Source organism: Myotis nattereri (assembly GCF_964212035.1).
Source record: "Myotis nattereri genome assembly, chromosome: 2".
In the NCBI taxonomy this organism is placed as follows: Eukaryota; Metazoa; Chordata; class Mammalia; order Chiroptera; family Vespertilionidae; genus Myotis; species Myotis nattereri.
The window spans coordinates 163,699,834-163,840,714 of record NC_138076.1 but is presented as its reverse complement, the minus strand read 5'-3'; the positions used below and the strand labels follow the sequence as shown (position 1 = coordinate 163,840,714).

General features: G+C 48.2%; 5 protein-coding genes and 1 pseudogene across 10 annotated transcripts; 5 read left to right on the top strand and 1 right to left on the bottom strand.

The window, feature by feature from the left end:
• Positions 1–1,411: 1,411 nt before the first annotated feature.
• Positions 1,412–1,848, top strand: LOC308535931 (protein mago nashi homolog; annotated as a pseudogene). The gene has a single exon. The product of its transcript is annotated as a protein mago nashi homolog (transcript).
• Positions 1,849–31,220: 29,372 nt separating this feature from the next.
• On the top strand, positions 31,221–62,710 carry EIF4B (eukaryotic translation initiation factor 4B). 4 transcript variants are annotated; one of them, XM_081082535.1, is made up of 15 exons: positions 31,221–31,440; positions 40,253–40,390; positions 41,630–41,838; positions 44,753–44,869; positions 46,813–46,867; positions 47,476–47,610; positions 50,826–50,969; positions 51,070–51,243; positions 54,407–54,635; positions 55,512–55,609; positions 58,023–58,236; positions 59,015–59,070; positions 59,629–59,734; positions 60,023–60,095; positions 60,671–62,710. In XM_081082535.1, exons 1-15 carry the CDS (start codon positions 31,428–31,430, stop codon positions 60,749–60,751), a joined length of 1,842 nt encoding a protein of 613 aa, XP_080938661.1. In that variant the 5' UTR covers positions 31,221–31,427; the 3' UTR covers positions 60,752–62,710. The 4 variants fall into 4 exon arrangements, with proteins under 4 accessions (XP_080938661.1, XP_080938660.1, XP_080938659.1 ...); XM_081082534.1 differs by having other exon boundaries at positions 31,226–31,440; positions 59,626–59,734; XM_081082533.1 differs by having other exon boundaries at positions 31,226–31,440; positions 55,512–55,624.
• A 6,826-nt stretch (positions 62,711–69,536) lies between these two features.
• Positions 69,537–83,302, top strand: TNS2 (tensin 2). The gene is made up of 29 exons (XM_081082530.1): positions 69,537–69,737; positions 71,407–71,515; positions 71,958–71,995; positions 72,864–72,902; positions 73,207–73,245; positions 73,430–73,479; positions 73,711–73,882; positions 74,184–74,234; positions 74,541–74,663; positions 74,749–74,813; positions 75,627–75,710; positions 76,481–76,593; positions 76,681–76,741; positions 77,013–77,088; positions 77,339–77,468; positions 77,649–77,714; positions 77,783–77,896; positions 78,080–79,288; positions 79,426–79,576; positions 79,682–80,271; positions 80,395–80,484; positions 80,788–80,913; positions 81,113–81,205; positions 81,332–81,409; positions 81,539–81,616; positions 82,054–82,222; positions 82,316–82,384; positions 82,526–82,555; positions 82,684–83,302. Exons 1-29 carry the CDS (start codon positions 69,663–69,665, stop codon positions 82,820–82,822), a joined length of 4,227 nt encoding a protein of 1,408 aa, XP_080938656.1. The 5' UTR covers positions 69,537–69,662; the 3' UTR covers positions 82,823–83,302.
• A 218-nt stretch (positions 83,303–83,520) lies between these two features.
• SPRYD3 (SPRY domain containing 3) lies at positions 83,521–98,460 on the bottom strand. 2 transcript variants are annotated; one of them, XR_013995486.1, is made up of 12 exons: positions 98,351–98,460; positions 96,872–97,018; positions 95,802–95,877; positions 95,184–95,308; positions 94,448–94,583; positions 93,437–93,622; positions 86,883–87,032; positions 86,382–86,439; positions 85,414–85,533; positions 85,159–85,331; positions 84,627–84,815; positions 83,521–83,741 (listed from the first exon to the last, which is right to left on the bottom strand). XR_013995486.1 is itself a non-coding variant. In XM_081082531.1 (11 exons), exons 1-11 carry the CDS (start codon positions 98,425–98,427, stop codon positions 84,681–84,683), a joined length of 1,383 nt encoding a protein of 460 aa, XP_080938657.1. In that variant the 5' UTR covers positions 98,428–98,460; the 3' UTR covers positions 83,521–84,680. The 2 variants fall into 2 exon arrangements, 1 of the variants encoding a protein (XP_080938657.1); XM_081082531.1 differs by having other exon boundaries at positions 83,521–84,815.
• A 15,436-nt stretch (positions 98,461–113,896) lies between these two features.
• IGFBP6 (insulin like growth factor binding protein 6) lies at positions 113,897–118,896 on the top strand. The gene is made up of 4 exons (XM_081082465.1): positions 113,897–114,343; positions 117,564–117,703; positions 117,884–118,003; positions 118,574–118,896. The coding sequence occupies exons 1-4, from the start codon at positions 114,016–114,018 to the stop codon at positions 118,694–118,696; spliced, it is 711 nt and encodes a 236-aa protein (XP_080938591.1). The 5' UTR covers positions 113,897–114,015; the 3' UTR covers positions 118,697–118,896.
• Positions 118,897–120,098: 1,202 nt separating this feature from the next.
• Positions 120,099–131,745, top strand: SOAT2 (sterol O-acyltransferase 2; the record flags this gene model as incomplete). The annotated part of the gene is made up of 15 exons (XM_081085209.1): positions 120,099–120,213; positions 120,703–120,758; positions 121,250–121,386; positions 121,732–121,791; positions 122,130–122,237; positions 125,888–126,164; positions 126,618–126,687; positions 127,215–127,299; positions 127,763–127,808; positions 128,012–128,141; positions 129,081–129,178; positions 129,618–129,716; positions 130,289–130,424; positions 130,955–131,100; positions 131,293–131,745. 15 exons carry the CDS (start codon positions 120,099–120,101, stop codon positions 131,341–131,343), a joined length of 1,614 nt encoding a protein of 537 aa, XP_080941335.1. The 3' UTR covers positions 131,344–131,745.
• Between the last annotated feature and the right edge of the window lie 9,136 nt (positions 131,746–140,881).

Sequence of the window (140,881 nt, the reverse complement as noted above, 5' to 3'; positions counted from 1 at the left end):
CTGCACATTAGAATCACCTGGGGATCTTTTTAAAATCCTGATTTCTGGGCCTCATCCTCCGTAAATTCTGTTTCTTTGTTACTAATGTTGTGGCCCCACCCCATAACAAAGAAACAGAATTTCCGGAGGATGAGGCCCAGAAATCAGGATTTTTTTTTTTTAATATATTTTATTGATTTTTTACAGAGAGGAAGGGAGAGTGATAGAGAGTTAGAAACATCAATCAGCTGCCTCCTGCACATCTCCTACTGGTACATGCCCTTGACCGGAATCGAACCCGGGACCCTTGAGTCCACAGGTCGGCGCTCTATCCACTGAGCCAAACCGGTTTTGGCAAGAAATCAGGATTTTAAAAAGATTCCCAGGTGATTCTAATGTGCAGCCAAGGTTGCGAACCACTGCTATAGGTGTTCAAAGGAAGGATGGTGATCATGATTCGAGTGGCACCTGGGGTATGCTAGGACTTGTGCAGTGAGAGAGGTGTACATTGCACTTGAATGAATAAAGAGAACAAAGCCCCTAAGGCTCAACTGTAGCACATAGTAGGTACTCAATAAATATATGTTCATTGAGTAACTAGGGCCCCAGAGAATCTGAGTCTGCTCTTGGCAGTAGCAGGGAAAAGAAAGAATGAGTGGGCAAATGGCAAGCCTCAGGCAGTACATCACCATGGAGATAACCTTGAGCTGGCAGGAGTAGCAGGGGCATAGGTGGGGCTAAGCTGGGCCAAAAACAATAACTAAAGGTCTGTCCCTGCTGCTACTATCCAGGATGCCAACCCTCCAGCTGCCCCCAAGGCCCAGGCCTAAAAAGAAGGTGACATTCTGCCTGCAGAACATGGCTCTGCCCAGCCAGGGTCTCAAAGGCCTGCTGCCTGCTGCCTGCTGCCTGCCTTGGCACTGCCTTGATTCCTGTCTGGCAGTAGGCCCAGCCACACTCTGCTCCTCAGAGTTATCAGGTCCCTGTGTTGGCAGGGCTAAGGATAGCTGGACAGTCACAGCCCTGGTTCAATCAAAGCCTTCCTGGGGTTCACTGGAGCTGTCTCTCATGTGCCACCCACTTCCAGGACTCCATCACCCCACCCTAGCCCTTCCCAGCAAGCTCTCTGGCTTATTCAGGCTTCCATCAAGTAATACACAATTCATCCTTAAAAGGCAGTATTGCCCAGCCAGTGTGGCTCAGTGGTTGAGGGTCAATTCCCGGTCAAGGCACATGCCTGGGTTGCAGGTTTGATCTCCAGTGTGAGGCATGCAAGAGGCAGCCATTCAATGATTCTCTCCCACCATTGATATTTCTATCTCTCCCCCTCCCTTCCTCTCTGAAATCAATGAATATATATATATATATATATATATATATATATATATATATATATATATATATATATATATATTAAGGCAATATTATAGCCATGGAGAGTGACTTTTATCTGCATTACTACATGGGTCACAAGGGCAAGTTCGGCCACGAATATCTGGAATTTGAGTTCCAACCGGGTGGGAAATGAAATATGCCAACAACAGCAATTACAAAAATGATGTCATGATCAGAAAAGAGGCTACGTACATAGAGTGCGATGGAGGAACTAAAGAGGATAATTGATGATAGTGAAATTACCAAAGAGGATGATGCTTTGTGGCTCCCCCTGACCGAGTGGGTCTGCAGGAGCTTGAAATCGTCATTGGAGATGAACACATTTCTTTCACAGCATCAAAAATTGGTTCCCTTGTTGATGTCAATCAATCCAAGGACCCAGAAAGCTTACGAGTATTTTATTATCTTGTCCAGGACCTGAAGTGTTTGGTCTTTAGTCTTATTGGATTACACTTCAAGATTAAACCAATCTAGATTGAATATTGGTGTGGACACAAGGGGGGTGAGAGTAGCTGTTTTTAATTACCATTATCAGGAAATTTTTGTGTATATCAGGGCAATATTTTTTATGAACTATAAATGATTGTCTTTAATAAATACATAACAAAATGCAATTTTTGTTTTATATAAAAGAAAAATAAATTTAAAGGCAGTATTATATTGTTCAGTCTTTTATCCAACAATTCCAAACTCCAGAAAACTCTAAAGACCGAAAGTTATTTGTAATTCACTTCCATGAGGCTATTTATAGTTTTCACATATTCCACTTAGTGTGAATGTTGATCCATTTCATTGCAGAAATATTCATGTCTGATTCCATGATTCCAGGTGCCACCTCCAGCCTCACTGTGGCTTCCCTTACACAGTATATGCACTACTATGTGTCCTTTCTGAAATCTAGAAGATTCCGAATCCCAAGAGTCATCCGGACCCACGGGTTAGGGTGAAGGGATTGTGGACTGACAGCAAAGCCCAGGTTTAAGTTTTACAGCAAAAGGATTTCAAGCTTGAGTGCCTGCTCCTCAGAGCTGCCGGCAGGAAAACAAGATGGAGTGGGGGGCCTGGCCAGCTCGGGCAGTGACTGTCTACTGCCTGGGACACAGCGCAGGGTTTCAGTGCTTTGACAAGAGCAGCACAGGGCTGTGGCAGCTGCCCAGGAGGTAGGGCTTCCCCTCTTCCAGGGGCCAGACTACATTCTCATCTCCTCACCTGCTTCCCTCAACATTTAAGTGAAGCTCTGGTTGGGGATGAAAGAAGTGAAGCGTGTAGCACACGGAAGGAACTCAGTGGGTATCGGCTACTTTGATTGTTCCTTCATCCAGGGTTTCTTGACCACTTTGTGCTATCTACGCCCCGGGGGGCAAGACAATGCTTAAACTACAGGGTGAACTCAAGCAGGAAGATAACGTGCATTTGCAATTAGAAGCAAATTGGACTGAGTAGATTAAAGTCAGATTTCAGAGAGGGAGAGTTTGGCCTTGAGAAAAGGAAGCTTGTTGGGTAAGAAATGTGCCCTGGGTGGTGTTAGGAGACCTAGGCCAGGTCAGACGGACTCACTCTGCAACCATAACACTGTCCTTTCCTCTCTGGTCCCAGTCTCCCTCGTCAACAAAATGTAGACTTAGCCTTCAACCAACTCTCAGTTCCTTCCCACTCTCTGTGACGCCAAATATCCTAAAGAACTGTCATCTAGGAGAAGAGAAATCAGACCTAATCTCTGTGACTCCCAGGGGTACAACCAGACCAAAGTGTGGAAGCTGCAGGAGGCAGATTTCTGCTCAAACGAAGGACGTCCTAAAATGTTGTCCTACAGTCAGGAGGGCTGCCTGCCTCATCCTCATCCCAGAGAGGCAGTCCTAGGTTTGGGCACTGGGCAGGGAGTTAGAGCAGACAGCCATGTGGTCCTTGCCCATTCAAAGGATCTGGGATTCCATAAGCTGGACCTCCAGAGAGGCCTGGTATTTGTAGAGCATTTGCCAGCTTCCCACGTGACAATCTAATTCCATCCCAGGGACAGGTCTAGAAGACAATAAGGCAGGAACTCCCAGTCTTTAAGGAGGTGTTGGGGCCCAGGACCCTGGGTGGAAAGCAGAAATATTCTCCTGGGTGCCTGGATGTTAAGGGAGTGGAACTTATAGTCATTTGTGCACATAAAACATAAAATGCAAATTGTATACCAAAGAGCAGAATATAATCAGTGGGAGTTTAGTGGTGACAAGGGCTGGCAGGGGTTAATGCAGTAGTTTGAGTCCTCACTCCCCTCTGGAGTGGAGGGGGAATGCAGCTGCTGTCCTGGAGGAGTGTAAAGTGGGCTGACCCATCTACAGGGGCTAAGGTCCCTCGGAGTCAGCTCTGCTTTGTCGCCAGAGAGGAGAGGTGCACTGAGGGTTACAGAGAAGGACAGGCAGAGGAAGGGCCTTCCTGGAGGAGGTGGGCACATGTTGATAGGTAAGGATGAGTGGAATGTAGAGGGCAGAGGATGGGCAGGAGTGGTGATGGGAGCACCATGAGTAAGGTCTTGAAGAGTTACCTGCTTTGGTCCATGAACACTCTCCTTCCAGAAGTAAAGCAGGGGCCATTTTTGGAGGGGACCTGGGGATCACAGAAGTGGGGACACTGTTTAATCATGAAAATATCTATCTACCTTGGCCCACATTTGGAAGCATGATATATATATATATATATATATATATATATATATATATATATATATATATATATATATAATTTCCTGAGCCACACAGAGGCCAGATTGCACCTCTGCCTTAAGACTGAAGGGCCTACAGACAGCACTCTTGCACTAAGCTCAGAGCTGAGGCTGGCATCCCCCACCTTCCCAGCCCTGTCCTGAAAGAGAAGTGGGATGGGTCGGGGGAGCAGGACGTGAAGAAAGACAAGTGGGACACAGCGAGGGTGGGGATGAATGAAGACTCAAAGGTCTGGAATCCTAGCACTCCTGCTAAATGTTATTTCCCTTCCAATAATAGCAGCTCCAAATGGTCCAGTCCCAGATTCCCAGAGAGATATCCCTGGATAGAAGTAAATCAAAGAGCTCAGCCAACACCCTCACAAGAAGTCATTGTCTCCATCCCCCCTCCTCAGAGGCATTCTCTTAGACCCAGGAATCAGTGTGGGTCTGCATCCAGTGGACTCCCCCCTTGTCTCCCAACCCTGGCTTCTGGAGCAGGAGAGGAAGAAAGAGGAGGGACGGAGGTCAGTGAGGCCTGAGTCTGGGGCTCACAAAGAGAGAAAGGAGACATTCAGGGGAGCCTCTTGAGTGAGCTGAGCCTCTAGGATGTCCCCCCAGATCCGATGAGCTCACTCCAAACCATCTCCTTTGCTTTTGCATTTCTGTCCTGAGTTCCTTCATACTCCACTCCCATCTTCCGGGGCTGGGCCGAGGTGATAGCGTGGAGAAGGCAGGTAGCACACAGTGAACTGAGCTCCTCCCTGGAATCAGAACAGTTCATCCCATCTTCTGCTACCTGGGAGACAGGGAAGGCTTTGAGGTCTAAGTTCCACTGTGGACAAAATCACCAGGTGTAGACACAAGGTCTGAGAATCCCAGACTGGGAGATAAGGGACAGTGTCTCCTTCCTGGTCTGCTGAGGCCACGGCAACAGCTGAGGGTAAAGAGTGGGGGAGATAAGAGAGCACGGGACCCTTACTTCTCTCCCATGAACAACAGTCCACACTTTGCTCCCAGAATTATCTTTAAATCTGCATCTGTCCCACTCTCAACGCTCACCTGCCTTCATTGTAAACACCTTTGATGGCTTCCCATTGTTGAAAGTATAAAATTTTCTCCTTGCCCCTCCATTCCATCTCTCCCTATATTTGTCTTCCTACCTAATGCTCCAATCCCCTCCTTCTCTAAACCCTCTGCTCCACCTGAACTGACCCCAAACATGTTTTCTAAACTGCCTCCTGCCACTTCCTCTATTTACTGATGCTCCTCTATTTCCTCCATCCCACGCCTTCCTCAAGGCTTAGCAAGAATGACACGTCCTCCCTGAAGCCTGAACTCTAGCACTGCTGCTGGTGTCCTCTCCTTCTCTGGACACCTCACATTAGCACCACACATTGAAGTTGTTTTTGTAGTACTTGGGGTACCTGGCGCCATATGTGGGTGGCACTGATTATTTAAATGGACATTTTATTGGCCCAATCATGGCACCTGCTCTAGAAGAGACAGGATAGAGAAGCCCATAGCAGGGATCAATAACCTGTAGCCTGAACCAAGAGATGTCTATGTAATGATTAAAATGAAAGGTCTCACGTGTTGTAGAATTGTGCACCTGAAACCGTTATAGTTTTTTTAACTGGTGTCAAGCCAGTTAATTCAATTAAAAAGAAAAAAAAAGAAAAGGTCTCCCTCCAGGTTCAGGAGCACAGGCCCTGTACAAGCCAAATGAGCCATGGGAGGGACCCAAAGCTGGAGATGAGGGCTGACATGGGGGCATAGAAAGAATATGGGAGGCAAGTTCTTCCCACAGAAGAAGATAAACTTCAGGGACTAAGAAGACAGAAACCAGTTCCTGGGAAAGAATGTGATACTCCTTCTAGAAGGAAAAAAAATGGAAGCTCTGGAAAGGAAGGGTCCTGATCTTACCTGATATTTACATTCCAGGGGCTCCAGCGCCTTCTTCTCCTCTTCATGAGGAAATACCTCCAAATAACTCCTGCAGCCGAAATGTCACTGAGATCTGACATACCAAATTCTTGCATCTTCTGCGTTGTCTGTTTTGCCAACGGCTCTCTGAACTTTGGCAGGTTTCAACAATTAAGTCAAGTTTATGGCTTCCTTGTATTTTTGATTCCAATCCTATTAATTTTAATAGATGAAGATGTTATTGTGAAGATGAAAAAAATTATTTTCAGTATGCTTGTGCAAGTAATTTCCACTTATTGTTTTGTGTAATTTTATTAAAAGTAAAATAAACTAAGATATTTTTGGGCTAGTCATTAAAAAAATAAGAAAATACCTGAGGATCCCAGCTACGTGCTGGAAGAAAGGAATTCAGGTGCCTCTCCTGACCGCCACACTCCTGTTCCCTCACCTCTGACCTCCGGGCTTTCTGTGAGGACAGACTGCTGATGAGAGCAAGGGCTCTGTCTGCATTTCTGTTTCTTTGTCTACATTGTGCTGATCCTTTAAGCTAGTTTTCTGGGGGCAGATAACGTAAGAGGGTCTGGAAACTTTCAGGGTTCCACTCCTGCAAGGAAAAAAAAAGAGAAATAGCCCTAAGAGAACTAGCAGCTTCTCTCATTGAGTCTGACACACACACCACCCTGCCCCCATCGTTCTTACTCTACCACTGTGATGTCCACTCTGCTATTTTATCCACTCGTTCATCCAGCTGTGCATTCAAAATCACTTATTAGGGCCTATTTTACATGAGTCAGGCACAGTACTGGAGTACAGACACTTCTGTGGGAGTCTCCGTTCTCACTAATATATGATAAAAGCTAGAATCCAGCTATAAACATGCTGTGAGTGGGTGGAGACAATGTTTTGTCTTGTAGACATCCCAGAAGCGGTCACATCTGAGCTGGTCCTTGAAGGATTCATGCCAGGTGAGCCTCTCGGGCAGAGGGAAAGGCAGGAGCAAAGAACTGGACACCATCAGTTGACCTTCCTCTTTCTCTTACATCAGATTTCTCTCACTCCACCAATTAGCATTCAACCCTGTTCTAGTGCTGCCCACCTTAAAACAAGTTTTCTGGACCGCCTTCCCAGCAGCTCCTTCTCTAGCGACCTGTCCCTTTTCACAGGCTCAGCCCTTCATTACCCCTGTTCACTCCTCAGCCCACTCCAGGCTGGCCTGGGCTCCTATCACCCCAGGGAAATTGCATTAGCTAAGGTTCCCAGAGACTCCACCTTGTTAGAATCACCGGATAATTGACATTCCTTCTATTCCTAGACCCTTGGCTTTCAGCAGCTGAACGCCCCCTCCTTGAAACACTGCCTCTCCCTGGCCTTCTTGACACCTCACCTCAGGTTTTCCTCCAGGTATACCTGGTACCATCTCAGTCTCTTCCCCCGCTCACTTCCTTTATCTGATCTATAAACATCGATGTTCCTCATAAACATTGATGTTCCTCCCGCTGGGTCCTAGACCCTCTTCTCTTATCACTGTGCACTATTTCTTGGAGTAATCTCATCCATGGCCATGGCTTTAATTGTATTTTCTATTTCCAGACCTTCCTTCTGAACTCCTGAACAGTCTATGGGATTTTCTATTTGATGCCTCCTTTCAGATGTCTCTTAGGCATCTCAAATTTAACCTGTTCAAAATGGAATTATTGAGCTCTGGCCAGGTGGCTCAGTTGGTTGGAGTGTCATCTAGTACAGCAAAAGGTTGAGGGTTTGATTCCCGGTCAGGGCACATACCTAGGTTGCGGGTTCAATCCCTAGTTGGAGCGTATATGGGAGGCAACTGATCCATGTTTCTCTCTCACATCAATGTTTCTCTCTCTCTTTCTCTCCCTTCCTCTCTCTCTAAAAATCAATTTAAAAACATATCCTCAGATGAGGACTTAAAAAAAAAATGAATTATTGACCTTAGTCTCCCCACCAGCTCCTTCTTAATTATTGCTCACATCCAAAACCTGGGAATCATATTTGACCCCTCCATCTCTCTTACCCTACCCCCTGCATCTAATTAATTATAAAGTGAAGTCTAGTTCCAAAATATATCCATACCTATTCCCTTCTTCTCATCTACACACCTTGTCCAGGCTGCAGCCATCCTTTCTCTGTACTACAACACCTCCCTAAAGGAAGGTCTTCTCGTGATCACCAGTAACCCCTCCACACACCATCCAGCACGGTCTTCTCACCTACTTAGAATCCTTCCATGGTCTCAGAAATGCCCTAACTACATGGTCAGGGCATTCTCTCCAGCCACAGCTTTTCCAGTCTCCCCCTTGTTGACCAATCTTCAGCCCCACTGGGCTTCACCTGGCTCTTCTAACCAGGCACACTCCTCCAGCGCCAGGACTTGGGGGTGTGGTCCTCTTTGCCAGTCACACTTGATACAGCCATTCCACACACACACATTGCCCCTCACTTAGCTCCTCCCCACCTCATCCACAGGGATCTTTCCCTTACCTTCCCAGGCTCTGGCTAAATGCTTTGATATTCAGTGAATATGGAAGAAGGAAGGACAGAGGGAAAGAAGGAAAAGACATGGTTAGAGGGCGAGGCTTAGAGCAAGCAGGGGAGGGCTGAGGGATGAGCCTGGAGAGGTACTTTGAGCTGTACCTTTAAGCGTTTAGTTTCAAGATCTGCACCTGTTTGAGTTATTCTGTTTTGTCCCTGGCACTTCATTGTTACCATGTTCCGTTTCATTGAATGGCAGCTGATGGCATTGTTGACTGGTAACTCCAGCTGGCCCTGAGGAAGCAGCACGACTCTTAATCTCCCTCTGCCCTCTGGTGGCCTTCCTGATGCAGGTGGCTGTTCCTGTCTAACCCAGCACTATTATGCTGTACTCTGACTTTCTGCCTTACAGCACCACCATCTGGCCAAAGCTGCTAACAGTTGGCTTCTCCACCCAAATTCACCACTTTCTTTTCAATATTCCCAGTGGGCAGAGTTCTTAAGAGTCATGACCTCTTGGAGTACATGCGACATTACAGGACTGAAGTCCCTCCCAGAGCTTTATCCCAGGCTTCAAGTTCATTCTAGAGAGCCATGCTAGAGATGTGGATAGAGTGGCAAATGATCATGGGCTGTGACATCTCCCTTGTATCCAAGCTATCCCAACTTTCCTGGCCCTTCCCCCAATCTGGTCCTCCACACACATACCTCTCATACTCCTTCACTCTGCATGGAAAGTCAGGGGTCTCCTACTCGGTACATTTCCAGATTATTAATACAATCTTTGCTCTTGTCCATCTAACCCTCACCATCCTTTTATTTTATTTTTTAACACCCTTTTAAAAATAAATGTTGTTGTTTTCCTTATTATGACAAAAGGGTGTGTTAATTGTTGAAAATTAGACAACACAGATGAGTAGAAATAATAAAATGTTTAAAACCTCCAGAATACCACCATCTAGAGATAATGATTACTAATACCTTGATGTGTGTCCTTCAGGATTTTTTTTAATCCTCATCAGAGGATTTTTTTATTATTTATTTTAGAGAAAAAGGATGGGGGGCAGAAAAACATTGATGTGAGAGAGAAACAACAATCTGTATGTGCCCCAACCAGGGATCAAACCCACAACCTAGCTATGTGCCTTGACCAGGAAAAACGCACAGCCTTTTGGTGTGCGGGATGACGTTCCAATCAACTGAGCCACATGGGCTGTCTTCAAGATCTTTTAACATACACTTGTTTCTGTTTCACCAAGGTGAGATTGAAGTGTAGCCATCATTTTGTAATCTCCTTTTTACACATGTGATGGGAATTTCTTTCCTCATCAACAATTATTCATCTACATTGATTCTAATATTATTTTTAAGAACTGAATAGTATGCCTTCAATGAATGGATATAGCATAATGTCTTTCATTAACGAGTCCCCTCGTTTTGGATATTTGCATTGCTTTTAGTTTTCTGCCATCACAAAGTGACCTGCAACAAACATCCCTGTGGCCATTTTTTAAGTAACTTGAATTGTAAATGTTCGTGTGGATGGCACATCACGCTGTAAAACCTGTGAGGACCCCAGAGATAGACCTACTCGCCCTTCTGTCCCTGATGGAGAGCCACACTTCCCATCACGACAGTCCTCGTCCGTCCTCCCCTCTCCCCTCTGTAAGCACTGGGACAAGTAGACTCACTTCTAATCTAACTGCCCCACACCTCAGCTCTCAGCTGCTCCAGGCTCCCATGTTTCTTATTCTGTTCTTACCTCAGACATAAATCAGTATCCACCTATAATTTAGTTTCAAAGTAAGGTGATATTTTTACCGAGTGTTTAGGTCCTTCATAATAACACCTAATACTGACCAGGGCTGTGCTTAGAATTTGAAATAAATAGTCCCTAAGCTTCCCAAGATAGATGGTCCCATTTTATGGAAGAGGAAACTGGGGTTTAGGGCAAGGCCAAATGGCATAGTGGAAAGAGCTTTGAAGTCAGCCCAGACCTAACTTTGAACTGTTTATTGATCAGGAGTCACGAGCTGTCAGCCCCCCCATGGATGTGTCTCAGACAAGACATTAGCATGAATGCCTTTACGCAGGGCGTACACTCCTTGGTCTTCACAGTCTGCACCACTCTCTGTGACTGTGGATTATACCACCTCACATTTGCTTCTCTGAACCCTGGCAGCATTTGAATTTGGAACCCCCTGAAAATATTACCCCATTTGATCTTTTTTTAAATTTTATTTTAGAGAGGAAGTGAGAGGGAGATAGAAACATCAATGATGAGAGAGAATCATTGATCGGCCGCCTCTCGAACCTGTCCCTTGACTGGAATTGATCTCAGGACCCTTCAGTGCGCAGGCCAACGCTCTATCCACTGAGCCAAACCAGCTAGGGCCCATTTGATCTTTAGCAAGGACCTTGTAAGGAGGGAAGGTCTGTGGGAGTAGTCCATTTAGGATTAGGCAATAAGCCAGTGCATTGTCTATAGAGAATTTTAAAACTATCAATAAAACTGATTAAAAGTCTGTTTTTATTATCTTCATGTGTGGGAAATTCCAAACAAGATCAGTGATAAATGCCCTGTGAGAACATCTTTTGTTGGTATAAGTTATAAACAATTGCTGTAATTCCTGTTGAGTTTGAATAATAAAGTAGAAGCCCAGTGCACGACATTCATGCACTGGGAGGGGGTGGGGTCCCTCAACCCGGCCTGCACCCTCTCACAGTCCAGGATCCCACGGGGATCGGGCCTAAGCCAGCAGTCAGACATCCCTCTCGCAGTCTGAGGCTCCCACAGTCTGGGACCCCTCACTCCTTACCGCCCGCCAATAGCAGAGGCAGGAGAGGCTTCCGCCACCGCCACTGTACTCGCCAGCCATGAGCCCAGCTGCTGGCTGAGCGGTGCTCCCCCTGTGGGAGTGCACTGACCATGAGGGGGCAGCTACTGCATTGAGTCTCTGCCCTCTGGTGGTCAGTGCACATCATAGCGACGGGTCGCTCCGCTGTTACATCGATTTGCATATTAAGGTTTTATTATATAGGATTATATAGAATGGGTAAGCTTCAAATTAACATACTTTCATTATTTACCTTTTAATAAATATACTATTCTATATGGAGTGACTACTCAATGTTTTCCACTATACCAATTTATTTTAAGAAAAGTTTGTAACAGTTCAGAATTGTCCAAGCAGTCACCCAGCCAGCTTTTGTGATAATACATAATCCTGGATTTAAACAGTAGATGACAAATACACAACTACACACACAGTGAATGAAAAAAAAAAAAAAAAAAAAAAAACTTGACTTGCTCCAATTCTGTCATTCTATGTGGTTAGAACTTTCATTTGTATTTGAAATTTAAAATAATGACAATGCAAACTGCAAGGTATAATATTTTTGTTTGGCAATGCAATCTTTACTTCATACATGAAATATTATACTGGATTTGAATAGTATCTTTGTTTCTTTCCTTTTTTTATATTTTAGAGAGGGAGAGAAGAAGGAGAGAGAGAGAGAGAGAGAAAGAGAGAGAGAGAGAGAGAGAGAGAGAGAGAGAGAGAGAGAGAGAACCATCGATGTGAGAGAGATACATCGATCAGTTGCCTCCCATATGCACCCCAACTAGGATCAAACTGGCAACCTAGGTATGTGCTCTGCACGGGACTATGCTCCAACCACCTGAGCCATACTGGCCAGGGCTGAATAATATCTTTTAAGTTAAGCAATATTTTTAAATTGTTAATTGTTCTAGAGCTGAAAAGTGAATCAAAAAACTAATAATTCTTACTAAAAATAATTTTGGCCTTTAAAGGAAGACGTGTCAAATACTCTACATACCACTGGAGAAAGACATAATTTCATTTTTTAAAATATGATATTAATCAGAATTATTATAGATGAATCATTTATTTCTTGGTTAATTAGTATTGTTATTGAATGAATAATGTTTGCCCTATGATTACTGTGTCAGGGTTCTCCAGAGTAACAGAACTAATAAGATATAGAGAGAGATATGTAAGACATTTATTACGGGAATTGACTCACACAATTATAGAGGCTGAGAAGTCCCATGGTCTGCCTTCTGCTAGATGAAGAACCAGGAAAGCCACTGTGGTGTAATTCAGTCCAAGTCCAAAGGCCTAAAAATCAGGGCCTAATGCTATAAGTCCTGGTCTGAATTCAAAGGCCCAAGAATCAGGAGTGCCAATGTCTGGGAGCAGGAGAAAATGGGTGTCTCAGCTCAAGCAGAGAGTGAATTTGCCCTCCTTTGCCTTTCTGTCATATGTGGGTCCTTAGTAGAATGGATGATGCCTGCCATCCCTGGTAAGGATGGTCATTACTCAGTCCACTGATTCAAATGCCAATCTCTTCCATCAACAACTCACGGACACACCCAGAAGTAATGTTTTACCAGCTATCTGGGTATCTCTTAGCCCAGACAAATTGACACATAAAATTAATCATCACAATTATAAAGTTGAATAGTACAAAAGATATAAAATGAAAAGTAAGTCTTCCCCTTAGCTCAGGCGCCCAGACCCATACCTCATTCCAGATACAACCATAATTTACAGGTTGGTTGGTTTTTTAATATTTTTTTATTGAGTTCAGAGAGGGAGGAGAGAGAGATAGAAACATCAATGATGAGAGAGAATCATTGATCGGCTGCCTCCTGCAAAACCCTCACTGGGGATCAAGCCCACACCTGGGCATATGCCTTGACTGGGAATCAAACTGTGACCTGGTTTATAGGTCGACACTCAACCACTGAGCCACACCAGCCGGGCATAATTTACAGGTTTTTTAATGTGTAGGTAGATATAATTTTAATCTCACTGAGGATATTGAGACTTACAGAGGTTGTGTGACTGACTAGCTGATGGAGCTAACAGACTGAACTAGATCTTTCCCTTGACACCACACTGCCACATTGGCATCATCTGAGTTCATATGTATGTCTACAGTGTACATCCTGGACTGAGGATCCTTGGAGAAAAAGGATTAAACATAGCACCTCCTTGGGGCAGTACCCAGCACTGGGCCACTGGGCACTATAGCAGGAGGCCTGGGATCTGGCCTACAGTTAAGCCTCTGTGTGGTGCTGGACAAATCTCTTGACTTCCCCAACTGTCCTTCTTACTTACTCACTGGGCTAGGCTGGCACTCAAACAAGCTAAGTAGAAAGATATCTGGAAAGTGAAAGTATCATAGAGATTTAAGGAAGGGAGGAGAAAATATTAGGATAAGGTTAACTTTGTACTTTAATTTGAGCACATGTCCGTGTTCGGGTGTAAACTTCCTGGAAGTGTGTTACTTGTTCACTGGACAGGGCACACGTTACTTCCACTGACAGTCCATTTGCCAGAACTAGTCACATGCCCCGCAGCAAGAAGCTCATGGATACTGAGTGAGCAGTAAGTGTCTCTGCCACAGGGAGTACATGCTCTGCTTGCAGTATGCCCCAATGCCTGCCAGGGTACTTTAATCATCCACATTACCTGCTGGGTTCCTGGAGGCACGTTGCATTTGCAGCCTTTGGTACAAAAAGAGAGGAAGGCTGGTGAGAGAACCCTGTGAAATGCTACCAGAACCCTACGCCGGCCAGATGTCTTCCTGCCCTTCCTCACCTCCCGAAGGTAGCTGCTATACATGACAGACCCTGGGAGGTGACCTAGCCATACCTTTCCCACTGAGGCGACCTGCTTCCTCTCCAAAGGTGAAGATTCAAAATGTTTTTGTGTCACAACTATTTGCATATTTCAAATTCCTCAGTCAAGACTCCTATATTCTATCCACTTTACTTCCCCTACACTGTGCTTCCTCTGTTTACCCTTGTTCTATGAACAGAGCTGCAAGGAGAACCTGCATTAGTAGGCTCTGGACAGTACAGATCCCCACGGAAAAGGTTACTGAGGAAGATTCAATGTATGTGTTGTCCCTTTAAAGTGTTTGTTTTATATATCATTCCCCCCGCTCTGGTTTATTATTATTTTTTTTAAATATATTTTATTGATTTTTTACAGAGAGGAAGGGAGAAAGATAGAGAGTTAGAAACATCGATGAGAGAGAAACATCGATCAGCCGCCTCCTGCACATCTCCTACTGGGGTTGTGCCCGCAACCCAGGTACATGCCCTTGACCGGAATCGAACCTGGGACCTTTCAGTCTGCAGGCCAACGCTCTATCCACTGAGCCAAACCGGTTTCAGCTATTATTATTATTATTATCTGTTCCTTTGTTTCTGCCTTCTTTGGGATTTTTTAAAAATATATTTTATTGATTTTTTACAGAGAGGAAGGGAGAGGGATAGAGAGTTAGAAACATCGATGAGAGAGAAACATCGATCAGCCGCCTCATGCACACTCCCCACTGGGGATGTGCCCACAACCAAGGTACATGCCCTTGACCGGAATCGAACCTGGGACCCTTGAGTCCGCAGGCTGACGCTCTATCCACTGAGCCAAACCGGCCAGGGCTTCTTTGGGATTATTTAAATCATTTTTGGAATTCCACATTAACTTATTTGTTAGATTTTTAACTATAATTCTTTGTATTATTTTTAATGCTTGTTCTAAGATTTAGAATACAGCCTTAACATTTCACGGCCTACTAGGATTAATATTTTATCTCTTCAAAAAGAAGAAACATCATCTTTATGCTATAGTTGTAATACCGGGTGGGGCAAAAGTAGGTTTAAAGTTGTAAGTATGCAAAACACAGTTTATTCTTATATTATTGTTTATTACTAGTAGCCCATTGCGCAATATCGCATGCACTAGGCTGCCCGCTGCTTCTGTGGGAGCCAGTGGGAACCGCAGCACGCTGCCGGGAGCCATGAGGCTTCGCGGGAGGTGGAATCGAGCCGCCGGTGCCCACAGGAGCCCGGAGGGAGCCACACCGATTCTGCAGGAGGCAGGAGGGAGCTGCACTGCTTCCACAGGAGGTGGGCCCACTGTCTCCTTTCCGGGCCTGCCTGCACTCGGCCACTGAGGCTGCAGGCCAGCCCCTGTCCCTGTCCACTCCAGCTCCAGGGGGCCAGCCTGAGCTGGGGCATGGCGGCTCGCCAGCCCCCTCTCTGTGTCTCCACTCCAGGCCTCACCTCTGTGTGCAACCTCCTCCTGTCTGGTCGTGACCCGTATGGCATCCCAGCCTAATTTGCATATTTTCTCTTTTTATATATAGACTAGAGGCCCGGTGCACAAAAATTTGTGCACTCGGGGAGGAGGGGGGGTCCCTAAGCCCGGCCTGTGCCCTCTCGCAGTCTGGGACCCCTCGGGAGATAACGACCTGCTGGCTTAGGCCTGCTCCCGGATGGCAGAGGGCAGGCCCAATCCCTAGGTGCAGCTCCTGGTCGGGCTCAGAGCAGGGCTGATTGGGGAGTTGGGGCACCGCCCCCTGTCATGCACAGAGCAGGGCGGATTGGGAGGTTGCGATGCCACCCTCAGTCACGCTCAGGGTAGGGCCGATTGGGGGATTGGGGCACCGCCCCCTGTCACACTCAAGGCAAGGTCAATGGGGAGGTTGCGGCGCCACCCCCTGTCACACACAGAGCAGGGCCAATCAGGGGGTTGGGGAGCTCCCCCGTCATGCACAGAGCAGGGCTGATCAGGGGGTTGAGGAGCTCCACCCTGTCACTCACAGAGTAGGGCCAATAGGGGAGTTGGGGCACTGCCCCCTGTCACACATAGAGCAGGGCGGATCAGGGGGTTGGGGCGCCACCCTCTATCACCCACAGAGAAGGGCCGATCAGGGGGTTGGGGCGCCGCCACTGTCACACTCAGGGCAGGGCCGATGGGGAGGTTATGGCTCTACCCCATCACACACAGAGCAGGGCCCGTGGCGGGGGGGGTTGGGGGGACGGGTTGGGGCACCGCACCCTGTCACACACAGAGCAGGGCCGATCAGGGGGTTGGGGCGCCTTCCCCTGTCACGAACAGAGCAGGGCGGATAGGGAGGTTGTGGCCCTGCCCCCTGACACACACAGAGCCACAGGGCGATCAGGGGGTTTGGGTGCTGCCCCCTGTCGCGCTGATCCCGGTGCTGGGAAGCATATTACCCTTTTACTATATAGGATAGAGGCCTGGTGCACGGGTGGGGGCCGGCTGGTTTGCCCTGAAAGGTGTCCTGGATCAGGGTGGGGGTCCCCACTGGGGTGCCTGGCCAGTCTGGGTGAGGGGCTGAGGGCTGTTTTCAGGCTGGTGGGTGACTGAAGCTCCCAACTGCTCCTTTTTTTCTTTTTCTTTTTTATTCTGGGCCAGCTTTAGCTCTGGCTCCAGCTCTTAGGCCTCCGCTGCTGAAAGCAGGTATCTGGTTTGTTTGGGTTCTATAATCGAAACACTGTATCAACTCCAGCTCTGAGATCCCAGTGGGCTGAAAGCAGGTTTCTGGGGTTTTGTTTAGCTTCTATATTTGTAACAATGTTTCAAACTGCAAGCTCAGAGGCCGGCAAGGCAGGCAGGGAACCTTGGAGTCCTCCGTCACTGAAGCAAGCAAGCCTCATGTTAACTTCAAGCTGCCTGGCTGCTGGCCACCATCTTGGCTGGCAGTTAATTTGCATATCTCGCTGATTAGCCAATGGGAAGGGTAGCAGATGTACGCTAATTACCATGTTTCTCTTTTATTAGCTAGGATAGATAGATAGATTATATTATTTTCCATATGCACAACTGTAAACTTACTTTTGCCCACCCTGTATATGAATTACATCTAAATACATTATACAGCCCACCAATGTTCTAGTATTTGCTTTTATTAGGCAAATGTATATTAAAGTCCTTCATATTTACCCAGCAATTTACTATTTCTGATATTCTCCATTCTTTCCTGAACATCTGAATTTCCCTCTGGTATCATTTCCCCTCAGCTTGAAGAACTTCCTTAGCTTTCATTGTAATGTAGGTCTACTCACAATGAACTCTTATTTTTCTTGAATCTGAAAATGTATTAATTTTGCCTTCATTTTTTTAACAACTTTAAAATGTAATTCACATACCAAATAATTCACCCACTTAAAGTGCACACTCAGTGGATTTTAGTTAAGTTTATGTAGTTGTGCAACCATCATCACAATTTTAGAGCATTTTTGTCACCCCAAAAAGAAACATCACACCCTTTAGCAGTCATCCCTCATTCCTTCCATGCCCCAGTCTTAGTCAGCCACTAATATACTATCTTTTTTTTTAATCCTCACTGAGGATATTTTTCTATTGATTTTTATTTTTATAAATATATTTTATTGATTTTTCACAGAGAGGAAGGGAGAGGGATAGAAAGTTAGAAACATCGATCAGCTGCCTCCTGCACACCTCCTACTGGGGATGTGGCCGCAACTAAGGTACATGCCCTTGGCTGGAATCTAACCTTTCAGTCAGAAGGCCAACGCTCTATCCACTGAGCCAAACCGGTTAGGGCTTTCTATTGATTTTTAGAGAGAGCGGAAGAGAGAGAGGGAAAGACAAAAACATCAATGTAAGAGAAACACATCGATTGGTTGCCTCCTGCACACAACCTGACCAGGGCCCAGGCCAGGGAGGAGCCTGAAACCAAGGTACCTGCCCTTGACTGGAATCAAACCCAGGACCCTTCGGTATGCAGACCAACACTCTATCCACTGAGCCAAATAGGCTAGGGCTGATATTCTATCATTATGGATTTGACTTTTCTGATCATTTCATATAAATGGAACTATGCAATATGCGGTCTTTTGTGACTGGCTTCTCTTACTTAGCAAAATGTTTCAAGGTTCACCCATTTTGTAGCATGTATCAATACTTAATTCTTTTTTATTACCAAATAGTATTTTCTCTGGATATAGAATTCCAGGGTACCTATACCTTAGAGCAATGTTTTTTTCTTCTAACACTTATAAATCTTGCTCCTCTGTCTTCTGGCCTCCATAGTTAGGAAGGCATTGTCAAGGGCAGTCAGTCTCTGTTCTCAGAAAGTGTGCGTACAAGTCTGTGTATGTGTGCATATTAGGGGGGAAAGGGGAGAGGATCCTGTAAAGAAGAGAGCTAGAGTTCTGCTGCGAACAGTTCAGCTGAAGAAAGATAAAAGAAACAGATTTGAGCTACTGCAAGGGATGCAAGGCTGGTACAATATTCCCAAATCAATAAATGTATTACACCACATAAACAAATTGAAAGACAAAAATCACATAATCATATCAATAGACACAGAAAAAGCATTCAACCAAATCTAACACCCATTTTTTGTTGGGGTCCAGGGGTTCCCAAAGGTGTGGATGGAGTTGGCGAAGAAGGAATGACACAGAGACAGCGTTCAGTTGATCAGCAGCCTAGCCAGGTTCTCTAGCCAGGTTCTCCAGCCAAGTTCTGTCTATTGTCCTGTTACATCTGTATTTATACCATTTGATCCTATAAGCATGCCTCTATAATCACATCATCGTATGTTTTGGGTAATCTTTTACAGTTTCTTGTTTCATTTCCATAGTCTCTTACCTAACCTTTGCCAAAAATCCCATCTCCATCTAGTTCTGTTGATTTTAATCCTATCCATTCTATTCCAAAGGTTAGGGTGTTTGTTATCTCCATTCCAAGGTCACTACTCTACTGTTCTGTTAAGCTACAAGGAAGTAACTGAAGGAGATTATCCTAAGTAAAGATTATGTAGCTTAAGCGTGATTGCTCGTAGTTAAGGTGATTAACTACCCGGCTGGCACTTAGTTAAGGGGTTTTACTGATTTATTCCCTTTCTTAGTCCTGCTTAGTTAAGGGGTTTTACTGATTTATTCCCTTTCTTAGTCCTGTTAAATCCTAACTCCAGGGAAAAATCCCCACCTGGGGAAACAACCTTTCTCGGAGAGATGACCTTGGTTAAAACACATAACGCTAAGAAGGGGAGCAAACATATTAAGAACAGTATGCCATATATGCCAGGTCCCTTGAAACATATGCTGTGCAGATGTTTCTTCCCTGCAGCAACTGTGTCAAGCAGCATGCCCCGCAATGGGGATCAAGCCCACAACTTGGGCATATGCCCTGACTAGGAATCAAACCTGACTTTCTGGTTCATAGGTCAATGCTCAAACACTGAGCCATGCCAGTGGGCTGATGGCATTTTTATACACCAATAATGAATTCTCAGAAAGAGAAACTAAACAAATAATTCCATTTATCATGCAACAAAAAAATTAAGATACTTAGGAATAAACATAACCAAGGAGGTAAAAGACTTGTACTTGGAAAACTACAGGACATGGAAAAAAGAGATAGAGAAGGATATAAACAAGTGGAAGGATATACCATGTTCATGGGTTGGTAGAATTAACATCATTAAAATGTCCATATTACCCAAAGCAACCTACAGATTCAATGCAATCCCTATTAAAATATCAATGGCATATTTCACAGACTTAGAACAAATACTCCAAAAATGTATATGGAACCAAAAAAGACCCGAATACCCACAGCAATCTTGAGAAAGAACAAAGTTGGAGGGATCACAATACCAGATAACAAGTTATATTACAAAGCCACTGTAATCAAAACAGCCTGGTACTGGCACAAGAACAGGCATATTGATCAATGGAACAGAACAGAGACCCCAGATATTGACCCAAGCCATTATGCTCAATTAATATTTGTCAAAGGAGGCAAAAGCATACAATGGAATTAAGACAGTCTCTTCAATAAATGGTATTGGGAAATTGTGAAAAAAATGAAACTAGACCACCAATTTACACCATACACAAGAACAAACTCAAAATGGAATAAAGACTTAAATATAAGTCGTGAAACCATAAAAAACCTAGAAGAAACAATAGGCAGCAAAATCTCAGACATCTATCATAGCAATATGTTTGCGGATACATCTCCTAGAGCAGCCGTGGGCAAACTACGGCCCGCGGGCCGGATCTGGCCCATTTGAAATGAATAAAACTAAAAAAAAAAGACCGTACCCTTTTATGTAATGATGTTTACTTTGAATTTATATTAGTTCACACAAACACTCCATCCATGCTTTTGTTCCGGCCCTCCAGTCCAGTTTAAGAACCCATTGTGGCCCTCGAGTCAAAAAGTTTGCCCACCCCTGTACTAGAGCAAAGGAAACTAAGGAGAGAAAAAAATAAAATGGGACTACATCAAAATAAAGAGCTTCTGCACAGCAAAAGAAACCATCAACAAAATGAAAAGAAAGCCCACTGTATGGGAGAACATATTTAGCAATGATACATCTGATAAAGGGCTAATTTCCAAAATATATAAGGAACTCACAGAACTTACCAAAAGGAAGACAAACAATCCAATTAAAAAATAGGCAAAATACCTAAATAGGCACTTCTCCAAAAGGGATATACCGATGGGCAAGAAACATATGAAAAATGCTCAAAATCACTGATCATCAGAGAGATGCAAATTAAAACAACAATGAGGTATTGCCTCATACTTATCAGAATGGCTACCTTCAACAAATCAACAAATGACAAGTGCTGGTGAGAATGTGGAGAAAAGGGAACCCTAGTACACTGCTGATGGGAATGCAGACTGGTACAACCATTATGGAAAATAGTATAGAGCTTCCTCAAAAAATTAAATATGGAACTGCCATTTGACCCAGTTCTAGGAATATATCCTATGAGACCCGAAACACCAATGAGAAAGAATGTATGGGAGGAGGAACCAAATGGTGGCATAGATACACACCTGTACTTGCTGCCTTGCACAACCACATCAAAAGTACAACTAAAAGACAAAACGGATATCATCCATAACCATGGGGAGGCTGGCTGAGTGGATGTTATACAACGAGAAGGAAAGAGAAAAGCGCATTGAGACTGGTAGGAGGTGTGGAGGTGCGGAAGTGCGGAGGTACGGGGAGGCATGCGAAGAAACAAGCTGGCAACTGAATACACTGTTGTCTTTTTTAATTGGGAGGGAGATACAAGCTCTCAATTGCTCTGAACTTCAGTTCTGGGTGAGACTCTGGGGACCCAGACTTATACGGGGAGAAACTGGACTGTCTGGCATCAGGACAGGAACGCGAGGGCGGCTTTCTCACAGAGGTGCTAGCAGCAATCATTGTTCCTGCATGGGGCCATGGGACACAGAAACCCAGGGACCTCTTGGAGGCAGGACTGACTGGTAGCCATTGCTGTTTGCTCTGCCCTGATGATTCCCTGAGACCTCGCCCCACCCAATTTACAACCCCACCCAAACTGTGAGCAGAGACTTTTGCATATGAATGGCCTGTTCTTTTGCAATCTAAAACCTAACAAACTGCTGCTGGGTCAAAGAGCGCCTAAGCTTACAAAAGAAGGCCTAAGGCTTGACAGAAGCCTGCATTGTTTCACAGCTGGGCCTCATCTGGGCACTTCCAAACCCAAACAAAGAGGAGGAATCTGCAAATCTCTCTGTAACTCCTCCTGGGTGGCCCTAGGCAGTGGCTAACTTTACACCTCCTTGGAGATCCAAGAGCCAATGTACCCAGTGGTCAGAGTGAGACCATACCAGATTACAACTCTTCACATCCATAAGCGACACACTCAAGGGGCAGACTCAGTGAGACCAAAGCTCCACTGAAGCAAGTCCTGCCCCATAAGCATGTCTCTAGCACAGCAGTTCCCCCATTGTAGACATAGCTGGTCCTCACAGCCAATTCAATTCCTCCCAGTGATACCAACAGCAATCAAGACTTAACTACAACAAGATTGTGCACACAGCCCACAAAGGGGTGCACCAAGAGTGTCCGCCTCAGGTAATTAGGGAGGCTGAGCCACTGGGCCCTATAGGACACCTAGCACACAAAGCCACTCTATCAACACAGGGAAGCAGCCAAAATGCAGAGACAAAGAAACATGTCACAAACAAAAGAAATGGAGGCAAGCAAACTACTGGATATAGAGTTCAAAACCACGGTTATAAGGTTACTCAAGAATCTTCTAGAAACCTCCGAGAAATTTAGTGAGACCCTCAAGGATATGAAAAAGGACCAATTAGAAATTAAGCATACACTGACTGAAATAAAGATTAATATACAGAGATCCAACAGCAGACTAGAGGATCCCAAGAATCAAGTCAAAGGTTTGAAATACAAAGAAGCAAAAAACACCCAACCAGAGCCATAACCGTTTTGGCTCAGTGGATAGAGCGTCAGCCTGCAGAAAGAAAGGTCCCAGGTTCAATTCCAGTCAAGGGCATGTACCTTGGTTGTGGGCACATCCCCAGTAGGGGGTGTGCAGGAGGCAGCTGATCGATATTTCTCTCTCATCGATGTTTCTTACTCTCTATCCCTCTCCTTTCCTCTCTGTAAAAAATCAATAAAACATATTTTAAAAAAAAAGATTATGTGCTCTCTTGAGGGGTAACACCCCCTTAAGGGATATCACTTTCCATATATATATATATATATATATATAATTTTTAAAAAACCCAACCAGAAAAGCAAAAGGAAAAAAGAATCCAAAAATATGAAAATAGTGTAAGGAGCCTCTGAGACTTCAAACATACCAACATCCGAATTATGGGGGTGCCAGAAGAAGAGAGAGAGCAAGATATTGAAAACCTATTTGAAGAAATAATGACAGAAATTTTCCCCTACCTGGTGAAAGAAATAAACTTACAAGTCCAGGAAGCGCAGAGAACCCCAAACAAGAGGAATCCAAAGAGGACCACACCAAGACACATCATAATTAAAATGCCAAGGGCAAAAGATAAAGAGAGAATCTTAAAAGCAGTAAGAGAAAAACAGTTAGTTGCCTACAAGGGAGTGCCCATACGATTGTCAGCTGATTTCTCAACAGAAACTATGCAGGCCAGAAGGGAGTGGCAAGAAATATTCAAAATGATGAATAGCAAGAACCTACAACCAAGATTACTTTACCCAGCAAAGCTATCATTCAGAATTGAAGGTCAGATAAAGAGCTTCACAGATAAGAAAAAGCTAAAGGAGTTCATCACCACCAAACCAGTATTATATGAAATGCTGAAAGGTATCCTTTAAGAAGAGGAAGAAGAAGAAAAAGGTAAAGATACAAATTATGAACAACAAATACACATCTATCAACAAGTGAATCTAAAAATCAAGTGAATAAAAAATCTGATGAACAGAATAAACTGGTGAATATAATAGAATCAGGGGCATAGAAAGGGAATGGACTGACAATTCTCAGGGGGAAGAGGAGAAAGGGGTGTGGGAAGAGACTGGACAAAAATCGTACACCTATGGACGAGGACAGTGGGGGGATTAGAGCATGGGGTGGGGTGGGAACCTGGTGGAGGGGAGCTATGGAGGGGAAAAAGAGGAACAACTGTAATAATCTGAATAAAGATTTATTTTAAAAAAGAAAGAAAGGCCTTAACTGGTTTGGCTCAGCAGATAGAGCGTCGGCCTATGGACTCAAGGGTTCCAGGTTCGATTCCGGTCAAAGGCATGTACCTTGGTTGCGGGCACATCCCCAGTGGGGAGTGTGCAGAAGGCAGCTGATCAGTGTTTCTCTCTCATTGATGTTTCTAGCTCTCTATCCCTCTCCCTTCCTCTCCGTTAAAAAATTAATAAAATATATTTTTAAAAAAATAAATAAATAAGAAAGAAAGAATGCATGCACCCCTATGTTCATAGCAGCACAATTTACAATAGCTAAGATCAGGAAATAGCCCAAGTGCCCATCAGTAGATGAGTGAATAAAAAAGCTGTGGTACATTTACACCAGGGAATATACTATGCAACAGTAAAAAAGAAGGATCTCTTACCCTTTGAGAGAGCATGGAGAGACCTGAAGAGTATTATCCTAAGTGAAATAAGCCAGTCAGAGAAAGACAAGTATCACATGATCTCACTCATATGTGGAATCTAATGAACAAAGTAAATTGATAAACAAAATAGATCCAAAGACATAAAAGCATGGAACAGACTGTTGAATCTCAAAGGGAAGGTGTGGTGGGTGGGTGGGTGGGAAAAGATCAACCAAAGAACATGTATGCATATATGCATACCCCATGGACACAGACAATAGGGTGGTGAAGGCCTGGGGCGGAGGGTGGGAGCAGGCCAGAAGGGGTCAATGGGGGAGTGGGGACATATGTAATACTTTCAACAATACAGATTTTTTAAAAATAGAACCCCTATATAATACTAATATATATTTAAAATTAACCTTACACATTCAAAACTCAGTGATAAAAAGACTTACTTTAGATAAATACACGTTGTTAAAGTAATAATAAATGTTGCTTCGATTGTGTGGTCATAAAGCAGAAAACAATGACAATTTATTATTTCAGCTATACAAGCTAAACAAAATGGAAGTAACTGGCATATGAACCATATTCTCTTATTAATGGACTATAGCCCCCATGCACAAAATTTGTGCAAGGGTAGGCCTTGGTTCCCCTGGCTGCCGGTACCAGCTTCCCTCTGGCACCCGGGACCTGGGCTTCCCTCCAGCTGCCAGCAGGCACCAGGGAACCAGGCTTCCCTTACAGCCCCGGCTTAGTTCGGAAGGTTTGTCCAGAAGGACATCCGGAAAGATGTCTGGTCTAATTAGCATATTATGCTTTTATTATTATAGATTAGCTTAGTCCTGGTTATCTGAAAAATGTCTTTGCCAGTTTTACCAGGAGAAAGATCATAATATCCACAATTAGCATCACCAATTCATAAAATGACAAAAAAGATCTTTGAAATCATCTAGTCAAATGCCCTCCTTTTGCAGATTAGAATTCTAAGGCTCAGAGAGGGACAGGGAATGTTTTATATAACTAAAATGTTTTAAAATATATTTTTATTGATTTCAGAGAGGAAGAAGGAGAGGGAGAGGGAGAGGGAGAGGGAGATAGAAACAGCAATGATGAGAGAGAATCATTGACGGGCTGCCTCCTCCACACCCCCTAGTGGGGATGGAGCCTGCAACCTAGGCATGTGCTCTTGACTGGAATCAAACCCAGGACCCTTCAGCCCGCAGGCCGACACTCTATCCACAGAGCCAACCCAGCTAGGGCTATATAACTAAAATTTATTAATGTATTTGAGGTTGTTGTTTTTTTTATAGGAAGGGAACATTTTTTTTGTTTGTTTTGTTTTTGTTTAGAGGGAGGAAGGGAGAGAGAAAGATGTGAGAGAGAAACATTGATCGGTTGCCTCCCTTACGTGCCCTGACCAGGGATCCAATCAAAACCTAGGTATGTGTTCTGACTGAGAATCAAACCAGCCATCTTTTGGTGTACAGAATGACACTCCCAACCAACCGCGCTACATAGGCCAAGGCTATACTTGAGATTTTTTTTAACTGCCATGTATAATTATTTGCTATTTATATATGTTTATTTGTGTGTGTTGTGTGTGTATATTTAACAGGATGGTTTTCAAAAGAAAATCTGGACAATTTCAACCAAGTTATTGTGAAAACCTCAAATATTACGTTAAGCCAATTAGCTTAGTAAATTCAGTCTCTGGAAAATAAACATATGCATTTGCTTGTTTGCTTTATTTTAACCTAGTTTCCAAACATTTTTCAGTTTGAAAAAGTCTAAAAGAGGAAACTTTTTTTGCTCTTTTCCTGCGGAAGAAACCACTGGATTTAAGGGCTACATTTTCCAGTTTAATGAACACTAAACGAATCCAGGTATATGAATCAATATGTGCTATGATAGCCTCGATGAATATAATTCCTTAAAAGTCTGACTGTAGCAACAACAAATATATACTGAGCACTAATAATGTTCCAGATGCTAATGCACAGAAAACACAAAGATAATCAACATGAATTCTGCCCTTGAGGAGTTGATGGAGGAGGAGTGAAGGCAATTCAAGGAGGAAAATGACAAATGCCAAAAGAAGATACAGGCACAGTCCTGGGGGAGTTCAGAGAAAGAAGCTCAAAAAAAGCTTCCTAGAAAAGATGACATTTGAAGAGCCTTGATTATTGACCCATTTGGTAGTGAATGAGGAATGAGTATTCAGGCAAAACAAAGAGCAAAGGGCGGGGGGGGGGGGGAGAGAATAAGTTAGAAAAGCACAGGTGTGCATGTTTGGAATTTAACTACAGACAAGGGAGGATAGTAGAAAAAAAGTGATTTGGGGCTGGAGTATACCAGTCTTGAATGTCCACCCAAGCCAATTAGAGAGAGTCACGGAAAGTTTGTTAGCAGGGGAATGTATTCAGAACTGTGCTTTAGGAAAATAAATCTAGTAGCTTCACATTACACGGGTTGACGCAGGAAGACTCATTAGGAGACTGATGCAGTGGTCAGGGTAAAACATGATAAGGGAAATGGAGAAGAGGATATGAATGTGAGACATTGCAAATGTCAGGAATTGTAAAGTGATTTGCAATAACCAATTTCTGACCCACAGAAACTGAAATAATAAGTGTTTGCTGTTTTAGGGTAATTTGTTATATAGTAATCAATAACTACCAGTTTGTTTCTTCTGGATTCTTCAGAACAAATGCTACAAAGTGGTGGTTGTAGACTTATCTTGAGATTTTAAGGTTGTTGTTGTTGTTGTTGTTGTTGTTAATGCTCACCAGAGAGTGTTTTCTTCCCATTGATTTTTAGAGAGAGGGGAAGAGAGGGAGAGGGGGGAGGAGGGAAAGAGAAGCATTGATGTGAGACACACATCAATTGGTTGTCTCCCTCAAGTGCCTTCTCCCAGGGCTGAGGATCCAACCTATAACCCAGGTATGTGACTTTGACTGGAAATCAAAACCTCGAACCTTCCGTGTGAGGGCCAATGCTCTAATCACTAAGCAATCTTTTGGTGTACAGGATCACACTCCAACCAACTGAGCCACGTGGCCAGGGTCCGAATCATTATTTTTAAATAGTATTAATAGTATTAACTTTCAAGGGCCATTGTGAGGGCTATGCAAATTAGTTTTTTAACTGCCTATATTACCATGAAATATATAGGTGCTTAGAAAATGAAAGTCTCTCCCTACCTTGTACATCCCTACCTTATTTGGCTTTTCTCAGAACTTTCTGAAATCTGTCCCCAATAGTAATTGGGTCAATGCTTTTTTTGCTTAATTCTCAGATATCATTCCATTTTAATGATCCAAACCAGAAGAAATATAAAATCTCAGGCTCACCCCAGGCCTACTGAATTGGAATATGGCTTTTTACAAACTCTCTTGGTGATTCACAAGCACATTAAAATGTGAGAAGCACTGAACTGGTAGCCACCTCAAACTTAATATGGCCAAAACAGAGCCCACACACCCTCTCCAAACCTGCTCTATGCCAGGCTTTGCCATCTAAGTAAATAGCATCACCCATATGTTCATGCCAAAAACTTGGGAGTCATCTTTGACAGCTCCCTCTCCTGTGCCCTCCATGTATAAGCAATCACCAAGCCTACTTCCAAAATAGGTCTGCATCTATCCCTTTCCATCTCTATACTCATGTCCGGGCCACCATCTTCTCTCACCAGGATTATAGCAGGTAGGGCTGACTTATCCAGTAGGCACAGCCGGCAAAGTGCCTAGTCCCCACCATTAAGGTTAAAGAAAATGTTTTCATGTGTTATTTATCCTATCTAATAAAAGAGAAACATGGTAATTAGCATACGACCGCTACCCTTCCCATTGGCTAATCAGGGCAATATGCAAATTAACTGCCAGCCAAGATGGCGGCCGGCAGCCAGGCAGCTTGAAACTAACATGAGGCTTGCTTGCTTCAGTGAAGGAGGACTCCAACGTTAGCCTGCCACTGCAGACCTCTGAGCTGCAACTCTAAGCAACTATGTAACAAATATAGAAGCTAAACAAAACCCCAGAAACCTGCTTTAGTCCGCTGGGCTTCAGTCAGCAGGATCGCAACATTGTAAACAAAGGCCAGAAACCTGCTTTCAGCAGCGGAGGCCTAAGAGCTGGAGCCAAGCCTCAAAGCTAAAGCTGGCCCAGAATAAAAAAATAAGAAAAAAACGAGTGGTTGGGAGCTTCAATCCTCAGCCCCTCACCCAGACTGGCCAGGCACCCCAGTGAGGACCCCCCCACCCTGAAGGGTGTGTGACCAGCTGCAAACAGCCATCATCCCCTCACCCAGGCTGGTCAGGCACCCCAGTAGGGACTCCCACCCTGAAGGATGTGTGACCAGCTGCAAACAGCCATCATCCCCACACCCAGGCTGGCCAGGCACCCCAGTGGGGACCCCCACCCTGATCCAGGACACCCTTCAGGGCAAACCAGCCGGCACCCACCCGTGCACCAGGCCACTATCCTATATAGTAAAAGGGTAATATGCCTCCCAGCACCGGGATCAGCGGAGCCGCGAGGCCTCCAAGCACCGGGATCACTGTGACAGGGGGCAGCGCCCAAACCCCCTGATCGCCCTGCGGCTCTGTGTGTGACAGGGGGCGGGGCCACAACCTCCCTATCGGCCCTGCTCTGTTCGTGACAGGTGAAGGTGCCCCAACCCCCTGATCGGCCCTGCTCTGTGGGTGATAGAGGACGGCACCCCAACCCCCTGATCCGCCCTGCTCTGTGTGTGACGGGGGTGGTGTGCCAACTCCCCTATTGGCCCTACTCTGTGAGTGACAGGGGGGAGCTCCCCAACCCCCTGATGGGCCCTGCTCTGTGCGTGACGGGGGGGAGCTCCCCAACCCCCTGATGGGCCCTGCTCTGTGCGTGACGGGGGGGGGAGCTCCCCAACCCCCTGATTGGCCCTGCTCTGTGCGTGACAGGGGGTGGCGCCACAACCTCCCAATCGGCCCTACCCTGAGCGTGACTGAGGGTGGCATCGCAACCTCCCAATCCGCCCTGCTCTGTGCATGACAGGGGGCGGTGCCCCAACTCCCCAATCGGCCCTGCTCTGAGCCCAACCAGGGGCTGCACCTAGGGATTGGGCCTGCCCTCTGCCACCCGGGAGCAGGCCTAAGCCAGCAGGTCGTTATCTCCCAAGGTGTCCCAGACAGGCCGGGCTGAAGGATTCCCCCTCCCCCCCGAGTGCACAAATTTTTGTGCAACAGGCCTCTAGTATATATATAAAAGGCTAATATGCAAAGTGTCCCCTTGGGAGTTCGACGGGGAGACCGGGAGTTCCATCGCTGGCTATGACGTGCGCTGACCACCAGAGAGTAGCACAGAATGAAGGCCTTGGCCAGCAGTCAGAAGGCCCCAATCGGCTCTGATTGCCAGCCAGGCCTAGGGATCCTACCCATGGCACAAATTTCGTGCACCGGGCCTCTAGCATTAATATATTTGTCTTTATACCAATAATCATAAAATATAATTTTTAATATTGCTTTTATGGAGAAAGGAGCCTATAAAGGCAAAAGTGCCTAGAGTCTACAAAATGTTATAATGGGGCTGAGCTGGTATGGCTTGGTGGTTGAACACTGACCTATGAACCAGGAGGTCACAGTTCGATTCTAGGTCAGGGCACATGCCCAGGTTGTGGGTTTGATCCCCATTGTGGGTGTGCAGGAGGCAGCTGATCAATGATAGTCTCTCATCTTTAATGTTTCTATCTCTCTCTCCCTTCCTCTCTGAAACTAACAAAAATATATATTTTTTTAAAAAGAAAAGTCATAATGGGGCTCCGGCAGCAACAACCTTTTAACTAACTGGTCTTTCTCTTCCATTACTGCATCTGTATAATCCACTCTCCATTCAACAGTCTGAGTATTCTTGCTGTGGCCTCTCTTTTTTTGCATTAAAGTATAACGTCTATAAGTAAAATGCACATATTTTAAGTGTACTATGCGATGAATTTTTACATAAATACACACTCATAACCACCAACCACATCAAGATACTAATCCTTCTCAAATTTTTATTTCAACTAATGACATTCCCTTATACAAAATCTTCCATGCTCTCCCAACCCACTTGGAATAACATCAAACTACTAACCCTGGTTTACAAAGCCACACGTGATCCAACCTCTACCTAGTTCTCAAACTTCATCTTGTACCCCTCCCTTACCATGCTCCAGCTGCCAGCCTTTAAATTCTTCAACGTGCCAAGATGTTCCAGCCTTGGAGCTTTTGACCTAGCTGTGCATCCTCTGCCTTCTCCTAAAACTCCTGAAGATGTTCACAGGGCTGGCTATTTGTAATTCAGGTCTCGGTTTAAATGTCACTACCTCAGAGACTTGCCTTCCCTGATAAGGCAATCTAAAGCTGCACCCCGTCACCTTTTCTCAACATCACCTTGATTACGAAGTGCTTATTTTTCCCTTACTGGACTGCAACCTCCTTTGGGGAGGTTTTGTTATCTCTTGTACTTAAAAAAGCCAGTTAACAGTACCTGACACATGGTAGCTACCCAATGAAATGTTTCACTGAGTGAAATGCTAATATGACAAATAAGATAAAGTGTAGCATTAGCTGGAGAAGCATGGATAGCACGCTTCTGTGAAAAATGGAGCCTGAGTTTGACTGAACCAAGCCAGTCAGTAAAAGGAAGGATTAAATGAGGTAAAAACCCATGGCAAGTAAGTGTTCCCTATCTTTTACTTTCTAATTCCTTCTAAACATGCCCAATTAGAACCATCCTTACCCAGGATTGTGGGCTGGTTTTGCTTCAACAAACAGAAATTTAAAAAGAAACTCCGAATGCTCGCCTTCAGAAAATCAATTGTAGCTGACCCATTCTGAGTTCCAGCCGGTTCCATTCCCTCCCAGGGTAGCCAACGCGGTCCCGCCCCTTCCGCTGACCCCACCGACAGGAAGTCCGGGCACCAGGAGACCCCGCCCCGGGCTCAGGCCCTGCCCCTGGTCGGCACGTAAGGCTACGTAAAGCGTTAGGGGTTTCGCGACAGCCCAGGCCCCACCCCTTAGGCCACACGTCGCGTAGGTCTTCCCGTAGGACACTGCGCCACCTCCTCACGCAGCTCTACGAACCCAGAACAGCAACGCCCCGCCTCCTGTCTCACTCTTCACCTCCCCGCCCCCTCCCAGTTTCGCGACTCCTAGCCCGGCGCTCCCGCTATAATCACGTGATTGCCTCATCCGGGTCCTTTGCGTTCTCTCTCCCTCTCCCAACATGGCGGCCTCAGGTGAGTGAGCGGCCGAGTGCGTCCAAGGACCGGGTTCCCAAGCCACTCTCCGAGCCTGATCTCCTGATTCCCTGGAGTCGGGGAGTCGGCGGCACTGCTTCCCTTGGGATTTGGAGGCTGCGGCAGGCTGGTGACTTGGCCCTGTTAGGTTACCGCCTCGGGATATTTAGGGGGGAGGGGGAGGGGAAGGACACCCTCCCCCTCACCCCCTTTTCACCCCATCTGCGCGAGGTTGGAGCGGGGAGTAATGATGGACTCTGGCTTGAGTTGGAACGGAGAGGAGGCACAGAAAGATCGGCGGGAGGTGGGAGGCCTTCTCGGAGACGCGACGCGCTGTGCCAGCGGGAAGGCGTGGAGGAAAGGAGGAGGCGGTTGGCGCGCGGACGGGTGCACGCTAGACCAGGTCTCCCGGGCGCGAGGCCGTTGCGGACGGGAGTGGGGGCAGGGGATGGGGGGGGCGGGGGCAGTTAGAACCCGAGCGCGAGTAGCTGGAGGGGCGGGAGGTGGCAGTGGTGCGCGTGCGCGGGAGGAGAGCTGAAGGTAGTGGAGACGGGCGCGCCTTGAAAGCACGCGCGAGAGCGCAGATGGCAAGACTTCACGCTCCTGTGTTGTTTTATGTCCTTCCACTTCCCCTTTTGGAGTGTGGCCCGGCCTGTGTATTGCAAGGGTCTGCGTTAGGCTTGGAGGTTGGAGTTACAGAGTTAGGTGGGATTGGGAAACCCACTGGTGCACCCACGTGTTGGAAGAGAGGAAGCAGGGTGGAGTCAGGTTTCTAGTAAGTCAACACATTTTTACTGAATGCAAACTAGACTAGCACACGGTTCATGGTGTTGGAGATACTGTGATGAGCAAGATCAGATCCCATGACAGCTTCCATTTTGGTTGAATTTTTATACTTTCAATGGTGGGATTCAGCTCTTTATTTTTTTCTGAGATAATTGAACAACTAGGAGTGATTTTAAAATAATACTAGTTGCTCGAGTTGGTTTCTGTTTAGACTTCTTGGAGGGAGGGAATATCGCTGCCATGCAAGTCTATTTACATTTCTAATGAAATTAGCAGTGAGCTGTGCAGCATTTTGTAGCATTAATTTTGGTTTTGGGGACATAAGGTAGGCATTCCTAATCTGAGGATTCAAACCACGGGGATGGAAAATACTGGGGGGAGAGGGGGGAGGGAATGTTGTGTTGCTGGCATATACTATGTAGTTACCCTGTACTGGGCATGTATAGACTTTTTGTATTACTCCCTAAACAGTACAGTGTAACAACTCTTTACATACCATAACTTTGTATTAGGTATTGGAAGTAATTTAGAGGTGATTTAAAGTATACGGGAGGATTTTATAGTGTATATGCAAATACTATGCCATTCTGAATAAAGTACTTGAGCATATGAGGAATTTTAGTATCCACAGAGGCCCAGGAAAAACCCCCTACAGTACCAAGGATCCACTAGTTCCTTTTCCCTGGCCCGACCTTGCATACTACAAAATATTTATTGAGCCCCTGCTGTCTCTGGACACTCATTTACCACCAAGAATTTATCATCTCTGTTATTACATAGGAGACTAAGGATTTTGTATGTCTTTGCAGAATGTTGAGGGAATTGAGATGCATTTGAACATCATACCTTTTCATCGATGTAGCACTAGACAATTAACCAAGCACTTTTGTGTCTCTTGTTTCGTTTGATGCTCTGAGATAAATGTAGCTAGATGGTGGTATCTCCCAGCTGAAGAAGATGAAATTATTTGTTCAAGGTCATACTGTATGCAGGTGGCAGAGCAAAGTCAAAATCTTTGAGACTCCTGACTCTTCTCCATTATCAACTTGGAAATAACAAGGTTGGCTTCCATGTCATAAGTTCTGGGTGCTGCCCAAAAGCTTCATCTGAAACAAAGTGCTTATTCAGCCTGCATTTGCCATCATAACAGCTTAGTGTCATATTTAGTGAAAAAGCTATACTCCCTTTCTCCGTAACTTTTGTGGAATTTTTAAAAGTGGAAGACATGTTAGCTATTTGTGTCATTGATTTCACAGAGTTGAGTGAAAACCAGAAGGGTTAACAGGATTTGCTTAGTGATATCTCCTGTTCAATATTTACTCTTCCTTGGAAGCTCTCATCTCCTTTAATTCCTTAAATCTCTTTAGATTGTGAACTATGCTAGTATCTGACAGTCTGCCCTTGAAGAATTTGGAGTTTATCAAAATTCTTTACCTACTTTGAATCTTTTCCAATTAATCACACTAATTTTGTTGAGTGACCAGTATTCCCAGATATTGGTCACTCAACCAATATGGCTGTAGTGATCCTATATAATAAAAGGGTGACATGCAAATTGACCCTAATGGTGGAACAACCAGAACGACTGCTAGACCAGTTGCTATGAGGCGCACTGACCACCTCTTGGTCCTTTTCCACAGCCTGCAGGCTCCGATCGCCTGATGGCGAACAGGGAACCAGGGATGGGTGCCAGGCCAAGGCCCCCGCCCCACCAGTGCCCGGCCAGTCGCCGCGCACACACACAGGGCGACCCATGGTGGGGGTCGGGCCAGCAAGTGGGCAGAAACAGCCCACCTCTTGGTCCCTTCCCCTGGCTGTCAGGCACCTATCACCAGATGGCAAAGGGGGAACCGTGGGTGGGTGGCGGCAGGGGGCAGGGCTGGCTTCGGGCAGCTGGGGAAGATGGCCCTGATCGCAGGCCAGGCCTAGGCACCATACCCGCACACAAATTTCGTGTGCTAGGCCTCTAGTAAAACTATAAAATTCTCAGTGTAATTTCAGTATATTTCTTGATGTTAAATGTTTGATACAGGTTAATTTTTCAGACTAAAATGCTTTAAAACTGGAAATAGTATTTATACATGCCCACAAAAGGCCTTTTTCATTTGCTTAACACTTATAAAATGCCATTATATGTGGGATCTTGTTTGATTGTTTATAGAAAGAGGATGGTGTCCAATGATGGTTTTTGTACATCACTTGGTACAACTGAACCTTATAGTCAGTTAAAAATAGTTACATTGGTTGCTATAGATGCTATTCACATATTACCTATTTTCAAATCCCATCCTCTATCTACCATGTCTGTTACTCTGGGAATAATATACTCAGAATCAGAAGGCCAAAACTAAAACTTAATGACAATTCAAGTACAAATACAGAGAGTAGTGTCAAAGTAAAAATGTTTCTAAGTAATGTCATTTAAATACACACTTTAAACAGCTTTGATATATAATTCACATACCATATATGTAAGGCTTAGAATGCAATACCCTACTATTTGGTATTAGTCTCAAAACAGCCTAGAATTTATTCTCTTTTCATGATGGTGTGAGAAAGAATGAACTTCAGGTGGGTGTGTTTGTTTTTTAACCAAGTGCTTATTTGTAATTAAGTATGTGTATGTACAATTTTAAGTGCATATACCAAAGTCAGTTTCTCAGATTTGTGATAAATATTGCTTTGGTCCTAATGGTAGGAAAATGCCCAAAGCAAGAAGTTATTCTTAAATTTTTATAGCTCCTCTCTCTCTTACAGATAATCTCCAAGTACTTTGTGTAGTGGTTAGCATGATGTGTTTATTTTTTATTTTTATAATTATCAAATTGAGTGGAAAGGTGAGGAAAGGGCAGTAGGCATTTTCCTCAGACTGTCAAGATGAAATTGGGCAGAGAAGAAGGGTTCATATTTACCTGAACCCAGGGGTTGAAGTGATGGAGCTTATTAGTTCTGACTTAGTCTCTATTCTCTACTCTGCTGAACTATAATGCAGTAAAGGTAAAGCCTCTCAACATCATGATATCGCATTGTATGAAACCTCTTCAGTCTGGGCTCTAATTACTGTAGTTCTAGATACTCTTGTATTTGGGTCCATTGATTGCATTTATACAATGCTGTTTCTTTAAGGAAACATTTGTTAATCACTATTCTTTCATTCTGGAGGATATGGCGAGATTCACTTCCTTTAAAAGAAACAGCTTATCCATTAGCAGTCATTTATCCTCACCCCTCCTCCAACATTAATCTGTTTCTTTGTATTTACCTGTTCTGAATATCTTATACAATATGTGGACTTTGTTATTAGCTTCCTTCGCTTAGCATGTTTTCAGGATTCATTTGTATTGTAGGATGTATGGGAACTCAGTCCTTATTGCCAAATTGTATGGACATCTATATTTTATTTATCCGTTCATCAGTTAATGGACATTTGGGTTGTTTCCAGGTTTTTTTGCCTAGTATGAATAATACTGCTGTGATCTTATACAGGTTTTTATGACACTTTCTGACTTTCTTAGCCTGTGGTTACTAAAACATTCAAAAGAGTTGATAACCCTATAAAGTAAGTGGGACTTAGTCTGACAGGATCTAAAATTAAGAAACTTAATTTTTGACAAAGCCTTGTTACTCGAACTCCCCTTCCTAAATAAGAGATTAAGAAAGGTGCAGGAGTGGATGGCGTTGTACAACCAAAAAGCTTTATTGCTTATAGTACTTTAAGATGTCCTCTGTTTTGAAATACAGAACTATCAGCCAGTCTCTATGGATTTTATGACTCCAATAGCTGCCAATTGTGTTTTTATTAGCAATACAAAGAAAGCATATTTTCTACATTCTGCAACCTGATAATCCTGAATACTTGGTTTATTGCCGTCACTTTTCTGCTGCTGTACTTTATGTTGGGCTAACATTTCCTTTTATGTGTCCTTTTATTTATTAATGTGAAAATAACATAACAGTGGTCCTCAACCAGGGGCAATTTTGTCTCCCCCCCAGGAGGCATATAGCAGTGTCTGGAGGCATTTTTTATTGTGGGGTGGGGACTTCTCTATTGGCATCTAATGAATAGAAACTAGAGATGCTAGTAACATTCTGCAATGCACAGGACAGTCCCCTCAACAGAATTACCTAGCCTACAATGTCAGTGGTATAGAAATTGAGAAACTGACAGAGTTAAGTTGATTGGTTGTCTTTATTTTTTTATATATCATAACAAATTCTGTTTATTGAGAATGCTAGAGATGTATTATTTCTTGTTTAAGGGCAAAAATTTTGAAAACTACTTTCTTTTTAAGATGTCTTAAAAATACATTTTTATTGATTTCGGAGAGGAGAGGGAGAGATAGTAGCATCAGTGATGAGAGAGAATCATGGGTGGGCTGCCTCCTGCACACCCCACACTGGGAATGGAGCCTGCAACTCGGGCATGTGCTCTGACCGGGAATCGAACCGTGACCTCCTGGTTCATAGGTTGGTGCTCAACCACTGAGCCATGCCAGCTGGGTTTAAGATCTGTTATTTAACCTATATGAGTCTATAAAAGAGCTTTACAAGTAGTCGGCCTTCTACCTTCAGCTGTTTCGTGGGCAGATGTCACCAATTGCTAACGGAAAAAAACATTAGGGGGAAAAGGTATACTATGTAGTTAGGTCTGCAATGGTTGCATGTGTACAGACAATATACACTTTTTTCTTGTCATTATTCCCTAAATACAGTTTAACTATATAGCATTTACATTGTTTTTGGTATTATAAGTAATCTATAAATGACTTAAAGTATATGGGAGGATGAGTTAAAATACATCATTTCATATAAAAGTCGTGAGTATCTGAGGATTTGGGTATTCATGGGGGAAGGAGTTTGGGACTGTGGATACCTAGAGATCACTGTACCCAGTGCTTGTCAGTTACGATTGTAATTGAGGCAGCAGGCAGAGGATTTAATAAGATTTCTAGACACGTGTTTCCTCTCTCCCCCCCTTAGCCCATGTGGGTTTGGTCTTAAATTGGGGCTTGTTTTGTGAGGTTGTTGGTTTAACTTTTTAATCAATTGGATTAAAGAAAAATGAGAGTTACGTAGATCAGTTGGATCATTGTGGCAAGGGATTGATAAACCTTGAGTGTTAAAAACAATGTTTTACCTTATAAAGAGAAGAACTTTGTTGAAACCCTAAACATGTTGTGGGCCTAGATATTGGAGGAGCAAAGGGCACAGGATTTAGAGAACATAGTTTCTCAGTTTTGGGAGTAAAATAGAGTGAAGCAAACATTGGCACGCACTTTAGATTTGTTGATTTTGCTATTTAAAGGCTAGTTTCTTTAAAGCTGCTGCTTATATTGTGATTGAGTCAGTTCTGCTAGATTTAAATAAACTTAAGTTAGAAACCTTATGCAAGAATTTTTCCTGAATTAAATGAAATCTGTCATCACCCAACATGGATTTCTCAACCAGAAATTTTTAGAGTGGGCAGTGACAAAATCAGGGGAAATGGAGATGTATGATTTGAAAAGGCATTCTACAACAGCGCTTTAATATTTTTTAGTAATTTGTTTTGCTTATTATTTTTGGAATTTCAAATAACATTGAAGGAGACTTGTTTGTCAAGAGTCAAGGGGTAAAAGTTGAGAAATCCTGATCGAGAAAGTTGATTTAAGCCAAAATCAGACCAAAGGGCAAGTTAGTTTCAGATTCTGCAGTTTTATTAGATATGTATGTAGAACAAAGGGGAAAGGGATACCTTAATCAAATTCTTATTAATCTTATGTTGAACTTGGACGAACCACTAGTTCTATTTTTATTGTTCCAATAACCAGACAGGTTAATAATTGGTCATACCTGATGACACTAGATTAAGTCCTGTGAGGGTAAGGTGCTCTAGCTAGTATCTTACTAGTCCCAGACAGTGTATTTGAACTAGAGGACATAGAGAAAACTAAAATAAGCCTATATACTATAAGTTTTCTACCTCACAGGTATGCTTTATGTCTTATTCAAATTAGCTTTTTAAACTTTTCCCTAGGCTTTTGCATATGAGCCAGGAGCAGTATCACTGCTATAGTACCCAACCTCTGCATAACTGCTTTCTTTGGAAGCATAAAACAGATCCAGTATAACCTGGTTGATCATAAATTATACTTTTGGAGAAGGAATAGTATTAATTCACTTGAGAGAAGCATGGAAACTTCACATTCAAGGCCATCTTTCCCTGTATTGCAGCCAAGTTCATCTGGTTTGCACATTGAAACCATAATACTTCGAGTTCTTGCTGTGTCCAAAAGATTGTTCATAACATTCATCACAAACAGGACTTTATAGGAATAAGTTGGACTTTAAAGGAAAGGCAGATACCAAGTGAGAGAGCACCCTTTTTAGTTAAGCAAATGGTGCATCAAGTTACAGATTTTTCTTGGATTGAAAATTGGAGATTTGGAACATGGAGGATGAACTCGTGGCTATAAAAGCCATGAAACTGATGTTTGTTACAACAAAGCTTCTTACTTTTACCATGTAGTGACTGCTCTTGGGGGCCAGTTCTACAACTTAACTTAGTCCTTTCAGCTCTCTGCATTAGCTGTTGATTGATGCCATCTCGGAAGTGCTGAGGACTAGATAGTCAGAGAGCCGAGGTCAGTCCACTAAATGGAGTCTTGGAGATTCTTGAAGATTTCATGACTGGAAAACATTTAAATGTGTTGATTCTCAGGGATTTCTTAGTTACTCCCTTTAGTATAATATCTCGTTTTCATACATAGTGTTAAGGTAGGGGAGGAGGAAAATTTTTTTTCTAGAGGGCGGAGAGGTCCTCTAGCTATGTGTATGAACCTTACCATTTTAACACTTTCAAATGACAGTGAGCACAACATGTTACCATGATTATTACAACCTGCCATGGAGCTAACAACAAACTCCTTAGAGGCTGGGCCTCTTTGGGAAGAGCCCAAAACTTGGTATGCAAAACCCTGGGTTTAATTCTGGCTCTGCCATCCAGTAGTTCTGTAACTTCAGAGTAGTCATTTTGTCTCTGAGTTTTTGTTTCTTTTTCTGTAAATTTTTATAGCAGTGATTCCTACCTCACATGGTTATTTTGTAAGTATCAGACAATCTTCAAAAGTGTCATACAGCCCAGTGGGTGTGGCTCAGTGGTTTAGTGTCAACCCAGGAACTAAGAGGTCTCCAGTTCAATTCCCAGTCAGGGCACATGCTTGGCTTGTGGGCTCTATCCCCAGTAGGGACCATGCAGGAGGCAGTTAATTGATGATGTTCCTCTCTCATCAATGTTTCTATCTCTCTCCCTTCTTCTCGCTCTAAAAAATCAATAAAAACATCTTTTTTTTAATAAAGTAAACAGTAATAAGTGTCATACAGAATGTTATAGGGATAGGAATTTTGTTTTTATTTATTTGTATCCCAGGAACAACAAATGTTGTAACCTGTTTAAAATGCAAGTAGTTGCTAAATTAAAAATCTCAAATTATATGAGTGAATAGAGTGGGGAATAAAAAGGTTGCCCTCATCCCAGCCTTTCTCCACATAAGGCACACTTGAAAATCCTTCTAGACCCTTTTTCATGCGTAAAAATAATGTGTATTTAAACAAAGGGACTTAAATAATATGTATTCTGCAACCTTTTTTTTCCTTTTTTTTTCACTCTTTCGGCTTTCTGTGCAGTATATTGTGTTTTCTTATTTACATATGCATAGTATTCATATAAATGCCATCATCCAATCCTTTGATAAACCTTTATGTTGCGTTGTGTGTTGTGTTGTGTTTTGTTTGAGAGGGAGAGAGAACGAACATGGATCAGCTGCCTCCTGCACACCCCCTACCAGGGCATCAGGCCTGAAACCTGGGCATGTGCCCTGACTGGGAATTAAACCAGCAACCCTTTGGTGCATAGGACAATGCCCAACCAACTAATAAGCCACCCCGGCCAGTTGCTTTCTTTATAAATATATTTAACAGTAGTACATTGTATAACCCTGTAAAACCCAGGTATTGATGAATAATCTTTCTGCCCTTTTTAAAACAGCAAAAAAGAAGAATAAGAAGGGGAAGACTATCTCCCTAACAGACTTTCTGGCTGAGGATGGAGGGACTGGTGGGGGAAGCACTTATGTCCCCAAACCAGTCAGCTGGGCCGATGAAACAGACGACTTGGAAGGAGATGGTAATTTTCTTTTTCATTATCTCCTAGACAAAACCTATTCCATAATAGTGGTTCACACTTGTAATTTGAAAGAACTCATTTTGTAGAACCTGAAATACTATGTTTATGTATTTTATGGAATGTTAGGTTTAGGCTTTGAGAGTTTGTAATAGGGACTAAAGTTGTGACTCAAGAAAGCTAGTTCTGGCTCTTGCATGAACAAATTTTTCTTAAGGTACTATCCTTTTTAAGTCATTCATTTGAAAAGTAAGAACTAGATTGTTTCCTTTTAGGTTTAAACTTCTATGATGTCCTCATAAAAGAATATTGCAATGTAACCTATAAGCTGCTTATACTCAAGGAAATTCATTCTAGGAGCTGTTATTATGAAGTCACAGTGTCCCTGGGTAAATAAAAGTGGTCTGATAAAAGGGTATAGGAATAGTAACTATGGTGGAGAAATATAGCAGAGTCATGGGATGTCATTTAGATAAGTTTTATACTTTCAAGGAGTAGGCAGGAGCTACATATAATTGGATATGGAATAAATCTGATTACCCATGTTTTTTGTTTTTCTAAAAGCTTTCATTGTAGACTGAAGAATAATTTTTCTATTGTAACCTATTTTCATAATTTCATAGATTGTACTTTCCATAAGTGTTGATACCTGAAGTGCAAATTCATGGGCAGTGCTATAGGGACAGAATTAATCTTTTTTTAAAAAAAATAATAAAGGGAGGATAAACCATGAAGAAAATACTTTCTTTAACTGAAAGGCTAGAATGAGAGCTGTTCATAGTGGTTAAATACATTTGGCGTGAGAGGGACCCAGGTCGGAATCCTAGCTCTACCAGGATTACCAGCTATTGCTCTACCATCTGTGTGACCTTAGTTTCCTGATATCTGAGTTTTCTTCTTTAGAATGGGGAACAATCTCACGGGATTGTTAAAAAGATAAGATGGGATGCAATGAATATGACATATCTAGCACATAGTAATATTCCATAAATAGTTGATATTCTCTCTCTCTGCTACATAAAGAATAAGAGTCACCATGATTCTGTTAACTAAAGCCTGGGCCTTGAAATACTTAGAAACAAATAGACGTGAGTCTTTTTGTGTTGTTTTTCTGATTGTAATATTACCGTTTCTTTCTTGGGGGGTAGCTTATTTAATGCTTGGCACTTAGCATAGGTCCTCTTATTCTAGAATGGCAGTGAGGGAAGTTTCCTCTAACTTATGTCCACTTTTCTATCCTAGTTTCAACCACTTGGCACAGTAATGACGATGATGTGTATAGGGCACCTCCAATTGACCGTTCCATCCTGCCCACTGCTCCACGGGCTGCTCGGGAACCCAATATTGACAGGAGCCGTCTTCCCAAATCGCCGCCCTACACTGCTTTTCTAGGGAACCTGCCCTATGATGTAACCGAAGACTCCATTAAGGAATTCTTTAGAGGATTAAATGTAAGTCTAAAGGTTTAGGCAGACCTAACTGGTTTGGCTCAGTGGAGAGAGCGTCTGCCTGCGGACTGAAGGGTCCCAGGTTTGATTCCAGTCAAGGGCATGTACCTTGGTTGCAGGCACATCCCCAGTAGGGGGTGTGCAGGAGGCAGCTGATGTTTCTCTTTCATTGATGTTCCTAACTCTATCCCTCTCCCTTCCTCTCTGTAAAAAATCAATAAAATATATTTAATAAATAAATAAAGGTTTAGGCAATTAACTAGATACGAAAAATAGCATTATTGATAGTGACTTCTCTGATTTTCTATGTTGAGAAAGATTCTAAGATTGTGTCTAGACTTGGAAGAAGCATAATTAAATGTATAATTAAATGTTTAGGCTCTTTGGCTGAGAATGTTCTCATCCAACACCATTGGACAATCATAGAAAAATTAATGGTACCTTATTGATACAGGGAGAGTCTCTCAAACCCATACCCCTTCTCATTAAGAAACTTAAACGTGAGGTACCCTGTTAAATGTTAAAAGGTAGAAAGTTTCTCTGAACTCAGACATTCTGTTAATGACATGCAGGCTTAAATCAAGATTACTAATTTTTTGTAAGAACATATTTAACTTAGCGGATATATTAGTATAGTTTATATTAACAAAGTTTGCTTGCTTTAAAAGCTTAAGATAAGTATTTTTTATTAAATTTATTGGGGTAACATTCCTTAATAAGATTATATAAGCCTCAAGCGTCCATTTCTATGATATATGATCTGTATGTTGCATTGTGTGCCCAACACCCAAATCAAATCATCTCCCATCACCATATATTTGGTCCCTTTTACCCTTTACTATCCCGCTCCCCTTCCCTCTAGTAACCATCATACAGTTGCCTGTTTCTGTTTCAGTTTTATATCCCACATATAAGTGAAATCATATGGTTCTTAGCTTTTTCTGACTGATTTATTTCGCTTAGCAAGATATTCTCAAGGTCCATCAATGTTATCGCAAATGGTGGTTTTTCATCTCTTCTTAATGGTATGTTTCAAAATGCTGGTCTAGAAAGTTCTAGAGCAGTGGTTCTCAACCTTCCTAATGTCGCGAGCCTTTAATACAGTTCCTCATGTTGTGGTGACCCCCAACCATAAAATTATTTGCGTTGCTACTTCGTAACTATAATTTTGCTACTGTTATGAATCGTAATGTAAATAACTGATATGCAGGATGTATTTTCATTGTTACAAATTGAACATAATTAAAGCATAGTGATTAATTATATATGTGTTTTCCGATGGTCTTAGGCGACCCCTGTGAAAGGGTCGTTCGACCCCCAAAGGGGTCGCGACCTGCAGGTTGAGAACCGCTGTTCTAGAGTATAGAGGTCCTGAGAAGTTCTTTTTTCAAACTTTGATTAAAAAATACTAAAGACTTAAAAAAATGAAACAATGAGCAACAGGTTTTAGTTCTATTAGGTTTTTCTCCAGTTTTTGCCAATGAGAAAATACTTAAAAGCAACTGCTCCCTCCTATTTTGTAGTTGGGTTTTTTGTTTTGTTTTGTTTTTTGGGGTTTTTTTTCAGTTGATCAGCATAGCGAGGTTCTCTCTTTATTCTCCTGTTCTAGTTGGGGTTTTTTATGTGATTATATTTTTTAATACATTTTTATTGATTTCAGAAAGGAAGGGGGAGAGAGATAGAAACATCAGTGATAAGAGAGAATTATCAATCGGCTGCCTGCTGCAAGCCCGTTACTCGGGATCAAGCCTGCAACCCGAGCATGTGCCCTGACCCAGAATTGAACCATCACTTCCTGGTTCATAGGTCAACACTCAAACACTGAGCCTCACTGGCCAGGCATTGATGTGATTATTTTTGACTGCCATCTACAAATTTTCTTCTCTGTTTAATTATGTAGACCAACTAAAAGGTTGACCTGTTCTTGATTTTTCTCTAGTGGCCTCTTTCTCTAGAATGTTGGATAAAATCTCTGGTCTATTCAGGCTTTTCACCTTTATACTCAGGAACTGGTCTTTAACTACTTTCCTTTCCATGTTTTGTTCCTTTTTCTACTGTATCATGAGTTTAATTAAACTAGAATTTTTAAAAGACTATAATAAAATTTATATATCAGACACCAGAATAAATATCAAATCACTGGTCCAGAAGATAAACTTGAATATAGTAAATCAAAAGGATAAGGGAAACAGATGTGGATGAAGGAGAGGAGATGGTGGGAAAACAAAAGAATTTGAAATATATCTTAAAATTGGACATAAAGAGGGCTTAACCTGTTGTAAATAATTAATAAATAAAAAATAGTGCCAGGGATTGTTTTATGAGACTTTAAAGGAAAAAATCCTGCATTTACAATCAGAAAACACAAGTTAACCTCAAATTAAAACTAGGTCAGTGTGAATTTTTTCCTGTGCTTCAAAGAGTAAAAATTGAGTGGTTTGCCATCTCAGAATTCAGCAGAAGGGTTATGGATGAGGGAGTTTACAATCCAGTGTTTGATTCTATCAAATTTTTGTTAATGTATGAAGACAGTAGTTCTCAGATAAGTAAGGTTTCCGCAAAATATACTGCCCAGAAAATTTTTTGGCAATAATTGAGTTAAAGACTAAAATAAGCTAATTGTGGAATGAGCGATACAAGGAATACACTGCACTCGTGTTGTTTCTGTTTAGTGTTTTTTTTTTAAGGGTTAAATTTATATTCAAATTGAAGAGGTTTGATAGGGTATACAATGAAGTCTGTCTTCTATCCTTTTGCAGTGGTTTCTTGCTTGAAGACAACCAGGTTCTTCTGTATTCAAAAAGTTTTGTTGCATATAATAATGTATGGTGGTCAAAAGAGGCAAATGAACCAGAACATTGATTTGTGAAACATTTTTTGTTGTTTTTTTTTGTTTTGTTTTGTTTGTTTACTTCAGATCAGTGCAGTGCGTTTACCACGTGAACCCAGCAATCCAGAGAGGTTGAAAGGTTTTGGTTATGCTGAGTTCGAGGACCTGGATTCCTTGTTCAATGCCCTGAGCCTCAATGAAGAGGTAAAGAAAATAAGGGTGGAGAGTTTGAAGGGTGGGAGCTGACAAATCTAGTGTTTATCAAACTGGTATTTTTTTATGTTGGGTCAGTAACTGTTTCAAAGGTTCCCAGAATATCTATAAAGAAAAGCCTGGGTTATTTAACAATGTAACACTTAAAAGTCACACCACACTTCAGCAAGATCAACAGGCCCGGATAACTCAGGGAGGAACTTAGGTGGGAAATTGTGGAAGAAATTCACCACACCAAGTCTTTAATAGAATCTCACATTCGCCCATAGCTTTGCCTTAGCTCTGGTGGCTTTGCTTTTTCAAAGTAATCTGACCAAATCGAACCAATAGAAAAATCATATTAATCAGTTTAGTATTAAAAGGCATTTTCTCATTTCAGGGAAGTAATGGTGTTTCATTATAATTTTAAGAGGGTTCGGAAACATTTCTTATTCAAACGTCCTTTGTAATAAATACATGCTCTTAGGAATCTTTCACAGTGACAGGAAACATTCAGTCCTGCTTTTTATCATTGCCCATAGATGTTTTTCTATCCAGACAAATTGGCAGTTAAGTAGGGAGAGGAGATTCAGCTGTTAATACATGAGAGGGAAATAGAGATTAAATCTAATTGTAATACAGTTATTACATGATTGGTGCTATATAGTGATTCTTAGGCAGGATACTGAAGCATTTATTTACCTTTTAGTGATGGAAGTCTGTAATCTTGAAACTTCTCTTTTTCTAGTGACTTTAGAAATCTAATTATATCTGGGAAGAAAAAAGACTTTTCTTTTTCTTTTCTTTCTCTTAATTCCAGATATCCCTCATTATTTGTTGAGAAGGCAGTTTCCAGTGCCATTTGTGCCATAATTCTATGGTCCAGATCTGCCATTTGACATGATTAAAACCAGCACCTCTTAAAATATTTTCCTACCTCATAATTGAGTACCACTTTGATAATCTGAAGTAAATGCTAGTTAGAAATAAAAATTCACTTATATAGTTAAATATATGAAAAGCTGAAGTTATTCCAAAATAATTCTTCTCAGATCCTTTTTTAGATCTTATTAATATTACTAATTTTTAACTTCTCAGTCTGGATTTTAAGAGAATAGCATGAGAGGACAGGTGCTGGGTGGAGGGGGTCAATGGGGGAAAGGGAGGACATCTGTAATAACATCTAAAGAATAATAAAGATAATTTTTTTAAAAAAAGAATAGCATGTAGTAATTATCTGAAGTTTGCTGGATTAACTGTTAAAATGTTGTCATGGTCCAAACTAAGGAACTGCTGTGTATTTAGAGATTTTATTACAGTGGTATTTAATATAATTCTGGGTGTTTTTTAACTAAAATTCACTGTTATCCTTCTTCAACTGTAGATTCTACTGCGAAATGAGGAAAAATCAGCAGTAGAATTAATTGGGTTCAAAGTATATAAATAATGATGTGGGCAAGGGAAATCAGAGGGTATCCTGGAGGAACTGATTTACCCAAAGGTAATATTAAGTGGAAGAATTTAAGGTTATACAGAGACCATGCTTTAAGCAATTTTGTGATACATAGTAAGTGCTCTGTAAATGTTTGAATGAATAATTACTCTGGACCCAAATGTGTCTTTTGTTTAGATGTCTGGGGATTATTTTTAACTTACTATACTTGGTATTAAATTGCCTTTGATAGTTGAAAAAGTTAAATTAACTCTATTCTGTGAAATTTATCTTTATAAAAATAAGTTAATTGACCTGACATCATTTAAGCCCAACTTAACTAAGTTTTCAAGTCTTTTTAAAGGATTCTTTAGCCAACAAATTGGAATGTTGGGTAGATTACAATGTTTTTCCTTTATCTTCCTTCCCCCAGTGCTTCTGCTATGCCCAGATGTTCAAGGTCACTCATAGGATTTGTGCATAATGGGGCAAAAGGTTGGTTAATATGGTCCTATGCTCTCAGTCTCTAGGTAACAGGAGAATTCGAGTGGACGTTGCTGATCAAGCCCAGGATAAAGGTAAGGAAGCTGACAAGTTCTCCTGTTTTGTCATTGTCCTTTCCCAGAAGATTTTAATAGAAATAGATAGTGGTAGCCCTACTTTAATCTAGATTAGTACTTAACTAAGGATGATTTTGCCCTTAGGGAACATTTGTTGATGTTTGGAGACATTTTGGGTTGTCACAACTGGGGAGTACTACTGACATATAATAGAATCCAGGGACTAATCCAATAATGCATAGGACAGCCCCCCACAAGAAAGAATTGTCCAGCTCAGAATGTTAGTAGTGCTGAGATTGAGAAGCCCTGATTGACATAGGTGTTAAATGTATAATAAATAGATTAGTTACCCAACAGCACATTGGACACAAGAGGGGCTTAATTTATGTATATATCAGGGCTCCTCCTAATACAGAAGTTGAGAGATACGCATTAAGCCAGTAGGAATAAATGTGAGGAAATATATCACTCAGTTGAATTGGAGAGTGCACTTGTGATAACTTCGTGACTGTGCTGTGGTATGAGCAAGAAATAACGTAAATTGAAGGGAGTTTTCTACGCATGCAATTAATATTGAGCAAATGTTTTTGTGGACTCGTTTGTTATTTTATTTTATATATCTATAGACAGGGACGATCGTTCTTTTGGCCGAGATAGAAATCGGGATTCTGACAAAACAGATACAGACTGGAGAGCCCGTCCTGCCACAGACAGCTTTGATGACTACCCACCTAGAAGAGGTGATGATAGTTTTGGAGACAGTAAGTTCATTTTTATCAAGTTCATTTTTTCTGTGTTACTTTCTCTCTTTTTTTTAGAGACTGTTGTTTATAAAGAAACACAACAGATTCTACAAAGTAAAGTACTTGAATTAACATGACTCCAGCAAGATTGATGGGTTTAGAGTGGTATTTAGTAATTCCTCACTTGATATAATTGATAGGTTCTGCAACTTTTAAGTGAAACAGCATATAATGAAACCAGTTTTACCTTAGGCTAATTGATAGAAACAAGAGTTAAGTTCTACATTATTGGAGAATTTGCTATACAAAAATTCCTTGCATCACTAGAAGCAGTCAAAATGTAAGTTTATAAAAATACCTTTTAAAATAACAAAATTCATTCACTTCAAAAATACTTTGCCATATGCCAGATATTGTTCTAAGTTCAGGCTAAAGCAGTGAACAACAGACAAAAATCCCATCTTCATTGGACATTGTTTATACTAGGGAAGAGAAACAATCTATACTAATAAAACAGTAATATGCTAATTAGACCCAGAGACCTTGTGGACAAAGCCATGATGGCTGGGCCGAGGCAGAGGCAGTTAGGGGCGATCAGGCCAGGAGGGAAGGACAGTTGGGGGTGATCAGGCTGGCGGGTTGGGGGGGGGGGCAGTTGGGGGCGAGCAGGCCAGCAGGCAGGCAGGCAGGCAGGTGAGCAGTTAGGAGCCAGCGGTCCCAGATTGTGAGAGGGATGTCCCAGATTGGAAAGGGTACAGGCTGCGCTGAGGTACACACACAACACCCCCCCCCCCCCCCCCCCGCACAAATTTCATGCACCGGGCCACTAGTCTATATAATAAAAGCCTAAGTGAAGTTACAGCAGAACAACCAGTTGCTATGATGCGCACTGACCACCGGGGGCAGACGCTTCCACAGGGGGAGTGCCGCTCAGCCAGAAGCTGGGCTTATGGGAGCCTCTCCCGCCTCCGCAGCAGTGCTAAGGAGCAGTGAGCCAAGCGGTAAGGAGCGAGGGACCCGGGTTGCAAGAGGACGCAGGCTGGTCTGAGGGGACACCCTCTCCCCCTCGTGCACTGGGCCTCTGCTCTGCAAATAAAAGGTAATTTAAAGAAGGGGAATAAGGAACGTCATGGGGTAGGGATTGGGATGGGTCACAGCTTCACACATATCACCCGAGTCCAACAGGAGCTTTGTAAAATGTTTATCGATAAAGTTATGCAACTTTATTAAAATACAGAAATACTCAACAATGTTTGTATTTTTTAAATGGAATTTACTCTTCAGTAAAGAAGTTACTAAGTAGTAGTTTGCTCCTATAATGGACTGTTTTATATCATAATATCCATGTAACAAAATGGGGATAAATTTCAAAACCTTTCGGGGGCAGAGAATGTAGAAATTTGAAAACAATATATAGTGTTAATACATAATTTATAACATTTTCTGCATGGTGATGTAACCACCCTCATGATTGTGGATAGAGGGCAGAGGGAGTTCTTAAGCTACATCTATATTAAATCTCAAAACCTGTGTATTTCCTGGCTGTCTCAGTAACAGTGTACCGGTGTGCTGCTTTTCTTCACTGTTGGTCCCTGTTTTCTTAGTGAATACAAGCTTATAATTGTTTTAATATTATCTAAGCAAAATTGAGTATAGAGTTCACTATCTCTTCAGAAATTAAAAATGTATTTCAAAATAAACACAGCAGATTTTTTGTATGTTTGTTTTTTGAATTCTATTTCACATGCTCTGCTGTATATAATTACTTGACTAACATCAGCATGTCCTTCAATTTATAAATTGAAACAATCACAGAATGTTTGTTCACATAGACAAAATGATGGCCTTTGCAAAATGCAATAATTATTTAAAAGAATGCAGTAATAAAATTACTATTCCTTTTTGGTCTATACGCATCAATGATTAAACTCAAAGTGTTAGTTCAAGTTTAGAAGATGAGATTTTTCATATAAAAATGTGGGTTCCCAGCTTTTCTCAGAAAATTGGAAGATCTAGCAAGTTGGCTGAAGTTAAATAGCCACTACCCCCCTTTTATAAATGAGTGATACTACTCACAGTTGCCACCTGAGCTACATGTTTTTATAAAAATTTCTGGCATTAACGTATGTGTGTGTAAAATAAAGTTTAATCTATAAGAAAACATTACAGTGAACCTCCTTTTGTACATGTGTCCAGTTATTAGCTCAGGAGAAATTCCTAGAAATTGAATTGTTGGCCCAGAGGGTATACATAGTTTAATACATAGTTCTGAAACAACTTTGACAGTGGTTGTACTATTTTAAAATTATCAACAGTGTAGGAATTGACTTTCTCCTCTAAACTTTGTCAACACAAGATTAATCATGTATTTTCATGCTAAACTTAAGTGATGTCTGATTGGATCTTTGGCATCAAGGTTATAAGATTCCAACTATATTTTCTTATAATGTTTTATACTTACACTACAGGTCCGGTGCACAAAATTCGTTCAAGGGTGGGGTCCCTAGGCCTGGCCGGCGATTAGGGCCTATAGGGGCCAGGCCTAATAGGGGCCACGCCTGACAGGGCCTGCTGGATGGGGGAAGGGACAGGGCCTTTGCTGGCAATCGGACATCCCTCTCGCAGTCTAGGATCCCTCGGGAGATGTAGCAGTGCGCCAAGCAGCAGGTAGCCAGGGAGGAGACCACATCGGGGCTGGGCACCACACTGCTCACACTCATCTCGACCCACTGTGCCTACTGCCATGGAGTCAGAAGAGGCTCCCACTGTGACAGCTGCACTCACCAACCATGAGCCAGCTTCTGGCTGAGCAACACTCCCCCTGTGGGAGCGCACTGACCAACGGGGGACTGCTCCTGCATTGAGTGTCTGCCCCCTGGTGGTTGGTGAACATCATAGCGACCGGTCATTTCGCTGTAACAGTCGCTTAGGCTTTTATTATAGATGTTTTAGTACCTAAATCTTTAATCCTGGAAATTCATTATGGAACATATATTTTTTCTCTCCCCTAACTTCCTCCTAAATTGTTAGCCCAGCAATGTGTATTGGATTACTAGAGAAATATTTTTTAATTCAATAATACTTCAATTCAATACAAATTCTTCTATATAGTGTGACATATTTTTATAAAAATGGATACAGCAGTGAATATGAACTCAAACCACATTGGCCTAATTGGCTCTCTTGTTTCTTTAGTGTCCAAAAAAAATGTTACTTGTCTCTCTTTTCTCCAGAGTATCGAGATCGAGATCGTTATGACTCAGACCGATACCGTGATGGGTATCGGGACAGTTATCGTGACGGCCCGCGCCGGGATATGGATCGATATGGTGGCCGGGATCGCTATGATGACAGAGGCAGCAGAGACTATGATAGAGGTCATTGTACAACACCATTAAGTTAAATTGCTTTTTTTTTTTTTTAAGAACTCCTTCCATCCAGTGTGATGATTACAATTTGGGGTATATTTACTTACAGGCTATGATTCCAGGGTAGGCAGTGGCAGAAGAGCATTTGGTAGTGGGTACCGAAGGGATGATGACTACAGAGGAGGCGGGGACCGCTATGAGGACAGATATGAGAGACGTGATGACCGGTCATGGAGTTCCAGAGATGATTACTCTCGGGATGATTATAGGCGTGATGATAGAGGTAATCATTTTCTTTTGCTTGCTTAATGGGGCAGACCACTGCACAAACTGATGGGAAAATTCTCAGTTATGTTCAAACCCCTTAAGAATTTATATATTGTGAAGGATGCAGCAGAGTGTAATGGAAAGAGCATTGGATACAGATGACATAAAGGAAATAAAGCAAAATACTTGTAACTTCCTTTAGTATATAGATATTTGGGTTAAAATGTATTGAGTAATCTAAGTTGGAAAGGAAAAAAACAATCCTAGCCTTTTAACAACCTTTTATCAGCCCTGACTTGGTGCCAAGTGCTTTATATATATCATCACCTATGATCCCCCAGTTAAGGAAGGTAGACCTAGACAACTATCAAAACACAGTGGGGTGACAGAAGTCATCAGAGCCATATTGAAAGTCCAGCACAGTACAGTCTTTTCTCCTCCCTCAAAAACACAAAGCAAAAATAGCATTTTCAGTTTTTTCTACAAAATCTTTAATTCTTAAAAGCATTGCTATTAACTTTTTTCATTCAAGGAATCTTACCTAATAATATACAAACATGTAAATTGACCATACCTTTGCTACGCTAACCAGCCAATCAGGAGAGTATGCAAGTTAACCCAACAAAGATGGCGGTTAATTTTCGTACATAGGCTCCAAGTGACAGAGCGTAGCCTGACAGCCCCGGGGCCAGCTCCAGCCAGGGCCCGGCCAGAGCGAAGGCCTGGGTCCCAGGTGCTAGAGGCAAACCGGTGCCAGCAGCCAAGGAAAGGGAAGGTCTATTGAACGAATCTCTTCGTGCAACAGGCCTCTAGTGTATAAATAATAGTTGACATTTATTGAGCGTTTTCACCAATGAGCTGAGTTCTCACACAAGTATTATCTAACTAGAGGCCCGGTGCATGAAAATTCATGCACTGGAGGAGGGGGTCCCTCAGCCCGGCAGGAGGCGACACCTCTGTTGCTGCCACTGCTGGCAGCACAAGCCTTGTTGGTCCTGGTTACCTGAGCTTCGGGCAGCCCTGGGCAGCCAGGCAGCTGCCATCTGAGGCTTACTGCGCCTTGGGCTGACCCTGGGGGACTGAGGGGACTTGGGGACTCCGGGTGGCACCATCTTTGAGGGTGGGGCAGCAATTAGCATATTCCCTCCTTATTGGCTGTGGGCATTGCCATCTTTGTGATGGTGTGAGGGTCAATTAGCATATTCCCTCTTTATTAGATAGGATTATAAGAATTTGTGTCTGCAGTTATCATCACTTTACTTGTGAGAAAAGTGGAGGCTCAGATGTGGGCCTCAGGTCCTCTTTGGCTCCTGACCTGTTCCTTTCATGCCATACCTTCCCTCCCCCAATAGCTGTTCACCTGATTTTTTTTTTTTTTTTTTTTTTTTTTTTTTTTTTTTTTTTTCCTGGTGGCCTTACCCGTTTCTAACAGATTTCCCTGCCTCACTTCATTCTTCACACTGGCCCAAATTGTCTTTCTAGAACAGTATCTAATTAGGTTATTCTCCTTCTTTTGAAAACCTTCCTAGTCTTGGGCTCTGGCTGGGTACCTCAGTTAGTTAGAGTGCCACCCTGATATGCCAGTGTTGGGGGTTTGATCCCTGGTCAGAGCACCTACAAAAATCAACCAGTGAATGCATAAATAAGTGGAACAACAAATCGATCTTTCTATCACCCTTCCTCTCTAAAATTAATTTAAATATTTAAAAATTTCTTACTCTCCATGGTCTGAAAGATATCTCTTTGTCTGTATTTCTAACATAAAGGCCCTTCACTGTTCTGCCTCCAGCTTATCTCCTCAATGTTGTCTCTCATCCTTTCTACATCTGCCCTATTAGGTGTGCAGTTCTCAAGACTCGGGTGTTAGCACTTTAAAGCTGTCCCAGTCTTACAACTTTCATATGAATAAGTCTGTTTTGTAGAACTTAGCATATTCTTTTTTGAATGTTAGAGGATATTTATTCAAGTTGGGGACAGTGAAATATGAAAGGGCTGGGGAGCCCTAGCTGGTTTGTCTCAGTGGGGTAGAGCATCCGCCTGTTTACCTAAAGGCCCTGAGTTCGATTCCAGTCAAGGGCACATGCCCGGGTTGCGGAATCAATCCCCAGTAGGGGCCGTGCAGGAGACAGCCAATCAATGATTCTCTCTCAACATTGATGTTTCTATCTCTCTCCCTTCCTCTCTGAAATCGATAAAAATATTTTTTAAAAAAATTAAAAAGGGGGTTGGGGAAGTGAGCCTAGGCTGAGCTGCTTTGGCTCACTAAGAGGGGTCCTTGGGGACAGAATCAGGGTGTTTGCCCAGGATGAGCTGCACTGCTCATTGCTTTCTGGTTGCAAGCCTCAAGGGTCCTTTAGAGCTTTGGAGATGCACACCTGTGGGAGAAGAAGAAGGGAGAAGGAAAGGCACGGGCTTGCTCCTGGGAGGGAGAATGCACATAGGCTTTCTTCTTATCTTTGTGTGTCTGAAATATGTAGGATAAACACTGAATTTGAGAAACATGGCTTCCTTGAAACACTCAACCTTGAGAAATGCTGATGACTTGAGTCAGACTCCCGTAGAGCGTATTCAGAAGCTCAGTGTTGCAGGCTCTGCCCTGTGAGTCACTGTCAAATGTATATTATGCACAGGGCAAGAGTATAAGACTGGATAGAGTCTGCCCTGCATATTGTTACAAGCTCTTAACCTACTGAAGTAATCCGTCTTCCACGGACCACTGGTGGGTGGTGAGGTCCGCAAGTTTGGTGACCGCTCGCTGGTTTAAGGAAACCTTTGGACCAGCGGTTGTCAACCGGTGGTCCATGAGGTCTGAAAGGTTGGCGACCGCTGTTCCAGACCACATTTTTGAACAAGATACTTTCATGTAATAGTCTATTGTGGTTGAAAATTTCTTCCCAGGTAATAATAATCATGACAAAGGATTGTTTTTATCATGTAAATTTTTACCATTTTTAGTCTTTCCCTTAGTCTGGTACTACATCATGGATGTGGTAATGGAAAGATTGATTGGACTTGGTTATTCAAACCACCCATTTTCTAATCTCCCTCCTTACCTCCTCTGCTGAATTGGCTAGGCCACTAATCTGAATCCCATGTAAAAGCTATGTCTGGGAATCTGGCTTCCAGCCATCAGCTTCTAATTTTGAAAACCTATTACTTAAGAGTTTTATTTGATGTAGGTCCACCCCAAAGACCCAAACTGAATCTAAAGCCTCGGAGCACTCCTAAGGAAGATGATTCCTCTGCTAGCACCTCCCAGTCCAGTCGAGCAGCCTCCATCTTTGGAGGGGCAAAACCTGTTGACACAGCTGCTAGAGAACGAGAAGTAGAGGAGCGGCTCCAGAAGGAACAGGAGAAATTGCAGCGTCAGCTGGATGAGCCAAAACTAGAACGGCGGCCTCGAGAGAGGTGAGGTTATCGCCAATATGAATTTCCCATCCCTGAGTCCAGTGGTTCTTCGTGGGGGCATTACATCCCCAGGGTACTTGGGAAATCTGTGTGGATGCTATTGGCTGTCATTATCGGCATTTAGTGTACATGGTCTGGGGCTGCCAGGTGGTCTGCAGTACATGGACGGTTTACCCAGTTAAGAGTCGTTGCCTATCCTTCACACTTTTCAAAAGGCCTACAAAGTTTAACCTGCAACAGATATAAACTGGTGGTACTTTAATACAGAAGTCAGCAAATTATGATCTGGGCCTTTGTTTATAAGCGAAGTTTATCTGGGCCTTTAAGAAAAATTTGCAAGCCCTGCTTTAGTATATAAAGTAAAACTCCACCATGGTGAGTGGGCGGATTTACCTCATCAATTTACTAGGGATAAAGTAGAGAAGATGTTTTACTATTTTTCATTTTTTTACTTGTATGTATGTTGGTTACTTAAGATGCTAAAGGAGTCATCACAGGTGGCATTGGCTCTGATAGGTTAGAAACCTATAACAGTGTTCTAGACAGCTAGGCCTAGTTTTAAATGACTTGCAGAATTATATTTTCAGAAAGGGAGGGCAGTGTTGTAGATTACGTAGGAGAATGTTCTTAACCCTAGCCCCGTGGTCGGCACATCCGGCTCTTTGGCCCCTTGAGTGTGGCCACGAAGTTTCAATCACACTGTATGTGCGCGCCCGCACGTGGTATTTTGTGGAAGAGCCACACTCAAGGGGCCGCAGTTTGCCAACCACTGCCCTAGCCAATGCAAAAAGTGGTCATTCTTGGGGAGTCAGCATGAGTTCAAGGTGGCCTTCACTGAACAAATAACATATGTATTTGGTTAAATCTTGTATACAGACACCCAAGCTGGCGAAGTGAAGAAACTCAGGAACGGGAACGGTCAAGGACAGGAAGTGAGTCATCACAGACTGGGACCTCAGCCACGTCTGGCAGAAGTAAGTCAGACCAGGGTGGGTATCATATTATTGCCATTTTCCATAACCTGTTCATAACCAAATTATGCAGAGACTTTGGGGTGTTAATTTCAATCCTGGACTCTCTATTTGGATTAGTTCAGATTGGTATTAGTTTTACATCTCCTGCTCTGAGAAATCTGAGAAATGGGCACCGGGGGGAGACTTAGATGATCTGTTTAATAATTTTCCACTAAAGAGTACACTTAACTATTACACTTGTCCCTTCATTTTATGTATTGACATCTGAGTTTTGTTTATTCAGAGCAATCAGTGTTTCAAGTGATGATATTCTGCTCTTGATTCTTTCTTCCTCCCTTGAATTTACTGCTTGGTCATAAGCATGTTTAGTGCTTTGGAAACGGAATGGTTCAATTATAACACCTCCCTTCCCTTAGTGCAGTGGTTCTCAACCTTCCTAATGTGGCGACCCTTTAATACAGTTCCTCATGTTGTGGTAACCCCCAATTTCATTGTTACAGATTGAATATAATTAAGGCATAGTGATTAATCACAAAAACAATATGTAATTATATATGTGTTTTCCATTGGTCTTAGGCGACCCCTGTGAAAGGGTCGTTCGACCCCCAAAGGGGTCGCGACCCACAGGTTGAGAACCACTGCCTTAGTGTGAGCCAGTGTTTGGGGGGGGGGGGGTTGTTTGTTTTTGTTTTTGTTTTTGTTTTTGTTTTAAGGCTTCTTCTCCCACCTCTAAATTGATTTGTACTTGAGCATTTTAAAACATGGCTCAAGGCTGGGGTAATTTGGAAATAGTTGTCCGCATGCTGTAGAAGTTTCGTGGAAATTATTCATGCTGGAGTAGACTCTTAGTAACAGGATATAATGCCTCTTTGTACCCAGGAGTATGATAGTTGGGTTGATTTATATCCCTACTTCTGAAGAGCTTGCGCTTAAAGTGTAAAAAGAATCTGACAAAATAAGCTCCTAGTTTTGAGGAGACATTTGGTGCTTTAAAAAAAAATTCACTGCCCTGACTGGTTTGGCTCAGTGAACAGAGCATCGGACTGGGACTGCGGACTGAAGAGTCCCAGGGTCGATTCAGGTCAAGGGCATGTACCTTGGTTGTGGGCACATCCCCAGTGGGGTGTGTGCAGGAGGCAGCTGATCGATGTTTCTCACTCATTGATGTTTCTAACTCTCTATCCCTCTCCCTTCCTCTCTGTATCAATAAAGTATATTTAAAAAAAAAAATTCATAAGCCCGGCCAGCGTGGCTTAGTGGTTGAGCATTGACCTATGAACCAGGGGATTCCCATTCAGGTCACATGCCCAGTTGCGAGCTCGATCCCTAGTAGGGGAAGCCAATCAGTGATTCTCGTCGTTAATGTATTCTATCTCTCTCTTCCTCTCCCTTCCTCTTTGAAATCAATAAAAATGTATTTAAAAAATAAATTATATGGGTGTGTTCTGATTTTCATAAATGTATAAATCTGGTTGTATCGTGTTTACTTATATATTTGTGTATGTTGAGCCTGTAAGTTGATCAGTGGTTTCTGGGGTTTGCGGATTTAACATAGGTCCCTTTTTAATTGTTTCAGGTATTACATGTCTCCTCCCCCCCCTCCCCAATTAACCCCCCTGCCCCCCCCTACACTCCCACCCCTGAGGGCAAGCCCCCGCCGCCTGTGTCTGTGTCCATTGGTCATGCTAATATGCATGTATACAAGTCCTTTGGTTGACCTCTAATCTCTCCCCCTCCCCTCGCCTTTTCCCTGAGGTTGGACGGTCTGTTCAGTGCCACCTTGTCTCTGGATCCATTTTTGTTCATCATTTATGTTGATCATTATATCCCACATATGAGTGAGATTATTTTTTTTTAATTGATTTCAGGAAGGGAGGGGCGGAGAGATAGAAACATCAATGATGAGAGAGAATCACTGATCAGCTGCCTTCTGTATGCCCCACACTGGGGATCAAGCCCACAACCCAGACACGTGCCCTTGACCGGAATCGAACCCAGGACCCTTCAGTCCACAGGTTGACCCTTTATCCACTGAGCCAAACTAGCTAGGGCCATAGGTCCCCTTTACACACACACACACACACACACACACACACACACACACACATACATCATTCTCCAAGTACAACCATTTTAACAAGGAGATTAGAAAAGCTATCATCCTAAAACAAAGACTGCTTGCTCATTTCTAGGAAAGGTCAGGGGCTATCCTTGGAGAGTCATTTTTCCAATTTCTCTTGAATCAGTGAAACATTTCCTCATATTTTGGGAGCCAAGTTAGAGACTGTATTTAAGAAAAATGATAGCAGTAAATATGGACGTAGAACATTTCCCACTCTGTTGAGATCCTAATAGATGGTTGTACAATAAGCCTATTTTTGATAATTTGACCTCCCCCACTCTGACTTCACAGATGCACGAAGGAGAGAGAGTGAGAAGTCTCTAGAAAATGAAACATTCAATAAGGAGGAAGACTGTCACTCTCCAACTTCTAAGCCTCCCAAACCTGAACAGCCTCTAAAGGTAATGCCAGCCCCTCCACCAAAGGAGAATGCTTGGGTGAAGCGAAGTTCTAACCCTCCTGCTCGATCTCAGAGCTCAGACACAGAGCAGCAATCCCCTACAAGGTGAGTCAGCTTGGAAACAGCAGTTGGTTAGCTGTAGAATCTTTTTTTTTTTTCTGTCCTCACTGGAGGATATATTTTTTCTATTGATTATTTTTTCTTTTCCTTTTTCTTTTCTTTTTTTTAGGAGAGAGGAGGGAATGGAGGAGGGGGGAGAGAGAGAAACATTGATGTGGGAGAAACACATGGGTTGCCTCCTGCACAGCAGGCCCTGACGTGGCCCAGGGATCGAGCCTGCAACCAAAGCATGTGCCCTTTGGTCTACGGACTGATGCTCTAACCACTGAGCAAGACCAACCAGGGCAGCTGTAGACTCTTAAATGTTGTGATGTCGTGATAGAAAGTGCTCTCAGGGGGGCTGGCCTTAGATAGCACCTAACCCTGTCTACTTTATTAGTTCGGATTCAGTGATATAATGGAGCTGGCTCCTGAGCACCAATGGTTCCATTTTCTAGAGTTTTTATAGCTAGTTGACATTCCTTTGGCACCTGAAAATCTGCAAATACTAGACTCAGAACCCATAGCAGCCACATGTTGGCAATGGGAGGATCACTGCCATAAGTCTTAGGATCCTCATTTGTAAAGTAGAGAATAATATTAGCCTCGCGTGATTGTGATGATTCTAAAGGACATGGCACTTAGTGTTCAAATAATGCTTTTGTTGTTGCTGTATTTTCACGTGTCACAGCGTCATGTACTTTTGGTTCTCTGTGAGCTTGGGGAGAGATAGGTTTCTTCTCTTTAAGACAACTGATGATGTGATCACACGTTTTTCTTGTAGCGGTGGGGGGAAAGTGGTTCCAGCTCAACCGTCTGAGGAAGGGCCAGCAAGGAAAGGTAAGATCAAAAGGAGAATAGGTCTTGTTCAGCTAGAGGCCGACATGCAAAGGCCTATAAAGTCATGAAATACTGAACTTCAGTGTATTTTGCACCAGGTTTTGTGTTAAGGTTCTTAGATTGTCTGCCTTTTCTTGCCATTAGAGGGCAGGAGTGGTCTCTAGAGAAAGCATGGAACCCTGCCCTTTCCTGGTAGAACAGGGGGCGGGGGAATCGGAAGGAAAATACCATGCTCAGTACAGATTAGAAATGTCACCATCTGCAAGGCCAAGGTCACTCACAACACAGCATCATAGCCCTTATTGCCAGTTGGCTTTTCATGATGGCGTAATCCTACAGTGGAACTTTTTAGTGGATCTTGATGTGGGGGGAGGGGTGTGTGTTATATATAGAGAGTACGTGGGAAGAAGGGTTTAGGAAGGAAGTCTGGGTTGGGGTGAGGTTTAATTTCCCCGGGTACATAATGAGCACATTTTTCTCCAATCCTTAGGAAACCTAGGGGAGGGAGGGTAATTATTTACTTGCCTTCCATTTATTTTTGCATTTCCACTCAAGCAGATGAAAATAAAGTGGATGGGGTGAGTGTCCCAAAAGGCCAAAGTGGGAACTCCAGCCGTGGTCCAGGAGATGGAGGGAACAAAGACCACTGGAAGGAGTCAGAGAGGTAAGTGTGTTCTCTTTCCTTTCGTTTGTAACTATTGTCTGGGGCTTAGGCATCCCTGTCTTTGTAATTAAGAAGTTCTTGGTTCTCCAAGCATTGCCAGATCTCACACTGTGAACAAACTAAAATCAATCACTATAAACAGTTACAGTTCTAAGAATCTAGAAATAACACAAAGTGTCCAGGTATCAAGACCTGTTGACTGGAGGTGCCTGTGGAGTGCTTCAGAACTGCTTACGGGTTTGGGGCGAGTCCTCTCCTAAGGATGTGGTCTTACACTCATCTCTGCAGAAAAGATGGCAAAAAGGATCAAGACTCCCGATCTGCACCTGAGCCAAAGAAACCTGAAGAGAGTCCAGCCTCCGTAAGTGTCAATGGCTTGCCCAGCTCTGCTTCCCTTAGCTTTTCCTGTTGAACCCCTTACATTTAGGGCTCTAAACAGTGGTTGGAAATAAGGCCCTGCTGCTCATTTGACATAATGAAAGTTTAGCATTTTCCTCTGTTCTGCCTTTCACTGCTCTCATCCCTTCTTCAAGATGAAGGGTCGTGTGTGACTTGGGTAAGAGCACGTGTGCGTGCCTTTGGCCGCTCCCCCTGGCTGTGGAAACGCTGCAGTAAAAGCCAGTGAGCAAGCAGGTGGTTGCGGTCTGGACTGAAGTATCAGAATCCAGCTTCTTGGAATTGTTTTTAAAGACTTTTTTAATGATTTCAGAGAGCATGGGAGAGAGATTCAGAAACATCAGTAGTGGGAGAGAATCATTGATTGGCTGCCTTCTGCGTATCTGCAACCTGGGCATGTACCCTGTTTGGGAATCAAACCTCAACCTTCTGGTTCATAGGTTGACTCTCAGTCACTGAGCCACACCCGCTGGGCTGTTTCTTGGATTTTGATGTGAGAATTTAAGGCCTTGGTCACTTTATCACTCTTCTCTGTTGCAGAAGTTCAGTTCTGCAAGCAAGTATGCCGCGCTCTCTGTGGATGGTGAAGATGAAAACGAGGGAGAAGATTACACCGACTAGACCTCTACATCCTGTTTTCTCCAAGTCTCTCTCTACCCTGGAACATTCGAGAGCAAACCAAACCTCTAGCCAGACAAGACAAAATAAAACTCACATCTCCTGGAGACTTCTTAACTTTTTTTAAAAAAGTGAAATGAAATGAAATTTTTTTGCATGCTGCTGCAGCCTTTAAAGTATTGAACTAACTGGAGAATCGTCAGTATAGCCAGAAAGACAGACATATTTTAATGGGAAAGTTGTGCACTTTTATGACACATGCAGTCGCCCGTGTGATTAGTGCCTAGGGGGCCTCCATTTAGGAAAATGGCGGTGACAGGGATGCAATGTCTGGAATCTGGTTGGGCAGTAGGGCAGGTATGCGGAAGAGGATGAGATTTGTACCTTTAATTCTTACTATCCCAATGTGGCATTTATGAATTCTCAGATAGCTGAACAAGTTCCCTGTCCTTGGAAAGGTAGGTTTAGTCTCCAGGAGGCTGCCAGCCCCTCTCGTATTTAATTCTGAGTCCCGGGGGCCAGCCTAGGGGGAATGCCTTCGTTTTTACCCCCCAGGGGGGTAGCTGGGAGTGAGTCTACAGGCCTCTAAAGAATAGGACTGCTTGGTGACCAAAATAAGTGGGGAAATCGTGGTTTGAAAAGAAGCTTTGGGGAGGTGATGAATTATTTTGAACCAGAAATAGGGGAAAATGATGTGACCTCCAATAAACACATGAATGGTTACTTCCTGGAACAGGAAGCACTTAGGGTGTGGGAATTCCCAAGTTTCTTATGTGTCCTGGTTTTTCCCTTTCTTAAACACTATCCTTTCTCAACGTTCAAATACCCACATTCTGTTGAAATCTTGAAGCTTTTAAATTTAGACTGTTGTCTTGTGTTCCTCATGCTGCTCCTTCCTGTCACCTCCCAAAAAGCAGCTTGTGTTGAAGCCACAGACCTGGTGTCCCGGCATCTGGGTCCGCCCCTGGGAGCTGTCAGGTGAGGAATCACTGCTCTCAAGCAAACCCGGGCTCCTTTGCCTTCTGACTCCTGTTTGTCCTGACCCTTTACACCTCAGAACGAGAATGGTCTTAGGTGGTAAGGGCGGTGGGTGAATAGGGACAGTTAAACTGGGAGCCTGTCTTATGACCTTGATTGGGGGTTTTGTTTGGAGGCTTTTAATTTTGCGGGGGGAGGGGTGGGGGGTTGGTTTTTTTTTTTTTTCCCTACAAGTTTCCTTTTCTCCACTGAAATCCCACACCAGTGTTTGGATTTATAATGTGGCCTAGATCAGTGTGTGGTTTTGTTTTGTTTTTAGCTTCCCTTGAAAATAAATGATAATGGAGAGAACTCTTTAAAAAGGTCCTGGTTTCTCTTGCAGTAGCTTAACTTGCCTGCTTTTATGTGTACCTTTGTACTGTCCGCTCAGTAGGTGGAACCGTGATGGGCAACATTGGTACCTACAGAAACATGAGCCCTTGGTCTCTTGTTTGCAAGCCCTTCTCCCATCAGTCCTAGGTTAGAGCTTGTCCAGCTATGCGGGGGTGTTGGTTTACGAGTGCTGCAGCAGGGGGTATAATGAATCATTTACCCGGTGGACATAAAAAACATACTAGTTAAGTAACTAATTGGCTTGGATGGCCAGGAAATGGCTTTTAGAGAGACCCGAGGTTGAAAGGGTTTTTTTAACCATTTGCTGTAGATGATGAAAAGGTAGGGTTTGCCCTCTTCAAGTCTACTCCTTCCAAATAGTTGTGTCCAAAAAAGCGGTTCTTTCCCACTCCCCTACCATGTCCCCCATTAAAACAAACAGGGATTTATGTCCTACTCGATACATGTAAAATTTGTACAAAAATATCTTCTATGAAAATGATTTGTAATCTGTAGACTTACTACCTGGGAGATGTCTTGAGATGTGAATCCCATCCTTTGGGTTATGGGGGTTTTTTGTTTTCTCCAAATAAATCTGATCTTTAAAGTTCATTTTAATGCTGAAATTCTTTAACGATACACTCCATGCTCCCAAGTCCTTTTTGTGGGCTCCCCACGGACAGTCTGCTACCCTGCCTTCCCATCTCTGAGTACCATTTTGTGCAAGTACAGGGGGTAGGGTTTACAAGGGGAATTTATCTGGTCATTGAGGCCCAAAAACTAGAAATTCACATCAACTCCCCTCCAGCATTTTTGCCTGGTGTTAACTTTTAATATCATTTGAGCATATCTGCATTCCGTTTCCTATGCTGTTTACTAAGATGAAGTGTGAGCTCTGGGGATAAAGCCTCATGTCCTTGAGGCGATGCCTCCATAAACCTCGCCCTTCAGCTATTGAAAGATTCGGCCTCTTCCTGGGTTGAACTGCACAGGCAGAATGGAGTCTAGGTTACCACTTTTTTAAGATTTATTAATTATTAGAGAGAAACATTGATATGAGAGTGAAACATTGGCTGCCTCCTGCACACCCCAAACTAGGAAACCCGGGCATGTGCCCTGCCCTGGCAGTGAACCAGTGACCTGGTGCATGGGACCAAAGCTGAACCAACTGAGCCACACTGGCCAGGGCTAGGTTACCATTTTTAATCATCGCTCAGACTTTGTGGGAATTTTCCAAACAGAGGGACAAGCTGTTCATTGTTGCAAGGGCAGGAAAGAGGTTAGGAGAGTGGCCGAGAATCCTTAAGGTCACAAGTGGGTGGGGCACAGAAAGCCCAGGAAACCTCAATCAGTTCTGGGGACTAGGAGCCAAGAGGAAAGGGTAGGGGGGAGTGGAGGGAGTTGGGCGCGTAGTTACACAGTGGCTTTCCCCTGGGCCGACTGCAGCAGCTGGGGTTCTGGTTTCTCGCTGGTACATTGATCCTTCGAAGTTGAGGGATAAGAAAGGGGCCCGCTGTACCGCCTATCCATGTGGGTGTCGGTAGGAAGGAAAGGCCCTGCCCAGGCTGTCTGGAGCCTACATGGCCGTGCTTGCTTCACTGCCACTTCGGCACCACAGTTCGTCACGCTCCCCTCGCTGCCGTACTGAGGTTTGGGAGAACGGTGATGGGGAGTGGGGCATAAAAGTGGGGAAGGCTAACATGAAGGAGGTTCAGGTTGGTTGAGCAAAGGGCAGGGAGGAAGGAACCCCCTCTCCTATGTCCCAAAAGGGTAAAGTCTGGGGAAAGGTAGGATGGTACGCCCCCATCCGCTCAGAGCCCTACAGCAGAAATGCATCTCAGGCCTGGCCAGCCTTTGCTGCAAACCTTAAGCAACCAGAAGGGTGTAGGCATGACATCCTACTTTACAAGGATCGATTTTAGGCTGGTTGGGTCCATGTGTATAACGGACCATGTAGCCCAGTTTCTCCTAAACAGAATCAAGCACTAGGCTCCGGATCCGAAGGCAGTGAGGGTCCCAGTCAGCTGCGGGCATTACCTCAAGTGCTAAATGAGCTCACAGCATCTGGTTTCGCAGGAAGTGGGAGAGCTACACATCTGCTCCTGGGAAGCATTATTTCTCAAATAAAACTTGTTTCTCAGCAACCATAGCAGCCCCTAGGGCCACAAGTGAAGGGGGGACTCGCCTTCCCTCACCCTCCCACCTCACCAGAAAGAAGGGGTTTGGAAGAGGCAAGCTGTGCTGCTCCCCACCCAACTGCAGCAACCTCGGGTTGGACAATACAAGCTCTGTCCTCAGCCAGGAGATCCGCCTCTGGGTCAGCTCTGCTCTTCCCCCCACTCTTCCTGGTTCCCAGCGCCCAGCCCTCCACAAGTTCCCCTGACCAAGAGCTCTTCCAACCCTCAATGCCCTCCTCCTACAGTCCCCACCCCAAGGATCTCAACACACTGGGTCACAGGCATGGGATCACCCCAGACCATGGAAGAGGAGGTTCGGCCTTCGGTGCCAAGATGGGCTGCCCTCTGCATAATCAAGGTAAGAAAACCTGCACGGAGGGAGGGTGAGAAGGTGTTCCTAAAATTGTTTCACCTTTACTAACATCATCCCGGCTTTCTCCTCCCTTTCCCCTTTCTTCAGCTCTTGGTCTGCCTGGCTGGCCCTATGTGCCACCCATTTGTATTTCATTCCCACCAAGCTACCTTCTGTATAATTTTTCACTCTCAGCCTCTCATCAGCTTCCTTTCTGCAGCCTCCTTCCCCCACACTGAGAGCAGGCATCAAGTCGGAGCGGGTAGTTCAGCTACCCACCTTACGATCCTCTCCCAATTCCTGGGAACCTCAAAAGGGGTTCCTCTTGAAGGGCAGCAACACCAGCTTGCGTGGAAGGCTCTAGTCCACCCACAGCTCTGAGATTCAATCACGTGCCTCTTGGCTGAGTCCCAATCTCTCCTTAGGTACCTTTAGAGAGTAGAACCTACCCCCTTAGGGCCAACCAAAGACTCTAATGAACCCTGGGAAAGGCAAGATGTAAAAGAACTAGCATTTGCTCCAAAGAATTGAACCAATTTTCATATCGCATATATCTCAATTACATAATCAAATCTTGCCAAAATACAGAGTGACCTTCAGCCCTACCCCCTCCAGTAGCCTCTGATCCCTGTTGCTCTCCTAACTCCTGTCTGTCCTCCCAACCTCTTCCCTCCCCAGCTCCATTCCAATCCCCCAGCCCCTCCCTCCAGACCCCAGTGACTGCTCTAACCTTTGGACTGCCTGTTGGACACCAACTCAGCCAAGAGCAGTAAGATCATGGCTCCCTAGTCCCAGCAACATCCACCCCTCCCAAATGCCAGTCTCTGGGGGACCCACACTGTCACCATGTGCTGCTTCACAGCCTCTTCCCTGCCGCCAGATTGGACAGATTGGAATCAGGTGCTCCACCCCCGGTAATCAGAACCAGACTTCCCAGCTCTTGCCAAAGGCAGGCTGAGCATTAAAAGGATGGAGGGCCTTAGAGCTGATGGTACTGGCTGCTTTGAGCAGACATTGGGTATGGAGCCCTGGGCCCTGGCTCCTCAGAAGCCACCTCCCCCTGGACGCTGCCCCCGCCTCCCCCCCCCCCCCTTCAGTTTTCATCACGGAAAATTCAGTAGGGAGGGAAGGAAGGGAGAAAGGTTCAGCAAGTGCTCACAGCTAAAGTACATTGGGGAATTGGGAATGGATACAGATTCAGAGCTTCTAGAAAGACATCCCTTTCCTTTACGGCCCCTCCAGGGCGGCACAGCTCAAACCTGCCCCACCGCCGCAAGTCAGTTACAAGAAGTTACTACCCAGTGGCAGATCCAGACACTGCAAAGGAAGGGAATGATATTAACCCACAGAATGAACGTCCACATCCGCTGGAAGCCTGGGACTTGAGTTAAATGTGAGGAAGACTCAATAAAAGTCTCCTAGGGAGTGGGAGTGACTGTCCAGCTCCAGAGCAGGGCAGCGGACGGGCTGCCTGGAGTTGCTTAGCAATGGTGGTGCGTGTGGAGGTGGGGGGTTGGTATTGAACTTGGCGTGGAGGTCCTCGGCTGTAAGTCCTTTGGGGAGAACAGGTGACACCTGAGAAGTCTCGTGTGCGGCAGAGGGCCAGGGAAGGGTGTCCAGAGACTTGGCACACAGGTGACCCAGGTATCTGCATCTGAAGCTAGCGCTCCCGTGGTTGGGTGGCGCTAGCCCCAGCAGGCCGCGCGCGCGGGTGGGTCCAGACTTCGGGGTCAGGCCCAATCCCAAGTACACTCGTGTGCAGGGGCCGACCTGAGGGGCCGAGGCAGCTCTCCGTCCTGTCTCTAGTACCTTCTGGGCCAGCGCCCACCTTCCTTCTGCGTCTGTCTGGCTCGTGTGGGTTCTTTGGCCTGTGTCCTCCGTGTCCACCTTCCCCCAAATCTCTCAGGCTCTTCCCATCTCCTAGCGCCTCTGCGCTCCTCCTTCCTCCCAGCTCTTTGTGAGCGGGGTTCGCAGAAGGTGGGGAGAGAAGGGAGAGAGGAGGACGAGGGGCGGGAGCGGGCGGAAGGTGGGGATTGGAGCGGGGCAGGAGGGAGGGGAGAAGCGCGGGAGGGAGGAGAGGGCGGCGCGGTTGCGGCGGGGCGGGAGGGAGCCCAGGAGCGCGGCGCCCGCTCCCGCCTCCTGCGCCTCCCGCGCGGCCGCTCGGCGCGGGCCCAGCCGGGATGGGCTGGCCCGGGGGCTCCCCCTGCTGCTGCTGCCCCGCCCCGCCGCGCCCCCGCCCCGCCGGGCGCCCCCCGCAGGTGAGTGGCCGCGCCGGGCGGGAAGGCGGCGGCCTGTGCGTCACGGCTGGGGGGGCAGTGCCGGGGGCGGTCGCCAGGGGGCGCGGGGCCGAGGGGGCGCGGGGCCCGGGGCTGGCGTCCCTGGGCTGGGGGTCCGAGATCGCGCGGGTCACGGCGAGCCCAGACAGCTGGCAGCCAGGAAGGTGACCAGGGGGCGGGTCGCGGTCAAACTCCGGTCGGGGCCGTCACGCCTTCGCGCGTCCTGGGGCGCACACGCCCCGGGACCCAGCGCGGCCCTGTCCCGCCCCGCACCCGCGCGCCCCGCACAGGCGCCGCTCCTGGATCGCCGTGGGGCACGCTCCCCCACACGCAGGCCCGGGACCGCCCTGGCCTGGGAGGGCTTTCCTTTTCTACGTCACATCGGGGAAACTGAGGCAGAAAGCAGGCCTAGAAGAGGTTGATTTCACTTTCCAGCCCCACTGCTGGCCCCTTGTGCTGCTACTCAATTCTGCAGACCCCCCTGGGCACACCCTGAGAGCCGCCTTCCTCCCTCTCGCCTCCCTGCGCCTCACCCCTCCTCCGTGGCGGCCAGGCTCCCAGCCTCTCGTCCAACCACAGCTATTTCCAGGAAGGGGGAGTGTGGGTGGAGGGGTTTCTCCAAACAAACCCCAGGCTTCAGAGTGCGATGGGGGCCAGGCTGGGGGGGAAGCTGACAGGCTCTGGAATGTTCCAGGCAGGAGAAGGGTCCTGGGGTCTGGCCATGCCTTCCCAGGCCTGCCCCAACGAGCCACTTTTCCTCTCCGCACGGCTGAGGGTTCCGTGCTCTCCCATCTCCATCTTCCCCCAGAGGTGCCTCACAGGGCGGGGAGGGACCCAAAGCCAGGCTTCCCCAGACACCCAGAGGGGTTAGTGCGGCGCCGAAAGGAGAGGGAGGGTCAGATGCTGGAAGACCTGCTGCAGCTGAGGGTGACTTCCAGGTGAGGGGACTTTCAGCCCCTCCGGAGGGAGCAAGTAGAAAAGAGCACCTGCCGGGTCCTGGTCAGCGTGTGAGCAACTGGCGCAGAGAAAGGCCGCCCACTACCGGTGTCCCTCCTCCCCCAGCAGCGCGGGGACGGGCTGAGGCCAGGCCCAGTTGCCCACACTGGCCTGGGGCCTGGAATGTCCTGGGACCCGGCCAGAGCTGGGGGGGTGGGAGTGGGTTGCGGAGCCGGTGCCCCTCTCCAGTTACAGGCTGGGGGCCCAGGTTTGCCACGCAGATGTCTCCCTCTGGGCAAGGTACCCTGGGGACAGACTTCCTGACCTGGAAGGAGAATTAGAGCTTCGAGAGAGAAGCCTCAGGCAAGGCCCAGCCCAGGCAGGTCCACAGAAGTGTCCTGCGGGAGCTCCCATAAGGGGAGTCATCCAGAGAGGGCAGGACTAGACCAGCCCCAGGGGCAAGAGGGAGGGAGGGGGGAGGGAGGGAGGGGGAAGTGTAAGGACCTGGTGGGAGATGCCGAGCTGGGGGAGCTGCCTGAGCACTGGGACATTCAGTAAATACCATGCAAATGAGGGGGTAGATATTTGCAGTTTTTTCAAGTGACAGCTCTTGCTGGTCCCAGGGGCTGCTGTCCGAGGCTTGGGGCTGAAGACCCCAGAGCATTAACCCCTTATATTTTTGGAAGATTACTTTCCCCATTTCCAAGGCCCCAAACCACCTCCTTCTCTTGACTCCTGGGACAGGAAGTTGGCCATGTTCCCAGGAGGGAGGCAGGAGGGGTGTGGAGTATGTGTGTGTGTGGGGGGGGGGGGCACTCCTGTCCAGTCCAGTACTCGGGTCCTGGGACAGCTGAGGAAGGAAAGCAGAGCTAGGAGAGCCATGAAGGTAGTACTCAGGCTTTGGGGGAGGGGCAGCCCGAGGGCCTGAGTGGCAGAGCTCCAAAGAGGGGCTTAGGGATCTGAGAAGTTAGGCAGAAACAAGCCCAAGAAGTGGGTGAGTGGGGGACTACGTCAGGAGCAGGTCCCCAGATGCCTTGGGCTGGGGCAGGAATGGATCACTCCTGTGGGCAAAGCAGCCTCCGGGCTGGAATCTGCCTTCCAGCCTGGGGCCGGGGGGGGGGGGGGGGGGGGCGCGTGCGTGCGTGCTTCCCTTTCCCACTTCACAACCAGTGACACTGAGGCAGGAAGCCGGCCCTCAGTCCCGTTTTCCCTGATCCGCAGGATGCACTCCGGATCCTAGGATCCTGGGCTGGCCAGGACAGCGATTCCTAGGGCCCACCCCCACCCCCCTCCCAAACACCAGAAGTCCCCAGAGAGCCTGAGCGTTCAGGCTGGGAGGTGGCCCGGTCAGGACTCCGTGTTCCCTGCTGGCCCTTGAGCCCTGCCCTGAGACCTAAATTCCCACCCTGCCCCCACCCTGCTTCCCCCCCCTCCCGGGGAGGGGGTGGGGAGCTGGATCTCAGGATCATTGCAGATCCCTGGATAGGATGGATTCCTCAGTATAGGGCAGCTCCAGAGCAAGAGGGGTGGGGGTGGGGGGGCAAAAGATCTTGGGCTGACACTCCCAGCAGGGTAGATCCTGGGAATCTGATCTCCTGGCCTCCCCCACATCCTCCCCCCACCCCACTTCCTGGAGCAGCGACCTGCCCCCTTCCCGCCTGTACTCCCCTCCGCTTCCAGGGCTGGGCTTCTCCTCACTCCAGCCAGACAGCCTGCCCTCCACCCAGGGGAAGCGCTGCCTCCGCCAGGCCGCTTCCAGGAAGCCCCGGGCCTGGCCCCAGCATTGTTCAGGGCCCGCGGCGGCACCCAGACAGCCGGACACCATGAAGTCCAGCGGCCCCGTGGAGAGGCTGCTCAGAGCCCTAGGGAGGAGGGACAGCAGCCGGGCCACCAGCAGGGTAGGAGTACCCACCAGCAGGGCAGAGGAGGGCGGGGTGGAGGTGTGGGCAGTGGGGGAGGGGACTAGGGGTCAGATTACCAGGCCAGACCCCCTTCTCCAGCCTTCTCCCCTTACGCTTCATCCCCGTGTCTCTCTCCCTTTGGGGTGGCCAGGGCAGAACCGGAATGTTTTGGCTCCTCTATCACCCTCCTGCCCCAGCACAGGCCAACCCTGGGGGGTCCCGGCCCCTACACCTGCCTCTTGGTACACTTCACTGTAGGACCTTCCTGGTACTTACACTGGAGCTCCAGAGCAAGGCTAAGAGATGAGGCTCCTTCCCCAAGTTGAGACGTGTAGGGGGAATGGCATGGGGTGGTGAAGGAAGGGAGGGAGGCAGCCAGGACTCAGGGTTGCCTGAGGCACAGGGGGTTTGCTTTCCACTCCTCTGTGTGTGCCGCTCATGCCAAATGCACCCCAGTTTCTTAGTGGGTCCAGCCAGGTTGGTCCAGTTTAGGAGCATTCGGCTGCTGGTTTAATCCAGCTGTTTCAGGGACAGGCAGCCAAGAGACCAGAGGTGTTGCCTGGGTCCCCAGGCTGGGGGGTCCTGGAAGCCCCCACTGTCAGGGGGAGGGGGGCCTGGAGGCCCTATCATTCCTTTTCTCCACATTTTTTCAGCTTTACCCCAAAAGCAATACTATATAGAGAGACAATACTATATATCGAAGGGAAGAAGGGGGCAGAAACTTGAACTCCAGAGGAGAAAAACTGGGCAGGAGAGAGGAGGCAAGGAGGCAAGTGGTCCTCAGACAGGATGGGAGGAGTGAACCACAGGGAAGGCATGGGACGGAGTTAGGCCTGAGTCATAAGGTGGCATCCCAGCCTCCACACAACATCTGACCCACCCCTTCCTCCATTCGATGCTGGAATCCCACTTGAACCTCCTCAGATGACGGGGTGCTCACTACATCCAGAAGTAGCAAGGCAGCTAAATATTTTCCCCAGTGTCATGCTTCCAGCTAAATATTTTCCCCCGTGTCATGCTTCGGTCTGCCTCTCCCTCCAGCATTACCACCCGCCTTCTTACACAACTTCTGCCTGCAGCTTCAATGCACAATGAGTAAACATGTTGTTCTTGGGGGGGGGGACGGGGGAGGGAGGGCATGTCAGCTGCCTAGAGCGTGGGGACAGCAGGAGCCAGGGGACCAGGACTGGCTGTGGCCACTCCTACCGGAGGCAGCCGGGTGCTGTCCTCCGACATTCATGCCTGCACCCCCTGCTGCTCACTCTGCCCATGAGCCTCCACCTGGGGAGGGTAAGATGGGAGGAGAAACGGGGCCTCATGGAGGAGAGCAAGAGAGCACCCTCCACCAGGAGGAAAGCTCTCCTTGGGGGGGGGGGGGGGGCCGTGACCACAGCGGATCACACACCAGGGCCACGTGAAGGGCCTAAGTGATCCCCTGGGAGGAGCTGACCCAGCGAGGGTGTTGCAAGGGGCCAGATTCCATGCACTGTCAAGGACAGGCCCGCAGCTGGCCGGAAACAGCTGTGGCCAGTGTGCCTACGAGTTTAGGGACTTCGATCAATCGGGCGGAGGAAGACAGGGACCAGTGCAGTGCTAACGCCGGCCCGGCCCCAGAGATGGGCCCACTGGGAACGGACACCTGTTTGTGTCTGTCCCCCACCCCTAGCCTAGGAAAGCTGAGCCACACAGCTTCCGGGAGAAGGTTTTCCGGAAGAAACCACCCGTCTGTGCCGTGTGTAAAGTGACCATCGAGGGGACGGGCGTGTCATGCAGAGGTGAGGTACCCTGTTCTGGGCTCTGAGCGCTCCACCCAGCACCGCTCTGTCTCACAGCTCCAGCTGGCAGAGCATGAAACATAAACGTGCATACTGCCCCTTGCTGGGCAGCATGGGCACCGAGAGGCAGCTGCCTCCCTTCCAAACAGCCCTTGCTCCCCATGACAAACACCCCCAGCAACCCAGGAGACCCCAGTACAACACCTTCCCGCCCTGACTGTGAGGGGGCTTCCCTCCCTCCCTCTCAGCTCCCCCCATCCTGGCCTAGGCAGTAGTACCCCACAGCCATTCTCTGCCCCTGCTCCCCCCACTCCATCTCAATACAGCTGTCCTGAAAGTCACAGGGTGTCTGGTTCCAGGGCCTGGGGAGATGGGAGAGGGTCACCCCTTCCACTGCCCCAGAAGGCCCCTGCTAACCCTTCCTCTCCCTATCCCCCTCTAGTCTGCAAGGTGGCCACACACAGAAAATGTGAAGCAAAGGTGGGTACCTGGTTGGGAGAAGGGAACTGGGGTCCCTTCCTCCTCGAAACAGGCTTCTCCAGCCACACTGGCATCAGCCCTCCACCCCTCTCGTCATTTGGGAACCCCTGCTGAGGTGGGAGAGGGTGCTGTTTGGGCCCTTTAAGAACCACCCTACTCCACCCCCTGGAGGTCTGGCCCAGGCGAGTGGACAGCTAGACAGCGTTTGTCTTGGTGCTGTGCCCAGGCTGCAGCTGGCAAGAGAGTGGGGGTGGGGAATGAATGAGGAGGAGGAAGGGTGGGGTGGGTGGGGGAGCAGGACTTCAGAGACTGGGCAGCCGGATGGGCCGGGCCTTCCCTCTGGGGAAGGGGCCTCAGGACGCCTGGGTGGGTCTCGTCCTAGGCCCTGGAGAGGCTGGGCAGAGGTGCAAGCTGTAGACAGCACACACGGTCCCCTGGGGACCTGAGACAGCCCCATCCCTGAGGAGGTTCCCGGGCCCCTCCTGCAGTATGGGGGTTCCCAGGGCCCTGGGGCCTGCTTGGGGGAGCTGTGTGCCCAGGGGCGGGGTCTCCTGGTGAAAGAGGCCAGTGTCAGTCCCTGGCCATGGCCTGCCCGCATGGCTCTATATATAACTCCTGCCCTGCAGCTGGATGAATGGGGGTCTGTGTGGGCGCGGGGCTGGGAGCCAAGAGCAACAAGTGGGGGGCCTGGGCTGAGGGACCTGGAAGCCAGAGGGGAGGCTCCCTTAAATAGAGGAACTTCAGCTGGAGCCTGCACCCATCTCCTGACAGCCCCTCCACCCTGCTGAGGCCGAGGGGTGGCCCCATCCCTAAGCCCAGGAGAGCCCACTTCCCAGGAGCTTAGCCCCTCACTCGGGTCTCCTTCCAGGTGACTTCGTCCTGTCAGGCCTTGCCTCCTGCAGAGCTGGTGAGTGTGCTCTGGGATGGAAGGGGGCGGCAAGGAACCTGGCTGCAGGGTCCAAAGGTCTGGTGGCCACGGGGTGGGGGTGGGAGGGCAGGAGGGTACCTTGAATGGATTGCTGTGGGTATTGTTCATCCTGAGGTAGAGGGAAATTGTCTCAGCCCTCTCTCTCCTTCTCCTCTGGGCCTCTGGGCGCTAGGACTCTCTCCCCTTGTCCCCTTGCCCAATAGAGCCCTGAGGGACACTCCCCAGGCCCAGACAGGTCCCTGCTCCTATCCTAACCACGCCCTTCTGCCCCGCCTCCCTCTAGCGGAGAAGCACGGCCCCTGTGAGGCGCATAGAGCACCTGGTAAGGTGATGCTGGGGGGGGGGGGGGGGGGGCGAGGGGCGGAAGCAGGTAGCTGGGAGTATGGGAGTAAGGACCTAGGTTTCTTCTGAGGACAAAAGTTCATGTGATCTGGAGTGGGGACCCTAGAGTGGGGGCGGGGGACACCCAGAGAGACGCTTGCTCATCATCTCGTCTCGTCCTCCAGGGATCCACCAAGTCTCTGAACCACTCAAAGCAGCGCAGCACTCTGCCCAGGTAAGTGCGGGCGCCGAAGGTGGTCCCACCTGAGCCCTTTAGCCGTCCCCACACCTCAGCCCGGGACAGTGACCCCAACCAAGCTCCCCGGACAGCCCCACACGCCCAAGAGGTCCCACCCACCCTCGGACCCGGAGGCCTCACCTGCCGACGGTCAGACACCCACCCATCACACCAGCGCCCTCGGGGAACCCGCCCCTCTGTCCCTCACGCAGGCTTCACACCTTCCAGGAGCTTCAGCCTGGACCCGCTCATGGAGCGCCGCTGGGACCTGGACCTCACCTACGTGACGGAGCGCATCCTGGCCGCCGCCTTCCCCGCGCGGCCCGACGAGGAGCGACACCGGAGCCACCTGCGCGAGCTGGCGCACGTGCTGCAATCCAAGCACCGGGACAAGTACCTGGTGAGGGGCGGGGCCGGCGCAGTCAGCCAATGAGAGGTCTGGGAGGTCTAGATGGGCTAGGCTGCGCTCTGACGTCACACCTTCAGAGGCGGGGCTGGGCCCGGGGCAGGCACTCGTGGGCTGTGGCCCAGGCGCAGCTGGAACCGGCCTGGAGTGCCCACGACCATCTATCACGGCTGGGCAGGGCCTTAGCAGCCCCCTCATTTTGGAGAAAGACTCAGGGTCACAGGGGGTGTTACCACCTTCATGCATCACCGCACCTCCCTGCATCAGGTCTAAAGCTTCCCCCCTTTCCTTGCAGTTCTTCAACCTTTCAGAAAAAAGACATGACCTGACCCGCCTAAATCCCAAGGTAGGAAGGCATTAAAGCCATTACACTGAATCATCCCCACACATAAGCCCCAGCCTCCTGGTTATTAACAGTAGCAACTGGTATCTACTTCACTCTTAAGCACTTTATTATATGACATATTTGAGTCACCCCAAAGCATGGTGCAACAGGTATCAACCCACTGTACAGGTGAGCAAAGTGTTGAGGCTGCTATGGACAACCAGGAGGCTGACCTTGCCCCAGACCCATACACCCTGTCCCTTTTCCACCCATCTCTCTTGGCTGTGGCCCCCACTCCCAGTTTCACCCCTGCACCCCCCCACCCAGGTCCAGGACTTTGGTTGGCCCGAGCTGCACGCACCCCCCCTGGACAAGCTGTGCTCCATCTGCAAAGCCATGGAGACCTGGCTCAGTGCCGACCCACAGCACGTGGTCGTACTGTACTGCAAGGTGGGCCGGGACCTCGGGTTTGCAGGGCCGGGATGCCCTCAGCCTGGGGCCCCAGCAGGCCCTGTATCCCTGTCTCTGTCCTCAGGGGAGCAAGAGCAAGCTCGGGGTCATCGTCTCTGCCTACATGCACTACAGCAAGATCTCTGCAGGGTGAGGAGCCTGGCCCTTGAGTGGCCCCTTCCCCAGTGCCCCTTCCTCCAGCTGGCCCTGGACCAGCCCCTCTCCCCTGAGGCCCCACCTCTGTGGTCAGAGAGCCATGTGCCAAAAACTTGCCATTGCCACCTCCTTTTTCTCACTTGTACTTCATCACAGTTCTCTGGGGCTGCTGTAACAAAGTGCCACAAACCAAGTGGCTTAAGACAACAGAAATTTATTGTCTCGGTTCTGGAGGCTAGAAATCTAAACCTGAGGTGTCAGCAGGGCCGCACTCCCTCTGAGACTTTGGCTGGAATCCTTCCGTGCCTCCTCCTAGCTTCTGGTGGCGGCCAGCAATCCTTAATGCTCCTTGGCTTGTAGCTGCGTCGCTCCAACCTCTGCCTCCGTCATCACGTGACCTTCTCTCTGTGTGTCTGTGTTTCTTCTCTTCTTCTAAGGACACCAATCATATTGGATTAAGGGCTCACCCTACTCCAGTATGACATCTTAACTAATTACATCTGCAACGACCCTATTGCCAAATAAGGTCACATTCTGAGGTATATATCTTCTGGGGGGACACAATTCAACCCATAACATGGCCTTATTGCCCCATTTTACAGATGAGGAAACTAAAGCTCAGGGAACAACTGTTTGAGGTCCAACAACTAGTAAAGTGCCTTTGTGGGGTTTCTAGTTCTCTTTACCACTACAATAAGTTTTCTCTAGATTTGGGGGTCGCCTCTCTCATCCTCCCCTGGGGCTCAGAGATGGGAGACCAGGATGGAGACCAGCCCCTCATCCCCTGCACCTATTTGCTCTCCCCAGGGCAGACCAGGCACTGGCTACTCTTACCATGCGCAAGTTCTGCGAGGACAAGGTGGCCGCAGAGCTGCAGCCCTCCCAGCGCCGGTGAGCAACCTGGGTGGGGATAGCTGGAGGAGCAGTGCCTCCATGGCTGCCAAGGTCAAGTTTTTCTCGTTCACATAGCACACTTTAATGGGGCACCTGGATGTGCCAGGCACTGTGCCAAGTGCTGAGCATTCAAAACAAACAAGATTCTTGTTTTTACGGACCTTGCATTCCAGTGAAGTAGAAGGCAATAAACCGGTGGTGAATAGACAAGATCATTTTGGATGATGACAAGTGCTGTGAAGAAAATAAAGCTGAGTCTATGATAGAGACTTGCAGCCCGGCTAGTGGGGTTCAGTGGCTGAGCATCGACCTATGAACCAAAAGGACACGGGTTCAATTCCTAGTTAGGGCACATGCCCAGGTTGTGGGCTCGATCCCCAGTAGGGGGCATGCAGGAGACAGCCAATCAATGATTCTCTCTCACCAGTGTTTCTATCTCTCTATCCCTTTCCCTTCCTCTCTAAAAATCAAAAAAACATCCTTTTTAAAAAAATAAAAAGAGAAACTTGCAGGTCTGTCTCTAAGATCTGGGGGAAGGGCATTCTAGGCAAAGGGGGGCAGCAAGTATAACATCTTGAAGCAGCAGGAAGGATTGAGGTTAGATACAAGGAAGAACTTTTGGTGGCTGGAATGGGAGGGAAGTGCTGAGAAGGGCAGGCCTTCTCAGGGTGGGCTGGAGGTGTGCACAGTTGAAGTGCTACAAGGGGACCTCCAGAGGAAGGGGCTTATGTTTTTCTTGACATCCCCCCCACCACCACCACCACCAGATACATCAACTACTTCAGTGGCCTGCTGTCTGGTTCCATCAGAATGAACAGCAGCCCTCTCTTCCTGCACTATGTGCTCGTGCCTGTGCTGCCAGCCTTTGAACCTGGCACAGGTGAGTCTGCCTGGGATATACTCCACGGGGGGCTGTTCCCCCACTCCCTTCACTCAGTCCTCCTCATGTGCCTTCTTGCCCTTCTAGGCTTCCAGCCCTTCCTCAAGATCTACCAGTCCATGCAGCTCGTCTACACATCTGGAATCTAGTGAGTGCTGTGTTCCCAGGCCTCTGCCCCCCTGAGCCCCAGCTCCCTGTTTCTCCAGCCTCCCCAAACACCTGGGCCTCCAGCTCTAGGCACTGTGCCTGAAAACTAACACCATCATGGGATCCATTTCACAGATGGGGAAGCTGAGGCTCAGCTAAAGGTCTCTCACTCAGGGCTCAGACTCCCATCTCCCAACTCCCTTCTGACTCTTCACAGCCACACTGAGCCTGAGGGCCTCTGATTCAGCTCTGCCTTCCCCTCTCTTCCACAGTCACATTGCAGGCCCTGGTCCCCAGCAGCTCTGCATCAGCCTGGAGCCAGCCCTCCTCCTCAAAGGCGACGTCATGGTGAGGGGCCTCGGCAACAAGAGGAGTCTTGGAGATGGGCCAAGGGGTGGTATTGTCATCTCCTGCCAACAGCACAATCTCTAGTGAATCATGAATGCCATCCATATTGGAGGGCGAAAAGGAAGTCCCCTAGATGGGGGTCACCTTGAGGCCGAGGCAGGGCAGAGCTGTGGGCAGGCAGTCCCGAGGGCGGAAACACAGAGGAGGTGGACGTGGACGGGAGGACCTGACCCCAGTCTCCCTCGCCCAGGTGACGTGCTATCACAAGGGTGGCCGGGGGACAGACCGGACCCTTGTGTTCCGAGTCCAGTTCCACACATGCACCATCCACGGGCCACGGCTCACCTTTCCCAAAGACCAGCTGGATGAGGCCTGGACTGGTGAGTCGGAGACAAGTGGTATGAGGGCTAGATCCCAGGAGAGGGCAGGCAAGCTGAGTCTGATAGAGACTTGCAGCCCGGCTAGTGGGGTTCAGTGGTTGAGCATCAACCTATGAACCAAAAGGTTCATAGGACCTGACCCTGTGAGGGACCTGGCTTTTCCCTGTCCACTCCTCACAGATGAGAGGTTCCCCTTCCAAGCTTCAGTGGAGTTCATCTTCTCCTCCAGCCCTGAGAAGATCAAAGGTAAGAGCAGGGCCAGGGCCAGGGCTGAAGGCCGAGTGCCCGCTTCTCACCGCTTGGGCCTTCCACAGGCAACATCCCACGGAACGACCCCTCGGTCACTGTCGACTACAACACAGCAGAGCCCGCTGTGCGCTGGGACTCCTATGAGAACTTCAACCAGCACCATGAGGACAGTGTGGAAGGTGTGTGCAGCAGGCCCACAGGTGGGGGAGGGGGGGTGGGAGGTTGGGGGGTGCACTCCTTCCTCCTCAAGCAGATCCGCCTCCCAAGAGACACCCCCTGAGCTGGAGTCTCCAGGGCTGTACCCTCTCATTAACACTCTCTCTCTCCTTTCCCTGCCTGCCACCCTTCCTCTCCCCACTCAGGCTCCCTGACCCACACCCGGGGCCCCCTAGATGGCAGTCCGTATGCCCAGGTGCAGCGGGCCCCCCGCCAGACTCCACCAGCGCCTTCTCCAGAGCTGCCCCCAGCCCCGCTGCTGTCCATCAGCAGCGACTCCGGCCATTCATCCACACTCACCACTGAGCCAGCGGCAGAGTCGCCTGGCCGGCCGCCCCCCACAGCTGCCGAGCGGCAGGAGCTGGATCGCCTCCTGGGAGGCTGTGGCTTGGCCGGTGGGGGCCGGGGGGCCGGGCGTGAGACGGCGATCCTGGATGATGAGGAGCAGCCCCCTGCAAGCGGAGGCGCCCACATTGGAACGTACTTGGGCCACAGACCTCCCCTCAGCCGCCACTGCTCCTGCCGCCAGGGCTACCGGGAACCCTGCGGGGTCCCCAATGGGGGCTACTACCAGCCAGAGGGAACCCTGGAGCGGCGGCGGCTGGCCTACGGATATGAGGGGCCGGCCCAGGGCTATGCCGAGGCCTCTGTGGAGAAGAGGCGCCTCTGCAGGTCCCTGTCCGAGGGGCCGTACCCCTACCCCCCTGAGCTGGGGAAACCGGCCAGCGGGGACTTCGGCTACCGCTCCCCGGGCTACCGGGAGGTGGTGATCCTGGAGGAACCTGGTCTGCCTGCCCTGTGTTCCTGCCCCGCTTGTCAGGAGAAACTGGCGCTGCCCACCACAGCCCTCTATGGGTTACGGCTGGAGAGGGAGGCTGGAGAGGGGTGGGCGAGTGAGGCCAGCAAGCCTCTCCTGCACCCCGTGCGGCCCGGGCACCCACTTCCCCTGCTGGTGCCAGCTTGCGGGCATCACCATGCCCCAATACCTGACTACAGCTGCCTGAAGCCACCCAAGGCAGGCGAGGAAGGGCATGAGGGCTGCTCCTATCCCATGTGCCCAGAAGGCAGGTATGGGCATCCAGGCTACCCTGCCCTGGTGACATACGGCTATGGAGGAGCAGTTCCCAGTTACTGCCCCGCGTATGGCCGGGTGCCTCACAGCTGCGGCTCTGCAGGCGAGGGCAGAGGCTATCCCAGCCCTGGTGCCCACTCCCCACGGGCTGGCTCCATTTCACCGGGCAGCCCACCCTACCCACCATCCAGGAAACTGAGCTACGAGATCCCTGCAGAGGAAGGAGGGGACAGGTATCCGCTGCCCAGCCACCTGGCCCCAGCAGGACCCTTGACATCTGCAGGTGAGGGGCACTGGAGTGGGAAGTGCCCGGGGCAGAGGAGGGTTCTAGACTATGGTTGGGAAGGAACAGAGCAAAAGAGCTAAGCCAGACAGAGGCCTGTTCCTGGGTCACAGCCTCTACTCTCCCCTTCCCTGCAGAGTCGTCTGAGCCAGCATCCTGGAGGGAGGGCCCCAGCAGGCACAGCACCCTGCCTCGGTCTCCCCGAGATGCCCCGTGCAGCACCTCTTCAGAGATGTCTGGTCCCTCCACACCCCTGCACACCAGCAGCCCAGTGCAGGGCAAGGAAAGGTAGGCAAGCACCTCTTTGCCCCAGACACTGAAGGCTGGGGCTGGGGGGCAGCTCACAACTGGGGCTCTGAGGCCCTGCTGACTACCTGCCCTCCCTCCCCACAGCACCCGACGGCAGGACACCAGGCCCCCCACTTTGGCACCCACTCAGAGACTGAGTCCTGGCGAGGCCTTGCTGCCTGTATCCCAGGGGGGTGCTGAAAAGCCTCCTGAGCTGCCAGCAAGAAGCGGGCTGGAGCCTCCGGCCCCTAGCCCTTTATCCCCGACCTCCCCGCCTAGCTCACCCAATGACTGGCCTCAGGAGAGGAGTCCTGGGGGTCGCTCAGACAGTGGCAGTCCAAGGGGCCCTGTGCCCACCACGCTACCCGGCCTCCGCCATGCCCCCTGGCAGGGCCTTCGAGAGCCACCGGACAGCCCGGATGGGTCCCCCCTCACCCCTGTGCCTACCCAGATGCCCTGGCTTGTGGCCAGCCCTGAGCCACCTCAGAGCTCACCCACGCCTGCCTTCCCCGTGGCAGCATCCTATGATCTCAATGGCCCCACCCAGCCCCCACTTCCTGAGAAACGCCACCTGCCGGGGCCTGGGCAACAGCCAGGCCCCTGGGGCCCAGAGCAGGCATCACCACCAGCCAGAGGCACCAGCCACCATGTCACCTTTGCACCTCAGCTCCCAGATAACACCCCTCAACCCCCAGGTATAAATGCCTTGAGGGAGGGGGTTTTGGGGGGCCACCTTGGGAGAGCCCTTTTTCCCAGGGACCGGCATGGCGTAGGCACTTGGGAGCCCTGGGACCAAGCTCAGTCCTCCCCTGTCCTAGAGCCTCCCCTGCAAGAGAGCCAGAGCAACGTCAAGTTTGTCCAGGATACATCCAAGTTCTGGTACAAGCCGCACCTGTCCCGTGACCAAGGTGAGAAGCCAGCCTGGCCACCACTCCCACCCTCCAGGGCTCTGTCTGGGCTTTGCCCGATCCAGCCTTCCAGTTGGCGCCCTTACTGCCTCCTCACTAGCAGGTGATTCTCGGCTTCGTGCCCAAGGAGGTTTAGACTTGATGTTGTCATTGCTCTCCCTGTTGATTCTAAAGTTCTGTACCCAGATGCCCAACACTGCCCCCGCTGTTAGGACAGGCGCCTGGGGAGCTGGCTGGCAGAGCCAAGAAGTGGCCACATGGGGCTCAGCCAGCCACGGTGAACACTTCTCCTGCCTCCCCCAGCCATCGCCCTGCTGAAGGACAAGGACCCTGGGGCCTTCCTCATCAGGGACAGTCATTCATTCCAAGGAGCCTATGGACTGGCCCTCAAGGTGGCTACACCCCCACCCAGTGCTCAGCCCTGGAAAGGTACAGACACACCCAGACCCACGTGAGAAGGGGAGTGGAGCGGGGCAGGTACAGAGGCAAGACAAGGGGTGGTGGGCCATGCCACTTCTCGGTGGGAGGGACAGGAAGTGACTCTCACGCTCTGGAAAGAATCCCAGCAGGACAGAAGGCAGGAACCTGGAATCTGATAAAGCCTTTCTCTCCCCTCCCGGCCTCTCAGGGGACCCCTTGGAACAGCTGGTCCGCCATTTTCTTATTGAGACTGGGCCCAAAGGCGTGAAGATCAAGGGTTGTCCCAGTGAGCCCTACTTTGGTGAGAAGCTGGGGCTGGGGAGGCTACACTGGGTTGGTTTAGGGAGGCCAAGGGATTTCAGGAGGGTGGAGGGAAGGTTGGGGCTACCTGCGGGCACCCCAGGACTTCTCTCACCTCTCACTGCAGGCAGCCTGTCCGCCCTGGTCTCCCAGCACTCCATCTCCCCCCTGTCCCTGCCCTGCTGCCTGCGCATTCCCAGCAAAGGTGGGTGTTTTGTCCATCCACCTCTCCCCACCCACTGCAGCCTGCCTTCCCTTGGGATGGCAGAGGGAGTTCTGCAGCTTCTCTTGAATGCCACTCCCTGCTGACCTGCCTGCTGGCCCTTCCCTTCAGATCCTCTGGAGGAGACCCCAGAGATCCCAGTGCCCGCCAACATGAGCACAGCCGCAGATCTCCTGCGTCAGGGCGCCGGTAGGGGCCTCTCCCTCCCCCTTCCTCTCCCTGGGCACCAAGGGGGCACTGCGGATACAGGCATAGCACACTGAAAGGCCTTGAGATGGACAGGCCCTGGCAGATGCTTTTAAACCCATAAAGGCAGGGGGAGCCTCATATTTGTAGGGAGGTTGGGTAAGGGGGTCCTCAGTCTGGGTTCTCAAAGTTTTATGAACATGAGAATCCTGGGGAGGGGGCTCATCAGAATGCAGATTCTCAGGCCTCGTTCCAGCATCTCTGGCTATAGATCTGGGGGTCATAGAATCTGCCTTTTTCATAGGTTACCTTTGTGATTCCAATGCATTTTGAGCAGAGCTAGCTAGGGAAAGTACAAGAGCTGGTGGGGTGGAGGGGTGGAGGAGACAAATCTCAGGGCTGACGGAGCCAGTGCTCCCCCAACTCTTCCTGCCTCACAGCCTGCAGTGTGCTCTACCTGACTTCAGTGGAGACTGAGTCACTGACCGGCCCCCAGGCGGTCGCCCGGGCAAGCTCGGCAGCTCTGGGCTGCAGCCCCCGCCCAACACCAGCCGTAGTGCACTTCAAGGTCTCAGCCCAGGGCATTACCCTGACAGACAACCAAAGGAAGTGAGTGTGTGCGCTGTGCTCCTGGGGAACCCCAAACATAGGCCCTTGGGACCCCAATTTCTGGGCGTGACTCCCCCTCCCTCCTCTTCACAGGCTCTTCTTTCGCCGCCATTATCCAGTGAACAGCATCACCTTCTCCAGCACTGACCCTCAGGACCGGAGGTGACACTCCCTTCCAGCCCTCTCTCCCCACAGACCTGTCCCCCGTCCCATCGGGCCCTACAGACCGGTCCCCTGGCCCAGCTCCTCCTTTGGTAGCCATTCCCTGGGGTGCATTCCTTCACAGTTCTTTTCCTTCTGCAGATGGACCAACCCCGATGGGACCACCTCCAAGTAAGCTTCCCATTAGTGCAATCTCTTCCCTCCACGGGGTTGACGTGTCTCCTTCCTCCCCAACCCGGGCTCTGTAGTCCCTTGGGGAAGGGTGCTGAGCCCCCACCTGACCGCCTTTGTACCCCTAGGATCTTTGGTTTCGTGGCCAAGAAGCCGGGAAGCCCCTGGGAGAATGTGTGTCACCTCTTTGCAGAGCTTGACCCAGATCAGCCTGCAGGCGCCATTGTCACCTTCATCACCAAAGTTCTACTGGGCCAGAGAAAATGAAGGAAGGCCACCAGCTCAGAGCCCACATCAACACTGCGTCCCTCCCAGCATCCCACAGCCCTCACTTCCCCTGGCCTGGACCCAGGAGCCAGCCCTCTCCCTTAGGAATAGGCAGTGGGCATCAGCCTGGGACACTGCTCTCCTTCCCCGCCCCCAGCCTGCTAAGCTAAGTGGACGGGCCCATGAGATGACCTTGCACGTGAGCAGATGGCAGAGATGGGCATGTGAAGGGTGAGGAGGCATCAGCAGTTGAGCTCTGGAAGAGATCAGGACAGCCCCACCTGTACACCGTCAGCCCTGGAGAGGAGCCAGTTCTACCCAGCTGCAGGTCCCAGCATGGCAGGGAGAGGGGAGCAGTGTGGGGAGCAACGTACTCCCTCCTCTGCCTTCTCCTCTGAGCAGAGAGATCAGAGTGGGATCACATGAAAAGGGGGGGAAAGAGTCTATTTTTGTCTAATAATAAAGAATTTCTATAATGTTTACTTGGAGTCGTGCCTATTCACAGGAAGGGCAAAGTCCATGTCTTCCAGGAGCGTACCTGTGCAGGGGGCATCCCATCTTCAGAGCCAGGTCCATGGAGCACACGCAGCCCCATCCTGGGCCTCACACTGGTCCACATGTCCCAGTGAGCAAGCTGCCCTCGGCTGCCCCCTCCTCAGCCCTGTCCCCAGCCCTATGTACTAGAAAGGACTCCTGTGTCCTGGCCATGCTGATAAATATGGAAACTCCATCTTTATTGGTTGTATAAACATCTCTGTCTGTACATACATTTCATACATCATAGTGCAGGGACTGAAGGGAGGGCCCACGGGGCAGCCCCAGCAGCACAACAGCTACCCCCCCTTTCCCCAAAGCCCTCTCCGCTCTGTGCAAACCAAGGCCAACAGCTTCTGCTCCCGCTTCCTCCCAGGAGAAGTCACTGTATGGAGAGGGGGTCAGAGGTCAAGGGGCTAGGAGATGAGGTCTTGGTGGGGGAAGACACGCATAAGTGCTAGAATCAAACACGGAAGCAAAACGGACAAGTGGCACAGGCAGCAAGCAGGGGAGGAAGGGGAGAGGAGGCCAGCTACCCTCGGGGACCCCCATGAGGGCATTGGAGTCCGCCTCTCTACCACAGGAGAGACATGCGCAGCCTGCACCCCAGGGAACCAGACACAAGGGGCCACTGGTAGACGAAGGATGGCACGAAGGCCTGTCTCTGCCCCCACCTGACAGCCCCTCTCTCACCATTAAACACCCATGTCTGTGTGTCCAGCTGGGGGAGCGGGGACTGATTCTCTGTGGAATCTGGTGCCGGACAGGTGGTGAGGGAGGAAGCGGTGCTCAGGAGAAAGGACAGAGACTCTAGGGACAGCAGTGAGTGGAAGGAGAGAGGGCCCCCAGCCCAGCCAGGGGGGTGATAGCAGCAACTGATTCCCATGATGAGGACAGGGAACAAAAAAGAAGAAATCCAAAAAGAAATACTGTGGGAAATAGGGGAGGGGCTGTCTGCTCCACCCTCTGCAGAGCCTCAGGCCCAAACAGCTGCTGAGGCAGGGTGCTCACTCCTCCACCCACATGGGCCAGTGGGGACAGTGGGACATGGAACCCCTGACCAAAGCGAGTGGGACCCACCGATAGAACACTATATTTGGGTCTGCCCCTGTCCAACCAGGGACTAGGGCCCAGGGACTGATGATAGGGGTGGCACTGGGTCAGAAATATGGGCTTGGCAGGGGCAGGGGCCTAACCTAGTAGGGGCAGAGTGACTATACCCTTGGGGCCTCAGGTAAAGAAATCCTCAGGGAAGTCAGGAACTGGGTACCTGGTCCTGTAAAGGGGCAGGAGAGAGAGAAGGGGCCGGTGTGTGAGAAAATCCCTAGCCACTCAAGGGGTGCAGGTCCACTTTGACTTTCTCGCCACAGCTCAGCATTCCGATGGTGGGGAAGAAGCCCCCAGAGGGTACAACAGCATCCTTCTTCCCAATGATCTTGCCATTCCGAGTAAAGAACACCTGAGGGTGGGGTGGGGAGAAGAATGGAGTAGGCAGCTCTGGCCTCTTCTCTGAGGATGTACCAGCTGGCTACACAGGACTGAACCCCACTCACTCCCAAATCCCAGCATCGCTGGCGGAGAGACTTGGGGTGATGCACGAAGTGACCACAAGAGGGCGCCCTAAGGCTGGAAACCAAGTCTCTCGGCAACTCGGCACTCCCAATGCCTCAGAACATGAACACACCCACAGCAAGGCCAGGCCTTCCCTCTTCCCTACCCGGGCTCCACTTTCTATTCCCAACGACACCAGCCCTTGCCCAGGCCCAAGAATCCTAGTCCAACCCCAAACCTTCCACACTCACCACCACCTTCTTGCCCTCATGCTCCTGCTCTATCTCTTCCCCATCTTCTTCCTCTTCTTCTTCCTCCTCTTCCTCTTCCCCTTCCTGGTGCAGGTACATAACATTCCGGACATTCCGGACGGCTCGGGCAGTCGGGGACAGAATCACTGTGTCACAACTGTCATCACTGTCACCTAGAAGACCAGAAAACCTGAGCTCCTGGAGTACTGCCCCCACCCTCCACCTGACCAGCCTGGTTGGCCCCACCCCACTCACCCTCACTGTCCAGAATGTAGTCCCGCGGGAACATGATCCCACAGCCCATAATGTCCCCTTTGTAACAGCGTGGCCCAAAGGGGTCCCCCACACCGCTGCCATGGAAGATCTTCCCATCATCTGTTGGGAGGGGAGAGAGCATACAGTGAAGGAGGGGCTGACACTCTACACCCTCCCCCCTCCGCCCAAGCAGCCCCTGCTTGAAGTTGACGTTTCCCTACCCCATCTCTCTGGCCCAGAGGAAGGGAGAAGACAGGTGAAACAAAGATGTAGAGACAGAAGCGGGAAGAGGGCTCCAGATTAAAAAATAGAAAGAGTCCAGCCAGTGTGGCTCAGGGTTGAGCGTTGACCTATGAACCAGGAGGTCATGGTTCAATTCCCAGTCAGGGCACGTGCCCAAGTTGCGGGCTTGATCCCCAGTAGGGGTTTTGTAATGACTCTCTCGTCATTGACGTTTCTATCTCTCTCCCTCTCCCTTCCTCTCTGAAATCAATAAAAATATATTAAAAATATATATAGAGAGAGAGACAATGAGGGCCCACTTCAAGAGCTAAGGGGGAGAGTCCTCAGGGAGCTGGTCAGAGAGGGGAGGGGAGCCAGGGATGGGGGAGGTGGGACCAGGAACTCACGGTTTGTTCTTTCTAAAGAAAGGCCCAAAGGAAGTCAAGCTGACCAAAAAAAGAAAATGCAGAATCTGCAGGAAGGGCACAGAGGGAGCCAACTCAGAGGCCTGGAATGTCCAGCTTGGGCCCAGATCCCCGCCCTTGCTCTGCTCCCCGGGCTTGGAGGGCTTGGAGGAAACACAGATGAGGAGAAAGCAGCTTTGGAAGGAAAGCAGATGACGGCAGGGAAAAGCTCTCCAGCCAGATGCTGGAGGAGAGGCCACTTGTGAGGGGTCAGGAAAATGGATGTCCCTGAGTCTCTACATCTCCCACAACCCCAGCTTCCCCAGGGCAGCCCCTGCTCACCTGCATGGTAAGCCACAGACCCTCTGCTCCAGCCAGGGTGCCTGTTCTTGGGATAATCCTGCAGAAAAAAGAAAAAAGAAAACCTGTGGTACAATGCACAAAAGAGGACAGGAGGGAGTAGCATCTGAACCTCCCGTCTTCTGGAATAGGCTACAACCCAGAGGGCTGCTCACCACCCCTGCAGCCTCACCCCGTCAAGAGCTTGAGGTTGCAGGGGAAGCAGAGAAGGTAAGAGGGGTTCTTGGCTTTCCTGGCCTGGGCTGCAAGCTGTGCCCACCCCACACCCAGGGCTCAGTGTGTGTGATACAGTCACAACACTCTCAGGTCCTAGGTCACTTGGGGTCTGTACCCTTACACAGCAGACACACACAACCAGGCTCTGTCCCCGGTTAAGACCTGCCCTCTGCAACCTGGCCCCTAGATTTCCCAAGATCCCTCAGACCCATCCCAAAAGCCCCAGAGCTGAGCAGCTCCACAGGCAAACGCAGCACTAGTGCCCACCTTCCGGGCCAGCCCCAAGGCGATGTAGCATTTCTCTCCAGGGTCTACGATCTCCACCTCGAAGTAGTGGCTCCGCGTGCTCAGTGGGTGCCGGGCCTGGGCCAGCCCTACATCAACGATGCTCTTGCCCTTGCCCAAGTACTCCAGCAGCTGTGGGAAGAGTCGGGGGGGAGGTAAGGAGGCAGGCTGACACCGCCCTGGAAACCAGGTCCCAAGGCCATCTGGGGACCAGTTTCCTGATGCTGCACCTGCCTGCCTACTGAGCCTTGTTTTGCGGGAGATAGAGAGAGCAGCACAGCAATCCAGATGGCTGAGCGCTGGGAGCCACACTAGGCTACTAGTACATCATCACTTCCCTGAATAGCCCTGCTGGGAAAGGTACACCCAGGGCCCCTGAACAAGAGAAAAGGCGAAGTGAAGACGAGGCTCAGAGGAGACCCGACCACTTTCACAGAGGGCCTAATGGGGACAGGGAAGGTGCCAACTCTAGATGTTTGGGGGAGGGGAGGGAAGCTCAGTAGCCAATTCCGTCTGGGATGGAACTGAAATAATTTCTCAAGGTTTTTGTTTTACTTGACTTCAAACAAAACTGTTCATAGCTGGGGTCAGGGAGCTGCCGAGGGGAGCCAGAACTCAGGAGGACAGCTCTACTCCTTCATTTAATGTGAGGGAGGGGAGCAGCAGAACAAAGCTAGGAAGGCAAGCTTTCCGGTTCCCAGCCCCTCATGGCTCTTTGAAGCTGGAGCAGAGGTGTGGAGAGGGGACATGAATGAAGGGCTTTGGGGGCTCTTCAGTCCACAATAGTCCTGCCGGGGCATGATGGGGCGGCAACCCCCAATCTGGGAGGATTTATTTATCAGTTGTCATGGTAATAACAGAACTATGACTCAACCCCATTCCCTCTTTCCCCACCTTCAGCACCACCTGGGATTCCTTAATCCCTTTTAAATTAGCCAAACTGCTCCTTAAGACTTTATTTTACCTTCCCACCTTGCAGCCCTGAAGAATACACATTCCCTGGGGACCTCCTTCACATATTCCTGGAAGCCTTGGGACACTGGCCTCTCACCCCACCAAAGAGCACCTGCCTGAACGGGAAAGGAACTATGTCACCCGCACCTACAAGGAAGCCTGTCTTCAGCACCCCTTCAGAGAGGAAATACAGGGACTTGGTCCCCTTCTCAGCTCTGGATTCCCAAAGCCCTGCCACCTCAAGCCCATCCTCCCTTCCTCGCCAAAGAGAACTGGAGGCGGGGGTGGGGGCGGGTTCAGCATGAAAGCCAGAGATGTACAGACCACCTAAATCCACACCCGGCTGACTCTTCTCTCCTTCCTGCAGCCAGGGCCTCACACATCTCAGGTTACACTGGCTCTTTTCTATTCCACTCCTGGTCCAGGCTTCTCCATACATCGCACTGCTCTTTTTCATCAGAGACGAATACCTTGCATCAGCATCACATTCTGAACTTCTAGACACTGATTAAGACCCACACTGTTTAGATTCTGTTTTTGGGCCTCTGCGTGTTCTCTGCTCAGCCTGGGTTCCTGCTCTGCACCTCTCCCCACAAGCCGGAAGAGTTGTAGCTTGATGCACACTAAGGAGCTTCCATCCCACCCAGTCTGAGCTGCCCCCAGAACACCCTCTCCACCCAGCACTGCAGAACTGGGTGGGAGACCCTACAGCTGCCCTTGACCCACTCCATCCAACTGGCCTCAGCATAGGAAACAAAGTGTTCTCCACTCCAGGGCCAAGAGACAGCGGATCCAGACCCTGATCCTTGGGAAAAACCCGCCCGACCATTCTCTCTAGCTCAGCCCTGAGAAGAGCAGCACTGCAGTTTCGTCTATGGATAGGATGGGGATGCTTCTTTAAGCCAAAAGGCCAGGAAGATGAAACACACTAGCACGGGACTCTAAAACCCACTCCCCACGCCACAGAGCAGTTCAGGCAGACTGCTGATGGCCTGCAAGACTAGATCCCTGCACAATCTGCCCTCCTCAAGAGAGGAGCCACCCACCCCTCAGGTCAGAAGCCACCCCAATTCATCTGGTCCTGTTGGATCCACTCACCTGCTCCTGGGCAAAGTCCCCCTAAGCTTTCCAGAACCTTCTCAGAGAACTTAAGGGATGGAGTGAGGGCAAGTTTGGCCTCCCTGACAGATCCTTGCTTCAATGCATTCCTCCCCTCCTTAGACTAGGGCTATTAGGCACCTAGAGGAGAATCTTAGTTGCTAGAAGCCTGATGCTGGTCCCTTAATCTGTGCCTCAGATGCCCCTTAGTTTGAAAGAGAATCAACCAGACCGGGGTTCATATCCTAACTCCTATTACTTACTAGCCACTAATCTTGAGCACTTCTTTAAGCCTAAATTTCTTCATCAGTAAAATCAGGACCTCTGAAAATAGGTGAGAAGACGAAATTAAGTGTCAAGTGCTTAGCACAGAGCCTGACACCCCGTAGGTGATCAATACACATTTCTGCCTTTCCATAAATCAGAAATGGGGGTTATACTGGAACAGGCCAACATATCAGTGCTCCCTCAACATTAATAGTCACCCCAAAGCTACAGCAGACTGGAAATGCCCATCACAAATTAGGAAATGATCTTTCATCTCAGCCTTTACGTCCAACGGGAACAGTCCCTTAGGCTCCCAGCACTAAGCACTGTTTCCCCAAGACAAATGACCACTTCCCAGATGACTCTACCCCAACTGACCAACTGTCCTCGCCCGGTGTTTCTCTTCAGGCAGTGCCCAATCTGCAGGAATGTTCCTCTGTATCTTTGGTGGAGGTAGAGGGAACACTTTCCTTGGGGCTCTCATGCCCCCCTGCCTCTTATGTGTCCCTCCAAACACAACCAAAGCCTTGAGAGGCCAAATAGGTGGACTCAATGCCAGAGTGGAGGCTGCAGACCAGAGTGCAGACAGCCGACTGCACTCCCCCTCTCCTTGTATCGGCAGCACTTCTCAGCCTGTGCTCTCCTACTGGTATCTGCCCTCTTGCCAGCGGAAGCCCTAATCCCTCTTGACAGGAGCAACGAAAGGCTCAGTGCCCTGAGGGCCTAGAGGCAGCTGAAACAGGAACCAAGAACATGCTCCCCACCAGCCAGCTCAGGCCCTAACACGGTCTCCCCCTGAGTTGGGGCCATGAAGGGCCCCTGGGAGGGTGAGGCCTCATTCACCCCCTTTGTGTACCAAAGCTGTTGCCCCATCACTAAGGAGTTGTCAGAGGAGCTCTGACTAGAAAACAAAGACAGAATGAGTCTAATCTCCAAGCTTTACCAACCGTATCCCCCATCCTCCACTCATTAGCTTATTGTGCAAGGCCTTGGGGCATGGATGAGGTGAGGGGCAACACCCCCATTCCTGAGCAATGCAGCAGCAACACTCCAACACCCTCAGAGTTCCAGGAAGGGGGACACTTTCAGAGGGGAAACTGAGGCCACTGGAAGCAGGGGAAGAATTCCACTCAAGAAAGAGCCAGGTCTTGGCCGGTGTGGCTCAGTTGGTTAGGCATTGTCAGGGAATTGTCCGTGCACCGAAAGTTTTGCTGGTTTGATTCCCAGTCAGGGTACATGCCCAGGTTGCAGGTTCAATCCTCGGTAGGGGGCATGCTGGAGGCAGCTGATTGATGTTTCACTCTCACATCAATGTCTCTCTCTCCCTCTCCCTTCCTCTCTCTCTAAAAATCAATAAAAAAAATTTTTTTAAAAAATAAAGAGCCAGGTCTGACTAATATAGACACTCAGATTAAGCAAACATGACTGAAAATTAGCACCTGTTGAATCTAGATAGTGGGTATATGACTGTTCACTGTACTATTTTTTCAACTTTTCTGTATGTTTAAAATTTTTCATAATGAATGTAGGAGAGAAAAAAAGTCAGAAATTGAATTTGCTTTTCTTTATGGGAAGAATCAGTGAGACGGGAGAAGAAAGGATGATTGAGATTCCAAAACTGAGAAAAAGGCTAGGAATAAAAGAATTCCAAGGCAACCAAATAAACTCACCCAGGAGGGCCTTGGCTGAAGGACAAGAGAATCCCTGGGAAGTAGGAATTGAGGCCCAGGAACTCCAGATTCATTTTAGGAGAAGGGGGCAGGAAGAAGGGAGATGAGTGGCGACAGGAGAGCGGACTTGGACAGAAGGTAACAGCACATATTAGACAGTGGAAAGGCAGTGGGTAGGGGTCAAAGAATGAATATCTGGGCTTAGTTTTGTCACTAATTCACTTTTTTAAAAAGTTTAAATATATTTTTATTGATTTCAGAGATGAAGGGAGAGAGAGAGAGAGAGAGAGAGAGAGAGAGAGAGAGAGAGAGAGAGAGAGAAACATCAATGGTGAGAGAGAATCACTGATCAACTGCCTCCCACACACCCCACACTGGAGATCGAGCCCACAACCCAGGCATGTGCCCTGACTGGAATCAAACCGTGACCTCCTGGTTCATAGGTCGATGCTCAACCACTGAGCCTGAGCCACACTGGCCAGGTACAAATTCACTTTTTGACATTTGAACAAGTCTCTTCACTTCTCTGGGACTGTTTTTGCATCAATAGCATAACATGATATTTGGGGATGTGTGGCTGTCACAATGTCCAGAGGCAGAGATGCTAAGATCCTGTCCATCAAGGAAGTGTCTCACCTAAAATGCCCAACAGCCTTCGTACTAAGAAACCCTGGACTAGATGGCACCAAAGCCTCTCCCAAATCTTCATGGTTCTAAAGGGTGCTCGCCTGGGAACATCACCCAGGGCAGGATAAACAAGCTTCAACACAGCAAAGGTAAGGGCTCCCCAGAGAGGGGAATGATAAAACAGGAAAGGCAAAGAGGAGAAAGAGCCATGCTGAACACAGAAATAGGAGGCACAGGCATGGTCCAAATGACCTCTCCTAGGCTCCTCTAGATGACACAACTTTGATTGCTGGATCAGAAATTCAGTGCATGATGACAAAAGGGAGGGGATCAAGAGACAAGTGGGATGGGAGGCCCAGGGAATGAAAGAAATTGGGTAAATCACCCTTATTTGAAAGATGGGGCAGTGGGCAAGATCGGAATAAAGGCACATTTCCTTCAGGAGACACATGCCCAATCTTCCCCAGAGGAGCAAGTGTTCAGGGAGTAGTGTGCCCGCCCTGCTAGCTGTTAGAAGCTGGAGTGAGGGTCTGAAAAAAAGAGCCAAACTTAACAGCTTATGTCTAAGAAAGAAAAAAGTTCTTCAACTCATGGCCTGTGGGTGTTGGGGGAAGGGCAGAGGGGAATGAAGGCTATTTATAAATGTCTACAGGATTCTGCATCAATTAGGAAAGATTGCCTGGGAGGAGCCGGGAACAGAGTAGGGACAGGTCCAGGCAGGGAAAGGATGCCAGGAAAACACTCCTGAGGCGAGGTCAAGGACGAGAGCGGGAACACAGCCCTGGCTCAGTCCCAAGGTCAACTCTGTAGATGTTGTCAAAATGGTGGTGGAAGTGGAAAAGAAAGAGAAGAGACAATGATCTTGGAGTGGACACCGGAGGCCTCCTGACCTACAGCCACTGCAGTCCTTGAACCCTCGTGTCAGAAGGGGGTGCAGAGTGTCCGAAGCAACAGGATGACACACTTTCTGCCATTTTCCTTGAGTTTAACTCACCTTGAACTCCAGAAGGGCGGGAGGGGGGCCTTGCTCATAATCCACTCCCACTCCCAACCCCCCCACTGCTTCTGTTTTGCTATCAAAGGCTGATTTGAAAACAGCCCGGGTTGGGGTGAGAAGGCCAGAGGATGGAGAAAAGGTTGAACTGGGAGCAAGGGGGCAGCAGAGGGACAATTCGAAGTAGGAGGTCTGTACAGTCCACTAGAGACCAGGGCCAGACCCCGACTCAGCATCCATTCACTCCCAACCTAGCATGAGGTACAGAGTGTAGATGTGAAGGTGCATAAACGTCCCAAGAAAATTTAAAATCCAGGAAAAGACTAAAGCAGGCATGACAAGATGAATAAAAAAGCAAGCTGTGACATGTCAAGGATTCTCACTGACCTTTCTATGCCTCTAGTCTCACCCTCTATAAAATGTAGAGGGAAGACAGAAGAGATTGACATTGACGCTTACTCAAAATGATCTCAAAGAACCTTTCCACATGAGCAGGACTTGTGACCACACTTGCCCCACAGCAGTGAATGGAAAGCCTGGGGAGCTAAGCTGTGATCAAGCCCAACGGGGGAGCCAGGCATCCTGCCTCCCAATCAGGCCCAGCCTCTCAAAGGTAGGTGTGCAGGGCAGCAGGGCTCACCAGGTGTCAAAGGAACCAAAGAAGACAAAGGAGAACTACTACTTGTTCCGAGAGTAAAGCTCTCAAATGAAGGGGATGGGAAGAAAGCGAATCCGTGCTAAGAAGAAAACAGATTAAAAAAAATCATGTCAAGATTCCCCCAGGCTATCCTGCCAAAATTCCCATTTTCCAAAACCTTACAAAAGACACTGTCCTCACCCCCAATTCTAAGCAATTCAGACGTGCTTATGTGGCCCACAGGTGTCCTGCCCGGCCCTCCCACCCACCCCCACTGTCCCTTACTTACAGTTCCACAGACTCTGACATCATGCAGCCGGCCCCATTCGTCCTCATAACTGTCCACCATCATGACACTGTCATCCTCACGGCCCAGCTCAGCGTTGAGGTGCAGCCGTACCTCCTCACCCAGGGAGTGCATGCCCACTGCTGGGAACAGCCCGTCTGGGGACATGGGCATGATGGTGGAGCCCACCTGCAGTGGGGGAGGGAGGGAGCTGCCATCAGGCTCACTTTTGCATAGCTCATCTAATTCTTACAGGCTACTTTTGAGATGATGCAAAAAATAATTATCACATACACTGACAGACAGAAAAACAGAAGTGTCAAAAAAAATGTAAAGCTGCTAAGTACTCCTAGCCGAGCAAGGTATGCAGAGCTAGAAGGCAAACACAAGGCTCTCAACTTGCTGCCAAATACGTTTGGAATGAGTGGGAATGAGTGCGTGTGCTCTGAGGCAGGAAAGCCCTGAGGCCTAGGTGCTGAGGGAATAGGACTTCTCAGCCTGCGCCTGAGGAAGCAATTTTCCCAGGGTGGGGTTCAGAGCTGGTGGCTCCTCTGCTGTGTGAGTTATCCCGTCTTTTCCCTACTACTAGTCTCTCTCGGAAGAAAGGGAAGGAGAAGTGAAACAAAGAAAATAAACACAGAAAGGACATATCCTCGAAAGTATTCAAGTCAAAAACCCAAAGAGGACCTCCAGCTTATGTAGCCAGGCCATAATCTTCTCTTCTTTGTTCCTGCTCAAAACCCTCCCCCAATTGTGTCCCCCACAATTTCTGCTCATCCTCCATTGCACTAACTGCCCCTCTGCATCTTTCATTGGGTAATGCCCCAGCTTCACCTGGGCAGGGAAGTGTCTCCTACACGCAGGAGACTTCAGGAGAACCTGAGGCTGGACTGGAGGAGATGGGAACTGAGCCTGTGGGTCCCTGGGCAAGCGCCAGCCAGCAGACTCTTATCACTCCCACAGATTCTTACACAGCTCCAAACTGCTTAAAACCAACCTGGGATTTCCACTTACCCGCTTCCCATTTTTGGTGAAGAAGATCTGAGCAGTCTGCACATCAAAGGACACAGGCTCAATACCGCAGCCAATCCGGTCCCCGGAGTTGCACTTTGATCCAAACTGGCGGCCCTTGGCTCGGCCATTGTACAGCCTGTGGACAGAGTAGCGCAGACACAGGGCCTGAGCTGAGCCTCCCAACTTCTCCCCAGTGCCAATAGCTGAGGCCTCACCTTGCTGCTCCCAGTCATTCTGTGACGACATCTACCTATGTCCTAGCACAAGCTCCACACTTCCTCTAAGTCTACAAACCTCCAAGAGTAGCCATTAGGCCATCTTCCTGTCCTGATCAGAAAAGTCTATGAAAATACCCCAAGATAGGTGAAGGAATGGCAAAAGCCACTCGGAGGAAGTCCTTTATAGCTAAGACCAGTGGCCCTATTGCATGAAATTCGTGCACAGGGGGTGAGGCAGGGAGTCCCTCAGCCTAGCCAGCACCCTCTCCAATTAGGGACCCCTTGGGGTATGTCCGACTGCCTGATCTCACCCCCAACTGCCCTCCCCTGCTGGCCTGATCGCCCCTAACTGTCTCTGTCTCGGCCCCCACCACCATGCCGTTGTCTGGAAAGAAGTCAGACATCTGGAAGATGGCCGGTCGACCCAGTCTAATTAGCATATTACCCTTTTATTAGTATAGATTCCCTAACCCCCGAATCCATAGCCAGGAGGTTAGGTTCCGCAGGAGGCAACTCACTTGCCATCATCAGCATGGTAGGCTACAGAGTCAGGCAACCAGCCAGGCTGGTGATCCAAACTGTAGTACTGAGGGACCAGCCCCACAGCAATGGTGCCTCGGACACCACTGTCCACAATAGACACCTGGAGGGAGGAGAGCAGGGCACAGTTAGCACAGATGGGAAATGGGAGCTGCTGCTCGTGTGGGGAAGGGAGGCTAGACATCAAAGGGGACTGAGGCTCAAAGAGACAACAGACATGGGAATCAGAGGAAAAGACAGGGCACTCAGAGGGGGAACTGGGAGAGTGGGGCCTGCTTTACCTGATTACTTAGAAAATAATTTCCAATTAATGGATAGGACACAAAGTAGATGCTGGGCTTGGGTTAACGAGTGGGAAAGGACACGGGTCAAAGCCTACTTAGATGAGGGGCAGGAGAGCAGAAGGGACGGCGTGACAGGACTCCAGGGCACCTATCTCTCAGATTAGACACCATGCTATCCTGTGCCCTTTCCCCAGCCAACAGGTCAACAGGACAGCTCTGATGGAAAATGAAAAAGCCCAGACTGTGAATCTAGTAAAAAAAAAAAAAAAAAGGTTCTTGGAGCTTAACAGTCTCACCCCCTGCTCTGCCCACCTCAAAATAATTGCTGTCCTTGGTCAGAGGTCGAGAAGCCACATAGCAGCCAACTTCACCGGAGTTTCCATGGTAACTGAAGGAGGAATGAGTGGGAAGTTTCATTAGCAACCGAGTCCAGGAGTTGGGAGAAGGGCCTCATCTCCAGCCCCCACCCTGCGAAGGCCAGCACAGAGGAGAATCCATTAGGCCACACTTGAGGACATCTGCACAGACACCATAACAAGATCCTTGAGGTCCTCCCGCTGCCTCCAATCAGGGTCCAACCCACCCTGACCACTGCAAGCCTGGTTTCCTCATTTCCAGGGGAGACGAAAGCAGAGCCTCCCTCAGCTGCTTACGAGGGGTCTCACAACTGTCTAACCTCAATCCCTCCTGCTGCAGCTCCGGCCCTTTCCTCTGGCTCTGTCCTCCTGGAGCTGGAGAACGGCTGGCTGGCCTCTATCCTCTGGACCAGAGCCCTTCGCAGACTGGAAGACAGTTATGCAGTCCCCACTTCTCCACTTTCTTGTTTCCAGGCTACATAGCACTACTCTCTTCCCCCGTCAATGACAACTTTGTGAGTTAGGCTCGAAAGGAGTCGGGGAAGGGGTACAAGCCCGAAAAGAGAGAGAAAAGAAACACAATCCAAAGGGTTGTCGGGTGGTGAGCAGGGTGCATTACAGAACTGTCCTTCCCCAGACAGGAACTCCTCTGCCTTTGAAATGGCCACTCTTCACCTAAGGCAACGAGACACAGGAAGGAGACCCCTGGAACCTCTCACCATCCTCCTCTCCCCACCCACAGGTCTGTCCTCTGCACAAGATGGAGGACCTCACTCTCGGGCGCCTGGGCAAGCCTCCTGCCTCTCACAGGGCTGCTTCCGATGAGGCCAGGAGAGTGACCCCGAGGGAGGGACCGGCAGAAGCAAGTGCAGGGGGAGCGGCACTGCTCCCTCGGAAAGGCCGCCACGGTCAACAGCCTTCCCCTCCCAGGGCCGTGCGGACCGTCCTCTGCCTCAAAAAGACGCCCGTGATCAGCTCTCAGATCTGGCACAAGAAGGGAAACTTGGAAAACTCCCCCAAACTCACCTCAGAGTGTCTCCATCTACAAGAATGTGCTTGAACCTCTCCTGATACCGGAAGGCGCGGACCTCCCGAATCTCCCGGATCCGCCGGCGCCAGTTCAGAAACCGGTAGTGCAGATTGAGGTCATCCATCTTGTTCATGAGAACAAACCTGTGGGTGGGGAGGCAGGGGCTGAGGAGGAAGCAGGCCCTCAGCACAGCAGCTCCGCCCGTTTCACCAGAAACCTGGGGAGGGCGCTGGACTGGAAGCCAGTTGCCCAGATCGACCTCCGCCATCTCCGTCCTCATCCTTTCCTTCGACGAACATTTACAGTTCTAGGTGCTGCAGACACACTGTGCGCGCGATGGTGGGGGACGCCTGCTCTCACAGGGCTCCCACTGCAGTGTAAGGGGGCATGCCGGGCGACAAGCAGACGTAACCACGTCAGACACGGGAGGAAAGGCGGAGTGAGGGGATCAGGAACATGGGGTGACCTCCGCCTAAAGAAGGCCCCTCTCTGAGGAGGTGACATCAGAGTTGCGAGGAGAAGGAGCCGGGCACAGGCGGCCAGGACGCAGGCCCTGGGGTGGAAGGGAGCTGGCCTGCAGAGAAATAAAAGGCCAGGGTGCTGGCGTGTGAGAAACGGGGCAGATGACCCTGGAGGGGGGCGAGGAGGAGGCAGGGGCCGGAGCAAGGCCCTGGAGACCATCGTGAGGCGTCGGTAATGTATTCCAAGTGTGATGGGAAACGACAGGAACCTAGGGTTTGCCAGGTCTTAGAGATCAGTCAGGCTGTGGTGGGAGGACTGACGAAAAGAGGAGCGAGGGTGGTGGACGACGAATGGCGAGGTTGTGGCACCAGTTCCGATGAGAGATGGCAGCAGGGATGATGGAGAGGAACCGGATGATCTGGGTGTTGGAACCACCAATGGTGCTAACACATGAATGAACGAACGAACGAATGAGTGAATGAGTGAATGAATGAACGAGTGCATGAATGAATGAGTGAATGAATGAACGAAGGAGTGAATGAATGAATGAGTGAATGAATTTTTCCTCGAAGCCAAAAGTGAGAAAAGGGTGAGGTGCTTTTCCTATTCCCCAAACCCTGAGACAGGGGTTCCCTCAGGCCTGACAGTGCTTTGCACACAGTAGGTGCTCAGTCAGGGTAGGCCTAGAAGGGAAGCACCCGCAGGGCGGCCTGTGACTGCCCTCCCTCGGCCAGGGCTGATCCCGAGCCCCACAGCCGAGGCACCGGCCAGCGGCGGCAGCACCGGCCCCGCCTCCACCGCACGGCCCGGTCCCTCCGACGAGACCCGAGGGCACCGCGGCCAGCCTGTCAGTGTGGCGACGCCCAGCCTCCCCCAGCCTGGCACGGGGCGAGGGTCCGGACGGGGTGAGCCTCCGGGCAAGAGCGTCAGGCGCCGCCCTTGACCCCCGCCTCCCGCCTCAGGCCCCGGGGAGACCCGGGATCTCTGGGACCCCGCCCCCGATCCCCGCCTACCGGGGCCGCCGCGTCCTCCTCATCCATAGGCCTCTCAGCGCGCACTCTAGCTCTTCGGCCGCCGCCACCACACACATCCGGGTCCCCGCCCTACCTACTCCCTAAGACCCGCCTTTCACTACCACCCTCGGCCAATCCGAAACGACCTAGGACGACAGGCACTTGCAAGAGCCAATTGGAGGGCGCAGTCAGGGTCGGGCGCGGCCCGGTGAACCGGGTACCTAGCGCTGGGTGGGGTTGGCAAACGGCTGTGTCGGGGAGTGGGAGGTGGCGACGTGGCGGCGCGCGCGCAGCGCTGGGCGGTCTGGGCGCTGACGGGGCGGTAGCGGGGTGGCTCCTGGGCGGGCGGAGAAGGTAGAAGCGCACGGATAAATACTTGCCAGTGTTTCCTGAGCCGTGGTCCGCGCAAGATGTGATGCTAAAAGCTTTGCGGGGATTCATTTTAATATACTCTATCTTATGAGATGAATCTTATTACTCTCTCTCTCTCTCTCTCTCTTTTTTGCAAATGAAGAGCCTGAAGGTGGCCTCCATAGTTTGTGGGCTTAATGTAACTATATGCTTTACATTCTCCTGAGCTCTACTATTACCTGCATTATATTCTTCCGAGCTCCATTTCTTGTAACCTTTTGGTCACTATGGGACATTCCATCCCAGGAGAGAATTTCGAATGCAAAAAGCACAGTGGCATGAAACTTCGGAATGTCCAAACATTTGGAATGTCAGGAACGAAGCAGTCTGGTGTGATAAGAAAGTGAGGTTGGAGTCATAATGTGAAGAGATGAAGGATACAACCATTTATGGAGTACCTTCTAAACAGGTGTTATTGTCATTCTGGGGAGGACTTCCTTGATTTCCTCCCATCACCAAATCCCTTCTCCAAATCGGAAGGTTTTTCCCCTCTGTATCGTCATACTATGTGGTTTGCACCTCATTTATAGCATTTATTACAATCATACTTGTATTATGAAAGTCACCTGTGTGTAGACCTGTCTCTGCTAGCCTGTGAGCTACTTCAGACTCTGGGATTTATCCTATTCTCATAAATAGATACTCCACAAATGTTGAATGAAACAGAAGCCATCATCTCTTACACCATAAGCAGTGACCGCTGGCATGCTGGAAATAGGTGTTGATGAAAAACTGAGAACCTAGGTTAGAGCCCCAATTCTGTGATGGGAAGATCAAGATCTTGATATTCTTATTTTTTTTTAAAAAAGTATTGAACATGTGTTCTCTTAGCTCCCTTCAAGCCCTGAGTTACATAGTTGTGGATAGTTACTCTCCTCAACTTGTCGCCAACTCCTTCTGTTTCCTTCATTTCTTCCCTTCCACCTCCTCTTCCTGAGCTATGAAAATACTCCAAATGTCAACTCAGCTCTTCCCAAAGGCAGCTAAAGAGTGACCAGCCAGGCAGCTCCCAGAGTCATGTCCATGGTCATGACGGGGTCTCCTGACTCCCTCCAGAAACTAGCTAGCTAGCGAGGGCCTGAGACGGAGAGAAATGGCAGAAGGTGTTTCTGAAATGTTACTGATGGTTGGTGATTCTACTCAGGATTTCCTCATCTTCAGGTGCCAAATGGGGCTGGCCTTTTGGTGAATCCTCAATCTGTTGACATTCTCAGAATCTAATTGGGAAATTTGTGCTTGCTATCTAAATATATTTGATTAAACAGCTCTATTGAGGTATAATTGACATATAATAGACCATACATATTTAAGGCATATAATTTGATAGCTTTTGTATATACCCATGAAAATATCACCACAATCAAGATAGTGAACATTCCATCACTCCTAAAAGTGTACTCATGCTCCTTTATAATCCCTCCTTTTCATCTGCAGGAAACTACTAATCTGCTTTTGTCATTACTTTAGTTTGCATTTTCTAGAATTTTATATAAATGGAATCTTACAGTATATGCTCTTGGGGAAGGTATGGCTTCTTTTATTCGGCATAATTTTGGGGGGATTTATTTACATTATTGTATACAGACAGTCCACGGGTTACGTCGGAATCGACATACGTCATTTCGTGATTACATCGCCATCTCCCATTTATTTAGAAAAAAAAGTTCCATCATTTCAACGTATGTACATATGTGCTTTATGTTTTTTTATTATTTATTTACCACAAGTAAAGGTCAGGAATTGTTATCTTTCTTTTAATTTTTTTTTTTTTTTTTTTTTACTGCTTCCCTTCATTACTGCTGTGTATGTGCTCCATGTGAGTGACGTAGGTGCTTATGTAGGGGAGTTCTGACTTATGGTGAAAATCATGTTACATCGCGCCGTAGGAACGGATCTCCGACGTCACCTGAGGACCTACTGTATATGAATAGTTCATTCTATTTTATTGCTGAGTAGTATGCCATTGTATGGATATACCACAATTTATCATTCACTTATTGATGAACATTTGTTTGTTTCCAGTTTGGGACAATATTACAAACTAGAGGCCTGGTGCACGAATTCGTGCATGGGTGGGGTCTCTTGGCCTGGCCCGCAATCGGGGCAATCAGGGCGATCAGGGCCATCTCACCCAGTCCTGATAGGAGCTTGCCTGGGGGAGGGGTCGTAGGAGGTTGGCTGTGGGAGCGCACTGACCACCAGGGGGCAGCTTCTGCATTGAGTGTCTGCCCCATGGTGGTCAGTGCATATCATAGTGACTGGTCAACCGGTCGTTCGGTCAACTGGGCATAACGGTTGCTTGGGCTTTTATAACTATAGATAAGGCTGCACTCATGTTTGTATAGACATATATTTCATTTTCTGTTGAGTAGATACTTAGGAGTAAATGGCTGGATTACAAGGTAGATGTATACTTAACTTTATACATATGTGTGTGTGTGTGTGTGTGTGTGTGTGTGTTTATTGATTTCAGAGAGCGGAAGGGAGGGGGAGAGAGCGATAGAAACATCAATGATGAGAGAGAATCACTGATTGGCTGCCTCCTGCTTGCCCCCAACTCGGCCATGTGCAACCCGGCCATGTGCCCTTGACCAGAATTGAACCCAGGACCCTTCAGGCTGACGCTCTATCCACTGAACCAAGCCAGCGAGGGCATTGTCTGTCATTCTTTTAGATTTTAGCCATCCTAATAGGTTTGTAGTGGTATTTTGTTGTAGTTTCAATTTGCATTTCCATAATGACTTGCCGGGAGCTGGTCCATGCTTGCTGTTTCAAGGGACCTGGCATATATGGCATACTGTTCTTAATATGTTTGCTCACCTTCTAGGCACTATGTGTTTTAACCAAGGTCTCTGAGAAAGGTTGTTTCCCCAGGTAGGGATTTTCCCCTGAAGTTAGGGAGGGAATAAAACCTCTTAACTAAGTGCCAGGTGGGTAATTAATCACTTTAACTACGAACAATCATGCTTAAGCTACATAATCCTTACTCCCTGGAATGGAGATAAGAAACGCCCTAACCTTTGAAATAGAGATTGATAGGATTGGAATCAACTGGTATAAATACAGATGTAAGAAGACAGAACGGAGAGAGACAGAAATTGGCACAGAACCTACACAGAACGTTCTCTAGAGACAGAAGAACTTCGCTGGAGAGAACATGGCAAAAGATCCTGGACTGAACCTGACTACAGAAATTGGCAAGAGAACCTGACTAGAACCTGGTGACTGAACCTGGCTGGAGAACCTGGACAGAACCTGGATGGAGAACCTAGCGAGGGAACATGGCTACAGAACCTGGCTGGAGAACCTGGAGAACCTGGCTGGAGAACCTAGCAAGAGACCATGGACACAGAACCTGGCTGGAGATCCTAAGCAGAACCTCTCTGGAGATCCAGACCAGAACTTGGCTGGAGATCCTGGCTGGAGATCCTGGCTAGGCTGCTGATCAACTGAACCGCTGTCTCCGTGTCATTCCTTCTTCGCTGACTCCGTGTCACCTTTGGGGACCCCTGGACCCGCTGGGGCAGGACCCCGGCAATGACTGATGACATTGAGCATCTTTTTCACATGCTTATTTGCTATCCATATATCTTCTTTGGTGAAGTGTACAAATCATTTGCCCATTTTTAAAAATTGAGGGTTTTTTTCTTACTATTACATTTTGAAAGTTTTTTTTAATATATTCTGGATTTAAATCCTTTATCAGATATATAATTTACAAATAGTTTCTTCCAGCCTGTGGCTTGTCTTCTCATTCTGTTAACAGTGTCTTTCAAAGGGCAGTTTTTAATCATGAAGATGTCTAATTTATCCAGTTTTAACTTATGAATCATGCTTTTGGTGTCCTATTTTTTTTAATATATTTTATTGATTTTTTACAGAGAGGAAGGGAGAGAGATAGAGAGTTAGAAACATCGATAATTGAGAAACATCAATCAGCTGCCTCCTGCACACTCCCCACTGGGGATGTGCCTGCAACCAAGGTACATGCCCTTGACCGGAATCGAACCTGGGACCCTTGAGTCCGCAGGCCGACGCTCTATCCGCTGAGCCAAACCGGTTAAGAAATCTTTGCCTAATCCAAGATCACAAAGATATTCTCCTATGTTTCTTCTAGCAGTTTTATGGTTTTTAAGTTTTATATTTAAGTTATAATTCATTAAATTATTTTTATTTTGAAACAATTTTATATTTGTAAATATTTGCAAAAATAGTACATGGAATTCCATGTCTTTCACCCAATTTCCCCTAATGTTCACTTCTTACATAACCATAGTACAATCATTAAAACCAGGATATTAACATTGGTACAATACTGTTAAGTAATTGACAGACCTTATTCAAACATCACCAATTATTCCACTAATAATCTTTTTTCTTGTACCAAATCTAACCCAGGATCCCACATTGTCTTCTTAGTCTTCTTAGTCTGGGACAGTGATTCAGTATTTTCTGAAGAGTATATGCCAATTATTTGGTATAATGTCCCTCAGTTTCATTTTATCTGATTGCTCATTATTAGATTGAGGTTATGTATTAACAACTTTATTGAGATATATGATTCATTTTGTGTTAGATTTTGTATATGGTGTGAGATATGGATCAAAGTTTATTTTTTGCCTATGGATATCCAATTGTCCCAGCAGCATTTGTTAAAAAGACTATCCTTTCTCTACTGAATTGCCTTCACACCTCTGTAAAAAATCAATTGAGCAAGTAAAAAAAAAATTTAAGAAAATGATAAAAAGTCAATTGACCGTGTATATGTGAGTATATTTCTAGACTTTCTGTTCTATTTCACTGTTCTATCTTTATGTTTTGATTACTAGAACTCTATAATAAGTCTTGAAATCAGGTAATATCAGTCCTCCAATTTTATTCTTTTTTTTTTACATTTTAAAAATTCTCACTGGAGTATATGTTTTTATTGATTTTAGAGAAAGAGGGAGGGAGAGGGAGAGAGAAACATCAATGTGAGAGTGAAACATCAGTCAGCTGCTTCCTACATACCCTTCACCAAGGATCAAACCTGAAACCTAGGCTTGGGCCCTGATCAGGTTTGAACTTGCAACATTTTTTTTTTAAATGTACAGGGCAATGCTCCAATTAACAACCTGGCCAGGACTTGTTTTTCTTTTTTAAAGTTGGTTTGAGCTATTCCAGGTATGATCCTTTGTATTTCCATATGAAAAATCAGCTTGCCACCCTGGCAGGTATGGCTCAGTTGGCTGGATCTCAGAAAGATGGCCTCTTCAATTCCTGACTCCCGGGCATATGCTGGGACTGTGGGCTCCATCCTCGGTGGGGGTCGTGCTGGAGTCAGTTGATTGATGCTTCACTGACACATCAATGTCCCTCTCTCTCTCCTTCTGTCTCTGAAAATGAACTTTTAAAAATCTTTAAAGCAAAGAAATAGAAAGACTAAATTTGTCATCGCGAGCTTTCACTGTATTTCACTGTGAATTTGTGGCAACACTTTAAAAAAAAATCACCTTGCCAATTTCTACCAAAAAAAAAAAAAAAAGTTCTCTGGGATTTTAATTGGCCAATTTTGGGAGAACTGACATTTTAACAATATGCAGTCTTCAAATCCACAAACATGGTATATCCCTCCATTTATTTGTCTTCTTTAATTGATCTCAGCAATGTTCTATAGTGTTCAGTGTGCAGATCCTTTGTCAGATTTATCCCCTAAGTATTCCATATTTTTATACAATTGTAAATGTTCTTTTTAATTTTAATGTCCAATTGTTCATTGCTAATATACAGAAATATAATTTATTGAATACATTAATTTTGCATATATTTGATTTTTTTAATCCTCCCCCAGAATATGTTTTCATTGATTTTAGAGAGAGAGGGAGGGGGAGAGAAATGTCGATGTGAGAGAGAAACATTGATCAGTTGCCTCCCACACATGCCCCAAGCAGGGACTGAACCTGCAACCTAGGTATGTGCCCTGACTGGGAATCGAACCCACAACCTTTTGGTGCTAGGGGACGATGCTCCAACCAACTGAGCCACCCAGCCAGGGCTATATTTGATTTTGATGTATGAGATTTAGTTGCTATTTCCCTAAGCTTACTCTGGTTGTCTAGTATTAAATTCTAGATTCCCAGGACAAAATTTTAGGGAGGAAAAGAAATATTTATTATAACCAATGTTTTATTACAGGCTATGGGAGGGCACAGCAGGCCTGCCCAGACCTCAAAGAGTCCCAGGTTGCCTTTGGAAAGAGCCCAGTCTTAAGCTTGTGGTATTCTCACAGCTCAAGAAGTTGAAAAAGCAGTCTAGTCTTTGCATGACTTGCCAGCGATCTTTTATCTATCATTTTATTATTTTCTAACTTCTTTCCTTTTTCAGTCTGTGCTGATTATCATAATACACTTCTTGTGATTATTCCTACTCCACTCGCAATAGAAGAGAACCCTCCCTTTTATTTATCTTAAAACAACCTCTCTCTTGCTCTAGAAATTACATGTGGTTTGAGTATTTAGAGAATTTAGGGGAGAAAAGACTGTATTTAACTTAGCCAAACTCTTTTTTTTTTTTTTAACTTAGCCAAACTCTTCATGTTTTTCCACATCATGAAAGTTTTTGTGTTGAAGTGAAAAGAGCATTTAACTTGGACTCCAGTGGATCTCACCACCCAGCTGTGTGGGCTTTGGCAAGGTATTTAACCTCTCTGAATATGTCTTCTTATCTGGATGTCATAATGAAGCACTGTGAGAATTATGCAAAAAATAAACAAGCATTTATTGAACTTGAGTTGAAGCTGAATATTTCTGCCTCCTTTTCAGAACGAAGAGCCCTCATCTGTTTGTTTAGTTCTCAAAGGCTGGTATCCCAACTTGCTGAGCCTTGCCTTTCTCTGGATCTTTCCTAGTCCACTGAGGCCTTCCAAAGCATAGACTTTCAGCTGTGGACACCACAGGTTTGAACCAGGGTAGGATCATTCATTCAACAAAAACTGAGTACCTTGGTGTGTGCCAGGAACTGAGTTTGACACTTCATTCATTCATTACCAAAAAAAAAAAAATTATTTAGTGCCTACCATGTATGTTACATGGATTATCCCTAACACTCATAACAATTCTGCAAAGTACGTATTGCAACTTCCATTTTACATAGGGGAAGAGGTGTTAAGAAGAGACAAATGATAAACAGCCATGTGTTTGTTAAAGACAGGTGCTGCTGCCCCTGCTTAGACCAGTGGCTCTCAACCTTGGCTGCACATTTGAATCACCTGGGAATCTTTTTAAAATCTTGATTTCTGGGTCTCATCCCCTGGAAATTCTGTTTCTTTGTTATGGGGTGGGGCCACAACATTAGTAACAAAGAAACAAAATTTCCGGAGGATGAGGCCCAGCAATCAGGATTTTAAAAAGATTCCCAGGTGATTCTAATGTGCAGCCAAGGTTGAGAACCACTGGCTTAGACCCTTCCCCTAGTTCCCTCCCTCACAAACTTCTACTCCTTTTAACAATCAACCAAAGCATCACCTCCTTTGTGAAGCCTTCTTTGATTCTTTCAGGCAAACTTAAGTTCTTCTCCCTCTCTGTTCACTTGGCCTTTGATCCTTCTTTTTTTTTTTTTAATTAAATCTTTATTGTTCAGATTATTACATTTGTTCCTCTTCCCCCCCCCCCATAACTCCCCTCCTCCCAGTTCCCGCCCCACCCTCCGCCCTCACTCCCCACCCACTGTCCTCATCCATAGGTGCACGATTTTTGTCCAGTCTCTTCCCGCATCTCCCACACCCCTTTCCCCCCCAAGAATAGTCAGTCCATTCCCTTTCTATGTCCCTGATTCTATTATAATCACCAGTTCATTCTGTTCATCAGATTATTTATTCACTTGATTCTTAGATTCACTTGTTGATAGATGCATATTTGTTGTTCATAATTTGTATCTTTACCTTTTTCTTCCTCTTCCTCTTCTTAAAGGATACCTTTCAGCATTTCATATAATCCTGGTTTGGTGGTGATGAACTCCTTTAGCTTTTCCTTATCTGTGAAGCTCTTTATCTGACCTTCAATTCTGAATGATAGCTTTGCTGGATAAAGTAATCTTGGTTGTAGGTTCTGGGTATTCATCACTTTGAATATTTCTTGCCACTCCCTTCTGGCCTGCAAAGTTTCTGTTGAGAAATCAGCTGACAGTCGTATGGGTATTCCCTTGTAGGTAACTGAGTTTCTTTCTCTTGCTGTTTTTAAGATTCTCTCTTTATCTTTTGCTCTTGGCATTTTAATTATGATGTGTCTTGGTGTGGTCCTCTTTGGATTCCTTTTGTTTGGGGTTCTCCGCGCTTCTTGGACCTGTAAGTCCATTTCTTTCACCAGGTGGGGGAAGTTTTCTGTCATTATTTCTTCAAATAGGTTTTCAATATCTTGCTCTCTCTCATCTTCTGTCACCCGTATAATTCTGATGTTGGTACGCTTGAAGCTGTCCCAGAGGCTCCTTACACTATCCTCGCATTTTTGGATTCTTTTTTCATTTTGCTTTACCGGTTGGGTGTTTTTTGCTTCCTCGCATTTCAAATCATTCACTTGATTCTTGCGCTCCTCTGGTCTGCTGTTGGGAGTCTGTATAATATTCGTTATTTCAGTCCATGTATGCTTAATTTCTAGTTGGTTCCCCAATATAAGATCGAGGGTCTCATTAGTTTTCTTGTAGATCTCATTAAGTTTATCGGCGGCTTCTAAACAGTTCTTGAGAGACCTTAAAAGTGTGGTTCTGAACTCTATATCTTCCATTGACAATTTTGTCCTGTTTCTTTGTCTCCGCATTTTGTTATGCTTCCTTGGTGCACCCCCTAGTGGTCTTTGTGTGCGGTCTTGTAGTTAATACCAGGGAGGGTTTGACCTCCAGGCCAAGTGGCTATGAGAATCAGCTGTTTCTGCAGTGAGAGAACTTCTGTCCTCTAGGGAGGTGCTAATCTGGCGTTTGCCTGAGGCTATCCGGCAAATGCCTCTGTGCAGGGCTTGGGCTGGGCGGGTCGCACAGGATCAACAGGGTGGGCCGGAGAGAACAGTTATGGCAGCTCTCAGTCCTGTCCCCAGGGGCTCTGCCTCTCTGAGTCCCAGCAACGGCTGCAATCCTCGGAGAGAAAGCTGCACTCACTCTGACCGAAGCCAGGCAGTCCCGCTTCTCCCATTTGAGTCTGGGTCCCTAAAGACTCGCCTGTATCTGGAGCTCAGAGTCTGCGACTCCCTCCCGATTGAAAACGCCAACCGCGCCCTCCACTGCCAGCCCGCTCCGCGCACTCCACACCTCAGAATTTGACTTCAGCACTGGGCCTCCTCTGAGTGTCCATATGCGTTTCTCTTTCCTCCTAGTTGTAGGACTTCCACTCAGCCAGCGTTCCTGTGGTTCTGGGTGATGTCCCTTCCGTTTTTTGGTTTCACTTTCGAAGTAGTTGTTCAAAGCAGCAAACTCCGGCGTTAACCTATGCCGCCATCTTGGTTCCTGATCCTTCTTATCCTTACACTAGAGGCCCAGTGCACGAAATTTGTGCACAGGTAGAGTCCCTAGGCCTGGCTGGCGATCAGGGCAGATTGGGGCCTTCCAGCTGCTAGCTGGGGCCTTCCTTCATTCTGTGCCACTCCCTGGTGGTCAGTGCACGTTATAGCGAGCGATCGAACTCCTGGTCTCCCAGTTGAACTCCCGAGGGGACAATGCATATTAGGCTTTTATATATATAGATAGTGTTGTTGTTGATTTGCTTGTCTGTTTTCTTTAGAGCAGTGGTTCAGCCATTAGAGAAGAAGGGAAAGATTAGGAATGTGATTGTGAGCAAAAGTTCAGATGTCTGAATTCAAAGAGCATATTTGGTTAAGGGGTAGGGGGTTCTTGTCAAGTAATAATAGGGGTTATAGAACTGGAGGATTTAAAACCAAGGATTTGGACTCGATACTGGAGTTAATAGGAGTCATTGAAAGTTTCTGAGCAGATGAATTATATATATTCTACTTTCATTTCAGAAAGAATTGTCTAGGTATAGAATAATGTCTGAAAACTTGGCAGCCCATAGGAAACTATTACACGGTACAGGTGAAGACAATGAGAACCTAAACCATCAGATAGGTATAGAAATGAAACACTTTAAGAGCAGATGGGGGAAACATTAGGAAGGACTGACCAACAGGAATAGCTCATTTCATGGGAAAAGACAAAAGAGTGAGGGATGACTGGAAAATTGGGAGAGTGATAAAACCAGTGGCAAAAATAGGAAAGCATGGGGGGGGGTGGTCAATTGGGGAAAAAGGAGACATATATAAAACTTAAGACAATTTAAAAAAATAGGAAAGCCGAGGAATGGTTTGTGGGGGGATATGAGAAGTATGGTTTCAGATGTGTTCAGTTTAAATAATGGCAAGTGGAAACTTCCATTAGGACTCTTGGAAATGTTTTCTGGTTACTTTCCATGTTCTTCTTTCTTTTTCTTTTTCTTTTCTTTTTTTAATATATTTTATTGATTTTTTACAGAGAGGAAGGGAGAGGGATAGAGAGTTAGAAACATCGATGAGAGAGAAACATTGATCAGCTGCCTCCTGCACACCCCCTACTGGGGATGTGCCCGCAACCAAGGTACATGCCCTTGACTGGAATTGAACCTGGGACCCTTCAGTCCGCAGGCTGATGCTCTATCCACTGAGCCAAACCAGTTAGGGCATGTTCTTCTTTCTGATGCCTAATATTCTGGTGGCTGTGTTGGCCATTACAACATATTAAGGGTTCAGAATGTAACCATAGAATGCTTTATGGAATGGTGTTTTCCAAGTCTAAATGAACATATTTTAAAGCCCTTGAGCCCTGGATGGTTGCTCAGTGGTTAGGGCATTGGCCTGCAAACTGAAGGGTCGAGGGTTTGATTCCTAGTCAAGGGCACATACCTGGGTTTCAGGTTCACTTCCCATCCCATCCCAGTCTCTCTCACCTCTCTCTCTCTCTCTCTCTCTCTCTCTCTTTTCTCTCTTTCTCTCTCTCTCTCTCTCCCTCTCTCACTTTCTCTCCCCCACTCCTTCCTTCCACTCTCTCTAAAAAGTAATGGGAAGAATATCCTCAGGTGAGGATTTAAAAAATTTAAAAATAAAAGCCCTTGAGAGTAACAACCCACAGCCCACGAAGAGGCCTTTTGGAAATAGATTTTCCCAGAAGATGGTACTAAGCAAAGCCTTCCAAAATAGCCCTCAAAATGATTAGGAGAGGGATGGTGACAGTGAGGCAGGTCATAGAGGTTCAAGTGAAATCTGGGTTCCAAACCCTCCTCCATCACTTCTCTCTTTGAAGCCTCAGTGCTCTCATACGGGAAGAAGAATGGGAAAAATAAAATTACACACCTTATAAATGTATAGTGAGGATCAAATGCACTTAGCACAGTTCTTGCATATAGAAAGCATTAGATAATATTATTTGTTATTGTTGTTATCAATAGTTCATATGACTTCTTACTAGACTGTGATCTTGTTGGAAGCAGGGCCAAGTCTTATAGTTATAGAAATGAAACACTTTAAGAGCAGATGGGGGAAACATTAGGAAGGACTGACCAACAGGAATAGCTCATTTCATGGGAAAAGACTTATTCCTATATCCTCAGCTCAGGGAGTAGCCAAGGACTGATGGTGACCATCAGAAGCCAGGTAAAGGCAAGAAGGGTTCCACCTGGAGTCTCAGAAGGAGCGTGGCCCTGCCAGCACCTTGATTTTGGACATCTGGTCTCCCACACTGTGAAACAATACAATTTAGGGTACTGTGTTACAGCAGCCCTCACACACAATCAGTGTGCATTCATGTATATTTATTTTATACCTTATTTAGTCCAATACTGTTTCTTTTATTGCACAAATTTTTTTCAGCTTTGACCACTGGGAGCTCTTTCAGATGGGTTCTCATACCTCTCTAATATGCTTCCATCCTTTTGATTGCTTCCTTACTTTCTGATTCTACAAGACGCTCCAGCTTCTCTTGTTTTTCCCTGCCTCCAGCCTAGAAGCAGCTGCTTCTGGAAGAGGTTCTGTTTCCTTGTATTGGAGAATGGTACTGCCTCCAGCCTAGAAGCAGCTGTTTCTGGAAGAGGTTCTGTTTCCTTGTATTGGAGAATGGTACTGCCTCCAGCCTAGAAGCAGCTGTTTCTGGAAGAGGTTCTGTTTCCTTGTATTGGAGAATGGTACTGCCTCCAGCCTAGAAGCAGCTGTTTCTGGAAGAGGTTCTGTTTCCTTGTATTGGAGAATGGTACTGCCTCCAGCCTAGAAGCAGCTGCTTCTGGAAGAGGTTCTGTTTCCTTGTATTGGAGAATGGTACTGCCTCCAGCCTAGAAGCAGCTGCTTCTGGAAGAGGTTCTGTTTCCTTGTATTGGAGAATGGTACTGCCTCCAGCCTAGAAGCAGCTGCTTCTGGAAGAGGTTCTGTTTCCTTGTATTGGAGAATGGTATTTGGAAACCAAGATCTAGATCCTAGGAGCACTCACTGCCGTTGGGAAGCCATTGCTTCTAGGCCCTCTTCGTGAACAGAGTTAGGTAGTATAAGGCCGTGTGCTAACCCATGGATATACACATAGCTGTACTTTACCTTCATATCTGTTACACAAAGGGTGTCCCTCTGAGACGCCCTCCACCTTCCGCTCTCTTCCACCGTATTCATTTCTTCTCCCAAACTCTGTTGTAAGCGCCTGTTCTCCAGGAAGCCCTCTTTGATTTATCCTGGGGCCTATTGAACCCTGAACACACTCTGGGCCTTTCCGCAGCTCTGGCAGGAGCTTTTAGCAAACTCCTCTCACACACAGGCCAGCAGATTCCCAGGGGTTTGCACCTTGGCTCACACTCCATCCTGAGTGTCCACTATGTGCTTCAGATCCCTGCTCTGGATGCTGAGGTGGAGGCCTTCCCAAAGGGAAGAGAAGCAAATTCATGAGTCCCAGTCTGCAAGAAAGAGCCTGGTCAGACCCCAGCTCTGACAGCATACAGCTCTGGACTTCCATGCCGGAGGGAAGGAGAGAGGGGAAGTGCAATGTTGAGGTGGGTGATTCTGGATTGTACAACCCAGTTTAGACTGCAGGGAGGGACCATGCTGGGCAGGTGGGAGCATTAAACAGGGGAAATCTCTATGGGTGGTGGTAATGGCAGAGATGTGGCAAGGGGTAAGGGGGAGTTTAAGAAGGGAGTATTGCCCTAACTGGTTTAGCTCAGTGGATAGAGCATCGGCCTGCAGACTGAAGGGTCCCAGGTTCGATTCCAGTCAGGGGCATGTACCTTGGCTGCGGGCACATCCCCAGTAGGGGGTGTGCAGGAGGCAGCTGATCAGATGTTTCTAACTCTCTATCTCTCTCCCTTCCTCTCTGTAAAACATCAATAAAATATATTTTTTTAAAAATAAGAAGATAGTGCAATGGATAGCTCATTGGAGGAGAAGAAGAAGAAGAAGAAGAAGAAGAAGAAGAAGAAGAAGAAGAAGGAGGAGGAGGAGGAGGAGGAGGAGGAGGAGGAGGAGGAGGAGGGGGAGGAGGGAGTATTGAGAAGAGAGTGGTATATATGAGAGGCTAGAATATTGGGCTTTTCTGCAATATAACTCACAAAGGAGGAGCCCAAACAATAAAAAATAAAAATAAACCACACACTGGGAGCCTGCAGGGAGCACAGCCATGTCCTCCCCATCCCAGCCTCCCACAGGCCTTTCTGTCTTACTCAGGAGCAGGCAGCTGGAGCCCAAGAGAAAAGCCCTTGCTAGAGCCATGCGCAGGGCAAACTAGAGCGATACAGGTTTGGGGACAAGACAAAGCTCTGCACCCTGGGCGCAGAGCCTGGGGCAGGAGGTCACAGAGCCTCTGCAGAGTGGAGGAGAGCTGCCTCCTCCGCTCCCCCAAGCCCCACCTCCCTACCTGGCCAACTGCACCACTGTCTCAGGGCTGCTGGAAGACCCTACTCCCCAAATGCGGGTTCTAGGCCCCCAGGGTAGGCCTGGGGGGCAGTGCCGAGAGTGAGGTTCTTTTATATTTTCCTAAAAGTTCAGGAAGCCCTGGCATTCTTGCTTGGAGGCCCAGAATTTAAATTTAGTCACTGCCCAGAGCCCTTGTTTTAGGAAAGAATGAGATGGCTGTTGCATAATCCAGAGCCAGGAGGGTGTGGGTTGCTGAAGGAAACGGTTCCTCTTCCTCCCTCTAGGAAGGAAGGCTGGGCTAGGAGTGCTGGGGATGGGAGGGGCCTGGGGGAGGGCAGCGGTGGGTGGGGAGACACCCTGGGCATAGCACTGCCTGAAGAGTCCACATAACCCACTGGTTGACACTGGGTGGAGATGGAGTGGGGGGCAGGTTCTGGGAAAGTAGGGGAATAGAGGACGGGCTGCCTTGAATGAGGGGCGGGAGGGTGGTGGCGGTGGGGTGTCCACCTTTCTGGCCAGTGTTCCCAAGAGCACCCAGAGTGTGGGTTCCTATAACTTTTGCCCCTCCCTCCCCCCATAATTTCAAATGGCCAATCCCGCCCCCACCTCCCAGGTGTTCAGCCCGTTCTCACCCTGCACACTTGCCCCTCTGCAATCGTTCCAGATTCCCTGGGCCCCACCACATTATTAGGGTTTCTGACAGCTTATTTAAGGAGTGCCTCCCCACCGCCCCCTTGCCCCCCAAACCCCTTTCTCGCCGTAGCCCAGCTGGCCCCCTGACACGTTTCCCCGCAGGTGCATTTCAGGGCGAGTTTCCCTTGCCCCTTCCCACTGTTGTCTGCCTCTTTGCCCTTCATCTGCTGTCTCCCAGATGTGGGTGCTTACACTTTCGCTTTCCATTCACCCCATCCCTCTGATGACCCCCAGGCCCATCCCTCCTCCCTCCACTTTTAGACCACGGAGTCTCTGGTCCCCCGCTTCCCGAGCACCCACAGGCTAACTGGATTTCAGGTTTTCCCTTCTTCCCAACTGCCGGCCTCTCCTCCTTTCACCCCTCCCCGTCCTCCAGGCCCTCGAGCCAACAGTCCCTCTTCCAAATTCTGGGCGAGATTCCCGGTTACAAAGCAAGAAAAATCAGAGTCATTTGGGGAGTAAACAGAAGTTGGGAAGGGGGCCGGGAAGAAGAGTGGGGAGGACCAGGTGGGGTGGGGGGAGCCTCTCCAGTCCCACCCAGTTTAGGCAATGCCTCTGCCTCCTCCCCGCTTACCCCCCTTCACCTGGCTCTTAAAGGGCTCGGCTATTTAAGGCCGAGGGGCGGCAGCAGGCAGCAGCTGCGCTACGACTGCTCTGGGAGGAGAGAACGGGGCAAAAACCCTGACCATGACCCCGCACAGGCTGCTGCCGCCACTGCTGCTAACTCTGCTGCTCGCTGCCCGCCCGGGAGGCGCCTTGGCACGGTGCCCAGGCTGCGGGCAGGGGGCGCAGGCGGGCTGTCCAGGGGGCTGCGCGGCAGAGGAGGGTGCGGGGCAGCCCGCAGAGGGATGTGCGGAGGCTGGGGGCTGCCTCAGGAGGGAGGGGCAGCAGTGCGGGGTCTACACCCCTAACTGCGCCCCAGGACTGCAGTGTCAGCCGCCGGAGGAAGACCAGGCTCCTCTGCGGGCGCTGCTGCTGGGCAGGGGCCGCTGCCGCCCGGCGCGCGCGCCCACGGGTGAGTCAGCGCCCGCCCCGCCCATTGAGACCCGCTTCTCCGCAGCCAGGATCCTGGGGAGGTGGGCGCGGGCAGCCCTGCCAGCCTCTGGGTCCTGCCCCTGACGCTTCTCCCCCCACCCCAACCCTGGGGGACACGTTAGAGGGGGAAGGGGGAAGTGCGGGAGGCAGCTGGAAGCCGGGGGGCAGCTAGAGCCGGGGAGGTGTCTGACCCTTCTATCACTTTCTCTTGAGGGGTTTATGGCCATAGTGGCCCAACACTTTCAGTCCTAGACCCCCAAGTTGGAGAAGGGACCCAGATGTTCTCAGCCTCCACTTGGAAAAAGAGGGACTGGAACACCAGACTCCCAAATCCTGCACACCCTGAGAAATAGCCCCCCTCTCCTTTCACTATCGGGGTGTCCAAAGCACCTGAACAGGAGGCTAAGAACAGAAGGTGCCCTCCATCCAGAGTTGTTTCAGACCATCACGGGGTCAGAGAGTAGGTGCTGGGGTCCTGGCGGTGGGGACTCGAGGTGGGGAAAGAAGGAACCTATCAAAGCAGGGTTATGGCTTAAAGCTGCCACCCCACTCTACTCCAGAGTGGAGAGTAGAAGGCTGAGTCAGGGGGCGGGCACAACAGAAGTGAGTCAGAGCCTGAAAGATGGGGGGGGGGGGGGCGGGGGGGGGCAGCAGGGAAATGGGGAGGGCAGGAAATACAAACGTCCCCCACCCCAGGGGCACCCGAGTTCCTGGTTTCTTCCATGGGAAGGGCTGGAAAAGTAACGTGGAGCTGGTTTCAATCCCAGATGCATGCGTCCAGGCTGCTAGAGGTCCTCCTGAAACGGGTGGGTCAGAGGAGGCAGTAGGAGCAAAGTCGTGATAGGGTGTTAAAATGGAAGAAATGAGGGGCAAGGGCCGAGGAGTGTGGAGGAAGGAGTATCAGATTTGGGACTGCAGATGAAGTGACTCCAGTTGTAAGTACTAAGCAGATGAGGGCTCTATCTATGCTTAGGGGCTGGGCACTTAAGCAGAGCTTGCTTTGGGCACGGAGAGATAGTCTTTTCAGGGGTCATAATCATTTTACAGCTGGGTGGATTCCAAGAAATTCATGCTCCCCTTCCTGCCTTTCCTTCATCCTGATGCCCTGACTTATTTCTTCATCTTGTTCCATCCTGAGCTCACCCCCACCCCCACCCCCAACCCCCACACACACCATATGTGAAACTTCCCCAGAGCCAGAAGCGACCTGCAGGATGGAAGCCCCTCATTCCCACACTTTGGCAACCTGCCCTCTGCCGGTCTAGGTTGACGAATCTCACGTGTTCCTGGGACCACTAGGGTTGAGCTGGGCTGAGCCACAGGGGACCAGAAGGGTGAGACCCCTGCTGTCCCAAAAGTAACCACATCGCAGGCTTGGAAGCGGTGGGCTGAGTCACAGCAGGGTCACAGCAGGGACACACATTCCACTCGGTTGCTGCTGACCTCTCCCATTGCTTTTCTACCCCATCTCCCTGGTTTAGACCACCCCCTGCTGGCCTCTGGCGGAACAGCCAGGTCTTTCACCCCAAACCCAAGACCTCCCAATATACAGTAGTCCCCCTTACCGCTGGAGAAGACGTTCCAATGAAACCGAGGTTAATACCAAACCCTAATCAACGCCTTCGGCTCTGCCAGAAATGTGGCAGCAGATCTACACCAGCAGATGCGGCCTCTCCAATAATTTTTATTTTTTTTTCAGTCCAAACTTATTCCTGAATCTGTGTAACCATCTCTTACTTGCAGTAAATGTCTTGATGTCCCTCATTTCAGGGAATCCCTTGCTTAGGTCTTCGTATAAGCTCACTGTTATTTGTCACAACACATTGCCTTCAGTTGGAACACGTTTTCTGTTCGTGTCTTTTACTGACAAATTTAATATCTTCTCCCTCTTAACTAAGCACTTAGTGTGGCCATAACTTTTCCAGTTTGAGGTGTGACAGCAAAACTAGCATGACTTTGTGTGTGTTTTTTAATGTGTTTTCATTTTTTTTTTTTTTTTGAGAGAGAAAGGAAAGGAGAGGGAGAGGGATAGAAACATTGATGAGAGAGAAACATCCATTGGCTGCCTCCTGCACGTTCCCTACTGGAGATTGAGCTCACAAATCAGGTATGTGCCCTGACTAGGAATTAAACCGATGACTTCTTAGTGCGTGGGATGATACTCAACCAACTGAGCCACACTGGCCGGGCTAGCATGGATTTCTTATTCCTTCTGCACAATTTCATGGAAAGAAGATTTGTTTTATTGTAGATCTTAGCAACCTCAGTATACGATTTAAAAAAATTTTTTTTATTGATTTCAGAGAGGAAGGGAGGAGGAGAAAGAGATAGATACATCAATGATGAGAAAGAATCATTGATCAGCTGCCTCCTGCATGTCCCCTACTGGGGATTGAGCTGAAACCCAGGCATGTGCCCTGACCTGGAATCTAACCGTGACCTCCTAGTTCATAGGTTGACACTTAACCACTGAGCACCCCCAGCTGGGCCACCATACGATTTTTATTCTTTCCTTATTAAGTGGAAAACTTTCATCTTTTCACTTAAAGGCAGCACTTTTTGGCTCCTTTGGCATATCTGAGTTGCCAGCATCACTACTATTGCACTTTAGGGCCATTAATAAGTAAAATAAGGATTTTGAACACAAGGACTGAGATACCATGACTGTTGGTCTGATAACAGAAATGGCTAATTAGTGACTAATGAATGGGGAGCATATACAGCGTAGAGACACTGGACAATTGCCTGATTCACATCCCAGGCAGGAGGGAGCAAGAGGGTGAGAGATTTCATCACACTATTCATAATTTAAAACTTATGAATTGTTTATTTCTGGAATTTTTTATTTAATATTTTCAGACTATGGATGACTACAGGTAACTAAACCCACAGAAAGCGAAACCACAGATAAGGGGAAACTATTGTATTTGTTCATGATTTTTGCTTTCCAAAGTGTGCCTCCCTTCTAAGCCTTGTCAGGAAATGTGATAGTACCATTTGCCAGGGAAAGAAGCTGAGGCCAGGAGAAGGTAAGGGTGGAGCCAGATTCTAACCCCCCTTCACCTGTGCCGCTCCAAAAGCCCCCTCTGTCTCTCACTTCCGTGAGTAGGGGGTGAGCAAGGCTCTTTCCCACGTGGCGCCGGCCTTTGACATCTGGCTGATTTCTGGCCTTTTCTTCCCCCATCTTCTTTTGGCCGTAGGGGGGAATCCTAGGGAGAGTAAACCCCAAGTGGGGACCACTCGCCAACAGGACACGAACCGCAGAGACCAACAAAGGAACCTGGGGACCTCTACCGCTCCGGCCAGGCCCAATCCTGGGGGTGTCCAAGACACTGAGATGGTGCGTGCGGGGCTGGCAGGGAGCAGGAGGGGGTGGGGAGCCCTGAGGACGTTCATGTGGGACTGCTTCCTGGGGCTCAGAGAAGTCTCCAGGTTAACCCTGGGAGCCTGGCTGGTGGGGCCCAGGGACTGCGCCGTGGAGCTCAGCTGGTTCTAAGCGGCTTGCTCTCCCTTCTCCCAGGGCCCATGCCGCAAACATCTGGACTCAGTGCTACGGCAACTCCAGACCGAAATCTTCCGAGGGTCTCAAACTCTCTATGTGCCTAATTGTGACCATCGGGGCTTCTACCGGAAGCGGCAGGTGAGGCCACTCCTCTCTCCCCCTTGGTCCATCAGTACAAGGCTCCTGCCAGCGCTGGGCGGGGGGCTTATACGGTTGCATAAATAAGACACTGTCCCTGCCTTTAAGGATCTCCCAACTTCAGAGCCCACACAAACAGAATAACCAACCACACACTACAGCAGAGGAGTTAGACTGCCCAAGGAATGCCTGACTCAGAGGGACACAAGTGTGAAGCGCAGCAGGGTCACCTAGAGGGCTGTGAATGCACAGGTGGCTGAGCCCCACCAGCAGAGCCTGAGAATTTGCATCTCTAACTCCGTCCCTAGTGATGCGGATGCTGTTGGTTTGGGAGCCACACTTTGAGAACTGCTGTTCTGGCCTAGGAGAACAGGCACAGTTTTGTGGGTGGAGAAGAAGAGAAGCAAGGGAAGAAGGGAACCCAGCAGGGCTCATGGTTCTGAGAACTCTTAGCTGTTTCCGCACACTCAGGCTCAGGAGTCCACAGCCCATCCCCAACCCACAGGACCCCTCCCACCTCTCCTGTTGGAGCCTTGGCCTCACCTCCGATCTGTATGCCTCTCTCCCCAGTGCCGCTCCTCCCAGGGGCAGCGCCGAGGGCCCTGCTGGTGCGTGGACCGGATGGGCCAGCCCCTGCCAGCATCCGCGGACGGCAACGGCGGCTCCCCCTGCTCTGCAGGGAGCAGTGGCTAAGGCTGGATGGGGTCCTGCAGGGCCACTGGCAGGAGCCTGGGGCTGTCATCTTGGGTCATTTGTTGAGTAATGAGTAACTCAGTCCCACACTCCACCTTCAGGCCCTGCCGCATTCCCCCCCTTATCCCTGAGACATCACACATGGAAAAGTTGGTGTTGGCTTGGGGTGTCAATAAAGCTGTTTTGGGGGGCTCTGGTCTATGTCTCTGTGTCCACCTCTCACATTTCTGGAGCCCCTGGCCCTTCTCCCGGCCCTTTACAGCCCTCCAATAGCCATTCGCCTCTCCTGTGGACTGACTACCTTTGGTCCTTCCCGCTACTCTTGGAATGAAGGAGGCAGCCATTGGCTTGAAGCCTCACCCAGCTACCCACCAGGGAGTGGGGGGCGGAGACAGAGGTGGGGAGACACTGAGCTCCCAGCCTTGGTATGAGGTTGTGATCTTGTTTCTAAGTGATCTTTGGACACAGGGGAGAGGAAGAATTAATAGTTAATCCCCAGCAGGAACCTAACAAAGAGGAACTCTCAAAGTACCTACCCTTCTGCTGCATCCTACTAAAAGGGAGATGACCTTATTATTTATTGAGCTCCCCTCATGGGCTGGGCCCTGGACCATGTGCTTTTATCTGGATTCCCTCTTTTTGTGCTTATAGTAATTTTGTGAGGAAGGGACTTTTGCCCCTGTTTTTCAGAAGAGGAAACTGTGGCTTAAAATATTTGGGTCACTAGCCTGAAATTACACAGCCAGGAAATGATAGAGGGAGGATTTAAATCTAGTTCTTCCGCATGTGACAATGCCTGGCATTCCTTAGGTGCTAAATATGTGTCTACTTTGCCTACCTGCTAACCCAAGCCAGTGTAGGGAAGAGCTGACATTCAGGGACACGGCACCTAGCACTTCCTAGAGGGGCCACAGCTCCACAATTGTCACAGGTGTCAACTCCATCAGAATATTAATCACCGGCATATAATGCTTTCAAGTTGACAAGGTCCTTTCACACACCTTATCTCACGGTCTAAGGGAGCTGAGTGTACTGATAACTGAAGAGGTTTCTGACTCCGCCCCGACCTTCAGCCTGCTGGAAGGTGAGCCATGCTAGGTGATAAGCCTCAAAGAGGCAAAGTCCCCCTTCCCACCACATGCACAGTCACTACTCCTGCGGGAGGGAGCGCACACTTGCTCAGAGCTGGGCATCTGGCGGGTGGTTGGGCTGTTGCGGGGTTGCATCCAGTCCATCCCTACGACAGCCCACAGAGCCTGGAGCTGAGAAGCTCTGCCCTCCGGATCAGATCCCCTGTCCTCTGGAGGGCCCCCTCCTGAGAGGACTTTCGTCTTTGGAGCTGTCGCTGAGCTGAGAGATGGGAGCTCAGCGGGTTGGCAGGCAGTGAAGGGAAGGAAGGAACATGGCAGAGGCCACCTGCTGCCCAGACAAGGCTGACATCATGGAGCCAAAGGCAGCGCGCTCTCGGAGGAGAGCGGGGTCGAGAAGAGAGCAGGAGGAAAGACCCTCCGGAGGAGGTGAGCCACCCTCTGGGAGTGAGAAAGCTCAGGTGGGGTTGGAAGTGGGGATACCCTGTTGAGAGGGGGCTCCTCCTCTCTACCTGGAACCCCTCCAGCTGTCCTGGGAAGGCAGACTCCTGCCTCTGCCCCTAACCACCCAGCTGGAAGACGGAAACAGAAAAGGGGCATTCAGAGCTGTGGCCTTGCCTCATCTTTCTGACTCTCCAACCTCAGAGGGTAAACAGAGAGACTTCCTGTTCCCTGAGAAGCCTGTTTCCAGTAAAGTCATCAGGCTCCCTGCTTACCAATGGCCTCCTCACCCCCTGACAAAATAACTTCCTCTTCTGACTGCCGCACCCATGATGCTAGATATCTTCTGGTTGCGGGGCTGGGCGGCTGCTGAGCACACAGAAAGCACTTCCTGGCAGAGGATGCCTCTGGGCTCACCCCAGGCAGCAGAACCCTAACCCCTCCCCTTTGGGTGTGCCCTTTGACCCCTCCTTTTAGGAAATCCTGAGGCGCTTGGAGGCCCTGACTTGGTGCAATGGACTCAACACATGGAGGTGAGGGACCTCAGAGGTCAGAGGTCAAGATGAGCAGGTCTTAAAGTGGAGGGCAGTAGGGGAGAGGACCAGTTTGGTGATAAAGACAATTTGATCTTGGGTTCAAACCCCTCAGATCAGGTAAGAGCTAAGGGTTAAGGTGAAGGGGTTTGAAACACAGGTCATCAGGGCAGGAGCCAAAAGTCAGCCCGTGAACAGTCTTCTGTTAGTGGGGCGAGAGGTCAGGAGAGGGAAGGCTGGGGTCAGGGAGAAGAGAGTCAAGTCAGAGATGACAAGGCAGTTGGAACTGGAAATGTCACTACTGCTGTTTCTCCTTGATCACCACTGCGGCCCTGGGAAGCCCAAGGGAGAGAAATTATTGGGGAACTTGTGGGCAGGAGCCGTGTCTTCTCTCCTTAGCACTTGTGCGCATAGAGAGCTCAGTAAAGGTTGAGTGAATGAGAGGATGGCAAACCGGTTGGAGGGACAGTGGGCCCTGCTGTGTCCCGTAGGCTGTGAAGGCGCAGCTGCTGGAGCAAGCGCAGAGACAGCTGCTGGAGCTGCTGGATCGCGCCATGTCAGAGGCCGTACAATCCTACCCACCACAAGGCAGACCTCTGCCCACTATTCCTCCAGATTCCCCGAACAAGTAAGAGTCTGAGGAGCCAGGGGCTGATGAATGGCTGGAGCAGGCTCCACCATTGTAAGATTGTAAGCCATAAACATCACCTCATGCGCCTTTGCCAGCGCTGGCGTGACCCTCACTTCAACCTTCCTTCTTCTCCTTTCATTGCCTCTGCCTTCCTGGCTCTGACCTCCACCTGCAGCCATGCTCTGCCCTGGCCCTGACCTTCTGCCTGATCCTGCCCTCTGGCCCTAGCCTTGACCTTCTGCTCCTATTACTCTTGGCTCCCAAGTATTGATCTTCTGCAAGGCCCTCTGCCCACTGCCTTCTTCCTTTGGGTCCTGACCCAGAACAACTCTCTCAATGCAGAACCCAGGAGCCATCCCTGAAGAAACGGAAAGTTTTTATCAACCGCAAGTCCCTGCTTGAGTAAGTTAAGGGAGAGGACAGGGTGGGAGGAAAAGGAAGTGCTTTGGTTAGGGGTCCACCTCAGTTCTCATCCCCAGGCTCTAGATGGTTTGGGAGAGGACCTGGAAAGGGTCTTAAGGTTCAGTTCCCCCACTTGCCCTGTGTGGAACTGTGGAAGAAAGGCCACCAGGATACGTGGTGTCTGGGCAAGAAAGGGCTTTGGGCAGATGTCCCATCACACCCCAGCCCTCAGACCTTCCAATCAGGAGGCTCCATCCTCACATGTGTACGGTGCCTGAGCCAGTCCTCATGACCTTGAGGACCCTTCCGCACTGACGTCCAGGGCCCTCTCCCCCCAGCGAACTGATGGAGGTGCAGCACTTCCGGACCATCTACCACATGTTCATCGCCGGCCTGTGTGTCTTCATTATCAGCACCCTGGCCATCGACTTCATTGACGAGGGCAGGTAGGCTCCTCTCCTGCCTGGGACAGGCACGCAGATCAGATCAGACCCCTTGGGTCCCTGGGGTTCCACCAACTATTGGCCAGAGAGGGCACAGGTTCCCCTTTGATTATTGCATACACATCGTTGTTGCTTCCAACAACATTCCCACCTAAAACACACTCTTAGCTTCTTCCTTTCACAGCCTTGGATGGCCCTCAGTCTGTCCTCCCAGGATCAGCCATTCTGGGGACAGCCACTCATATACTTCTCAATAGGAGCCTTGTCTGGAGGCAGATATACATATGCGTGTGCACACATACATACTTCCCCTCCCCTCTCCTTTCCAAGTCAGTGCTGTTCAGTTCAAGTAACCTCCTGTGAGCATCTTCCAAGGACCGGCCCTGGGGGCAGACCCCATCCCTGTCTATGAGGCACTCCCAATCTTGTGGGGAAGACAGACAGCCACACAAGTGCCTTGGTGGGTTGTTTCCCCCAGATACCACCCTCACACACACTCTGGGGGATGAGCTTCAGAAGACTGTACACCCCTGGGGTCTGTATTTGCAGGCTCTCCCCGCCTCTCCCTACTAAGTAGGGCTTAGGAAGCAGTAAAAGGAAGAGGACCAAGGGTCTGCAAGTTCAGCAACAGCACTTCCTTTTGGTAAATTGTTGCTAATTATGAATATTTTAAGGATCAAATCTCAGTAAAAAATTCAAATACTTGTAAAGTTACAGTCCTTCTTGACAACCCCCCTCAATCCCAGACTGCTTCCCAGAAGTAACATTTTCAGCGGTTTTGAGAGTTTCCCTCCAGAGTGGTTTCCACCCATCTACACTAATAAAAGAGAAACATGGTAATTGGCGTACGACTGCTACCCTTCCCATTGGCTAATCCCCCTGTCACTCACAGAGTAGGACCGAGATATGCAAATTAACTGGCAGCCAAGATGGCGGCTGGCAGCCAGGCATCTGATGCGAACAGGGAGGCTTACTTGCATCAGTGACAGAACTCCAACGTTCCTCGCCTGACTTGCCGGCCTCTCAGCTGCAACTCTAAGCAACTATGTTGCGATTATAGAAGCTAAACAAAACCCAGAAACCTGCTTTACTCAGCGGGGCTTCAGCCAGCCGGACCGCAACATTGTATCAAATACAGATGGTAAACAAAGGCCAGAAACCTGTTTTCAGCAGCCGAGGCCTCAGAGCTAAAGCTGGCCCAGAATAAAAAAAAAGAAAAAAAGGAGTGGTTGGGAGCTTCAGTCCCAGCCTGAAAACAGCCCTCAGCCCCTCAGCCAGACTGGCCAGGCACCCCAGTGGGGACCCCCACCCTGAAGGGTGTGTGACCAGCTGCAAACAGCCATCATCCCCTCATCCAGGCTGGCCAGGCACCCCAGTGGGGACCCCCACCCTGATCCAGGACACCCTTCAGGGCAAACCAGCCAGCCCCACCCATGCACCACGCCTCTCTTCTATATAGTAAAAGGGTAATATGCCTCCCGGCACCGGGATCAGTGTGACAGGGGGCAGGGCCACAACCCCCCCGCCCCCCATGGGCCCTGCTCTGTGTGTGACGGGGTAGAGCCATAACCTCCCCATTGGCCCTGCCCTGAGTATAAGAGTGGCGGCGCCCCAACCACCTGATCGGCCCTGCTCTGTGGGTGATAGAGGGCGGCGCCCCAACCCCCCCCCCCCCCCCACGGGCCCTGCTCTGTGTGTGATGGGGTAGAGTCATAACCTCCCAATCTGCCCTGCCCTGAGTGTGACAGTGGCGGCGCCCCAACCCACTGATCCGCCCTGCCTTGAGTGTGACAGGGGGCGGTGCCCCAACTCCCCTATCGGCCCTGCTCTGTGCATGACAGGGGGGAGCTCCCCAACCCCCTGATTGACCCTGCTCTGTACATGACAGGGTATGGAGCCCCAACCCCCATGATGGGCCCTGCTCTGTGTGTGACAGGGGGCAGCGCCCCAACCCCCTGATTGGCCCTGCTCTGTGCGTGACAGGGTACAGAGCCCCAACCTCCCTGATGGGCCCTGCTCTGTGCGTGACAGGGGGTGGCGCTGCAACCTCCCCATTGACCCTGCCTTGAGTATGACAGGGGGCGGTGCCCCAACCCCCCAATCAGCCCTACCCTGAGCGTGACTGAGGGTGGCATCGCAACCTCCCAATCTGCCCTGCTCTGTGCATGACAGGGGGTGGTGCCCCAACTCCCCAGTCAGCCCTGCTCTGAGCTTGACCAGGGGCTGCACCTAGGGATTGGGCCTGCCCTCTGCCACCCGGGAGCAGGCCTAAGCCAGCAGGTCGTTATCTCCCGAGGGGTCCCAGACTGCGAGAGGGCACAGGCCGGGCTGAGGGACCCTCCCTCCCCCCGAGTGCACAAATCTTTGTGCACCGGACCTCTAGTCCTATATGATAAAAGGCCAGCCACCATAAGCGTAATGACCGGGACAACCAGAGACCAGAACCACCACAGCCCCTCGCGGAGCTCTCCAACGCCAAACAAGCGGTTAGGGGTGATCAGGCAGGCAGGCAGAGTGGTTAGGGGTGATAAGGTAGGCAGACCAGCGGTTAGGGGTGATCAGGTAGGCAGGCAAGTGGTTAGGGGTGATCAGGTAGGCAGGCAAGCGGTTAGGGGTGATCAGGTAGGCAGGCGAGCAGTTAGGGGCTATCAGGTAGGCAGATGGCCCCTCACAGGGCTGGTCCCGCCCCCCAGCAAAGAAAGAGGGAGGCCCAGGCCACCGGTGGTGGCGGCGGCAACTCTGTGGCAGGTGTGCAGCCGGCCAGTGATTGCCCCGCAGAAGGAGGCCCAGGCCAGCCAAGCCATCGCACCCCACGCCTGTCGCCTGCAGAGGGAGGCCACTGGTGGCAGGGGGGAGGGGGGCAGTGCTGCACAGATGGCAAGCAGTGGCCGCGGCAGGGGTGGGGCCAGCTGCCTGCAGCCCGGGGAAGGAAAGCCCCAATAAGCCCTGATCTCAGGCCAGGCCTAGGGACCCTACCTGAGGGGTGCTGGATTGTGAGAGGGTGCAGGCTGGGCTGAGGGACACCCCCCACACCCAGTGTACGAATTTTCATGCACCGGGCTTCTAGTATGTGTATAAGAACCAAAGAGATGTACTTCGTAAGGGTTTACATAAATAAGACACTATATCTATTGTTTGGCTTTCACTCCTTAGCAACCTGGTTTAGAGCTCTTTCCATGTCAATCCATTGTTTTTAATGACTACAGAGTCTGAAGATGCCTGGCTTTGTTCATTTAGTCCTTTCCTAATGGACACGTAGATTGTTTCAGTTTTTCATCGTTAAAACTGTATACTCAGTCTAAGCAAACAAAACACTCAACAACCTGCACTCCAAAGAACGAAGCAAAGTTAAACACTAAATACCTCCTGTCCTAGTTAGCATGCAAAACACGAGCTCTTCTGCAACACCGTAATACCCACAGCAGCTCTAACAGCAGTTTGGAAGCAAACTCATTTCCCAGCCGTCTCCTCAGGCAACGCCCTGCACTAGAAGTCCTGGGCAGCAGAGGTGCCACCTTGAACACTTTCAGAGATGAGGAGCTCACAAGCTTTGCAAGATACCTCAGTTTATCTTCCAAGAGCTCTGGCTGCAGAGGGAGGGGAAAGAATGGGCCACACATTTGACTAATTTTTCTCTCCTTCCCCACCCCAAGGCTGATGTTGGAGTTCGACTTATTGATCTTCAGCTTCGGACAGCTGCCCTTGGCTCTGATGACATGGGCCCCCATGTTCCTGTCCACTCTGCTGGCGCCCTACCAGGCCCTCCGGCTGTGGGCCAGGCCCCAGGCTAGCGGCGCCTGGACGCTGGGGGCGGGCCTGGGCTGCGCGCTGCTGGCCGCTCACACCGCAGTGCTGGGCATACTCCCGGTCCACGTGGCTGTGAAGCATCAGCTCCCGCCAGCCTCCAGCTGCGTCCTGGTCTTTGAGCAGGTGTTGAGGCGGGGAGGGAGGGGAGGCGGGGAGCCCAAAGGGCGGCGGAGGCCGGGTGAGGGAAGGCACTGCTCCTTACATGGGGTGGAGCTAGTTACTAGGGGCGGAGTTTGTCGCGAGGGATTTGAGCCGCCCAGCAGGCTCCAAAGAAATGGACCGGACTGAGCAAATATAGTCCAACTCCTCATGGAGTCACTGGGGTTGGTCAACGAACGCTCTGACCTTGCCTTTTCCGTGCCCCCTTCCTTACCCTCGAGTCATCCCAGCAATGAGGAAATCCGACAAAAGGATAAAGTATGTGCTCCGAACACACAGATTTTACGAAGTGCCTCTCTCTCTCTCTCTCTCTCTCTCTCTCTCTCTCTCTCTCTCTCTCTCTCTCTCTCTCTCCACAGAGATTGTGATATGCTTAAAGCCACGCACCAATGTAACCTCCCTTCCACTCCATCTCAGGTCAGACTCCTGATGAAGAGCTACTCCTTCCTGAGAGAGGCTGTGCCTGGTATCCTTCGTGCCAGAGGAGGTGAGGCCTTCAGCGGGCGCTGTGGTGAGCTCTGTCCTCTTGGCTGATTGGATAAAGCCAGCAGCGGCAGGACCCTCATAGAAGCTCTGACTTCCTAAGCCCACCTTGCCCACTGGGCACAGCTCTGACCTCCAGCTGGGCTCTGTGGGCCTGAGCCATTCGGCATTCTCAGGTCCCGCTCTGAGAGATGGCACCTCGGTTGCCCAGAACTCCTGGTGCTTTCCCATTTCCAGGCCCAGCCTGAGAGAGAGGGCGAATGGATAGTGGAACTTCTTGGTGCCAAATAAAGCTTCAGCCAGAGCAGGTCCTGTGCCAGAAAATAGGGTGCCTGGAATGGAAGTAAAAGAGGGGTTCAGCTCCTGCCCAGCTTCACCTCCCCCACCCCATCCTAGACCCAATCTCTAGCCCCTCACCCAGCCCCTGCACCTCTGTCCTAGCCAGCTCTCCATACCCTAGTCCCACCCTCCCACACCTCTGCCCTCTCTCCCTTTCCCTTTCACTGACGGACCCTTCTCACTCCTCCCCAGGTGAGGGGGTCCGGGCCCCCAGCTTCTCCAGCTACCTCTACTTCCTCTTCTGCCCCACACTTATCTACAGGGAGACTTACCCCAGGTAAGACCCTGCACCCTTTCCCAAATGCCTAGGCCCATCAGGGACCTTGCCCTCCTCCTCCCCTCTCCCTGAAGTCCCTGGCCTCCCCTGGATACTTCCTCAGGAAGCAGCCCCATCACAGAGATGAGAAAGAAGTGGCAGGTAGACTACCCCTTCTCCTCGCCCAGCCCATGGTGACACGAGGGTTATCAACTGTCCTGGTTTGCCCAGGATTGTCCCTGTTTTAGCACTGAAAATCCTAGGTCCTGGGAAGTCCCTCGATCCACAGCAAACCCCAGATGGTTGGTCATCTTGGTTGACACGCAGGCTAAAAGTCCATTTGCCACCTCTGCTATGGAAGGTGCAAGCTGTTCTAGTCCCCCACCTCCCTGAGCAATTGAGGGGCTGTGGAGAGAGGGCCCCAGAACCTGGGCCCCGGTCTGACCAGGGAACAAGAAACATATAATCCCCATTGCTTCTGCAGGACACCCAACATCAGGTGGGATTATGTGGCCAAGAACTTTGCCCAGGTCAGAAGATGGGGTAGGAGGGTGGACCACCTGTAACTCATGGGAGCTGAGGGGATATTTCTGGGGCGGGGGGTGGAGAAAGCCTGGGGAGGAGGTCAGAGGGAAGAGAAGGAAGATGCTGGGCCAGAGTCCAATTCTAGGGTGAGGGGGCAGCTACCAGTGCCCCGCCCCTCAAATGTAGGTGCCTACCACGCCCTCTTCAGGCCCTGGGCTGCCTCCTCTATGCCTGTTTCATCATGGGCCGTCTCTGTGTTCCTGTCTTTGCCAACGTGAGCCGGGAGCCCTTCAGCACCCGCGCCCTGGTGCTCTCCGTCATGCACGCCACCTTGCCAGGTACGCCCCCTAGCGCCGGGCTGCGGAAGGCTGAGTCCTGGGAACGCCTAGCCGGGAATTCCTCACTTTCCTTGCTCTTTACCTCCTGCCAGTTTCAGCACCTCCTTCTGAGCCTCCCTTCACTTCTGCCCCTCCTATCACTATTCATTGTCAGGGTCTCAGTTCAGATGAGCATCTACTCCCCCTTTCCACATCAGCCTCCCAACCGGTGCCCCTCCCACCTGAATCTTTCCTCTCCCACCTGCGCCTGAGGACACTGCTGCCCAGATGAACTTCCGTCCTGCAGAGTAGTCATCTCTGATCCTGCTTCAAAAGCTCCAGTGACACCTCATTGTTGGCTTCTCCAGATAAGAGGTGAACCTTGGCCCGGCATTCAAGGCCCTTCCTGTGCATCGTTCCTTCTTGAAGGCCCATGTGAGAGACCCTCTGGAGGAAGCCTTCCCTTTTTTAAGCATCAATTACCATGACTTTCCCTGTGCTTTGCACTCCCAAGCACATCAATGACCACCATGCTTAACTCCCGATACATTTGACCTCGATGTGTGGTTGAACATGTCTCTCTGTCTCTGTCTCTCTCCTCCTCCTCCTTCTCCTCCTCCTCCTTCTCCTCCTCCTCCTCCTCCTCCTCCTCCTCCTCCTTCTTCTTCTTCTTTCTCTCTCTCTCTCTCTCTCTCTCTCTCTCTCTCTCTCTCATCTCCCCTCCCCCCCATCACTCTCAATGGCCAGGGGTTTTAAGAATTATCTCATATCCCCAATCTCTGATATCAATCTCTGATATGGATGAACAAATGGATGGATTAATAAATGCATGAATTAGTAAATGACTAATAAATGATGGGTAGGATTGAAGCCCTAGTTGCTATGCAAGGGCTCCTCAGAGCTTCCTGGGGGTTCCACGTGGGCCAGTCTAACCTGCAGCCCCTTGTCCCCACTCACCAGGCATCTTCATGCTGCTGCTCATCTTCTTTGCCTTCCTCCACTGCTGGCTCAACGCCTTCGCAGAGATGCTACGATTTGGAGACAGGATGTTCTACCGGGTATAGCCTGGACCTGGACCCCTTGGGAGCTAGAGGCAGGGAGAGATAGGGAGAGATCTGGGGAGGATGGTGGCAATGTTGGGTGTCACCTCGCCCACAATCTCCCACAATGAGAAATGTGCCCTCTGGGTGTGGTTAAATACCAACCTTCCACCTCCCAACTAGCCAGGGCTAACTGCTTTTGTGTGGATGGAGGGGAGTTCCAGAAACAGGGAGAGTACCAGGGAAGGCAGGGCCCCAGGTCCTGAAGAGGGAGCTGGGAGAGTGCTGCTGTCTCTGTTTTGCCTGGGGTCAGCTCTTGTGGAAGGACACTGGGATAGGGGACAGGGGAGGAGTGAGAAGCTGAGAAGCTGGGGCCTGGGAAGAAACAGGACCCTGATGCTTACCTCCTTCTCCCACTCTGACCCCTCCCCTTCCCCTTCCTCTTCCCCTTCCCCAGGACTGGTGGAACTCCACGTCCTTCTCCAACTACTACCGCACTTGGAACGTGGTGGTCCACGACTGGCTGTACAGCTATGTGTATCAAGATGGGCTGTGGGTACGGACTCTGCAGACCCTTCAGCCCCCACACTTAATGGAGCCTCCCTGGACCATCCTCTCTTTTCCTCCCGCTGCACCATCCAACCTAAGGGTCCCTTGACTTCCACCTGCCCCATTCTACCCAATCCAATGGGCAGAAATTTCATATTGAGATCCAACTTCCTTCCTTCCTTCCTTCCTTCCTTCCTTCCTTCCTTCCTTCCTTCCTTCCTTCCTTGTCCTTAATTCCACCCCCTCCACAGAGCCTTTCTGCCCTCCTAAGGAACATGCATATATCAATTTTCAGTTACCAAGAGTTGTTACATACATTTAATCTGCATAACAACCCTGAGAAGTCTTATTATATCATCCCCTTTTAAAAATCGCATCTAAGGCCCAAATGGGTTAATAAAATACCCTTAAATAAGACATGTCAGCTCTTCTGACCCCAAATCCCATATTCTTTCCATTGCACCACATACCCTCCTGGCTTTCTTAAAGGGGGGGGGGAGAGGTGGGAGGGGGGAGAGTGCTTTTTGTGGAGGGATCCTAAGGAGAATCACTCCACATTCCTCCCCCTATCCCTGCCAGCTCCTTGGCGGCCAGGCCCGACGGGCAGCCATGCTGGGCGTGTTCCTGGTCTCCTCAGTCGTCCATGAGTATATCTTCTGCTTTGTCCTGGGCTTCTTCTACCCTGTCATGATGATACTCTTCCTTGTCATTGGAGGTGAGCTTGCTTCTGTGTCCCACTGGAGGGGAATTCATCCAGAGGGAGGAGGCTTGTGCTCCGGACCCTGGAGAGTCCAGCCTGATGGGGAAGGCCACACACCCAGGACAGAAGGGGATATGCACACCTCATGGGAGAAGGCATGAGAGTTGTGTGTGAGAGTTGGCGTGAGGAGAGACGTGGGAGCAGCATCTGATGGCAACAAGGGGGTATCCTGGGGAATGTGGAAGAAGATTTCTGACTGGAGAGGAGCATCTGAGCAGGACACACATAGAGAGAGACAAAGGAGAGAAAACTGGTGGAGGTTAGGAGGTTCAGTAGGAGAGCCAGGATATTGAAGGGTAAACTGAGGAATCCTGGTTTTACATGAGCCACTTGAGACCTCCATGGGTTTCTGGAGCTGAGTTCAAGATCTTTCCCAATGGAATCTTCCCGTTCCATCTCTCCTAGTGCCCTGGGATGGGAGAGCAGCCAGGGACACAAGGCACAGGTATCTGGAGCTGGCGTGACAATCTTTTCTCCTGCCTCAGGACCGATGAACTTCATGATGCATGACCGGCACACGGGCCCAGCATGGAACGTGCTAATGTGGACCATGCTCTTTCTGGGCCAGGGCATCCAGGTCAGCCTGTACTGCCAGGAGTGGTATGCACGGCGCCACTGCCCCCTGGCCCAGGTAAGGAACCATGATACCTAACTCCCCGTTCAGGTGTACATGCCTCTCCTTCCCAATAGCTAACCCCTTATTTTTGCCCAATTCAACAGGTATGATCAGGGGCCAAGGCCTGATTTGGGGGTGATGGGCTCCCATGTCTTGGGTGCACTGGGAGGAGGGACCTCATTGACAACTCACCTTTCTCTGGCACAGACAACTTTCTGGGGGCTGGTGACACCTCGATCCTGGTCCTGCCATATCTAGAGGCACCCTCACTGTCCTGATGACACCAGCAAGTTCTTCTCTGCCTGCACAGCCTGGGACCAGGGCTCATCTCTCTGCACTCCAAGACCTAGCTCCGAGGCAAGGGGGCCTTGCAGGCATGACCCCACCAGGGAATTCTGGAGACTCAGATCTGTGGGCCTGTAAACAGCTGAACATAGACCCAGGATGGTGGTAGCTCTTGAGCCCCCATCCCCATAGACTGGGCACAAGCCCCCCCCCCACCCCCCACCCCCGCATCCCATGGCTGTCCAGATTTGAGGAGACTCACATATTTGGTGAATGTGGGGTGACGTACAGAGACCTGGGACCGAGGTCTGAGAAGGGTTTGATTCTGGTTTTGTACTTCCAATACAATAATAAACTCTACGTTTCTTTTTATTCATTCGTTTATTCATTCATTCGTCATTTGCTGAAGGCCCACTTCTGATAGGCGTTATTGAAGAATTGTGTCTGCAGAGACAGGACTTTGTGGCAGGAGGGGCTGAGGGTCTTGGGTGACAGCCTGCCTTACCTTCTCTGTGCCACTCCCCTCTCCCCAAAACCTGGCCTCCCGGCCTCTTCCACCTTGACTCCTTCTTCAGCTCTCATTTCCACACCCCTTTAACCCTCCGCTCTTGGCAACCTCTATCACGTTTTGAGAGGCCACATAGCAGGTCTCCTTTCATTCAGCAAGAACCTCCTAGACAGACCTTAGGCAAAATGTTCAACATCATGAGTCTCAGTTTCCACAGCTATAAAACAGACATTAAAATTAGGAGTGTCCTGACTGCATGGGACAGTAGGTCAAAACATTTGTATTCAAAACCATTCCAGAAACTAGACTGTGATCACCCTAAGAAGGAGGTCATTTGTGTCTGCCCTACACAGATTCCTTGCCTAACCTGGTGGTGGGAGATAGCTGGATTAGAAAGGAGGAACGTTAGTTCCAGGGGGACTAAGAACCAAATAAACCAGAATCTCTAAGAGAGCAGGGGGCACTTTTAAAAGTATTTTAACAGTGTCTAGAGAATATATTTTTATGTCAATAATACAGATCTATTTTATCATTTTGAATTACTGCATGATTGTATTGCATGTGTATCTTATGATTGATCTAATTACATACATTTCAATTGTTTATAATATTTGCTCTTCAAAACAATTCTATGATGAACTTTCATATATATATACTAGAGGCCCGGTGCACAAAAATTTGTGCACTCGGGGGGTAGGGGGGTCACTCACCCGGCCTGTGCCCTCTCGCAGTCTGGGACCCCTCGGGAGATAACGACCTGCTGGCTTAGGCCTGCTCCCGGGTGGCAGAGGGCAGGCCTAATCCCTAGGTGCAGCCCCTGGTCGGGCTCAGAGCAGGGCCGATTGGGGAGTTGGGGCACCACCCCTGTCATGCACAGAGCAGGGCGGATTGGGAGGTTGCGATGCTACCCTCAGTCACACTCAGGGTAGGGCCGATTGGGAGGTTGCGGCACCACCCCCTGTCACGCACAGAGCAGGGCCCATCAGGGGGTTGGGGAGCTCCCCCCTGTCACTCACAGAGCAGGGCCCATCAAGGGGTTGAGGAGCTCCCCTCTGTCACTCACAGAGTAGGGCTGATAGGGGAGTTGGGGCACCGCTCCCTGTCACATACACAGCAGGGCGGATCAGGGGGTTGGGGCGCTGCCACTGTCACACTCAGGGCAGGGCCGATGGGGATGTTATGGCTCTACCCTGTCACACACAGAGCAGGGCCTGTGGGGGGGGGGGGGGTGGTTGGGGCGCCGCAACCTGTCACACACAGAGCCGCAGGGCGATCAGGGGGTTGGGGAGCTCCCCCCTATCAGGCACAGAGCAGGGCTGATCAGGGGGTTGGGGTGCCTTCCCCTGTAACACACAGAGCCGCAGGGCAATCAGGGGGTTTGGGCGCTGCCCCCTGTCATGCTGATCCTGGTGCCTGGAGGCCTTGCGGCTCCGCTGATCCCGGTGCCGGGAGGCATATTACCCTTTTACTATATAGAATAGAGGCCTGGTGCATGGGTGGGGGCCGGCTGGTTTGCCCTGAAGGGTGTGCTGGATCAGGGTGGGGGTCCCCACTGGGGTGCCTGGCCAGCCTGGATGAGGAGATGATGGCTATTTGCAGCTGGTCACACACTCTTCAGGGTGGGGGTCCCCACTGGGGTGCCTGGCCAGTCTGGGTGAGGGGCTGAGGGCTGTTTTCAGGCTGGGACTGAAGCTCCCAACTGCTCCTATTTTTCCCTTTTTTTTTTTATTCTGGGCCAGCTTTAGCTCTGAGGCTTGGCTCCAGCTCTGAGGCCTCAGCTGCTGAAAACAGGTATCTGGTTTGTTTCGGTTCTATAATCGAAACTCTGTATCAACTCCAGCTCGAGATCCCAGCTCTCTGAAAGCTGGTTTCTGGGGTTTTGTTTAGCTTCTATATTTGTTACAATGTTTTTTAAACTGCAGGCTCAGAGGCCGGCAAGGCAGGCAGGGAACATTGCAGTCCTCCGTCACTGAAGCAAGCAAGCCTCATGTTCAGTTTAAGCTGCCTGGCTGCCGGCCGCCATCTTGGCTGGCAGTTAATTTGCATATCTCGTTGATTAGCCAATGGGAAGGGTAGCGGTCGTACGCCAATTACCATGTTTCTCTTTTATTAGATAGGAGATATATATATATATATATATATATTTTATTTTTTTTTTTGGTGCATTTTCCTAGGAGGATGTTCTAGAAGCAGAATTACTGGAACACTGGATGGGCTTATTCAAATTTTATACACATTGCCCAACTTCCTTTAGAAAGCTTACATTGCCTGCCCATCTCCCACCCCCTTCCCGATATGGGGTTTTGTCAATTCATTTATTTTTACCAATCTAATACACCGAAAATTATGTCTCCTATTTTTATTTTGCATTATCCTTACTAGTTTTATTTTTATTTTTTAGTTAATCCTCACTCAAGGACGTTTTCCATTGATCGTTTTTTTGTTTGTTTTTTAATAGAGAGAGTGGAAGAGAGAGGTAGGGAGGAGGAGAGAAAGAGAGAAAGAGAAACATTGATGTGAAAGAGACACAATGATTGGTTGCCTCCTGCACGTGCCCCAACCAGGGCTGGGGATCAAACCTGCAATCCAGGTATGTGTCCTTGACCAGGAATCAAATATGCTACCCTTCAGTGTGCAGGTCAATGCTCTAATCACTGAGCCACACTGGCTGGGACTGTGCTTACTACTTTTAAAAATTGAATATATTTTCCTATGTGTACCAACCATTTTTATTTTATATTTTATTTTTTATACTAGTGGCCCAGTGCAGAGATTCATGCACATTGAAAGGAAATTAATTAGAAGAACAATTCGTGCAGTAATTACATTACTGCAAAAAATTACATGTCAAAGTAGTATATATAATATAGTATTATAAAATTAAAACACACATGCAATTGGCACCAGTGAGAACTTTATATGTATCGCGCAAGCACGAGTCAACGTTCATTTTTAAATTGCCAGTGCTTGTCATATGTACCAGCTGGTCAGTAGATCGGACAGTCGATGAATAAATCTCAATGTGGTTCACATTGAATGTCAACAAAAACAACCAAATTCATGAGCGACATTGACAGATCGAAACACACACATGTGATTGGTGCCAGCAAGAGCTTTATATGTATCACGCATGCACAAGTCAACATTTATTTTTAAATTGCCAGTGAGCATCATATGTACTGGCAGGTCGGTTGGTCGGATGGTCAGATGGACGGTTGGTCCCTTAGCCTTTTATATATGTATAGATAATTCTATTTTTTAGAGCAAATTTAGGTTCTCAGCAAAATTGAGCAAAAATAGAGATTTCCCATATAGTCCATGCCTCCATACATAGCCTCCTCCATTCTCACCATTCCCCACCAGAGTGGTATATTTGTTACAACTGGTGGACCTATATTGTCACATCATTATCACCCAGAGTACATACTTGACATTAGGATTCATTCTTTTTTGTTGCATATTCAATGGATTTGGACAAATTGATTTATTTCTGTTTTTAATTTTCCCCCAGACTTATTAAGATATTATTGACATATAACATGTAAGTTTAAGGTATACCATGTGAAGATTTGGTACATGTACATATTGTGAAATGATTACCACAATAAGGTTAATTTTTAACACCTCTATCATCTCACATAATTATTATCTTTTTTGCATCTATGATGATAACATTTATGATCTACTCTCTTAATAACTTTGAAGTATGTACTATGTTATTGTTCATTATAGCCAGCATGCAGTACATTATATCCCCAAAATATTTTCATCTTACAACTGCGAGTTTATACCCTTTGACAAACATCTCTTCATTTCGCCCATCCCCATCCCCTGGCAACCACATTCTACTCTTTATTTCTATTACTTTGGTCTTTTTAGATTCCAAATTTGAGTGAGATCATACAATATTTGTCTTTCTGTGTCTGAGTTATTTCACTTAACATAATGCCCTCAAGGAGCTTTGAACAAATTTGACATGTACCCACCATTACAATATACAGAGTAGTTTCATAGCTCTAAAAATCCTCTGTGCTCTGATGAATATCTTATTTTTTATTTTGTTTATTTTGACTGACTAAACTTTACAATTTTCCATTTTTATTTTATTTTTAAACTAGAGGCCTGGTGCACGAGATTCGTGCACTTGGGAGGGGAGGGTCCCTCAACCTGGCCTGTGCCCTCTCACAGTCCAGGAGCTCTCGGGGGATGTCCAACTGCCAGCTTAGGCCCACTCCCCACAAGAAGTGGGCCTAAGCCGGCAGTTGAACATCCTTAGCGCTGCCACAGAGGTGGGAGCTGTGCTTGCCAGCCCTGAGCCCAGCTTCTGGCTGAGCAGCACTCCCCCTGTAGAAGCACACTGACTAACAGGGGGAAGCTCCTGCGTTGAGCATCTGCCCCCTGATGGTCAGTGCACATGATAGCGACTGGTCATTCCGCTGTTCAGTCGATTTGCATATTAGCCTTTTATTATATAAGATTAGAGGCCCGGTGCACAAAATTCGTGTATGGGGTGTGTGTCCCTCAGCCCAGCCTCCACCCTCTCCAATCTGGGACATCCTTCTCATAATCCAGGACTGCTGGCTCCCAACTGCTTGCCTGCCTACTTGCCTGATTGCCCCTAACTGCTTCTGCCTGCCAGCCTGATCACCCCCTAAACACTCCCTGCCAGCCTGATCGACACCTAACTGCTCCCCTGACAGCCCGATTGCCCCTAACTGCCCTCCCCTGCTGGCCCAATTGCCCCTAACTGCCCTCCCCTGCAGGCCTGATCGCCCCCAACTGCCCTCCCCTGCAGGCCTGATCGCCCCCAACTGCCCTCCCCTGCCGACCATCTTGTGGCAGCCATCTTGTGAACACATGGGGGCGGCCATCTTGTGTGTTGAAGTGACGGTCAATTTGCATATTACTCTTTTATTAGATAGGATACGCTTTTTATTTTGAAATATAGATTCACATGTACTTGTAAGAAATAATACAGAGAAATCCTGTGGACCCTTTACTTACTTCCCTCCATGTTAATATATTGCAAAACTGTACACAATTCTATGCAATATCACAACTAGGATATTGACAACTTAATAAATATACAGAACATTTCCACCACAAGGGGTCCCTGGTGTTGCTTTTTTTTACCCACACCTGCTCACATCCCTCCTACCTCATCTCCTTCTTAGAACTTGGGAACCCCTAATCCAGCCGTGGGCAAACTACGGCCCGCGTTTGAAATGAATAAAACTAAAAAAAAAAAAGACCATACCCTTTTATGTAATGATGTTTACTTTGAATTTATATTAGTTCACACAAACACTCCATCCATGCTTTTGTTCCGGCCCTTCGGTCCAGTTTAAGAACCCATTGTGGCCCTTGAGTCAAAAAGTTTGCCCACCCCTGCCCTAATCTGTTCTCCATTTCTATAATTTTGCCATTTCCCAAGTTTTATTTTTAAAATATAATCATGTCTTTAAAATGCAGCAAGTTCTTTATCTCATCAAATAAGCAATAAGTGTTCAAATTTCCAATTTTCTCATATTTTTTAGTTTGATTATTTGAATCATAATTTATACCTTGCAATTAGATAAGTTTCTTTTAATTGGTAGGTCCCTTCTCCATCTCTTAATTTCTCCCTTCTTTACACAATAAAATGTATAGATCTTAACTGTTTCATTTAATGAATTTTGTGTACTCCTATGTAAACATCAAAACTTGCCCTGGCCCAGCAGGCTTGGCTCAGCGTCAACTTATGAACCAGGAGGTAACAGTTCGATTCCCAGTCAGGGCACATGCCTGGGTTGTGGGCTCGATCCCCAGTGTGGGGCATGCAGGAGAGAGCCGATCAATGATTCTCTCTCATCATTGATGTTTCTATCTCTCTCTCCCTCTCCCTTCCTCTCTGAAATCAACAAAAAAAAATATTTATAAAAAAAACTTGCCCTGGCTGGTGTGGCTCAGATGATTGGTTCCATCAAAAGGTTACAGGTTCCGCCCTAACCTGTTTGGCTCAGTGGATAGAGCCGCATGCAGACTGAAGGATCCCAGGTTCAATTCTGGACAAGGGCATGTACCCTGGTTGCGGGCACATCCCCAGTGGGGCGTGTGCAGGAGGCAGCTGATTGTTGTTTCTCTCTCATCGATGTTTCTAGTTCTCTCTCCCTCTCCCTTCCTCTCTGTAAAAAAATCAATAAAATATATTTTTTAAAAAATAAAGGTTACAGGTTCCATCCCTGGTCAGGGTGGAGGGAACTGACTGATGTTTCTCTCTCCCTCTCTCTCTAAAAATCAATAATAAATAAATATATATACATATCTATTTGGGTGAGGGTTAAAAAATATTTTTTAAACTTCCCATGCCCCCAGAAGTTTCCCTTACATCCATGTCTAGTCAATCCCTCAACAAGAGGCAACCACTTTCTGATTTTTTACTCCCATATATTAGTTTTGCTTGTTTTACAACTTCATATATATAGAACTCCACAGTATGTGCTCCTTTACGAATGGCTTGTTTCACTGAATATGTTTTTAAGATTAATACATGTTTTGCAACTATCAATTGTACCTTCTATTGCTCAGTAGTATTCTACTTATTAAAATACCACAAGTCATTTATTATTTACCCGGTGATGGAAGTTTGTATTGCTTCCAGTTTGGGGTTATTACTACTAAGGCTGTTGTGAAGATCCATGCACAAATCATTTTGTGTGCAAATTTTTCCATTTCTTTTGGGAAAATACCAAGAAGTCAGTCATGGAGGTGATGTATGCTTCACTTTATAAAAAGTTGCAAAACTTTTTTCCAATGTGGTTGTATCATTTACACTCCCACCAGCAATGTATGAAAGTACTAGTTGGATCCACAGGACTCCACCAACATTTGCTTTTGCTAGTCCATTTTTATTTTAGTGGAGTGCGATTTTAATTTGCCTTTTCCTGATGATTAATGGCACTGAACACTTTTTCATGTGCTTATTGACCATTAGTGTATCATCTTTTATAAAGAATCTATGTAAGCCTTTTGCCTATTTAAAAAATTTGAGTTGTCTTTCTGTTGTTGATTTGTAGGAATTATATGTTTAGATATTCAGGTTATGAATCCTTTATCAGATCTATATCGTATAAATATTTTTCCTCACTTGTTCCTTGGTTGTTTATTTTCTTAGTGTCGTCTTTTGACTTATATGCTTATTTGCATATTCTTGGAAGGACAGACAAGAGCCTTGTTCCATTGTTTGTCTCCATAGAGAGACACAGGGTTGCTGGGAAACAGGAAATGCTGACCAGAAAAGTTTTCACCCTTTTGTATTTTGTAACATACAAAATGGTAGTTTGAGTATTACCTACTCAAATAAGAAAATAATAAAAATAAAGGATTTTAGAAGTTAGCCAGACCTGGGTCCATTGCTTGCCTCGGCATTTTAAGCTTTGTAAACTTGGAGAAATTCTTTACCTAAAAATAATTCTCACATATATTGACATCTACTAAAGGATTCTATAGTATATCCACCGATCTATTTTTAATCCAATGCCATAGTGTTTTTAAAAAATTTATTGATTAATTTTTTTTAATATATATTTTATTGATTTTTTACAGAGAGGAAGGGAGAGAGATAGAGAGTTAGAAACATCGATGAGAGAGACACATCGATCAGCTGCCTCCTGCACATCTCCTACTGGGGATGTGCCCACAACCCAGGTACATGCCCTTGACTGGAATCGAACCTGGGACATTTTCAGTCCGCAGGCTGACGCTCTAGCCATTGAGCCAAACCGGTTTCGGCGTGATTAATTTTTTGATAGAGAAGTATATATATGAGAGAGAGAGAGAGAGAGAGAGAGAGAGAGAGAGAGAGAGAGATCAATTTGTTGTTCTACTTACATTTGCATTAATTGGTTGATTCTTGTATGTGCCCTGACCAGGGATCAATCCCACATCTTGGCATATGGGGACAACGCTCTAACCAACTGACCTACTAGGCCAGGGCCTAATGCCATAGTGTTTAAAATCAGAAGCTTTAGAGGATGTTCTGATACCTGCTATGCTGAATCCCCCTTTCCTTTTTTTCTTTTCCTTTGATATTCTTGGGAACATGTTCTTCATATGAAGTTTAAGATCACTTGATCCTTTTTCCCCCCTGAACACTGTTGGCCTTTTCCTTGAATCCCTGAAGAAATGAAGGAATACATGATGCCTGATGTTGGTATCAATAACAAGCTTAAAGAGTTTGGATAACTTAGACTTTAGGACTGATGTCTGTCATGTAACCAGTGGAATGGCTGGAGTATTTGCAAGATCATGGCAATAATTGTGATCGTCCCTTTAAAAAATTGATTTGACAATGTATGTGTATACATAATCTAGTTATTCAGTAATAAATTTTAATAATTTTATTGAGGCATAATTAATATATATAAACAAAGTAACTTAAAGTATACATTTTGATAAGTTTAAAATAGCTCTACATCACTGCAATCAAGAAAATGAATGTATCAATCACCCCAAAAAGTTTTCTGCTGTCCATTTTACAATCTTTCCTGTCCATCTCCATCCCCAGGCAATCACTGATCTGCTTTCTGTCACATTTGATTAGTTTGCATTTTCTAAAATTTTATATAAATGGAATCATACAGTATGTACTCTTTCTATCTGGTTTCTTTTGTTCTGCATAATTATTTTTAGATTCACTCATATCATTACATTCATTCCTTTTTATTACTTAGTAGTAGTCCATTATGTCACAGTTAGTTTATCTATTTACCTGTCCATGAAAATTTGTGTTGTTTTCAAATAAAGTCATTATAAATGAAGCTGCTGGAAGTAGTTATGTACAAGTCTTTGTGTGGGTGCATGTTTTCATTTTTCTTGGGTAAATACATAGGAGCAGAATGGCTAGATCATACAGTAGGTGTATGTTTATCCTTTAAAGAATATATATGTTTTTATTGATTTTTCTCTTTTTTAGAGAGAGATAGAGAGGAAGGGAGAGAGAGAAACATCGATTAGAAACATTGA

What these genes read in the sequence shown, in the direction of transcription:
- EIF4B (XM_081082532.1), top strand. An exon ending in CAGAAGTAAGTCAGACCAGG is followed by an intron (nt 55,625 to 58,022) that starts GTGGGTATCATA and finishes CTGACTTCACAG; the next exon opens with ATGCACGAAGGAGAGAGAGT. An exon ending in CACTGGAAGGAGTCAGAGAG is followed by an intron (nt 59,735 to 60,022) that starts GTAAGTGTGTTC and finishes TCATCTCTGCAG; the next exon opens with AAAAGATGGCAAAAAGGATC.
- TNS2 (XM_081082530.1), top strand. Translation starts at nt 69,663, where the DNA reads ATGAAGTCCAGCGGCCCCGTGGAGAGGCTGCTCAGAGCCCTAGGGAGG. An exon ending in AGCCTTTGAACCTGGCACAG is followed by an intron (nt 76,594 to 76,680) that starts GTGAGTCTGCCT and finishes TTGCCCTTCTAG; the next exon opens with GCTTCCAGCCCTTCCTCAAG. An exon ending in CAGTGCTCAGCCCTGGAAAG is followed by an intron (nt 80,914 to 81,112) that starts GTACAGACACAC and finishes CCGGCCTCTCAG; the next exon opens with GGGACCCCTTGGAACAGCTG.
- SPRYD3 (XM_081082531.1), bottom strand. Translation starts at nt 98,427, where the DNA reads ATGTGTGTGGTGGCGGCGGCCGAAGAGCTAGAGTGCGCGCTGAGAGGC. An exon ending in TACCATGCTGATGATGGCAA is followed by an intron (nt 94,584 to 95,183) that starts GTGAGTTGCCTC and finishes CTCTGTCCACAG; the next exon opens with GCTGTACAATGGCCGAGCCA. An exon ending in ATGTCAGAGTCTGTGGAACT is followed by an intron (nt 87,033 to 93,436) that starts GTAAGTAAGGGA and finishes CTCTTCCCACAG; the next exon opens with CTGCTGGAGTACTTGGGCAA.
- IGFBP6 (XM_081082465.1), top strand. Translation starts at nt 114,016, where the DNA reads ATGACCCCGCACAGGCTGCTGCCGCCACTGCTGCTAACTCTGCTGCTC. An exon ending in GTGTCCAAGACACTGAGATG is followed by an intron (nt 117,704 to 117,883) that starts GTGCGTGCGGGG and finishes CCCTTCTCCCAG; the next exon opens with GGCCCATGCCGCAAACATCT. An exon ending in GCTTCTACCGGAAGCGGCAG is followed by an intron (nt 118,004 to 118,573) that starts GTGAGGCCACTC and finishes CTCTCTCCCCAG; the next exon opens with TGCCGCTCCTCCCAGGGGCA.